This window comes from Heteronotia binoei, chromosome 21 (genome assembly GCF_032191835.1).
Source record: "Heteronotia binoei isolate CCM8104 ecotype False Entrance Well chromosome 21, APGP_CSIRO_Hbin_v1, whole genome shotgun sequence".
Lineage (NCBI taxonomy): Eukaryota > Metazoa > Chordata > Lepidosauria > Squamata > Gekkonidae > Heteronotia > Heteronotia binoei.
The window spans coordinates 165,630,091-165,774,269 of record NC_083243.1 but is presented as its reverse complement, the minus strand read 5'-3'; the positions used below and the strand labels follow the sequence as shown (position 1 = coordinate 165,774,269).

Sequence of the window (144,179 nt, the reverse complement as noted above, 5' to 3'; positions counted from 1 at the left end):
TTATAATCACCTGCAATGGGGCTCACAATTCTGTCCAGCAAGCATGTATCAACCAGGATGGACACAGGTCCAGATCGCAGATAGTGGGACAAACAGTACAAAGGACCTTGTCGACTTCCTTCAAGCTAAGTGGAGTGAAATGATCCAGGATCAAACCAGAAGATGCACTTAGGGCCTTGAGTTCCCTCACTGTGTCAAGGTTGGCAGGGAGATCATGGCAGAGCAGCAGGACCTTATCTGCGAAAGCCTGACAGCCAATTTCCTTATCTGTTCTGTGGCAAGTTTGTAAGCATCTGAATTGTGCTAAATAATTGGGCCAGGCGAGAATTCGCAGACGTAATCTGCGAAGTAAGTAATCTGCAAAGTAAGCCTTCTTCGCAGCCTTAACTGCCATCTCATAGGACTTCATAAACAGCCTATAACATGTTCTTGTTGCTTCGTCACGGGTGTACCGCCATCACCTATCTAGCTGTCTTAGTTGCCATTTCATCAGCCACAATTCTGGGGTATATCACGGTGCAAGCCGTGAATGGCAGCGAAGAAGATGCCAGGGAGTGATCTCGTTGATGGCTGTGGAGAGTTGTTGATGCCACGTCTCTGTTAGTTCATCCAGCAAGTCGCCAGGGGGCCAAGGATCCTGCAGAGCCATTTGAAGCTGCATAGGGTCCATCTGGCTTCACGGGCGAGTCGAAATATGCTTGCCACCTAAACAGGGTTGTGGCAGCACTACCATACAGGCCTTCAGGGCATACTGGTTCAACCATGGCACTGCCTAGGCAGCTATCTGGTCCACCATAACTCCTGCTGCAAAGATCAAATTCAGCGTGTGCCTGGCCTGATGGGTGGTAGTTACATGTTAGGAGAGTCCCATTGTCACCATGGATGACATCAGGTCCATAAAGAGTTCACATCATCAGCATGGATATTGAAGTCACCCAGGACTAAAAGCCACCGGTACTCCAATGCCCAGCCTGCTACAGCCTCCATCAGGGATGGTAAGGCACTGGCCAGTGCATTAGGTGGATGGTACACTAGCCAGATAGCCAACCTCTCCCCCACATCCCATAACAGGCCAGCACACTCTATGCTGGTAATCACTGGAGACAGGAGCACCCTGAAGGAGTAAGCCTCCTGTATAATTAGTGCCACCCTGTTGTAAGGAACCACACAAGACACGTGTCCTGGAAGAATTGCTCTGCACCACAGGGCTCTTTTTGAATCCAAATTAGCATTTTCTTTGGCCAATTGCATCATCAATTCTCCTGCTGCATCAGGATTATCAATCTGTCTGCTGATTGCTGCCTGAAGACAGTTGAGAAGGTTCAAATAGAGCTGTTGTGGCTTGTAACAAACCGTTGCAAAAATATGGGCTGGCTTCTCTTCTGTAGCTACCTTAGCAAAGTCCTGTAAAGCACATTTCACATTATGGCCATCAGAGAGTCCTTCTAAAAGATTTTGCACATTGGTTCCCTCTGTGGCAATATCTCTGACAGCCTTTTGAGTTTCACTCAAAACAGAGTGGGGCAACACAGTATAGTTAACAGCGTGTTGCCTATTTTCATTCTGTATAGATGTTACTGGGCATACTGATAAAGAGTCAGACAACTCTTCCCCTGTCAAATCTACAGGACAAACAGACAACATTTCTACCAATTCTGGGGCATTTTTCAATTTAGTCTGATCAAGTTCCTTCTCTAAAACTTCACAGACCATGTGTCCGGGGCGTTAGATAGTGAGCCCACGGATGGATCTGTTGGTGGAAAGCTGGCCTGCCTAGCCAAAAGTATGCCTCTGAAATAGACCTTTTCCCCTACATATGCATTTTCTGGATGAACAAAAGTTATATACTGCAATGTGCCAGTGTGAAAGCACCTGTCTCCTATTTCCCACTTATGACTTATCCAATACCCCATTTTTATCAATATATTTTTCTTATCTCATTTTTATGTTCCTTCATTCCTTCCTGGGGATGTCAAGCTCAAATTATTATTTCACTGCCCCTTGTATGCAGCCTTATAACAAACAAACAAAATAATAAAAAAGAATGGCATGTAGTACCATACAGCAGGAACATGGTCCCTTGACCCAGTGACACATAGCACTTACCCACCATGCAGCAGGGACTCGATATCTTGCCCCAGTTACATGGAACAGTTACATGACTTTTTGACCCAGTAACCACTAGACGAGTGGGAAGATCACGAGCCTAGCTACCCAGACTAAGGTCAACAGGGAATGTCCTAAATGTGGGGAAATAAAGATGTTCTCGGGTCGTCACGTAGAGACAAGTTATTTCTGGAGAAATGTACTAGGGTAAATTCCGGTAAATGCCTTGCATGTCTCATGGGAAGGTCTTGTGACTTCGGTGATGAAACCTAAGAACTGAACGCTATAAAATAAAGAGTGCTGGCTTGCAAGAAGAGCAATTGTTCCTGGACACGTGTCTTTTGTGGTTCCTTACAACAAGCATGTAGGAAGCAACCACTCTGGGGATACCATGAGCATCGTTGTCTAATTTCTTTAAGGAGATTCTGTAATTGATAGGAAGACACAGACCCGCTGGTCTTCTTCACTAAGAATCTCAGTTCCTCTACATGTTTCTGCTCAGCCTGTGATAAATTTGAACCCATTACTTACCAAGTGAAAGGGGTCGTTGAAAACGACGGTGAGTGCGCTGCTGGGGCCTGTCTTTCTAGGCGGTTGGTAAGTAGAGCTGAGCGGCTGCTGAAGCTTCCCTGCTATCGGAGCCGAAGGGCCCCACGTTGGGCGCCACTTGTTGTAAGGAACCACACAAGACACGTGTCTTGTGTGGTTGCTTCCTACACCACCCCTTTCCCCCGCCCGCTAGTCCGTGACTGGTGAAGGACCAAGTACCCAGGTGGAGCCATTTGAGAGAGAGCTACAGTGTCTCCGTCTCGCACCCAGGTCTTGGTTACACAAGCCAGGTCCATTGCCTGCTCCTGCAGGAAGTCTCATAGATGATAGAGTGTCCCCCATGTGATGTGCCCAGCATGATTACATCACCTCCAGGTGATGCTATCGCATTGGGCACAGCAGAGCTCTTCAGGATGGATTGTGCTGGTGGATTGGAGGGCCCAAAAGCAGGGGAACCCCGCCCCAGTTGGGGAAATGGGAACTCTAAAATGGTGAGTCCTGATTAATGCACAAACAGTAGTCGTATAGTACAACCCTATGCAGAGTTACTCTTGCCTAAGCATGTTGAAATCAATGGCACATGACTCTCCATTTTTGCATAATGTTAAAATGGGTTCAGAGTTATAGCAAAATAAAACAAAAATCCCGAAACACTAACTCAGAGCTCACTTCCTCAGATATGCAAATTTATATCCAGAAACAAACAGTTCAAATGCTAAACCTTGTTTTATAAACTTAAGTCACAATACATATATTTGCAGAGAATAAATTGTGTAATCATTTCATCAGTGACTGATCGATGCATGCATAATATTGATCGAAAATATGTTGCAAGGCTTCCACCTGAAATGTTGATCCTTGAAAAAACATCATACCCTGTCTTTCCTCCACAGACCAACAGTAAGCTACCTGATTCATGTATCCCTGCCAATTTCTCTAGGAGACGGTTTAGTAAAAGAGAGATACCCACTCAACAGGCAAGTATTTCTGGCTCAGTCATTCACAGTTTCTACATTTGTGCATCTACCAAGGGCTTCTTCTTCCTTTGCTGGTACTTTCTGGTGGCTGCTGCAAAGAGAGAAGATATGTCATAATTAACACATGACACTGCACACTGGGGGAGAGGCAGGCCCAAGAAATTACTCCTGCCTTTCCCACTGGCCTACCTCATAGGTTCTTTGTGGAAATCTATGGTACAGCTAGGTTGGGCAATGAACCATAAGCTACACTGATGCACTCATGTAGAACTGGTGTAAAATATTGGATTCTATTATGAGTTTCAAATAGGGTTGCCAATCCCCAGGTGGGGGCCTGGGATCCCCCGGTTTGGAAGCCCTCTCCCAACTTCAGGGTCATCAGAAAGCAGGGGTGGGGGGAATGTCTGCTGGACACTCCATGATTCCCTATGGAGACCGATTCCCATAGGCTATAATGGAGAATTGATTTGCAAGTATCTGGGGCTCGGGGAGGATTTGTTTGAATTAGAGACACCAAATTTTCAGCATAGCATCTGGTGCCTCTCCTCAAAACACCCTCCGTGTTTCAAAAGGATTGGACCTGCGGGTCCAATTCTATGAGCCCCCAAAGAAGGTGCCCCTATCCTTCATTATTTCCAATGGAGGGAAGGCATTTAAAAGGCACGCGGTCCCTTTAAATGTGATGGCCAGAACTCCCTTTGGAGTTCAATTATGTTTGTCACAACCTTGCTCCTGGCTCCACCCCCAAAATCCCCAGATATTTCTTGAATTGGACATGGGAGCCCTAGTTTCAAATTCTGTCATAGTTAAGGAGTGTTTTATCACTTATGTCAACAACAGCAGCTAAAGTTAAAATTTAAATTGTATCTGTGCCAGAAATGCATCCAGTTATTGCAATGTACATATACATAATTTATTTTGCTTTACTGTTCAAGTGGTTAGTCCTTTGCCTTGGTCCCCGTCAGGAACACTGGATGTACTTGTCTTGCTGACGGAGTGCGGTGGGGGGTTGGCAAAATCCTAACTGACATTTCCATTGAAAAGGAATCTCAAGGTTAGCATGATAATATGATTAAGGCAGAAAGATTATCTCTCTGTGAAGAAGGGAATTTAAAGACAAAGAAGGCTGCTCCTAAGCTACATTATCACTGGCCTTTCAGGAAGGAGGTTTATAGCTGTAAGTGGCTTGAAGGCATATGAGAGCTACAGGAAATGCAAACCCAGAATTAGGCATATACTCTGCAAATGTTTTTTAGAGCATAATAATAATTATGATCTGTCTATTTCCAATGCTACAAAGTCTGTAAGGGACTGCAAAAACAGGGGATATGGCTTTGATCACAAGCCCTTAAATAAAGATTTCTTGAGGGCCCCACATATTTATTTATTTGCTTGTTTCCTTACTCTTCTATACCTATCTCTCTGACACTCAAGGCAGAGTTCAACTAAAACAATGGCGTCAACCATACAGAATATACTACCAACAAAATTAGAAAACAGTTTACTAAATATCACAGAATAAATATAGGCAATAAAAAAGGAGTAAAAGATTGGAGAACAATGCAATAAATAATGAAATAAAGAGGGATTACAAAAATAGATAATGCAATAAATTCCACATCACATATAGACTGAAGACTACTTGAAATTCCACAGACATTACCTACAACTTCATTAATTTGACAAAAGCACTCTCTTGAAAACTGCCATTTTACACTTTCTGTGGAACAATAGGAGAGTGGAACAAAGCAGTTGACAAGGAGCACCTTTAAGACCAACCACGTTTTATTCAGAAGGCAAGCTATTGTATGCTCTTAAACAGACTTCATCAGACAAAACCTGGAATCAGACAAAAATTCCAGTTTTGTCTGATGAAGTCTGCTTAAGAGCATACAAAAGCTTACATTCTGAATAAAACTTAGTTGGTCTTAAAGGTGAAACTTGTGTACTGCTTTGTTCTATTGCTTCAGATCAACACGGCTGCCCACTTGGATCTATCTAATAGGAGAGTGGGGGAGGCTTCTGAACCTCACCAGGCAGGCCCTGATTTCTTGTCTTGCTTATTTTGGAGTTCCCTAATCCTGCTCCCCCACCACTACTATACAGTGCTAGATCTTATCTGTGAAGTTTTTTTGAAAGGAAACAGTAACCTCAAATTCATTAACAAATTCAGAACAATGTACCTCCAGGGCTTAACAGGGACGTTTATTTATTAATTTATTTAGTGAATTTTTATACTACCCTACTCCGCAAATGGGCTCAGGGTGGATCACAACAAGTTCGTGGTACAATAGTTAAAATCAATAATTAAAACCATCTAATTTCAGAGCAGGAAACATAAATTAAATTACGTATAGTTTCAAAGCTGGAGCCGATGGATTGGCAAGATGTAATCAAAATCTAATCAAGTCACCTGAAAATGGAGTACTTCAGCAAGCGAGGCCAATTTAATTTGGACCCCCACTGTCTCATTCGAAGGCCTGGTGGAACAGCTCTTTTTTGTAGGCCCTGTGCAATAGTAGCAGATCCAGCAAGGCCCTGATGTCTAATGGGAGCATGTTCCACCAGGCTGGGGCCAGCGCAGAGAAAGTCCTGGCCCTAGTCAAGACTAGGTGGACTTCCCTGAGGCCAGGGACAACCAGCAAAAGTTGATTTACTGACTGTAAACCTCTTTGGGGCACATATGGAGACAGGTGATCCCTCAGATATGTCAGTCCCAGGCCACACACGGCTTTAATACCAAAGTCTTGAAGTGAATCCAGTACTCAATAGGTAACCCCTGCAATTGGCGTAGCACAAGCCAAATGGTCGCCCACAAAGGCAATGCAGTCAGCAGGCATGCCACCACATTTTGCACCAGCTGGCGTTTCTGGTTTAGCCCCAAGGGCAAGCCAATGTAGAGCAAGTTACAGTAATCCAGCCTGGAAGTGACCATTGCATGGGTCACTATAGCTAAGTTCTGAGGGGAGAAGTAGGGTGTCAGTTGCCTGATCTGCCGATGATAGCAAAAAGCTGACCTGGAACCTGTGGTGACCTGGGCCTCCATAGAGAGTGAGGCATTCAGGATCACTTCCAGGCTCTTCACCTTCTGGGCCGGCACAAGTGGTGTGCTGTCCAGGACTGGGAGCCTGATACTGATTCCACCACCCTGGCTCAGGTATAGGACCTCCATCTTCACTGGTTTAAGCTTCAGTTGGCTCTGCTGCAGCCACCCAGGCTTGGCTCTCAATGCCGCAGCCAGATGTTCCAGGGTGGAGTCTGGGAGGGCATTGCTAACTCACCATAACTGCTAATGTCTCCCATCTCCCACCCTTACACGTAGTAATTTGTTCCACTACTGTTGTTCTATTGGCTGTACTGTTTTTTTTCCCTTTTGTGAATGCAATCTGCTTTGATCTCTCATCTGAGAAAAGAACAGAAGTTACACGGAAAGAGCAAGTAAACACAATTGCCAGTCCCAAATTCCCCAATTCTTGAGAAACAGCTGTAACTAGGTGGGTTATTTGCAGTAATGTAAAGATTATCTTGATGTGATGGTTAATATGGTTCAAGGTCCCCCCCCCCCACCTCCCCAGGATGCTGTTGGCTGGTTTTGGTGGAGTGACTACACATTTACATAAATCCCTGTTCAACTTTAACCATTGACGTTGGCCTTTTAGAGAAGTTATGTGACAGTCCAAAGTCCAGCTGCTCGGATAGATAGAGTGACCTCTCTATTTCAGTGGTGTTTTATCAGTCTTTTATCAGCTAGATAAATAATTCAATAGCTCTTGTTTAAACACCTAACAACTCAAAACATGTCTAATCACAAACAGGGGAAACTGATCTCTTGCTCCAGCAGATGATAGCACAAGGGACAATACCACCAGAACACCTTTGCAGTGGCCTAGACTTGTACCTTCCTGGCTTTCAAACTCACAGACATTTAAAGGCATAATAAGGGGGGACATTTAAAGGGATAATTAAGAGGATCCTTTCCCTTCCATCCACCCCAGATTTGTCTCCCTCCAACCAGCCCCAGGATTGGAGCTATGAAAGCAAGGCAGGATGTTTCAAACTGTTTGAGAGGATCCTTCCAATGGGAGATGAGTCCCAGCAGAGGAACCTGGCAATGCAGAGCAGCAAGGCAAAGCATCCTTGGCAGCAGCCCCTGTGCCCTCCTCTCCCTGCCACCTGCCACTCACCACATCTGCTCCATGGCCAGGAGGCAGCCCTGGCAATCTAGGAGATGGAAGGTGAGTGAGTGGCTGTACCACAGAGTCTGGAGGCCTCTGGGGCTGGGGCTGGATCTCACTCCCCTCCCCAGCTATGTGCAGAGAGGAGGGGGAGAAAAGGAGGGGCGTTAATTAAATTACCTTAAATTAGATTAGCCAGTGGCCCCCTAGAGATATAAATGCCCCCAAAGCAAAAAAATTCTAGCTACAGGCCTGCTTAACAGGTCAATTGGAGAGAGCCCTCAAAAGCTGCAGCATGTTTGGAGGGTGGTGTTCCTAATCCAGGAAGATGCCTGGAGATCTTCAACAATTACTGCTGATTTCCAGAAGACTGAGAGCAGTTCCCCTGGAGAAAAATGGCAGTTTTGGATGGTGGACTACATGGTTTTGCATCTCTGCTGAGTTCCCTCCCTTCCCCAAACTCCACACCCAAATTTCCAGGAATTTCTCAACCCAGAGATGACATTCATTCAGAGGGGTTCAGAATATGAGTCCAGGGCAATGCTGGCCCTAGCGTGCATGACACCCTAGGCAGGCTTCCTGCTTGCAGCCCCCCCTCCCCGCTGCTGCCCCCACTGCTGCCGCCTCCGCCTTCCGCCCTCCCTCTGCAGTGCTGTGTTCCATTGCCCCTCCCCCCCATCAATCAGACGAGCGTGTGCCACAATGAGGCTGGGCCCTACTGGCTTTGAGGTGGCCAGCATCTGAGCGTTCTTTAAAGACAGCACTGGGGAAAGCTTCTCCCCCCCCCTCCTTTCTGGAACCGGAAGTGAAGGAAGGAGCAAAGCCTCCTCCAGCTCTGTCTTCAAAGAACACTCAGATGCCGACTGCCTCGAAGCCGGTAGGGCTGATCCTCATTGCAGCGTGCTCCTCTGATCGTGCAGGGGGCTTCAGGCAGAGTGCGGCACGGTGGGATGGAAGGGAGGGGGCTGGCGATGGCAGCGGTGGTGGGGGGAAAGAGGCAAATTTAGGCATTTGTCTTAGGCACTGCCCCCCTCCTGGCACGCTAGTTCGCCTAGTGGGCGAGCCGACCCTGGTTCAGGGGGAAAGTAGAGCTGTATCCCAGTGCAAGAGACTTTACAAAGACTGTTAGGAAAATTTCTCCTGAACATGAAGGGAACAGAAACCACCTGGATGCTTCCTTCAAGCATAGTCCCTATTTCTTTGCCTGGTGAAGAGCAGGGCTTTTTCTGTAGCAGGAACTCAGTTGCATATTAGGCCACACACCCCTGATGTAGCTACATAACACCCCTGATGTTGGCTACATAAAAGGGGTGTGGCTTAATATGCAAAGGGTTCCTGTTACAAAAAAGTCCTGGTGAAGAGGAATCACAGTTTAGTCTTAAAGGTACCAATGAACTCAAATTTTGTTCTGTTGTTTCAGACCAACACAGCTACCCACTAGAATCTTAGTTTATATGGTCACCATTTTTTGGATTTAATTCCAGGTGAGGTTGGGGAACATATATATAAATAAATATATCAAAATTGGAAAGTGATGTTTAAATATACCCTTAATTGTGGGATACTGACAGTAATTAACTGAGACCCTGTTGTTATGTTTCATCTGTCTTGAAAGAATGTTCAGTTATCAGGTCAGACTCTTCGGTATTATGTTCACACAAAACTAAATAATCATTTGTCCTGGAATTAAAACTGGATCATCCATGATCTGGAATAACACGCTGGACTTGCATAATTTCTATTAATAAATAGATTTTTTATCTACATATAAAACCTGCTGTGCTCAGTTTTGAACTAAAACAGACAGTATACCTTTTTACATAAAGATCACCTGTCGATCACCCAAGGGCAGGATCTCTAGTTTATCTTGGTCTAGTGACTCTATCAGATTTGATCCTAGACATATTAAAATTTTTGCCTGTGATCTCACTCAAAGAAAAAAAGTTTTTAAAACTTCATTCTCTCTCTCTCTATGTATTGTGCATATAATACAGTTACCCAGGAGTTGTTTTGTAGAAAAATAGGTGGTGGAGCTCATTAGCATAACTCATTAGCATATGCTGCCCCCCCCCACCAGCCAAAAGCAACCCGATGTAAGAAAGGAGAGCCCTGGGCAAGCAAGGCCTGCTTGGGCTGGCTAAAGATCCAGCCAGCTCAAGCAGACCTAGTTCACCTGGGGCTCTCCTTGGCTGCTCCCCCCACAACACTCAAAAGGCCAGCAAGCCCCCTGCTGCCCAAAATCACATAAGAAGTGGAGAAAGGATGGTGTGGCTTTCTTCAGGGGTTAATGAGGGCTGCTGGGGATGGCTGGCTGGCTGACTGCTCTCCTAATCCAAGGATTGTTATGCAGCTGCACCTACTATTCAATGGACAAGATAGGTGGGGAGGAAGAGGGGGAACCGTCAGAAAGGTTCAGGAGCTTCACTCCTGTGAGCTCCTGCTGAATTCCAGGCCTGCAGTTACCTCAATATGTTTCAGGTACCTGAAAGCACTCCTATCTGGAGGACAAATTAGGTAGCAAGAAGAAAAGGACAGATATTTCTGCTCCATAGGTCTGTCTAGGAAAAAAAGCATCACATGTTTCTCTACAATCACCAATGTAGACTCTAGACTTGAGTGACGAACAGTGCATTCCTAAACAGAGTTGCTTTTCTAAATCTATTTAAATAATGGATCTGAAGACTGACTTTGCACAGCATTTCAGTTAGTGTCAGGATTACAAATTTTAAAACAAACATACCCCCTCGCCTTCGTGTTTAACAGCAGCAAATGCTACTAAATCCCATTCCTCTTTTTGATTATCCCCACTTTTACTGTATATTAAATCCCAAGCTTTCCTGTAACACAAATCTCTGGTCTGCATCTCCAGGGACAACCTGACCTACTTTGTAGAGCTTACCTGCTTTGGAATCTATTCAAATCTTCAGGATCATTGAGAGGAGGCGGCCTGGGCAGCTAAGATCATTCTAGAGGATTAGCGTTAGCTACCTGCTACTACTTTCAGACCTGAAATTCCACTTCCGTTTTGCCCACAAAAATAAAAACATTATCAAATATGTACATCGACACATTAAGCTGCCTAATGCTGAACCTAACCACCGGTTCATCAAGGTCAGCATTGTCGACTCAACTCAGACTGGCAACAGCACTCCAGGTTCTCAAGCAAGAAGTCTTTCACAGCACCTAAATTCTGCATCCTTTTTTAAACTGGAGATATTAAGGGATTGAACTCAGGACTTTTGTACATGCCAAGCAGATGCTCTTCACTCAGTCATAATTGCTCCTAAGGATTCCAGTAAGGAAAGGGACAATGATGCAATGTTTTACAAATTACCAAATAAATCATTCACTTCAATATGTAGTTTTGTTTTTGTTCTTTTTGCTGTCGTTGCAGCCAACTTATGGTGATCCTGTAGAGTTTTCAATGCAAGAGATGTTCAGAGTAGGCTTCCCAACCCGAGGTCCCAGTGGGGGATCCCCTGGTTTTACAGGCTTCCCCCCTCCCCCAGCCAGCTGGCCGGCGGGGGAAGCCCCACCCCCACAGCCATCATGCACTTCCATGAACAATTCCCATAGGGAATGATGGGGATTGATCTGCGGGTATTGGGGGCTCGGGGGGGCTGTTTTTTTGAGGTAGAGGTGCCAAATTTTCAGTATAGCATCTAGTGCCTCTCCCCAAAATACCTCCCAAGTTTCAGAAGGATTGGACCAGGGGGTCCAATTCTATGAGCCCCAAAAGAAGGTGCCCCTATCCTTCATTATTTTCTATGGAAAGAAGGCATTTTAAAAGGTGTGCTCTCTCTTTAAATATGATGGCCAGAACTCCCTTGGAGTTCAATTATGCTTGTCACACCCTTGCTCCTGGCTCCGCCCCTATGTCTCCTGGCCTGACCCCCAAAGTCTCCTGGCTCCACCCCCAAAGTCCCCAGATATTTCTTGAATTGGACTTGGCAACCCTAGTTCAGAGGTGGTATGCCTTTGCCTGCCTCTGTGTCACAATTCTGGTATTACTTGGTGGTTTCCCATCCAAATACTGACCAGGGCCAACCATGCTTAGCTTCCGAGATCTAATGAGGTCAAGCTAGCCTGGGCTATCCAGGTCAGGGTGGTAAATACATGTAATTGTAGCACAAAATTAATTTAACACCTTACTTCACATTGCCAAGGCTGTGCACCTGATGATTTGTATTTAGCTGTTGTGGGAGTGTGCATTCAAGTTGAGAATTTTGTTTCCATGTAGAGGTTCTGGAAACCTGTTCCATCACATTCCCCCCAGAAAAAAACCGACAATCCTGCCACCAAGATGTCTTAAATTTGAGATTGGTTTTCAGTGCTGGACACTAAGCAATGTGAAAATTTGAAACTCTTGCCCGATAGGTGCCTTGCATAAAGCTTACCCACAATAGAAAGCAAACATTGGGTGGTAGTTTTTTTTTTTTAAACAGGACTACAGTTTTGTTGATCGTGGTAAAAAGAGTCACCAGATGAGAAGCCCAACATTCAGAGTTGTATTTTTTAAATATGCCAATAAAGGTGCTGAACTGAACTCTTACCCTAAACCAGGCTATAAATTATTCAGAGGCTGACAAGTAATATAAGATAAAAAGCACAATGCAGATAGGTCATTTGCTTTCTTTCAGAAGCCATCTCAGCCACCATGAGGTCTAAACTATTATTCTTTGAAAAATCAATAAAATGATTATACAATTCTTAGAAGAGCCCATTGGATTTCATAAAAGTACATTAAAAGCTGCATGTGGTTCAGGACAAAAGCCTCAACTTGAATGCCCATAGACTGTTGGTTTCTTCACCTTGGCTTAAAAGGACAAAACAATTATTATTATTATTATTATTATTATTATTATTATTATTATTATTATGTTCATGAAGCTGCTATATAAAAATGCATTTTTATTTTCAATCCTGACTTGCAGCTTTCCTGACTATGCCAGTTTTTGAATTCTGAGATCTCATTTCTAATGCTTGTCTTTTACTATTGTGAACATTGTTTTAATCCCAGCTGTTCCCAGCATATCATGGAACTAGAACAAACCTTGTTATACTTGTCAAGAGAGCTGACCTCTCGAGAGTACAAATAGGAGGCTAGTAAAGGATCTTCAGGGAAGTAAATAAAGGGGAAATTGCGCTAAGCAAATTAGATGAGATTCCTGAACTCCAGGAGTAGATGACTAGCTCTCTAATGAGCAGCAGTTGCCCAAAAGGTAAACAGGAAAGAGCTCACCTAGTACCAAAGGGAATGCTGCAAGGAGGTAAAACTGGTAGGGGGATTTTAGCATTCAAACCCTGTTTGTAGGCTTTCTGGGGCATTCTTTGTAAAACTGGGCTCTGGCTAGGTGAACTGATCTATTCAGCACAACTGACTGTGTGTTCTTATGTTGGCCTTAGTTAACTTGAATAGGTTTAATTGAACTAAAGAGAAGCTGTATAAGAGTGCAATAAAGCTCACTCACCATTTCCTCTCATCTCTCATTTCCTCTTGTCCTCAAAATTAACTCAGCTGGGTTGGAGGAAGGTGCTGGGAGCTGGAACAGAACTACTGGTGAGGTGAATGTTAATTTTGATTTTTCTACACTGCTGGGGAGCATTAACTGATGTTGCTGTGTGAGAGAACTGTGAGAGGGTTGCTGCGTGACAGGTGAATGCTTGGAGCCTGCTGAAGAAGGGTTTCTGATTGCTTCTGTGTGTCTTTTTGACTGGCTTGTTGCTAAGAGAGAATAGCCTGTTTGCCTGGGGGTGGTTGCTGGCCCTGCCCTCTACTATTGCTCTGGCTGTTGAGTCAGAGGTACTGAGCTTGAAAGAAATTTTTCAGGACCCTGTGGATAAGAAGACTCGAACTTCTGCTTCCCAATATAGAAAGAAGCATGTGCTGGTAATTGGGGATTCCCTACTCAGAGGGGTAGAACCCAAAGTGTGCCAACCAGATTTGTTGTTTTGAGAGGTATGCTGTCTACTGGGTGCATGCATCAAGGATGTAACAGAAAGAATAGGAAGACTCATCAAACCCATGGGTTATTATCCTTTATTGCTGATCCATGTGGGAACAAATGATACTGCCCGACACAGCCTGGAATCAAAAGAGACTATGTGGCTCTGGGTCAGAAGGTGAAAGAGCTGGGAGTGCAGGTTGTATTTTTGTCAGTTCTTCCTGTCAAAGCCTGTGGTTTAGGATGGAAAAGAAGAACTCTACAAATAAATGACTGGCTATGTAGATGGTGTCAACAGGAAAAGTTTGGATTTTTGGACAATGGCTTTCAAGATGAATCTCTTCTATTGGGAGATGGTTTGCACCTCACAGAGGTGGAGGAAAAGGTATTTGGTAAGAGCTTTGCTAATCTAAAAAGGAGGGCTTTAAACTAAATTGTATGGGGGAGTGAGACAGGCCCATAGCCAGAAAATTTTTGGTTGGGGGGGCGCAGAATAAAATTTCCATTGGAGGACCCCCCTACTCTGGCAGCCCCTGCTCTCACCGCCGCTGCTCTTGTGCCCCAATTTCCCCCAGCTCTGGTGGTCCCTCCCCCCTCCGCAGTACCTGCCCCCTCCCTCCTACCCAGTAAAGCGTGGCTCCTGGGGCTCTTTCAAGTCCCCCCCCCTCGCCACCGATCAGTCGATCCATGGGGAAAGCTGCACCGAGGCCAGTGCTCATATGCCAGCCTTTGGGTGCTTTCTGGACTAGCAAGCTGCTGAAAAAGCGGCTACTGCCTCTGCTCTCTCCCGGGGAGGGAAGTAGGGAGGAAGCAGCAGAGGCCACTTTTTTAACAGCTTGCTAGTCTGGAGAACGCCTGAAGGCCAGTATAGGAGTTCCAGCCTTATTGGTGAAGGGGACTTGAAAGAGCCCCAGAAGCTGTGCTTCCCCGGGTGGGAGGGAGGGGGCTGCCAGAGTGGGGGGAGATTGGGGCATAAGAGCAGCGGTGGAAGAGAAAGCAGGGGCCATGAGAGTGGGGGGGGGAGAGCAGGGCTGCCAGGAGGGGCTATAGAAGTTGAAGGGGTTTTTTGGTGGGGAGGCCAGTCCCTCCATCCCCCCATGGCTACGGGCCTGGAGTGAGACAATAATTCAAAGCCTAGTATGATGCCAATAACTAGAGATGAGGATGCTAAAGTTTTGCAGGGAGTGGCACATACACAAGGTAACATTAACTCGCAGGTATGCAAGAAAATGAAAACGTCAGGGTGTATAAAACATGGATTCCAATGTCTCTACACTAATGCACAGAGTATGGGAAGCAAGCAGGAGGAACTTGAACTCCTAATACAAGAAGGAAACTATGACCTAATAGGCAACTACTGAAACTTGGTGGAATGACACTCACAATTGGAATATTAGGATTGAGGGGTACAACTTATTTAAAAAGGACAGACAAATAAGGAAGGGTGGAGTCATAGCATTACATGTGAAGGTAGAATATACTTGTGACATTAAGTTGAGAGTCTCTGAGTAAAAATAAAAGGAGTAAGAAATAATAGTGATATTATGGTAGGGATAGACCACCAAGCCAGGCAGATGAGATACTCCTACAACAGACTGCAAAGTTCTCAAAGAGAGGGGACACAGTTGTCATGGGAAATTTAAATTACCTGCACACCTTCTGGAAGTCCAATTCTGCTAAAAATGAAAGGTCAAATAAATTCCTGACTTGTCTTGCTAACAACTTAATTTTCCAGATAGTGAAGAAGGAAACAAGGGGATCTGCTATCTTGGACTTTATTCTCACCAACAGGGAAAAACTGATTGATGAGGTGGAAGTAGTGGGCACCTTGGGTAGTAGTGACCATGTGATTTTGGAATTTACAGTGTTGAGTAAGCAAAAAGCTGTACATAGTCAAACATATAGGTTGGAGTTCAGGAAAGCAAATTTTGACAAACTTAGAGTGATGCTGGGTAAAATCCCATGGTCAGAAATACTTAAAAGAGAAGGGAGTTGAAGAGGGGGTGGAAATTCCTCAACAATGAAATATTGAAGGCATAATCACAAACAATTCCTGTGAGAAGGAAAAATGGGAGGAGCCCAAAGAAGCCAAGGTGGCTCCATAAACAGCTCTCTAAACACATGAGAAATTAAAAAAAGAAATTCGTTTAGGAAATGGAAAGAGGGTCCTAGGAGGAATATAAATAAATAGCCAGACTTGTAGAGTTATGAAAGCTGAAGCTCAGTATAAGAACATAAGAGAAGCCATGTTAAATCAGGCCAATGGCCCATCCAGTCCAACATTCTGTGTCACACAGCAGCAATATATGTATATATATATATACACACACACACACACACACACACACACACACATATATATATATATATATTTGGCCGCTGTGTGACACAGAATGTTGGACTGGATGGGCCATTGGCCTGATCTAACATGATGCTAGTATGATGCTAAAAACAACAAAAAAAGAGTTCTTTTCTTATGTTCAAAGTAAGAAAAAGAGCAAGGACATAGTAGGTCCATTGCGGGAACAGGAAAGTGAAATTGTAACAGGTGATGAAGAAAGGGCAGAACTGCTCAATTCCTACTTTTCCTCAGTCTTTTGTGAGGGAAACGGTGCTCAACTTGGCAAGAACAGAAAATATGATGAGGGAAAGGAGTTGCAACCTAGGATCAACAGAGGGGTAGCACATAAACACTTAGTTTCTTTAAATGTAACTAAGTCCTTGGGGCCAGATGAATTGCATCCAAGGGTACTAAAACAATTTGTGGATGTAATTTCTGAGCCTATGACCATTATGTTTGAGAATTTTTGGAGAACAGGAAAGGTGCCAGAAGATTGGAGGCAGGCAAATATCGTATCCCCATCTTCAAAAAGGGGGGAAAGGAGAATCCAGGTAACTACCAACCCATCAGCTTGATGTCTATACCTGGAAAACTTTTAGAAAAAATAATCCAACAGTCAGTCCTTGAGCATTTAGAAAATATGTCTGTGATTACTAAGAGCCAGCATGGATTTTTCAAGAACAAGTCAAATCAATCTAACCTTATCTCTTCTTTTGAGAAAGTTACTACCTTGCTGGATCAGGGAAATGCTGTAGACATAGTTTATCTTGATTTCAGTAAGACTTTTGATAAGGTTCCACATACTATCCTTGTTGAAAAGTTGGTAAAATGTGGTTCCTGTTAGTTAGGTGGGTCTGTAACTGGTCGACACATCACACCTGAAAAGTGCTTGTGAATGGTTCCTCATCCTCTTGGAGAGGAGTGACAAGTGGAGTGCCTCAAGGATCTGTCCTGGGACCTGTTTTGCTCAATATCTTCATAAATAATTTGGATGAAGGAATAGAGGGAATGCTTATTAAGTTTACAAATGATACTAAATTGGGAGGGGTTGCAAATACAGTAAAGTGGCCCCCAACCTTTTTGGCACCAGGCACTGGTTTCATGGAAGACCATTTTTCCATGGACTGGATGGAGGGGAGCAATGGTTTTGGGATGATACAATTGTGCACTTTATTTCATTTGTTACATTGTAATATATAATGAAATAATTATGCAACTCACAGTTCTAATAGGCCTCGGACTGGGACCGATCTATGGCCCGGGGGTTGGGGACCTCTGCAGTAGAAGAAAGAGACAGGATACAGGATGATCTTGGTAGGCTGGAAAACTGGGCTAAAACACAAAAAATGAATTTTATTGGGGATAAATGTATTTATTTTATTTAAAATAAAATAAAAATGTAAAGTTCTGCATTTAGGTATCATTATAGGATGAGGGAGACTTGTTTTGGCAGTAGTTTGTATGAGAAGGACCTAGGGGTCTTAGTGGACTGTACAGTGAACATGAATCAGCAGTGTGATGTGGTAGCTAAAAAGACAAATTCAGTTTTGAGCTGTATCAACAGAAGTATAGTGTCCATATCACATGAAGTGATAGTATCGCTTTACTCTGCTCTGGTTAGACCTCACTCAGAGTATTGCATTGTTTTGGGCACCACAGTTCAAGAAGGATATAGACAAGCTGGAATGTGTCCAGAGAAGGGCAACAAAGATGGTGAGGGGTCGGAAGACCTAGTCCTATAAGAAAAGGTTGAAGGAGCTGGGTATGTTTAGCCTGGAGAGATGACTGAGAGGTGATATGATCACCATCTTCAAATCCTTGAAGAGCTGTCATATAGAGGATGGTGCATAAATGTTTTCTGTTGTCCCAGGACATTGGACCAGAACCAACAAAGAGTTTCCGGGAAAACATTAGGAAGAACTTCCTGACCGTTAGAGTGGTTCCTCAGTGGAACAGGCTTCTTCCGGAGGTGGTGGGCTCTCCTTCCTTGGAGGTCTTTAAACAGAGGCTAGATGGCCATCTGACAGTGATGCTGATTCTGTGAATTAGGCAGATCATCAGAAGGAGGGCAGGACAGGTTGAATCAGTACTTAAGTTTTTATGGCTCTTCTTACTCACCCAGGGAAATGCTGACTGACGCTTTGGGGTCAGTCAGAAATTTGTCTCCAGGCCAGATGAGCAAGGGATCCTGGAGGTTTTTGCCATCTTCTGGGCATGGAACAGGGGTCACTGGGGATATATGTGTATGTGGGGGAGGTGTTTGTGAATTTCCTACATTGTGCAAGGGCTTGGATTAGATTACCCTGGAGGTCCCTTCTGGCTCTATGATTCTATTATTCTACCCTGGTACCACACAGTGAGATTTAAGACTACAGACCCAGGTTGAACAATTTCATAAAAATCATGATGACTTGAATACTTTGGTTTGATTTGCAGTCTTTCTCCTTGTAGATGAGGTATAAGAATTGTAACTGGGGGCTATGGGAACAAATTGTGAGCAAGGAAGATGCTCTTAGGTAGTCACTATAATCCATGCAACAGTCACCTCCAGATTAGACTCCTGTAAACTGTATGCTGTAAACTGTAACTACTGTATGCCGGCCTGCCCTTGAGACTGACTGAGAAGCTCCAACTGAATGAATGTGGTGGTCCGAGTCCTGATGAAAACATCATGGACAGCACATATGCAACCTGTAAGGAAATGCCTCTAATTTCCAGAACATCGTAGTCACCCGTCTGGTTGCCAGAGTGCCTGGAGACAGAGCTCTCACACATCTGCCAGAAGGACGTGGGTTTGCCTACCAGACTAGAAAGGACTTATGAGTACCAACAGCCACAACGCTAAAGCAGCACTCCGTGTCCCTGGAAGAGCGCCAGCAAGGAGAACGGATGGTTTCCAGTCGCTTCGGGCGAACGCCATCTCTACCTTGGAGCAGAAGAAAGTGCACCTTTAGGAGCTATCCAGGCCATGCGGTTTTCAGCCTTGACCATAGAATCCATTTGGAGAGGCTAATACCAGCTATCCTCCAGCAGTGCCAAGACTCCATTTCAGCACAGTGGGAAGCACACGTACACAACAGACGTTACCCACCCATGGAGCCATCAAGTTTATCCAGGCGTGGACCCTGCCGAACCACCCAAGCATTTGTCCAACGGAACCCAGGACAAAGACTGGTGGCAGGAAGAACACTGAAGAAGAGGAAGACCATCTTCAGCCAGAGCCAAGTTCCTTTGTGCAAACTGGGTGTTACCTAGGTAGTAATTTGGCCATCTATTGTCACCTTTTTAGATAAGTTTAATAATCTTAAGCACCCCTCCACCCAGTAATTTCTCCCGTTCTTCTCCCCAACTGTCAGTCTGGAGCCTCCCCCTTGACCCATGGTTACCTGTACAGTCAATCAGGTAACCCGGGCCCAAGCTTGTTCATTGGACAGTTATGGACACCCAATTAGGTGCCACCAATTAACTTGCTATTGGCTACTGCAGAAGTCCAGCCCTTATGGTCACTGCAGAGCCTCCCCTTTTTCCTCCCCTGTACCTCCCATCCCCAGAGGGTCTAAGGTAGTCTATTTAACCTCTGACCCAACTCCACTCAGGTGTGAATCTAGCAGTACCCTATCTCCACTGTCTAAATCCATCCCCAATTCTTGGCCAGTTGAGGGTCCCATTTCCCCCGTCCTCTTACGTCACCATTGGAGCCTTCCCTGAAGACTACGATCGGTAATTATCACCCTGTTTGTCTACCCATGTGTTGTCTCTATCTCTCTATTTTTCCTAGGACTGTATGGATGATTTTATGAGTATTTTATCTTATATGTAAACCTATATTTTCTGGAATAAATTTTAATTGTTTTACTTAATTAAAGTCCCTAATATTTTAAGCATTAATTTCTGGATGTGGAATCTTGTATACACAGGTAAAAGATCCTGATCAAGCCAGGTGCCCACCTGACAATTCCCCACCCTCGTTTTGAGGGCATTTTGGCTTACAAACCTGTGCTGCATCAGCTGCACTGGCCCCCAGTAGACTACAAAGTCAAGTTCAAGGTTTTGGTGTTGACCCTTAAGGTTTTGAGCTGTCAGGGATCAAGGTGAAATCAAGTCTCTTTTTGTGGAAACAAATCACATTGGTAATAAACTAGCAGCAACACAGGATACCTATTTGACTATTGAATAACTGTCTTGAGATAAGTTTGAGTCCAATGGCACCTTTAAGATCAACAAAAGTTTAATTCTGGGTATGAGCTTTCAAGTGCATGACCACCCTCCCAAATCTGTCTTGAGACAAGAAAGAGAAGAGTGAAAAGAGGAGCCTTGCTGTTGTTTCTCATTCATTCCACCAAACTGCAGGATTCCCACAAGAAAGGGAAAGTGTTTTCTGCTTGCAAATCACATGTGGGGGCAGAGAAAAAAACCTATGGTATGAGATCATTGCTTCAAGGCCCAAATACTAATCATGGTTAACACTATAATTAGCTTGCAAATCAGGAGATAACAAAAATAGCAAACAGCAGGAACCGGAAACAACTGAGTGAAAGCAGCAGCCCGAAGGGGCCATGTAAGGTTGGAGCAAATGAGGAACGAACCATACTTTCTTTTGGGTGTAATCTCCTCCCTATTCATTCGAAAGAAAGATTGAATTCTTTGACAAAAAAAAAGTCTCAGAAATCACTCTATCACAACAGTATCAGCCTGTGCAAAATCAATCCTATATTATCCTGCATAAAAATTCTAAGTAAAAATAGTCTAAATGATTCCAAAATGTACCCAGGAGTCTGCATTAAACCGAGGGAAACTACTGCTGTTTTGCAGCACATTCTGACAGGCAGCAATGCCAAAAAAACCTCCCCCGCCACAAGATCCTTCAACAAGAGATCCCAGGGATTTAACTGGGAACATTCTGTCCTTCAGGTATGTTGGCCACAAACCGTATAGGGCTTTGAACCAGCAAGGCAGAGCTCCTGACAGTGGATTAAGTTTATTCAACCATTTGACCCAAAAACAGCAGAGAGACTTACTTCAGGCTACCTTGCACACCATGGGTCAATGTGCTAGTTGGAGCTAGTGAGGCCCAAATGTGGGGACAAGAAGAGGCGGCCCCGCAGAACAGTCAGAATGCTGACCAGAACTGGCTGTGGCAGCATTTTCCAGCTCAGCTGCTGCAGTGTCCATAGTTTCTGTTGCATCATTCTTGCTGGAGGCCACCACTGCCTCCATCGCTGCTGCCTGCAGGTCTGAGAGACTGAGGGCAGAGAGTGTGGTGGTTTAGTCCAATCATTGGTGTGGCCACCTTGGAACATTCCAGCTTTATCTAGGGGGCCAAGGAAGGAGAGCCAGCCTGCCGATGGGTGCTACCACTGTGGCGTTGCCCAGCTTTGCCACAGTGTGTATTGCCCTTGCCTCAGCCTCTTCCAGCATTGCCATAGCACTCACCGCTGCAGCAAGAAACAGGTCAGTGGTGCCTTCTGACACAACCAGGACATTCTTCACTCTCACCATAATACCCCCCATCACCAGGGTGGCTATGGAAGAACTATTGGGGCCCACAGAGATGTCTGCTCTGTTCAATCTGTTCAGTGGACTGGGGGACCAGTAGGTTAACTGGCCCCAATCTGGTGGAATAAGCTTCCACGAAAGATGAGGGCCCTGCGGGAGCTTTTACAATTCTACAGGGCCTGTAAGATGGAGCTATTCTGCCAGGCTTTTGGATGAGGCCGTGGATGTCAAATACTATCTGGACCCTCCTGTTATTATCTACTACAAGGTCTTCAGTTTTCAAGGACTCAGTCTGGACCAGTCTGAGTAGACAATACTGACTTTGATGGACCAAGGGTCTGATTCAGTATAAGGCAGCTTCATATGTTCATGGGAAGGGATGGTGGCTCAGTGGCAGAGCACCTGCTTGGCAAGCAGAAGGTCCCAGGTTCAATCCCTGGCATCTCCAAAAAAAGGGTCCAGGCAAATAGGCATGAAAAACCTCAGCTTGAGACCCTGGAGAGCCACTGCCAGTCTGAGTAGACAATACTGACTTTGATGGACCAAGGGTCTGATTCAGTATAAGGCAGCTTCATATGTTCATATGGACCACTACTCTCTCTAAGCTATGGAGTCTTGTGAGCAAAAATTCTATTTTGTGAGCTATTGCCATTAAAGTTGTGAGCTATTGAATAAATTAGTTTGCTCTGAGACCATTTTTCCTGAGCTAAGACAAAAATGTGTGAGCTGGAGGCTAAAAATCTGAGCTAGCTCACACTAACTCACCTTAGAGGGAACACTCCTCTGAACAGCAACTCCCACCTTGATTTAGCTGAGGGCAGGGCATCTACCATCTGGAATCCCTTATGGGATTTAACCCTCTCTATATTTTTTTCGGTTGAAACAGTCTGAAGTTGTTGAACAGTATTGTTTCAGGAGGTTAACGATTCTAGTTTTTAAAGTTTGCTTTTATTTTTTATAACCAATGTTGTAACCTGCCCTGAGCCCATTTGTAGGAATGATAGGATAGAATATGAACCAAATAAATACATAAAACAAACATCTTGAGACCTGACCTGGATAGCCCAGGCAAGTTCAATCTCAAAAGCTAAGCAGAGTCGACTCTGACAAGTACTTGGATGGGAGACCTCCTGGAAATACCAGAAGTCAGGAGGACAGAGGCAAGTTTATTCAGCCACCTCTCTGAATATCCTTCAGGCGCCAAGTAGGGGTCACTCACCAGAAGTCATCATGACTTCCAAGTGTAACACACACAACATACCAAATGCAACCTCCCCCCCTCAAAAAAAATCCCACTCTAACACCTTGAATTGTGCTCAGAAACAGACTGGAAGCCAAAGAAAATGGGCTAAGGCTGGAGTGATATGATCCCTACATCACACTCTGTTCAATATTCTGGCAGTAAGCAGGGCATGGACCCCAGCAGCAAGTTCTTTTTCTTACCAGGAAAGGCTGCAGCTAGCTAACCAGTCAGGTTAGTAAAAGGCACTTCTGGCCACAGCTGCTACCTGCTTATTCAAGCAATAGGCCTGGCCCCAAGAGCATCCCCAGATTATGGACTTTTACCTTCAAGGGGCATGAGACCCATTCAGAACTGGGGACACCTTAAATCCTGGTCAAGCCTTCTTCCCAGCAGTAACACTTCCAGTTTGTTGGGATTAAGTTTCAGTTTATGAAGTCCACCACCTAGCTGTGCTCCAGTTATATCCTAAACTATTAATATACCCCTGAGAAGTGTTCCTCAGGGTTTTTATTTTATAGTGTGAGAGTAGGAACTCATTTGCATATTAGGCCACACCCTCTGGCACTGAGACAACCGGAACGGCATTCCTGTGTGTTCCTGCTCAAAACAAGCCCTGCTCCTTTCTACTCTTCTTTTACTGAGTATTATTGAATTGTTTTTTCTTCAGTCTTTTTCAGACTACATTTGTGGACTTGGAGGCCACCTATTCAGTGTCATTTTCCTCATTTTATTTAGGTTTTTGCTCCAGTAGCTCTACTAGGCCTCAGAATAGTGTTTTTTTAAAAAAATTTTAGCTTAACAGAGAGTTTTTATTTAGGTCTATATTTTAAAAATTTGCTAGAAGTCCTAAACTGTGACTTTAAAAACATTATGTGTTTTATTATATGTATTTTATTTATTGTAAATTGCCTTGAGATCAGGGCTCATTTTGTAGAAAAATAGGTGGTGGAACTCATTAGCATAACTCACACTTTGGCAGCTCAGCCATGGCAAAAGAGAGGGGGGGCAGGCAGCAGGTGGAGAGGAGAAAGGTGGAGTAGTGGGAAACCACATGGAATGGGCCAGGGAGCTGCTGGCTGCAAAGTGTCAGGGTAGGGGAGAGAGAGGTGGAAGGAAACCGCCTTGCTTGCATGCACGGTGCAGTCCCTTCTTGATTCCAAGGTTTTAGGGTTGACTGCCTCAACTTGGCCACTTTCAGAGCCTCCAGCTTTTGCTCCTACTCCAGAAAGCATCTAAGAAGCAGCAAGCCCTGCAATGAATGGGAAAGGGTGCCCCCTGACTTTAAAATCCTGACTACGGCCCTGAGGTGAGTGAGCAGAAAAGGGGCTCTGGGGGGCAGGGCAGTTGGCAGCCCAGGGAAGGGGCCCTGTGATTCCTCCCACTCCAGGACCCCTGCTTCCATGACAATCCCCTATTCCTCCTGATTTGCTACCTTTAAATATTTCTTCTCAATATAACATCCCAGGCATTTCAGAAATCTAGGGTTCTCCCCTCTCCCCCTCAATTGTGGTGGTATTTGATTTGGCTTCAGGGATTCCCCATAACATAGTTGTGCTTCCAGAATCTTTTGTTTTTCCTCCAGTTTTTTTGCACGTTTTCTCCAAACCTACTTTGGTATAAATTTTTCCTGAGAGAGATTGTACCCACATTGGGTTCAACAGAGCATGGAAAAGGTCTCTTGGTCTCAACCAACATTCTGATGTGGCACCCAGCATTATACTCCCCATTCCACTGGGATTTTTGCCTTTTAAAAATTATCAGTACTTGCACATATTACAGATAATTAGATGACAAAAGCCCTCTTGCACTGGGGGTGGGGGTGGGTGAGATGGCGGGCAGGAAGGGAGAGTGTGGAAGAAATCTCCACACAGAAACAACATTGTTGAAGCTTTTGCATGATGTGTGGGAAACAGGAACTTACCCCCATACTGAACTAACCTTAGAAAGAGTATTAATTAGATAGCATTAAAATAACAGACCCAGAAAAAATACATAAGTGGAAGGAAGGAAGGAAGGAAGGAAGGAAGGAAGGAAGGAAGGAAGGAAGGAAGGAAGGAAGGAAGGAAGGAAGGAAGGAAGGAAGGAAGGAAGGAAGGAAGGAAGGAAGGAAGGAAGGAAGGAAGGAAGGACTATTGGACAGATATTAAAACTGCAGTTCAGACCAGATTATCATTGGAAAATGTCTGACTGTACATGAGTCCTGTCCATTTGTGCATCTGGTCACTGTAGTCCTCATAAAAGGACATGTGATTCTGTTTCAGGGGTGTATTAAAACTGTAGTCAGGAAGGAGAGAGGGAAGTCTTTAATTAGTCTGTTAAGAAAATTATTTTTTTAAAAAAATCACATTGTCAGCTTTCTCCTTAAGAGGCTCTGTGCTAGGCAGTGCAGGTAGTAGAAGACATGATTTATAGAAAGCAGTAAATTCAGTCTTATTGCGAAATCTTGATAAGCATGTTCTTTATGGTAGGGAAAAAGGATTACTATACTAGAGGTGGGGGTGGGGGGAAACAAAGCAGTTGTTTCTGTTGGTTTTGCCTGCTGGCCACTGAACAAAATAAACACTGAAGTACTTTCCAAACTTCCGATATCTCTGGCAATTAGACTCAGACACACTTCTCTCTTACACCTAAGAGGATGATTTTATGGTCAAAGTAGGCTTGACATCTGCAGATAAGTGTATTGAAATACAGATCTACTGCAGAAAAGGGGAAAAGAAAGCCATTTTAAACAGCAAAAGCGGCATGCAGATAGATTATTGCAGAACCCTCCACTACTCTCCCCAAGATCCTTTCTCTGAGATAAGTGCAATTCCCTAGGCATAGCATGAGGGGAGTGTTAGATCACAAGAAGGTATGTCATAGGAACTGGGAAGGTTCCTCATTCTCCATTTGTGCATCCCTTTTGACATTAAAATCAGACTCTTTTCACATAATCCCTGTTCTACAGCTGATGTAAAAGGTAGGGTTTACTGGCCTGTAGAGAGGCCCAATCCTTTTTTAAACAATCCAGTGGATTCAGAGAAGCAGCAGAATCATCTGGCATCTGTGGTTGATGCTTGAAAAGAGTCACTGTGATTAATGTTGTGTGGCAATGAGCAGCTTCTACTGCGGAAGGAGGCATTTTGGTGCACAGGAGCCTTCACAGCCATGATTCTATAGCCAGAAAACATAGACATTGTGGGAATTTCAGAAACTCGGTGGAATGAGGAGAATCAGTGGGACACGGTGATTCCTGGATATAAGTTATATCAGAAGGATAGGGAGGGAAGGGTTGGAGGTGGGGTGGCTCTGTATATCAGAGAGGGTATATGGTCCAGCAAGACTGAGGTAAGAGAATTAGATTCCCTTCTAGAAATGCTTTGGGTTGAAATAGAGGGCCCAAAAGGAAATTTAACTATGGGAGTTTGTTATCGCCCACCAAATCAAAAGATAGAGGACAATTATAATATGATGGAAGGATTAAAGACAGCGGCTAAACGTAAAAACTGTGTCATCATAGGTGATTTTAACTACCCGCAGATTGATTGGGTCCATATGTGTTCTGGTCGAGAGAAAGAGATTGAGTTTCTTGATGCTCTCAATGACTGTGCTATGGAGCAGATGATCTCAGAACCTACCAGGGGTGGGGTGATCCTGGATTTGGTCCTAAGTAATGCCCAAGACTTGGTGAGAGATGTAAAAGTGATCACACCGCTTGGGAGCAGTGACCATAACATTATTGATTTCACCGTTTGTATAAATAGAGAGTTGCCCCAAAAGATCGGCACAACCACATTTAACTTTAAAAAGGGTAAATTCTCTGAGATGAGGAGACATGTGAAGAGGAAACTGAAAGGAAAGGTAAATACAGTCAAAACCCTTGGGGAACCTTGGAGGCTATTTAAAACTACAATCCTAGAAGCTCAGATAAAATATATACCACAAGTTAGGAAAGGCACAAACAGGTATAAGAAAAGGCCTGCATGGTTAACAAAGTAATGGAAGCTGTAAAAGGTAAGAAGGACTCCTTTAAGCGATGGAAAGCTAGTCCAAGTGAGATTAATAAAAGGGAACACAGGCTGTGGCAAATCAAATGCAAGACTGTGATCAGGCAGGCAAAAAGGGACTATGAGGAGCGTATTGCAAAAAACATAAAGACCAACAATAAAAATTTCTTCAAATATATTAGAAGCAGGAAACGAGCCAGGGAGGCAATGGGGCCCCTGGATGACCAAGGGGTAAAAGGATTACTGAAGGAGGATAGGGAAATGGCTGAGAAGCATTTTTTGCCTCTGTCTTCACTGTGGAAGATAAGAAATGTTTGCCCACTCCAGAACCACTAATTTTGGAAGGGGTGTTGAAAGACCTGAGTCAGATTGAGGTAACAAGTGAGGAGGTCCTACAACTGATAGATGAATTAAAAACTAATAAGTCACCAGGTCCGGATGGCATACATCCAAGAGTTCTGAAAGAACTCAAAGTTGAACTTCTGGATCTCCTGACAAAAATATGTAATCTTTCATTGAAATCTGCCTCCATTCCTGAAAACTGGAAGGTAGCAAATATCACCCCCATCTTTAAAAAGGGTTCCAGAGGAGATCCGAGAAATTACAGGCCAGTCAGTCTGACTTCAATACCGGGAAAGTTGGTAGAAACAGAATGAGTAGGCGCATTGATGAACACGAGTTATTGATGAAGACTTAGCATGGGTTCTGTAAGGGAAGATCTTGCCTCACTAACCTGTTGCATTTCTTTGAGGGGGTGAACAAACATGTGGACAAAGGAGACCCAATAGATGTTGTTTACCTTGACTTCCAGAAAGCTTTTGATAAAGTTACTCATCAAAGGCTCCTTAGAAAGCTCGAGAGTCATGGAGTAAAAGGAAAGTCCTCTTGTGGATCAAAAACTGGCTAATTAATAGGAAGCAGAGAGTGAGTATAAATGGGCAGTCTTCGCAGTGGAGGACGGTAAGCAATGGGGTGCCGCAGGGCTCGGTACTGGGTCCCATGCTCTTTAACTTTTTCATAAATGATTTGGAGTTGGGAGTGAGCAGTGAAGTGGCCAAGTTTGCAGATTACACTAAATTGTTCAGGGTGGTGAGAACCAGAGAGGATTGTGAGGCACTCCAAAGGGGTCTGTTGAGGCTGGGTGAGTGGGCGTCAACGTGACAGATGAGGTTCAATGTGGCCAAGTACAAAGTAATGCATATTGGGGCCAAGAATCCCAGCTACAAATACAAGTTGATGGGGTGTGAACTGGCAGAGACTGACCAAGACAGAGATCTTGGGGTCGTGGTAGATAACTCACTGAAAATGTCAAGGCAGTGTGCGATTGCAATAAAAAAGGCCAACGCCATGCTGGGAATCATTAGGAAGGGAATTGAAAACAAATCAGCCAGTATCATAATGCCCCTGTATAAATCGATGGTGCGGTCTCATTTGGAATACTGTGTACAATTCTGGTCACCGCACCTCAAAAAGGATATTATAGCATTGGAAAAAGTGCAGAAAAGGGCAACTAGAATGATTAAAGGTTTGGAACACTTTCCCTATGAAGAAAGGTTAAAACGCTTGGGGCTCTTTAGCTCGGAGAAACGTCGACTGCGGGGTGACAATAGAGGTTTACAAGATAATGCATGGGACGGAAATCAGATCTAAAACTAATAAATTACTTTTATTAAAGGAAATACTGGAGAGTGCAGGTAAGAGATAGAGGTAGATTTATTCTAGCTAACTAGATGGTGTTGGATGCTGGACACATGTTCAGCCCTTATAGTACAAGATGAGAGATCATGTACCTTCTTTGTGTGCATGTGAGAAAAATAGTGAGAGAGCAGAAACAGAGGAAATTTCCCATAAGAGTAGCATTCTACATATGTTCTAACCTCTTTAATCTGTCTAACCTCTTTGGTTCCATCTCTCAAGTCGGAGACAGGGCAAAATCCTGCACTTCCAACATTAATCAGAGATAAGATGTACAGAAGACTGCAGCCATAACTGTAATTCCATACAGCACACGAAGAGTTTTCTTGCAGAACAGTAGTCAGCTGTGGCACATATTTTTGCAATTACAGACTACCAAGCTCCTGTGGTAGAATCCAGCTTGCAGTCAGATGTTTTGCTTTGGGAGAACTTGCACAGGGGAAGGGGGAGTCATCATTGGGACCACAGCAAGTGAGGGGCATCAGGGGCCAGCTCTCCCCACCCCCCGTAATGGCCAGCTCTCCCCACTCCTGCCCCACACACCCCTTTCAAAAGGCCAGCTTGTGCTGCCAGGGCAGTGAGCAAGCTGAGTGGGCAGGCCTCTTTGCAGTGTGCCTGCGTTGAGAGGTCATGTAACAAAGGTCACAAGTCCTTGGTGTCTAAATCTGCTCACTCCTTGACTACCCACTTGACTTCCTCATTGTGCTGCCAGCGCTCCTGAATGAGCTGGCCTTTTGGGTGGAGAAGCGTGGCGGCAGGGGTGGGGTGGGGGAGAACTAGCCAAACTTTGTTGAAATGAGTGTGGATGTGGCTATTTTTGTATTTTATTTTTGTGATGTCAGTCAGTGATGTCATGTCCCCTCTGGTGCCCTCCCACAGAAAAATTCCTGGCTACAGGCCTGGTTATCATTATAAGTTTTTGTTTTACTGAGTCTTCTTCTTTGCCATTAACAGCAGCCTGATGTGTGGTATTTTAGTAGGTAAAGCATTTCCTGGCATAGAGATGATATGATGGGAGAAGTTCTACCTACATTGGCAGATTGATGTTAGAGGTTGAAAACTTTGTGAGGCAAGTCAGCACAATCAAGACTGCCAACTCTGATTTAGTAAATTCCTGGAGATTTGGGTGAGGTACCAGGGCAGTCTGGAGTCTGGAGAATGAATTTAGGGGATTGAGATTCCATAGAGTTGTAAAAATCTGCTGTCTCACACTCAGGTCCCTGTGTATGAGAAGTCTCCAAGGGCAAAGAAAAATCCACAAACAATACTGCTCCATGCTCTCATATCAAAGTCCAACAAAAGTTTATTTTAAAAGGTTTCTCACATACTTCAATCGGTATTTCAGCTAATGACAGACACATCTAGTCTCCTCCTCAGAAAAACACTTTTTGATCCCCAGCAGATGAGTTTGATCCCCAGCAGATGAGTTCCTTGGGGTTCCCTCCTGGGCTGCTCAGAAACAGCTAATTAATCATTGTGCCCAACTGAACCTGATCAGCCTCACCTTAGGAAGGCCAGGATCACTGAAGCAGCTTACAATTTTAGGTTGCAACTCAAATACCAGAAAAAGATCTAAATACAATTGGTATTTCCATACAAGAGTACATCCTCTAAAGCCACTATTTCTTGCAGGGGAACTGATTGCTGTAGCCTTGAGGGCAGTTGTAATTCCAGGAGTACTCCAGGCTCCACCTGGAGACTGATACCTTTATGCACAAGTGCAACAGTGCCCCCCTCCCCCAAAAAAGTTGGCAAATGTGGCTGTTTAAGTGCTACATCAATGGTTCTGTCCAGCATCCTTCTTTAGACTTTAGTTGGTGACTGGATGCATTACATGCCATGTTCTGCCATTACTTGACTCCTGGGACTTTCACTGGGTCTGCCAATGAAAGCCACCATGCAATACATGTCTTCTTGCAGGGGACAGTGTCCCAAGCGCGAAGATGTGTCTCTTGGGGTGGTCCAAATATTGTTTTGGGGTACATCCTGGCTCCAGTGTCTGAGTGTTTGAGTGTCTTGGGGGCAGCTTGCTTAGGAGCAGCTGGTATAAGAACTGCTCTTTGGACCATGAAGCAGCACATGCCCTCTCAAAGGACAGAGTCTCCTGAACAACAGGATGTATAATATATGGAGGTCCAGACCTTATTTTGGGGTTCAGAACTTTCAAACTCTCTGCAGTGTTTTTGGTTGAATTCACGAATAAGGAATGAATAAGGAACTGTGAATAAGCAATCGTCTTCAGCCTCCTGCAGTACAGTCCTATGCCTGTTTTGCTGAAATTAAGCCCCACTATGTTCATTCTTACTAAATCCTTGGTAACTGTGCCTTAATTGCTATCAGAAGTCATTTCAGTCATCAGTGAACAACCAACTTCAAAGATAACATTCAGGATTTCCCCGAGATTTGGCAAGGAAACTTATGGCTAAAAGCTTGCATTGTATCTTTTTCCAATATAGTATATGCTACTTTTCTTTTTAGTGCTGAGAAGTATGGGTATGTCACAAGATTTTTCTCAATTTGAAGGTGAAGTTAATGGGGGAGAAAAGAGGCCTAGTTAAATCATAATGGAACTATATGCACATAATATAGTAATGCTGATATTATGCCAGTTTTTAAAATCATATCTAGTTCTATGAAGTATAGTGTCCAGATCACATGAAGTGATAGTATCATTTACTCTGTTCTGGTAAGACCTCACCTAGAGCCTTGTGTTCAGTTTTGGACACCACATTTTAAGAAGGATATAGACAAACTGGAACAAGTCCAGAAGAGGGCAATGAAGATGGTGAGGGGTCTGGAGACCAAGTCCTGTGAAGAAAGGTTGAAGGAGCTGGGCATGTTTAGCCTAGAGAGGAGGCAGCTGAGAGGTGATATGATCACCATCTTCAAGTCCTTGAAGGACTGTCATATAGAGGATGGTGCCGAATTGTTTTCTGTGGCCCCAGAAGGTAGGACCAGAACCAACGGGTTGAAATTAAATCAAAAGAGTTTCCAGCTCAACATTAGGAAGAACTTCCTGACCGTTAGAGTGGTTCCTCAGTGGAACAGGCTTCCTCAGGAGATGGTGGGCTCTCCTTCCTTGGAGATTTTTAAACAGAGGCTAGATGGCCATCTGACAGCGATGTGGATCCTGTGAACTTATGGGGCAGTATTTGTGAATTTCCTGCATTGTGCAGGGGGTTGGACTAGATCAGAGGTCCCCAACCCCCAGGCTGTGGACCAGTACCGGTCTGTGGCCTGTTAGCAACCGGTCCGTAAGTTGTATAATTATTTCATTATATATTACAATGTAGTGATAATAATAATAATAAGACAACATTGGATTTATATCCTGCCCTCCACTCTGAATCTCAAGAGTCTCAGGCCTGCTTACAATCGCCTTTATCTTCTCCCTCCACAACAGACACCCTGTGAGGTGGGTGCGGCTGAGAGAGCTCTCACAACAGCTGCCCTTTCAAGGATAATCCCTGTGAGAGCTATAGCTGCCCAAGGCCATTCCAGCATGTGCAAGTGGAGGAGTGGGGAATCAAACCCAGGTCTCCCAGATAGAGTCCACACACTTAGCCACCACACCAAAATAAAGTGCACAATTGTATCATCCCAAAACCATCACCCCACCCCCACCCCCGGGCCATGGAAAAATTGTCTTCTACAAAATCGATCCCTGGTGCCAAAAAGGTTGAGGACCGCTGGACTAGATGACCCTGGAGGTCCCAACTCTATGATTCTATGAACACTTGCCAAATTCTGACTGAGTCATAGAATGTGGATGAAATAATCCAGGGGTGGCCAGCGGTAGCTCTCCAGATGTTTTTTGCGTACAACTCCCATCAGCCCCAGTCATTGGCCATGCTGACAGGGGAGATTTCTTCACAGACCTGAATGAAACCCCCAGGTTTGCAGAAACAAAAAGAGGGGAATTAAAACTCCCCAAAATAATAGAAACAACACTGTAACATTAAGAACAGAATGTTCACTGTGACTACGTTTGAGTTCACAGGGCAATTCTGGGGCAGCGCTTGGCAATATTGCCCAGACTTCCAATCCTTAGTTTCTATAAAGCAAAGATGTGGGGAAGGAAACAGCTCTGAAGAAGGTCCCTTTCCCTTTCCCTGTCTTGTGCCTAATGGAGGAAGACCAGCTGGGGACAGGACAGGCAGCCGCTGCACAACTCATCCAGGCATAGTGGATGATGACCCCCCCCCCCCCCGCAAAACTTCTCAAGGAGAGGCTACTAGAAGGAGGGACAGCTGAAAGCAAGAGGACAGATAAAAGTAGGCTGATAGTTAGAAGGAGAGAAGAAATCAGGAAAGGGAGAAGGGGCTATGGGGGCTGCTAGGGAAGGGAAAGAGGAAACAGTGTGGGGAAGGGAATACTTGGAAAAATGAGATGCCCCCTGAAAGGAATTGTGGGCCCCCTCCTTCTAAATATTATAAATCCCATTGACTGCTGTGTTATTCCAGTGCAGTGCAGTCCTATACATGCATTTTTTAAAAAATGAATTGGGAATTCTGGCTAAGGCTGAAGGTCTGTGCATACTTAGTGGGATGTCTTGATTTGAGATGGAAGCAACACTAAAGGACAAAGTGAGGTGAGCCCATGGCAGAACCATTGCTTCTTATCTCTAACCCAGTCCAGTTGTTGCTGCAGTAACCTCTTGTTCCAGCAGTGGTTCTTGCCTGAGTACCTACCAAATATGTTCTCATAATAAAAATCCCTTTTGGTACTAGAAAAGAGGGAAGAATGTATCTGAGGCTACTGTAGGTCACAACACCTGCTTCTTTGGCTTTCTGTTAAATGAAGCTCTGCCAATGGTCAGGATTCTTTAATCTGGATCCAGCCCACATATTTGAGGAATGCTTTATGAGCAGCTTGTCTTTGAAATCTGCCACCCCTTGCAAAGTTGTCAGCACTTATAATTAATATCTTTTCCTTAGCCTTCAGAGTGTCCACTGAGGTTCCAATTCACTAGAGTCCTGGACTCAGTGAATTAGGAGCATTACTCTCGCTTCTGAAGAGGTTTAAGTTTTGCATTCTATATCTGTTCCCTGAAGAGGTTTAAGTTTTGCATTCTAGATCTGTTCCCCCCACTTAGAAAATGTACTGCATGAAGGGTAACTTGATATGGCTGAGGGGATTCTCCTTCAATGAAGATATTGGATTTATATCCTGCCCTCCACTCCGAAGAGTCTCAGAGCGGCTCACAATCTCCTTTACCTTCCTCCCCCACAACAGACACCCTGTGCGGTGGGTGGGGCTGGAGAGGGCTCTCACAGCAGCTGCCCTTTCAAGGACAACCTCTGCCAGAGCTATGGCTGACCCAAGGCCATGCTAGCAGGTGCAAGTGGAGGAGTGGGGAATCAAACCCGGTTCTCCCAGATAAGAGTCCGCACACTTAACCACTACACCCAACTGGCACCAAATGAAGAATCCCCCAGAATTGTTTTCAGTATATTAAATACTTTCTCTTTGGTTCACCATCAACTGTGTTTTCAGGTAGCCGTTTCTGAGTGATATCCATTGCCATCCATTCTCTGTTTGCTCAGAAGTAAATCCTACTCTTTTATCCTCTGCATAATTGCTGAAAGTAATCGTACCAAATCCACCTAAGATTTACCTCCAAGCATGTTTAGCATTGCATTCTCACAACTCAATCCTGTATGCTCAGTTATGACGTGCAATTGGATTTTTTCTTAAGTATTCAGTAGTAGCAGGGCTTTTTTGTAGAAAAAGCCCAGCAGGAACTCATTTGCATATTAGGCCACACACCCTGATGTCACCATTGTTTCACACAGGGCTTTTTTGTTTTAAAAAAACCCAGCAGGAACTCATTTGCATATTAGGCCACACCCCCTGGTGCCAACCCAGCTGGAACTGAGTTCCTGTGCATTCCTGCTCAAAAAAGGCCCTGAGTATTAGTATGATATTCTGATAAACTGCAACCCACGGTCAATAGGACAACATCCTATCCCTGCATAATTCAAGATGGAGGCAGATCATTTTGTTGCAGCAGGGTCGTCTGCTATGTAGCCTTGGCTGGCAGGGATACCATTTCAGATTTTGAGGTGCGGAGAGGCTGAACAAGGCTGTCAGGCCTGCATGCAGGTATATACGAGGTTAAATAGGTGGCATCTGTTAGGAGCACTTGTGATTATTTTCATTTTTATACCACCAAGATTTGCCAGCTTTTTAACTTCTGCTTCTGTGCCACTTTCTATATCCCAATACAGAGAAGTGTAGCTTGTGAAGCTTTTCTTGAGCTGGGGATGAAGCAATTGGGCAACTTTCACTTGTGGACATGCATCCTGGGGCTGCTGAGTGAGGCCAGCTGCACAGGCAAGGTGCCCCTATTGTTGCCTCTTCACAATAAGTGCAGGATTGCAACAGCACAGCATAAGGCAGGTTGCTGTTGGCATTTTAAGCCAAAGAGATTTCAAAGGGGACTTAGCACTGAAGGGATAAAAAGTAAAACTGCTTCCATGAATAAACCAGGAGCTCACAAGATAACTTGGTGGCATAGATAATATAAGTTACGTTGGCAAAGGCATCTTTTGCCCATCTTGTATTCCTCAAATTCTAACAGTGCTGGGGGTGGGGATCAATTTCAATTGACAATACCATGCAGAGTTAACCTCCCCCCTCCTCATCCGGAAGCAGTGCTTTGTACAGCTGCTATTTCTATTTTTAAAATTCTGGAAAGATCTGATCTCAGATCTTCCAGTGTTTAGTTAAGAATGGATTAAATGGCTAAATCCATTTCTGAGAAATCTAATATATTTGGGAAACAGTGAAGTAGGCGGATGGTACATCACCACAATCTCACACTGACTATAGCTCCCCCTGCTGGTTTAGACTGCTCACTGGAGTTTCTTTCCTGTTTACACATTGTGAAAATTGTTTGACCATTTCTAAATATATCCCTTTCCGGGACCTCATATTTGATCTACTGTGGTTTTATTGAGAGACATGAGTTGTTGCTTGGGCGGGGAGGGGTGGAATGCAAGTTGACAGAATATCTCTAAGCCCTATACAATTAATGAAGTCTCTTTGAAGTCGCCTTGAAAGGACATTCTTCTGGCAAGGTGATAACATTCTGAAAATACCTCCTTAGAATCCAGCAAATAAAAGAAAGGCAGCTGGGAGAAAGCCTCAGACCTTGCAAGGCCTTCAGAGGCTTGGCGGGGGCGGGGCTTATGGATGACAGGACACAACATTGTGGTAAGTCAGAAAAACTGTCTCCATTTGAGTGGTTCTGAAAATCCTGAAGCAACAATAGGAAACACAGGGAATTTGCATTATCAATGTATGCTATATGAATTGTGTGTAGAGAATTCTGATTCTGTCATGATTCCTCAAAACTCAGTTCTCCTTTTGGCTGTTGTGGTGTTAAATGTCTCATCTATATTGATGCCATTCAATTATATTCTTGTTATTAAAATTACATTCAGAGCGTTCATTTGCACAGCCTTTTTTAATTTCTGTACTTGTGTATCATCTCTTTCCTCTTGGTTACCTAATGCCAAAGTAGACATGATGCACAGTTTCCCAGGTGTGTGTATTTTCAAAAGCAGCCTAAGATGTCTGCAAGCTTGAGCACTGAAATGGCCAGTGGGAGCTGTTACGTCCCTCCATCCATTTCCCCACTCAAAACTATCAGTGGTTGCTATGGGAGCCCAGTTGTCACTGGTGTGGGACCTATCCCGTGGAGCTCCACAGGTCACAGTTCTATCCCCCATGCTTTTCAATCTCTATGTAAAGCGCTTAGGACAAATCACCCATAGCTTTAGGGTTGGATATTATAAATATGCAGATGATACTCAGCTCTGTGTAGCCTTATCCAAATCCCCTGGTGATGCAGTAAAGTTCCTGAATTGCTGTCTGGCTGCTGTGGTAAATTGGCTAAGAGTGAACAAATTGAAACAAAACCCTGAAAAGACAGAGGTAATGCTAGTTGAGAAGGCAGAGGTCTTGCTGACCCAGTTAAGAGGCTCAAAGTTGTACTAGACCCAATTAGGCTTGCCAATCCGATTGAAAGGCTTCCTCTTGGGATGGTGTGTCTGTGTTACTTTGAAGAAGTTGGCAGCAACTCGTGAGGAGAGTCGCCAATCCCTTGCTTCAGAGTTGCCAGAAACGGGGTGGGGAGGGAAATGTCTGCTGGGCACTTCATTATTCCCTATGTGGAGATCGATTCTCATAGGGTATAATGGGGAATTGATCTGGAGGTATCAGGGGCTCGGGGGGGGGGGGGGCTGTTTTTTGAGGTAGAGGCACCAAATTTTCAGTATAGCACTAGTGCCTCTCCTCAAAATACCCTCCAGTTTTCAAAACGATTGGACCAGGGGGTCCAATTCTATGAGCCCCAAAAGAAGGTGCCCCTATCCTTCATTATTTCCTGTGGAAGGAAGGCATTTTAAAAGGTGTGCTGTCCCTTTAAATGTGATGGCCAGAACTCCCTTTGAAATCAATTATGCTTGTCACACCCTTGCTCCTGGCTCTACCCCCAAAGTCCCCAGATATTTCTTGAATTGGACTTGGCAACCCTAGACCAAGTGTTATAACTGGAGAAGTAAGTTAATGCAACTATGGAAAAATACTTTTTTCCAACTCAGCCTAACCCAAAAGATGACCCCTTACCCTTCCCTTGATTTGGCTGATCTGGCAGCCTAGATCCTTGCCACAGTAACATTGAGACTGTAATGGTCGGTAAGTTGGTCTACTGCCAAAATCAATTCAGAAACTCCAGTTGGTGCAGAATGCCACAGCTTGGCTATTATCAGGAGTTAAATGGAAGATAAATATCACTTCCCTCCTGCAGGTACTTCACTAGCTTCCTATCAGTTTCTGAACACAATTTAAGATATTAGCTATCACTGGCTTTGGACCCTCATATCTGTGAAATCGCTTCTCCGCTTATGCTCCCCCATGACAGCTGCATTCATCTGAGCAGGGTCTTCTGGAGGGGCCAGCCTACAATTGGGCAAAACCAGCAATTGCCCCTACACATGCCCTCTCCCCTGCGGCCCCCACCTCATGGAATGGCCAGCCTGAGGAGGTCAGAAAGGCTCCCCCTCTCCTGGCTTTCTGCAAACAACAGCAAAGCTGAATTATTCAAGAGGGCTTTTCTTGAATAATTCAGGCAGCAGAGTCACACTGTACTAAATGTTTCACAGAATTACTTGGTTGAGTTATTTGGGACTGTGGTCTATACTGGTGTGTGCAGTTTGCTGAAATGAGGATCCTACTATGTAATTTTTTCATCATTTAACGTGTCATGTTAATACTTACGTTTTGCTTCAGTTCTGTTTTTACAGTTCCGGTTGATTCTACAACAGTAATTCCAGTTGCATTGTTCAATGAATGTCTCATCTTGTCAGTTGTACTGATTCACACTGATATCTCCATTGAGTACAAGTGAGAAAGACAGATTATAAACTACTTATATTCAAATAAACAAAATAAACAACCTACTCCAGAAAACACATCCAGAGGAAAGGGTTCAGAAGCCCCACCTGTTTTTCAGAAGCTGCTGTTCCTTAGTTCTAATGCTTGATAACCTAAGACTGATTTGGTTTCAAAATAGGCTTCCCAATCCCCAGGTCCCAGTGGGGGATCCCCAGGTTTTACAGGCTTCCCCCCACCCCCAGCCAGGAAGCCCTGCCCCCCCCCCAAGTCACCATGTACTTTTAGAGCTCAGGCAGGTTTAGAAACCTGCAAACAGGTCCGTTTTTAAAATGTGTGCCTTTAAAGCGCTTCATGGGGAAGGGTCAACAGCAGTTTCGTCAGAGCACAGACCCTCCGTTTGTTTTGCTTTCGTTTTCAGAGCAAGTAAACTTGTGGAGGAACCAGACCCAGTAATTGTGTGTGTGTGAAAGAGAGAGGGAGGGGGCAGGGGATGCCCCGGTTTGGAGGCCCTCACCCCACTTTAGAAAGCTTTAGAAAGTGAGGGGAAAGAGGGAAATGTCTACTGGGCACTCTATTATTCCCTATGGAGAACAATTCCCATAGGGAATAATGGAAAATTGATCCGCGAGTATCTGGGGCTCGGGAGGGGGGATGTTCTTTGAGGTAGAGGCACTGAATTTGCAGCATAGCATCTGATGCCTTTCCTCAAAACACCCTCCAAGTTCCAAAAGGATTGGACCAGGGGGTGCAATTCTATGAGCCCCCAAAGAAGGTGCCCTTATCCTTCAATTATTTCTAATGGAGGGAAGGCATTGAAAAGGTGTGCAGTCCCTTTCAATGTGATGGCCAGAACTCCCTTTCGAGTTCAATTGTACTTGTTCCAACCTGGCTCATGACTCCACCCCCAATGTCTCCTGGCCCCATCCCCAAAGTCTCCTGGCTCCACCCCCCAAAGTCCCCAGATATTTCTTGAATTGGACTTGGCAACCCTATTTAAAAAAAAAAGTTTGTGAAAGATATTGCACAAAACATTTAGTTGCAGTCTAAATTCTTCGATGTTTTCGCTTTCTATTGATATTTCCTATTCTTTAAATTTTTCTTTTTTTCTCAGCTAGATAGTCATGATTATTTTCCTGTTGGTTTGCTCTCGTCTCATCTTTACCCTCTTATTTCTGTTTTTCATTCTTTTCATTGTCTTACATTGCATTCTGAAACAGACTTAAAAGGGTATAACTCTACTTAGGATTGCACTTAGTTACTATGGCCTGTGATCATGTCAGTCCTTTGCTAGTTCCCCTTTCTTCCATATTCATCCAGATTTTTATTAACTTTAAAGTGCATCAGTCCCCATGACTTTTCCACTTATTTCTTCTTTGCTTTCATTTTATTTTCCTCTGATTTCTTCCTTCCCTGGAGGTGTTTTTAGTATTTTATCTGTTGTTCTTTTTGTCATATCTTTGTCTTTTTGGGGGGGGGGGGTTGCTCCCTTTGTTTGGAATTGTCTTCCTGTTAGGATCTGCACTGAAGTTGGTAAACACTAAATATTACTATGGCCTTTTCCCTTAAATTCTTCCTCTTTTTCTCCCTTCATTAACCCACAACCACAAATAGATCGCCTGTCTCCTGAAGGTGCCATGTAGTTATTCCACCCAGGACTTTTTTTTGAGCAGGATCACAGTTCCAGTGGGCTTGGCATCAGGGTGTGTGGCCTAATATGCAGATAAGTTCCTGCCAGGCTTTTCCTACAAAAAAAAAGCCCTGATTCCACCCAACATTTTTCTCAGCTATTTCATTGTATCCAAGATGCTTCTCCCCAACCTAAATGTGTGAGCTGGAGTGGGTTTGCCCTTGCTGCTATAGGAGGAAGGAAACGCAAAGCTCCAGGGACAGGAGATGGAGGATGCTGAATTTAGGTATACCTTGACAAACCACCCCATTAAAAAGTCTGCCGTGAAAACATTGTGATGTAACCCAAGAGTTGGAAACAACTGGTGCTTGCACAGAGGACTACCTTTACCTTTCCATCACATAGGAGACCTTTCACTGTGGCAGCATTCTTCTGCCCCCACCCCATTGCAGGAATATCTGGCTGCCTCAGGGGTGATGAGGAGTTTTTCCAACTCCATACTCTGAGTGAGACCTTGAAGGCAGGTGATATTACTGAATGTTAAGGCTGACCAGCCTGAAGGGTGATTATCATATTTCTGGACCTTCTCAACTCTGGTGTGCAGGCACCGAAAGGTGAGGCGTGGTACATGAACTGTGGATTTGGCTGGATGATGCAGACTGCTTGCCTCCCTGGCTATGAATAATCTCCACAGAGCAAAAGGAGGAAAGTGCTTTAGCAAGAACTACTTGTTGTTGATCTGCTGTTCAGTTAAGCTGATCTCAGTTTAACCAAACAATGGGTGCATTCACACTACACTAAATAATGTGTTTTGCAACCGGATTTTTTGCTATTCTTACACAGTAAAAATCCAGTTGCAAATTGCATTATTTAGTGTAATGTGAATGCACCCAATGTCACTGGCTGAATAAGGCTTGCATGCATTCTTACCCCCATTACCCTTTGCCCCAAATGCCAGCTCACTTTCTCAACTCAGCTCCTCTGCTATCTTAATTCCTGGGGGCAAGAACTGCCATTGATAAGGGAGTGCTATTATCTGGGCAACTTGGAAATAGCTGCTGTTATAAAACACACAGTCAAAACGAGTTAATTTTGTATTTCGTGAGTAACTCATTGAGATCTCTGAATACACTCTCATCAGCGTAATCTATCCCAGCAAATTGCCTGTAAGATAACAGATAAGTAAACACTGCAGAGAGGGAAACTGGGGCCATGAACATTTATGTTTCTTAAGGTTACAAGTTAGAAACAGAATGCAGAGACTGCAGCTGTGAATTTCTCAGACTATTAGGATTTTTAAAACAACAAAGAAGCTAAGATTAGATGCAAACTCAGCCCCATCTCAAATATAGTCATTCTTCCCAATTTCTGTACCATATATCCAGCTTGAAAACTGTGCAAAACTGAACAATTGTGAACACTGAACAACTAGCAATGTACAGTAGGTATAGCTATCTAGGTGGTTCTAGTACAATCTGATGAAGGATTACATCCTTCGAAAGCCATTGACCCCTATGGATTGAGAAAGGTGTAGCTCTGTTTAGGACTGCAGTCAGCCTCAGCAGTTATCCCAATATCACATTTGTACTTAAAAGGCTTCTTGTCTGCGGCTACCTTTCATTAGCTGCCAGGTAAGGCAAGAGAAAAAGGGAAGCTCCCTTTCTTGTGTCCTCTGGCAGTAAACTGGCACTGTGTGGGGAGGGAGGTCTGCTCCTCAGACCTCATAACTTGGACAATGCATATGTGGTGGCAGACACCCAGACCTTTGGCCCTGCTTACTGGTTTCTCTGGAGCCAGTACTTTTTGACACTACTTGAAAGCAAACTCTGTTCCTTCAATAATTGTGGGAAGGGTTGGGAGACATGCTGTACTGGGGATCGCCTATTTTGAGGCCTATTTTCTAATTCTGGAGAGTGGCAGATAGGCTTCCCAATCCCCCGCCCCAGGTGGGGGACCCCACAATTTGGAGCCTCCTCCCTCGCAACCCAAAAATCCAGAAGCAGGGGGTGGGGGAAATGGCAGCCCTTCCCTTCCCACCCAGCCCCGATCACAGCAGCTTCTCCTCACCCTTTCCCTTCCCTTCCCACCCAGCCCTGATCGCAGCAGCTTCTCCTTGCCCTTTCCCTTCCCTTCCCACCCAGCCCCATCGCAGCAGCTTCTCCTCACCCCTTCCCTTCCCACCCAGCCCCATTGCAGCAGCGTCTCCTCGCCCCTTCGCTTCCCACCCAGCCCCGATCACAGCAGCTTCTCCTCACCCTTTCCCTTCCCCTCCCACCCAGCCCCAATCGCAGCAGCTTCTCCTTGCCCCTTTCCTTCCCTTCCCACCCAGCCCCATCGCAGCAGCATCTCCTCGCCCCTTCGCTTCCCACCCAGCCCCGATCGCAGCAGCTTCTCCAGCTAGATCTTGGGCAGGACCTGCAAACATGTACAGTTTTAAAATGTGTGTGTGCCTTTAAATTGGAGCAGGAAGTACTTCATGGGGAAGGGTTAGCAACAGCAGACCTCGTCAGAGTGCAGTCCCTGCGTTTGTTTTGCTTTCGTTTGGGATGAGTTAGTGTGTGTGTAAAAGAGCAGCGTAGCCCCTGTACTTTCCAGACCTGGTTGTGGAGGCACCAGAGATTCCTGCTTTGTTCTACTGCTTCAGACAAACACAGCTGCTCACTTGCACCAGAGACAGTTAAGCGTGTGTGAATGAGAAAGAGAAAACGGGGGGAGGGGAGGGAACTCTATTATTCCCTGTGGAGACTTATTCTCATAGGAAATAATAGAAAATTGATCTGTGGGTATCTGAGGCTCTGGGGGGGGGGCTGTTTTTTGAGGTTGAGGCACCAGATTTGCAGCATAGCATCCAGTACCTCTCCCCAAAATACCCCCGAAGTTTCAAAAAGATTGGACCAGGCGGTCCAATTCTATGAGCCCCAAAAGAAGGTGCCCCTATCCTTCATTATTTCCTATGGAGGGAAGGGATTTAAAAGATCTGTGGTCCCTTTAAATGTGATTGCCAGAACTCCCTGGAAGTTCAATTATGCTTGTCACACCCTTGCTCCTGGCTCCGCCCCAATGTCTCCTGGCTCCACCCCCAAAGTCCCCAAATATTTCTTGAATTGGACTTGGCAACCTTTGTGGCAGACCCTTAAAAGCACATGAGATACTTGATAGGGAACTCAAAATGACATTCCATTGAAGGAAGGGTCAACAGTCTGGCAAACCAACCTTGTCCTGAATTCATCCATAGACTTAGAAGGCAGGCTTAAGCCTTTATGTACTTTGCCCTTATGCAAGAATGCTGAGGGCCTTGGAATGTTCTGCGCTTTCACCTCCTTCCTGGAATACACATTTGGGGTAAAAAGCTAAGGTAAACATCTGTTTCCTTACCCTGCATACTTCTAGTAAATGATTGTGTAAAGACAAGTGTATAAAATAAAACGGCCACTGTAAAATAGAGAGACCACTGTCAGACGAGACAGACACAGACTGGTGCGAGATCCTCAACCCTGAGTTGTGTGACATTCCTACATTCCATCATTGCAGGGCTTAAACAATTGGTTTCCCTTTGGAAAGGTAAGGGCTTGACTCATAAAGCAAATAAGTACTCTCTCTTGATTAAATATAGCTAGAAAGATAGACTCACATGAGCAAGGGGAATAGTAAAGAAGAAGGGTTTCCATCTTTCAGGCATGCTCCACCTCCTCTAATGCATCACCTCCACTGATCTGTTCCAATCTCTTTCCTGATTTCTTTAAGGAAAGAGGCAGAGAGAAGGATGGCAGAGTCAGGCTGCACTTTTCCTTTGTGTTCACCCTTTTGAATATCGCTTGCTAAGTATTGTTCAAATCCTCCCCTGGCCAGCAGCTTGTAGGGGGAATGCATGCACCACCAGCAGCCCTACCGATCTCGCAGTGGCAGGGGCAGCCAGTTTAACCCAGATGTGACATTTGTTGTTGCATGGAGCAGCAAAATAGCTTTTGGACTATTATCCTGGTTCCAATCCTTGAGTCTGCTTGAGGATCAACCACAATAAGATGTGATGAATGTGCATTTAAAAATACACACAAACCCATATAGAGACTGGTGTGTGTATGCATGCATGTGTACATGCACGTAATTGGCAATGTCCTGGGTGCTATTCAATAGTTGCCCTGGACAGTCATACAAAACCATATATACTTAAATCAAAGGGGTATTAAATATGCTTCAGAGAGAGGATTTGCAATATTTGCAGGAAGGGCAGAACCTTGAAAAACTAGTGTGATTCTAACAGTCATATCCTGTCCCTAAAGTACGGAGCAGGTCACAGTATTTGGAATTTTAAGTTCTGAATGATAAATGACATTCTGCTTGAACCTATGTTGTGTCATCTTTGACCTTCAGGCATATTTTATGAATATACTTGCGCATATTCATTATATATCACAAGTATATGGGAGGGATGGCAGCATGGGATAGCCTGATCTCATCAGATCTCAGAAGCTAAGCAGGGACAATATTTGGAAGGAAGATCTCCAAGGAAGGTTTTGCGGAGGAAGGCAATGGCAAACAGCCTTTGCTTCTCACTTGTCTGGAAAGGATCTTGTTGAGGTCGCCATGTCAGCTGTGCTTTGACAGCACTTTACACTTTGTGTGTGTGTGTGTGTGTGTGTGTGTGATATCTGTATTGTTCTTCATTTGTCCTTTGAGTTTAAGATCATCCAATCAAAACCTGCACCAACGATTATTGTTCATTTATTCATGCTCTGCTGCAATTATTAATCTGCATTGTATCCATTCCACAGCACTTCAAGCGGGCTTTCCCCATCCAAGTAATGGTATCTGGACTTGTAGTATTCTTGCTTATATTAGTATTCACCTTTTCTGCTCATCTCACCTATGCAGGTAAGCAGCACACTGCATTATTGAACATATGAAGCTACCTTATACTGAATCAGACCTTTGGTCCATCAAAGTCAGTATTGTCTTCTCAGAACTGGCAGCGGCTCTCTATTACTTCAGCTGAAGTCTTTGATACCATGATTGGAGGAGGAAGAACATTATCCCTGAATTCTGCTGCACAAGGAGATGGGCTAGTAAAAAAAAGCTGCCTGTTGTGGCCAAGAAGCAGAAGATGCAGTAGGAAGCAACCCTAGAGGAGTGGCAGAGTTATGTTCTTATAGCCACTGATGGGGCAGTTCTGTTCTCCATTATATATTGGAGGTTCCAGGATGAAATAATTTAAGAGCAGGCTTGATTGCTCTCCTGCACCCCTGGGTTTTTTCCAACTTCCTACCATCCAGGAACTCTTTCCATGCACTGCCCCCAAACCCTCAGTTCTTCTGCCATGGAACATTACAGAGGGTTCTGAGGAACATTCTAGGGCACACTCCACATCCAAGCCTGACACTGAGCGTCCTGGAGGGGCCTCATCACACCCTGTAGGAAATGAAGATGAAGCTAGACAAGATGCTGGATGATCCATGACTAGATCTTCTCAGCTATTTGAAAATATGAAATACAGTGTGTGACTCTCTGCAGCACTGGCTTGTAGCACCACTGGAGCCACTCAGCTTGACTTGCTCCAGAGCCATTTTCATTTTCCAGTCTACTCCTGACAGATAACCTTTTTGCACATCTTTTTTATTTTTTTGCTTCCAAGGCTATTAACTGTTGTGGGGTTTATGTGCGTCAGATCTGATGACATGGTGAAGGGTTATGACTAAACGCCTCACCCTCCTGCTCCTTGCGTAGCCCAGATCTGAACTGGAGTCAAACACAACTACCCTTTACTGTTAAAAAAAAAAAAGCACTGGGAAGAATCAGTGAAAGATCATCCAGCTTCTTGTTGACATTGAATACGCTAAACACTCCCTGTCCAGTGAGTGATCAGATCCAAGGAACTGAAATGGAGATCAGCTTTCAGTAAAGCTTATCTACTGTTATTGAAGCTTGCTTATTTCTTACATTATCTTGGATGGCCTTAATAAAGGTATTGCATGGCTTTTATGTTTGGCTTGTGCTGTGACTGATGTTATCACTGAGGAAGCCCTGATAGGCTTCCAAGGAAACCCTGTGTTTTCTGGAACAGAACTTGAAAACCACATACCTAGGTTGTGCCCAAGATTGTGTTGGTCTCTGGCAACAGCAGGGAACATCAACAGATGCCAGAATGATGTGTTAATTTTTTCCCAAAGCCCACTGTCTTGTACTTTCTTCAGATGCTTATGTCAGTAAATCTTTGTTTAGATGGCTGATAACCCTGCAATCAGGACATGGATCCCTGTATTTCTTTTCTTTCTGCTATTTTTTTTTTATTTTTTGCTCAGCCCCAGAACATGAGAACCTTGAAAGTTCATTGGTGAAGCAGGCCGTGGAACGGGCAAAGCAGCTAGTCTCTTTGGCTTACTACCGCTCTAGAAACAGGTACCAGCCTCCTGAGGCGGAAGCAACTGTGACCTAATTCTTTTTCTATTCCTCACCCATGCCCCTATCCAGGACTTTTTTGCTAGAAAAAGTCCAGCAGTAACTCATTTGCATATTAGGCCACACCCCCTGACATCACCATTGTTTCACATAGGGCTTTTTTGTAGAAAAAGCCCAGCAGGAATTCATTTACATATTAGACCACACACCCCTGACACCAAGCCAGCTGGAACTGCATTCCTGTGCGTCCCTGCTCAGAAGAAGCCCTACCCCTGTCTAAGAATACCAGAGGAGTAGCTGTGTTGGTGTGATACAGCACAATTGAACAGCAGCCCCTTAAAATTTATTCCAGTGAGTCAGAGCTTGGCTTCATTTCCTTCCAATGCAAAGGGAGCTCTAACTGATGAAAGCTGATGCTGGAATACACTTTGTTAGTCTTGATGGGGCCCCTGGACTTCCATACCCTTGTTTTGTCATACCGCCTGCTCACCCATTCACTCCATTGACCTATGTCCCCAGCCTTGGCAGAGTTTTCAGCCCCCTCTGTTCAACCTTTGATTCTATAATCACAGAGGGAAAGCAGCGCTGGCCAAAGGATCACTGAGTGCCAGTGACCTGCTGAGCCTGTTTAAGCACCCAGAGGCAGAGACCAATGTGGCAGTACAGGCAGCCGAGTTGATGGACACAGCAGTGGAGCTCATTCGGCAGCTTGTTTACATGCAGGAGAAGCGGAACAGCAATATAACAGGTGTGTGCTCCATTCTTTTCCTGACAATGCCCCAAGCACCTACTCATGACCCTCTGGAGTAGCTCCTTTCTTCTTTTTCTTCTGCAAGGGATCCTGGGAGGCCACAATCTCTCCAGCTTGGCAAAAGTGACTGGCTGTGCTGCCCAGCTCAGGCCCATCAAGTGCCCAGATTCCTGTTTGGCTGATAAATACAGATCCATAGATGGAACCTGCAACAACAGGTAAATCTACACGTTAGACTTGGAACTGGCACAACCCTCCCCCCCCCCCCCACTGGCCAAATTATTACCATGGAGAAAAACTCATCTTTGTTGAACAGCGCCACCTTTGCAGCCAGTCTAGTAGATACACAGAGAAGTCACTGAGGCATAGAGGCTGCTTTACACACACTGATCTCCACAAGAGGTTATGATATGCCAGAGCACTTTATATCGTTTGAAAAGAGAGTAATGAAGAGTCATACTTTATTTTATCAACGTACAAACTGGTAAGAGGAGCAAGCCAGCCACTATCAATACTCATGAGACAGCAGGAGCCTCCCAAAAGCAAATTTAGCCACCTTGGAGTCCCTGTCACTCCCTCATATTTGTAACTTTTCCTCACAGTGGATAAAACTAGCTGGGGTAAGGGGGCATGCTTTGCAGTAGTGAAACTGTGTGAAGTGGAAACGATGAGAAGTCCCTTTTCCGCTGCATCAGTCTTCTGATTCAAGCCACATTCTACACTCTACTTGTCTGTAATCAAACTCCCCCCAAAGGAATCCACATGGAATTCCACCTGTGAGAAGGTATCTAACATGACAGATTCTTCCTGCCTTTTCCCTTGAACTGTTTGTACCAACAGTGGATGAGAGAATAAATATGCTCAGAGTTCAGACTGCAAGTGGAGATTGCATGGCTGTGAGGTTTCCTGTGAAGAGGGGCGGGAGAATCTCTGCGCATACCAAGGCTAACATATTAGAGAAAAGGCTTGGCCTGGGCAAGAATTTTCCTTCTTGGCATTTCATATTTTCTGTGAATTGAGGGTGGGAGAGGTACATTCATTCATGTGATCCTCCAGCTATACTTAGACAGTTAGGTTGCCAACTCTGGTTTGCAAGACCCTTAAAGATTTGGGGGCAGGAACTAAGAGGGCAGAGTTTGGGGAGAGGAGGAGAGGGAGCGCAGCAGGGATGTGATGCTGCAGAGTCCACTCATTGAAACTGTCATTTTGTCCAGAGTAAACTATCTCTGTAGTCTGGAGATCAGTTGCAATTCCCAGAGAATTCCAGTTTCCAGTTGGAGATTGGCAATCCTACTTCCCAGTGGTACAGCCGAGCAATGGTTTTACAACATCTTCATCTACTTATGCAAATTGCATTGCCGTCTTCCCATTTTCTGTGATCTGGTCAATGAGCTTATCCTCTCCCCTTTCCCTTGCAGGAAGAACCCTCTTTGGGGAGCAGCAAACACAGCCTATGCCCGCTGGCTCCCTGCAGACTATGAAGATGGGTTCTCTGCACCAAAAGGGTGGAATAAATCAAAGGTCTATAAGGGCTTCCCATTGCCTTTGGTATGTGGCCATGGATTCTTCTGTGAATGGTGCTGATGGGTTTACATTAAAAGGAAACACTTTTTAAATGAATGAAACCTCACTTTCCCTTATATAAGAACATAAGAGAAGCCATGTTGGATCAGGCCAATGGCCCATCCAGTCCAACACTCTGTGTCACACAGTGGCAAAAAAATTTATACATACACACACACTGTGGCTAATAGCCACGGATGGACCCCTGCTCCATATTTTTATCTAAACCCCTCTTGAAGGTGGCTATGCTTGTGGCTGCCACCACCTCCTGTGGCAGTGAATTCCGCATGTTAATCACCCTTTGGGTGAAGAAGTACTTCCTTTTATCCGTTTTAACCTGTCTGCTCAGCAATTTCATCGAATGCCCACGAGTTCTTGTATTGTGAGAAAGGGAGAAAAGTACTTCTTTCTCTACTTTCTCCATCCCATGCATTATCTTGTAAACCTCTATCATGTCACCCCGCAGTTGACGTTTCTCCAAGCTAAAGAATCCCAAGCGTTTCAACCTTTCTTCATAGGGAAAGTGCTCCAGCCCTTTAATCATTCTAGTTGCCCTTCTCTGGACTTTCTCCAATGCTATAATATCCTTTTTGAGGTGCGGCGACCAGAACTGCACACATTACTCCAAATGAGACCACACCATCGAATTATACAGGGGAATTATGATACTGGCTGATTTGTTTTCAGTTCCCTTCCTAATAATTCCCAGCATGAATAATTCCCTTACCTCTGATATCTCTGGTTTTTTTAAAGGTGCGCCAGGTATCCCATGAAATCTTGCATACTCAGAATGAGAACATCTCTCTGGACAGTTCCTATACACACATGCTGGTGGAATGGGGCCAGTGGATTGATCATGACATGGATCTCACACCCCAGAGTGCCAGCGTAGTCTCTTTTGTGGATGGAATAGATTGTTCCCAAGCTTGCATTAACCAGAATCCATGCTTCCCTATCCAGGTAACAAAAAAAAGAAATATGAGGCCAAAGAATGGAATCTTCCATATTCAGCCTGTTTTATAGCAAGCATCTCTTTGCACTGGTAGGTAACAGGCCACTCACCACTGTGCTTCCCTTGTTCTAGATCCCTGCAGGTGACTTGCGTCTGGGTGAGGGGGCGATGGAGTGCCTGCCTTTTATCCGCTCCTCTCCAGCTTGTGGCAGTGGTGAATCCAGCTTCCTTGTGGGACGGCTGCAGCCTCGAGAGCAACTGAACAGCCTTACTTCTTTTGTAGATGGCAGCATGATATATGGCAGCACAGCCTCGCTAGCTAGCAGACTCCGCAATCTCTCCCAGGAGCTGGGTCTGCTAGCTGTCAACCAGGAGTTCTCTGATGGCGGCCTTCCTCTTCTGCCTTTCGCTGAGAGGAAATTCCCAAACCCTTGTGCCTTGACACGAAACTCCTGTCTTGCCAATGTGTCTGACATCCCCTGCTTCATAGCAGGTAAGCAAGAGGTACCTCTGTTGTTGTTTTTGACATATCCACCTACTGGCTACTCCTTACAGGGTGGCCAGATGAAAGAGAAACAGGCCTCTTGGTCCTTCCATGGTTGTGGAGAAGAATGGGATTTGAGCAGGTCCAGTTTTCTCCAGCCTACTTGACAAGCTGCGCCTGCCAAAATTACCTCCTCAACACAATCGTGAAAACTGCAGGCATCTTCTCTTTTGCACCTGCATCTTAGGCTATACAAAATATAACTGTTTGTGCCAAGCAGCACTAAGGCATGGCATTTTACAGATGAATCTGTAGTGACTGTGCCTAAAATGGTTATAGGAAGTTTGTATTATTGATGCTGTAATAAGTACAGCAGCACCAACTGGTGGCCAGAACTGCTCCCTAGAATGGATCCTGCTTTGTCCACAGTGGAGCCCTGCTGGAGGATCTTCAACAGTGGATGTTAGGAAAACACTGTTTCAGTCCTGCTTAAAGTTACCAGTGGCCATGCAGTGCCCCCCCCCCCCCCAATTTGCTGTTAGGATTGCCAAGTCTGACTCAAGAAATATCTGGGGACTTTGGGGGTGGAGCCAGGAGACTTTGGGCGTGGAACCAGGAGCAAGAGTGGGACAAGCATGATTGAACTCCAAAGGGAGTTTTGGCCATCACATTGAAAGGGACCACACTCCTTTTAAAAGCCTTCCCTCCATTTGGAATAATGAAGGATAGGGGCACCTTCTTTTGGGGCTCATGTAATTGGAAACCCAGTCCAATCTTTTTGAAACTTGGGCAGTATTTTGAGGAGAGTCACCATATGCTATGCTGAAAATTTGGTGCCTCTACCTCAAAAAACAATCACCCCCCTACAAGCCCCAGATACCCACGGATCAATTTTCCATTATACCCTATGGCAGGGTTTCCCAAACTTTTCTTTCCCGTGGCTTGGATATTTTTACACTTCTCCATTGTGGCCCACTAAAAATTGGGGGTGGAGCCAGGAGACTTCAGGGGTGGAGCCGGGAGACAGGAATTATGTCATTTCCTGTGTTGTCAAGGACCAAGTGATGTCACTTCTGGGGCACACTGAACCAAAACTCCACTTTTTCCTGTGATGTCACTTCCAAGGCACTCCCCCAAACCTGCCTCTTCTTCTGAAGTACATTTATTTTCAGAAAAATCTCTCTGAAACCCATACTGAACCAAAATGGGGGGGAGAAAGTAGGTGGTCCTCACTTTCCACCCCCACACCTGCATGCACCTATCTGCGTGTGTGTTCTTCTCCAGCTTGCAAGCACTCCTAATGCCCATGTTCAATTACCTGCACCACGTACACACCGCTTCCTCAACAGCACTGGCCAGTGTATGCAGTTGGGAGTGCTGTTGCTATTGCCAACAGGAATGCCAGCACTGTGTACCACCCACACTGGACCCTGGCAGCTACCTCAAAATATGCTGACACATTTAGCAGGCCCTTCCTTCAGTTGCTACTAATGAGCCCTGCCTCAAGCTACAACCAAGCTTGCTTGGTTTCAAGAAAATCTTTCAGCAGCTATTTTTCATACTTTTGTTTGGTTGAAACACTGGGAAATTGCTGTGAAAGGTAGCAGAGAATTGTACTGCAAATAATGAATTAATTTCAAGTTATATGAAGTTCATACAAGCTTTTCTGCAGTTATCCCAAAAAGGATATTTATGAGGGCATTGCAGCTTTTTACTGGCTGTGTTTCCCATGCCTTTAAACATAACCTGTTGTGCAGATACTTAGCCAGTGAACTTCTTTCATCCTTTTTAATATCTATGGGAGGAACTTAATTTTGGTGTCAGACAGCTGTTAAAAGCAGGACCAGTAAAATGGTGCCAAGTTCATAGTACCATTATTTCCAGTGCTGTTGAGATATACCACAGTAATCTCCAATAATCTCTTTCTGTGCCACACCTCTCACTCTCACTCTTACCCACTCACACAGAAATCTCATAGAAGGCCAGCTGGTTATAACTTGGGGTGCCAACTTTTCATTGGCAGAGCTCCTATGTCTGCAACAACAGTATGATGAACAGAAAAGTTTCATCCAATAAAAATGGAAGGAAAGAAAGAAATAGAAAAAGAAAGAAAGAATGGAAAAGAATGAAATGGAAGGAAAGGGAGAAAAAGATATGGAAAGAAAGAACATAAACATAAGAGGAGCCATATTAGGTCAGCCCAGTGGAGTATCCAGTCCAAAATTCCCTCATACAATGCCCAAAAAGCACCAGAATGTCCACCAGTGGGGCCAGGGCACTATAAGCCCTCCCACTGTTGCTTCCCCCCCTCCCAGCACCAAGAATACAAAAAGAGCATCACTTGCAGGGAAAGAAAGAAAGGAAGGAAGGAAGGAAGGAAGGAAGGAAGGAAGGAAGGAAGGAAGGAAGGAAGGAAGGAAGGAAGGAAGGAAGGAAGGAAGGAAGGAAGGAAGGAAGGAAGGAAGGAAGGAAGGAAGGAAGAGCAAAGGGGGAAAAGCCTTCCTCACCCTCAGATGACCCCAGCCAGCAACAATTCTGCCCAGGGGTCATTTCGTAAAAAAAAATAGCTACTGGAATGCCCACTCCCTGCCCCTTCTGGCTGAAACACACACACACACACACACCATTTTTTGCCTCCCAGGCCTCCCAAGGAAATCTCCCCAAAAGAACATACTGTAAGGCCCATGAAAGCCCATACATTGAAGAACACTTCATGGGTCTAAAGTGCCAGTGGATGCCAGCTTTTCTCTCAAACACTGGAAGCGGGGGAGAAGGAAGGAGAGGCAGCCCAGCTACTCTCTGCACAACACAGAGATGGGGCGGGGCTAGCTTTGGCTTTTCTTGGGACCCAGTAGTAAGGCTTCCGTGGCCCGGTACCAGGTCACGACCCTGCAAATGAGAAACACTGCCCTATGGGAATCGGTCTCCATAGGGAATGCTGGAGTGCCCAGCAGACATCCCTCCCCCTCCCACACTTTCTGATGACTCTGAAACAAGGGGGAGGGCCTCCAAACCAAGGGATCCCCTGCCCCCGCCTCGGGATTGCCAGCCCTATTTGCTGTGTACATTGAAATAAAGTCTCTTTGTTTTCAGGAGATTCACGGTCCAATGAGCATTTAGGAATACAAGTTCTACACACAGCATTTCTGCGAGAGAGCAACAGAATCGCTGCCACTCTCCACCAGCTCAACCCTCAATGGAGTGGGGAGATTCTGTACCAGGAAACAAGAAAAATCATTGGTGCATACCTCCAGGTCAGAGCCTCAAGCATCTTTACAACACCAGTGGCCTTTCACAGAGGGCTGTACACGATGCTAAAGAGCTGATCCCCAATGTGGTACATGTGAGTGCCTTGAGTGTCCAGTGTGCTTCTACATGCCATTTTGTGGTGGTGCCGCCTTGTGTTCTGAAATTTTCTAAAGCGCTTACAGGCTCAACAAGGTTGTGGACCCTGCTGTTAAAGGTATGTCAGTTGTCTAAACAGAGTTGCCAATAGGCTTGGAGAAAAAATGTCCTGTCTCTTTAATAGAGACTTAATATGTGGAAATGGACAGTTGAACCTTTTAATGGCTTGGAGTTAAACAACAGTGACTGATATAACATTCCACTAAGCCTCTATTAAAGCAACAGGATTTTTTTTTTTCCTTCCAGGCAGTTGGCAGCCCTACACACCAAATGACAGCAATTCGTTTAGATCCCCACATCCATGTCTACTCATTTAGTAAATTCTAACACTACTATTTATTTATTACATGTGTATTCTGTCTTTCCATTCGTGTGTTCTAAGAGGCCAATAAAAATCAAAGCTGAATTGGTACCAAATAGCCACTGGTGTGTTGGTACTTCTCTCAGCTTCTGGCAGGTACTGATGTCAAATGGTTGTATAGGGCTGGCAAACAGAGAACTCTCCTGGAGCTAGGGTTGCCATGTTCCAGGCAGGGCCTGGAAATCTCCAGGAATTGCAACAGCTCTCCAGATTACAGAGATCAGTTCCTCTGCAGGTAATAGTTGCTTTGGGAAGCAGACACTGTTCCATTATACCCCACCCTCTGCAGACTCTACTCCAAATCTCCAGGAATTTTCCAACCTGGAGCTGGTATCCCTACCTGGAACTGTCCCTGGCCACTGATGTTCTTTCTGCCACCTTATGATGCGATGAAGGAATGGGGAAACACTCAACGCTGTGATGTCAGGAGGACAAGAGTAAGTTCAACTGATGCATGGGAAGGAAGAGCTAAACAGGCCACTGGTGTTTTGAGAAGCAGTGTTACATACTTCATGTGAGTAAGGCTACCAACTCCAGCTTGGGAAATTCCTACAGATTACATAGCAATGCCTGGGAAGGGTGTAGTTTGGGGAGAGAAGGGTATGTAATGCCGTAGAGTCTGTCCTCAAAAGCTGCAATTGCCTTGAGTGGAATGGATTTCTGTAGTCTGTAGATCAGGTGTAATTTTGGCAGAACTCCAGACCCCATCTGGAGGCTGGCAACACTAGGTGTGACATTTAAGAACATAAGAATATAAGAGAAGCCATGTTGGATCAGGCTAATGGCCCAACCAGTCCAACACTCTGTGTCACACAGTGGCCAAAAAACCCAGGTGCCATCAAGAGGTCCATCAGTGGGACCAGGACACTAGAAGCCCTCCCACTGCCCCTCCCAAGCACCAAGAATACAGAGCAGGCCCCTAGCTACGAGGGGGCCTGTGGGGACACAGTCTCCTGACTTCTGGGTGAGGCCCCAACCAGTCCCCAGGGCCTCTGCCATAGCTCCGGGGGCTGCCACTGGCCCCATGAGCAATTTGGCCGGCCAGGGGCAGAAGCAGTTTAGTTTGGTCTTACTAAAAAAGAGAGTCAGGGCTTGCATTGTCCTCTCACTGCCCTGCCTTGGTACACAGAGCCTGTTGTTATCAGATAAGAGCTGGTAACACTGGAAACATTCACTCATGTTAACACACACAGGTATGTTTGTATAAAAGCCACTCTAATCTCAAGAGGCCTCTTGTGAAGATATGCAAGAACCACAAGCTAATGCCAGGATCAAAGTGCATCTGGCTAGGAAGTAGAAATGCTTGCAAAGAACTGAGCTCTCGCCTGGGACCAAAATTATCCTTTCTATAACCCTTTCTTAATGTGAGGGATAACAGAAATATTACCAACAATTTTTCCTATAATGAACACTTCAGTTTTACCAAATATGGCAGGCTCAAATTCAAATGTCACATGATTATCTCACCACATAAAAAAATGGGCATAAACACATTTGTTGTTAGGCACATGCCTCATTTTTCCCTAATTGCAGCAAGAATTCTTACCCACCACTTAAGTATGTAGTTATATGGGTTAACCAGAGTGAATTTTCCATTCACTGGCTGAGATTCTAAACCTGGATTAAACCCTGGTTTAAGATATTGGTTAGCAGGAGGAGTAATTCCAGTTGCTTTGTGTGTCTGCATTTGTGTGTCATGGATAATTGGAATTAGTGTCTAACCACAATTGGTGTGATGAGGAAGACATGAGGTGTGTCCAAGAGCCAGCAATCAGCAGGGTTCATCATGTCCATAACGCATTACATTAAAAGTTTTTGTTTTGTCTTAAAAAATCAGAATCAAGTACTGTATTGTGATGCTGAAGCCTCTGATGCTGACAGGCTGAGCCAGTATGATAGAGCATCTGTTCAAGGACAGGACAAGTACACAGGATTAAAATGTTCAGAATATTTGCAATCCAGTTGGTTTTAGTAAATTACCGTAGTTTGGTTGGGTGAGTTTGGGGAAAGGGAAAGTTGCCAGTCTGTCTGGGTTTAAAGTATCACCCAATCCTTAGAAGAAGAAATCATTTTATGGAACAGGTGAGACCCCAAAAGAGATACATGGAGGTATGGAAACTACAAGGCAGATAGATCAGCATAAGAGAGATTAAAAAAAGATGCAGAATAACTGATATACTGTGAAAAAGAATCCTAGTGGGAGGGTAAATAGAAACAGAAAATTAAGGTGAGGAGGAGGAGATATGGGCAAAAATGGGACAAAAGAGTAACTTAATGAACTTATTGTTCATTTAAGAAATAGAAGTTTTTGAATGCAAAAATATACACCCTTATTTAATGCACAAGTTTCTAACAATTCATAGAAGCTAGGATGCCCACTGTCATGTGGTTTTGAGAGTGTTTTAGGACATTGTATGCGCAGTTGTGGAAACAAGAAAAAATACCAGAGAAATGGGATTGGATTGTGAAAGTTTTATCGTGGAGTGAGATGGATAAACTAACAAGAACTTTGAGAGACTATGATTTGGAAGTGCTTAAAAAGGAGTGGAAGAAATTTAAAAGATATATAGAGTTAGAGTGGAACGTGAAAAGACATTAGACAATTTTTAATATGAATGAGAAGAAAAAGACATTGAACTTTGATGGGTTAGGGATACCTTTATAATTGGACTTAAATATATAACTTCGGGGTAAGTCTAGTAACCGAGGGAGGGGGGATAGAAAACATCATATGGGTTAGAAATAGAAAAGATATAATGAAACATTGTAACCATATGTTATTAATAAATTGTTAAAACAGAGAGTGTTTTAGAAGGCTATGAGCTTTTCACAGAATTTATGCTTTTTTGGAAGTCCCATCTAAAAATCTGGTAGCTCCTACTAGTGAAGAAGGCTGGTTATGGCCCTGCACATAGCAGGCAGTAAACTTTTCCTTATCGCTTGAAAGGATGATGCTGATACAAGCTACCAGTTTATAAACTGTGACATCCATGCTTGGGGTACATCATTACTTGGCAAATGATCATCCTTAATTGCCCAGAGTGGTGAAGCATCTTTTCCTCCCTTTCATACAGTGAAATCTCATCCTCATTTCCTCCTATATTTCTTTATTAAGGCATTGACTGGATTTTAAAAAAAATAAATTTCATAGGACATAAGATCATGTTAAGGCATGTGTTTTCCTCTTTCTGTTTGATCAATGTAGATTATAAACTGGAGGGATTATATCCCAAAGATCCTTGGCCCAGAAGCCACCAAGGCCTACCTGCCTCCATACTCTGGTTACAATGAGTCCGTTGACCCCAGTGTCTCCAATGTCTTTGCCACAGCTGCATTTCGTTTTGCGCACGTCACCATCAATCCTTTCCTTTCCCGTCTGGATGAAAACTATGAGGAGAATCCCCATCACCCCAGCATTTCTCTTCATCAGTCTTTCTTCTCCCCATGGAGGATCATTGAGGAAGGTACAGAAAAAGCACATGGAGGGATATAATTTCCTAGTTAACATCAAAGGATTTGTAGATGGATGCACATACAGCAGTCTACACACACCGAGGCTTGTAGCAACCCACCAAGTAAACCAGTTGTGCTCTAAATGGTTGTGCACCTGAACCATTGGTTACATAGAAACTGTGGCGTAGTGTAACAATTTTTCAAAAGTATGAATTCCAGAAAAGTGGGCTTTTTTTGTCTGTTGCAGCAAGAACAACAAAGAGCTTCTGAAATATCTTAAAAGCTAACCAATTAACCAGGTAGTATCTCCAGGAAGCTGCTCTTGTGTTGGTGATTCTAAGTAGGTGCAGTACAGTGAGCTAAGAAGCCAGTGGGCATATGATTCCCAGCATGTTTGGGGAGGGACGGTGGCTCAGTGGTAGAGCATCTGCTTGGGAAGCAGAAGGTCCCAGGTTCAATCCCTGGCATCTCCAAAAAAGGGTCCAGGCAAATAGGTGTGAAAAACCTCAGCTTGAGACCCTGGAGAGCCGCTGCCAGTCTGAGAAGACAATACTGACCTTGATGGACCAAAGGTCTGATTCAGTATAAGGCAGCTTCATATGTTCATTAAAAATAGCTAAAGAACAATGTGTGCTGAAGGATAAATCCTGAATTACAGCGACACAAGATTCATGACTCTATGGAGAATGCCAAGATACTGTATGTCCCTGTGACGACATTCAGAAATGTGTAGAATGCGTGCTACTTGTGTGAGCCATTAGAATTTGCACAGATTCCATTTACAGGTGTGCTGTGAATTCTGTGAGTGGCTACAGTCAACTATTCATAAGTTACATGTTCTCATAGTGTACACTTCCGCTCAAGGATCTCTCCTGTATTACTCTAGTGTGGTTTCTACATACATTGTAAAGGTGATAGTCAAAAGCTTTAATAATAAAGTATCATCAAGGCATAACTGACTCCTGGCAACTCCTCCTGGGACTTTCAAGGCAAGAGATGAGCAGAGGTGGTTTACTACTGCCTTCCTCTGCATAGCAACAGCCCCAGTCTTCCTTGGTGGCCTTCCATTCACATACTAACCATTGCCAATCCTGCTTAGCTTCCAAGCACTGATCAGCTCAACCTAGTCTGGGCTATTCAGGCTGCTATAGGCTTTCTGAAAAGAGCTCATACTGCAGCCATGCTAATAGTTCTTCCCTGCACCAGTTTGGTGCAGGGAAGAGCCAGTTTGGTGTAGTGGTTAAGTGTGCGGACTCTTATCTGGGAGAACCGGGTTTGATTCCCCACTCCTCCACTTGCACCTGCTGGAATGGCCTTGGGTCAACCATAGCTCTGGCAGAAATTGTCCTTGAAAGGGCAGCTGCTGTGAGAGCCCTCTCCAGCCCCACCCACCTCACAGGGTGTTTGTTGTGGGGGAGGAAGGTAAAGGAGATTGTGAGCCGCTCTGAGACTCTTCGGAGTGGAGGGCAGGATATAAATCCAATATCTTCTTCTTCTTCTTCTTCTTCTTCTTCTTCTTCTTCTTCTTCTTCTTCTTCTTCTTCTTCTTCTTCTTCTTCTTCTTCTTCTTCTTCTTCTTCTTCTTCTTCTTCTTCTTCTTCTTCTTCTCCAAAGCTGTCACACCAAAGATAGCTGATGGCTGAAGGTCAAAGGGGGGACCTCAAATGTAGACTTGTTTTTATGCACATCATGCATTATAATTTTTAATTTATGTTATGGCTAGGGGCCTCAAAAGCTGGAGGTGTCCTAGGCCTCTCTGAACTACTGAGAGGGCCTGATATGCACATGTATTTGATTTAGACTTGGGTATCTATACCAGGATACAAAATGTGTGAACACTGAAAAGTCATCCTTGCCCTACATCACAGAGTTTTGTTATAATGCAGGTCTATGCAGCTTTATTTTAACTGAGTTTGAAGTCCTCAATTTTATTCCCGACCTTAGGAGGGATTGATCCTATCCTGAGAGGAGAGATATTCAGCTGTGCGAAGCTGCAGACACCCACTCAAATGATGCCAGAGGAGTTGACTGAGAAGCTGTTTCATCCCAAGAAGGCCCTGTCCCTTGACCTAGCTGCACTGAACCTGCAAAGAGGCCGGGACCATGGACTGCTAGGTATGTGATACTACTCAGAGGTGCCTGAGAGGGGATGGTATCAATGGCAGTGCGGACACCTCCCCTTAGAACTATAATACAACATTCAGATGTTATCTTCCGGTGCTACCTGCAGGTTACAACTCCTGGAGGAGATTCTGTGGTCTTCCAGAGGCTCACACTTTCTCTGACTTACAGCATATCCTCAACAGCAGCTACTTGGCTCACAAGCTACTCAAGCTGTATGGGACACCTGAGAACATTGATATTTGGATTGGTGCCATAGCAGAACCTCTCCTCCCTAATGCCCGAGTCGGAGAACTTCTTGCTTGCTTGCTGGGAAGGCAGTTCCAGGCCCTACGAGATGGGGACCGGTAAGGCCTAGCACAGCAGCAGTTAGTGACTTCCCTGTGGGCTGTATTCATGTATTTATCACAATTCCGCAGGGCCTGTAAGACATATCTGTTCAGGCAGGCTTTTAATAACTAAATGGAGGTACTTTTAACATCTGCGGGGGAGTACTATCTACCCCACAATATCATCGCAAATTAATTCAAAACAGACAGAATGCCATCGGCACTGTATTTAAACTGTTTTAATATTTTAATCTTTTAATGATGTTTTATTGTTAAGATGTGAATCTGTCATTGAATTGTGATGGTTGTTAGCTGCCCTGAGCCCATTTGAGGAGGGCGGGATACAAGTGCAATAAATAAATAAATAAATGAATAAAAATATTGTTTATCTCTTTGTAATGCAAATACTGGTTATTTTAAAAGGTGCCCCATCACTGCAGAGGACAGCAAAAGTAAATCATTCCTCATGGCTAAAAACTTTTTAAAAGTATACCCAAAAACCCATTAGAGAAACAAACCTACTATTTAAATACCTTATCACTATGTGGTAGAAAGAAACCTGCTAAAGGCTTATGGGCATTTCTGGATGCACACAAGAGGGAAGCAATTTAGTATACACATTGCTTTTCTTTTTATAGCGGAGCCAGCACCAGGAATATTTGATGTCCATAGTTCTAGGAATGCTTCTGAGGAGTTCATTTTAAAAGAAATAAATGGGATAACAACTTTTCAGGCCTTTCCGGGACTTAGTCAGGATTGCTTTTCTAAAGGTTCACAGTTTCAAGATCATTTAATAAGGCTTTTAGCTACTTTCAATTACCACGCACAGTGTTCATAGTCAGGATTGCTCAAGAGGGTTTCCTACCCCCTGTCCTGTCAATGTAGATTTATGTGTGAAGCGGGAATTCCTAAACTGTGTCAGTGTTGAAGGGTAGCAACTAGGGTTGCCAAGTCCAATTTAAGAAATATCTGGGGACTTTGGGGGTGGAGCCAGGAGACTTAGGGGGTGGAGCCAGGAGACATTGGGGGCGGAGCCAGGAGCACAGGTGTGATAAGCAGAATTGAACTCCAAGGGAGTTCTGGCCATCACATTTAAAGGGACCGCAGACCTTTTCAATGCCTTCCTTCCATAGGAAATAATGAAAGATAGGGGCACCTTCTTTTGGGGCTCATAGAATTGGACCCCCTGGTCCAATCGTTTTGAAACTTGGGGGATATTTTGGGGAGAGGCACTAGATGCTGTGCTGAAAATTTGGTGCCTCTACCTTAAAAACAGCCCCCCCCCCCGAGCCCCAGATACCCACGAATCAATTCTCCATTATTTTCTATGGGAATAAATCTCCATAGGGAATAATAGAGTTCCCAGCAGACATTTCCCTCCCCTCCCCCTGCTTTCTGATGACCCTGAAGCAGGGGGAGGGCCTCCAAACCGGGGGATCCCCTGCCCCCACCTGGGGATTGGCAACCCTAGTAGCAACACAGCTAGGGATGATGTTTATTGTGAATAAATTAATGTTGAGTTCAAATGGGCAATTAACATTAACTTCAAAGGATGTGTCTTGTATAGAGCAGCCTTAGTGGGTTAGTGGCCTTGCATGTGGAGCAGTGGGGCAGAACATGCTGGCATGTATTAAACACACTGCTTGTTTCACAGGGAAATAATAGGCATTGTTTTTGCTGTTTATTTTATTCTGCTCCACAGGTGTGCATGGTCCTTCAAAGGGAGTCAAATTCCCAAAATAGTTCGAGTGCAGTTGAGGGAAGGAAGGGGGAGAGAGAATAGAGAAGTAAAGGATGAATGTGAGAATATGCATACCATTCTCTGTGAGAGACTGAAAACAAATCAGCCAATATCATAATGCCCCTATATAACTCTATCGTGCAGCCTCATTTTGAATACTGTTACAGTATTACTGTATAGCAGGGGTGGCCAACATTAACTCTCCAGATGTTTTTTTGCCTACAACTCCCATCAAACCCAGCCAGCATGGCCAATGGCTGGGGCTGATGGGAGTTGTGGGCAAAAAACGTCTGGAGAGCTACCATTGGCCACCCCTGCTGTATAGAATTATGACCACCACACCTCAAAAACGATATTATAGCATTGGGAAAAGTGCAGAAAAGGACAACTAAAATAATTAAAGGGATGGAACACCTTCCCTATGAAGGAAGGTTAAAGAGGTTAGGCAGGGCTTTTTTCTCTCTCGAAAAAGAGGAGCTGGAACTCTCAAGAGAAAAAGGAAGGAGAAACACACTGGTGCCCCTATCGATGAACTTTTAAATGTTTTTTTGAGAATTGCAAGCCATGCCATAAAAAGGATCATGCAGGCCTCATCAGTGCAAACTATGCTTCCCAGTTTCAAAGTGTGGGGAGGTCTCTTGTGGGTATTTGTGGGTGGATGCACTCACACACTTGAAGTCATGGTGACCTCTGGTGACTGACCTCTTCTGGAGGATATTCAGGGAGGTGGCTGAATAAAGCCTGCCCCCTGTTCTCCTGACTGCTGATATTTCAAGGAAGTCTCCCATTCAAGTACTTGCCAGAGTTGACCCTGCTTAGCTTCTGAAATTTGATGAGATTAAGCTTGCCTCAGCTATTCAGGTCAGGGCTTTAAGACTTGTTTTGATTCTGCTTTAGTGTAGCAGTGCTAAGGTGATGGTGCAGAAATCTACCACAAAAGTAACGAATATATTTACTTCATTCATAGCTCTCCTTTCTCACTTAAACTCCCTGAGATAAATAAATTGGCCACATGTAGTGATGAAAGGGTTCTAGCTTTCCAGTATTGCTTATATTTTGCAGATTCTGGTGGGAGAATGAAGAGGTGTTCACTCCTCGCCAAAGAGAAGAGTTGGCAAAGGTAACCTTGTTCCAAATCTTCTGCCAGAATACACACCTCAGCCACCTCCCAGCAGATGTCTTTTCAAGCAGTCATTTTCCAGATGACCTTGTATCCTGCAAAAGCCCCCAAATTTCAGGAGTGGACCTGGCAGCATGGAGAGAAGATCCAACAGGTAGAACCTGGTTTTATGGACAAAGGGTGTCCAGGAGGGGTCCTTACTTCATAGCCCTGTTCTCATCTACAAATTGTAGCAAGCCTTCTCTTCCCACCAGTCTGGTTCCCTTATCTCATTCATCCAGTTGTGGCTATGCTGGGTAAAGTGCAGCACAACTCTCTTGTACTTGTTTTATCTCCACAAGTGCTAGCAGAGTGTAAAGGAGTCAGGGTTGCATTCTCCCAAGTCTTCTTTCCATCAGAAGAAGGCCTCAGATAATGCCTGTGATGTTGCAGGAGCTTCTGGGGCAATCTCCCATTTCTTGGTAAGAAGAGGCTACCAAAGCAGCAACAAAGTCTACGATTCTCTTGAGCCCTTCTTTCTCCACTGTCATCCGACATTTTTCCCACTGGGAAATGGGAGAGGAATCTAGCTAGTTAGGGTGGGCATTCAGTTGGGTCCTGATCCTAGTTAGGGTGGGCATTCTGTTGGGTCCTGATCTTCAGCAAGTGCCTTACCATAGCATTTCCTGAGGAGGACCCCAAAACCAAAATGCCAGTTTATGAACTTGAGGAAAAAGCCAAGTTCTCATCTACAAATGTCTCAGGAACATTTGGGCTTATGCACAGATCTGTAGCTATGAGGGGGCTGGGGGGCTAGGACGCTCTATTAAAAAAAACCTTTCCCTCTTTAGGGGCCCTCCACTGGAGGACCTCCAGGACCCGAGAAAAAGGGAGGGGGAGATGATCTTGATCTGCTCCTTTACCTTGGCTTTGGAGGCGGCTGGCAGCCCTTCAGCAGGAGAGGACACGTAGGAGGAGATGGCAGAGGGGGAGGAAGTCCTCTTCGACTTAGCTGACATTCTTTGGGAGGTGCTGGGTGGGGAAGAGGACACAGGCAGGTCAGGAGAGCTGACTGGCCCCTGAACAATGCCCATCCCCATTCTGTTTCAACCCCCCGGAGCTGCTGCGGCTGTTGCTTCCCTCTCAGCAGCACATTTTGTGCTCGGGTCCCTGTGGCAGTCTGCCCTGGGCATACTCCAGTGCTGCCATCTACTCACCGGCAACTGTACTGGGAAAGCCCAGGCTGCAGGCAGGCAAGCAGACAGGCAGCAGAGAGAGCGAGAGTGAGAGAGAGACAGTGTGAGAATGAGAGAGCAACAGCGAGGGGGAGGACGGCAGCAAGAGAGAGAGTGTGACAGGGAGGGGGGAGCGTGAGAAAGTGGCAGAGAGAGAGAAAGCGGGAGAGTGACGGCGATGGGGAAAGAGAGAGAGTGCAAGAGAGAGCTGGCCACTGGATGGAAGAAGCCATTTTTTGTTTCTCCCAGGCCCCTCCATTCAAAATTTTCTGGCTACAGGGCTGCTTATGCAGGAGTTTGAGGAGGTTATCTTTTATGCACTTTTATGCAACTTTTTTTTTAAAAGGTTTTACCTATGCACAGAGAGAGGCAACTGTTTTGCGTTCTGCTTCATACAGTTATCTCAGTGAGTGCAGACTGACTTCTTGTGCAGATGTCATCATCTTATTTTTTTTCTTTTAACACTTCCCTGTTGTTTTGGAAAATATGGTGCATGAAACCTATTCCTGAGAAATACAGTGTAGCCTTCAAAAATTATCCACCTCCTGGTAAAGTCCTTTGTGTATTCTTTGATTGCCACAGATATACTATGTGGTCCAGTCCCAATGGTCAAAGATGCCTATTTTGTACGCTGCAAATCACTGGTGTTCTTTGAATGCCAGAAAGGTTATACACTGGAGGGTCCTTCCTCTATTGCCTGCAATGCTGAGGAAAGAGAATGGAGCACCAACTTGCCTGTTTGTCAAGGTGAGACCTACCTAGAAACAGTAACTAACTTGTAACCTGGGGACAATCTGTGAAATATTTGACACTTTTAAAGACCTTTTGAACCTCTCACTCTCACTTCTTGCCATGTTATAACTACTGTTTCTGCCCCTGTCCTGTCAATGCTTTTCTGGTCTCCACATCTTGACCGCAATTCATGTGTTCAGTATATTAAGAGCATTTGTTGTTGTTTTAAATATTTCATAAAAGAACTTCCTCAGTGTTGTTGACATGTGTCTAACAGCAATTTTGCAAGTCTTTTTAAGTAAAAGGATTTGAGTCTTTGACATTCATGGATAGTATGTGGGTCATTTCATTGTTTATATCAGCGATCACTCACTATCAATCACAGTGTGTTGTTGGCCAAGATTGTAAGATACTCTTGAGGAATACTTGCATGCAAACGGAGAGCAGCAGAAAAATTCATACCACTCTGTGGCATTCTCTCCCCTCTCCACAGGCTCCCAAGAGGCTCCAATTCCCTTCTTTAATATCAGGCTGGTCCTCAATCCTAGGCTTAATTTTGACCATTGTCTTTTTGACCATTGCCTTTGGCACTGCTGAGGGGAGGAAGGCAGAATCATCCTAGACACACACTTGAGACAAATCTACCTTACTCACCTGTCTCCTGCCCCACATTCTAGTAACCCTAAGGACTTTGTCCTGCCCTAGCACATATACTGAGACATGGATACTAGTTTATTTTGTATATTTGGATTCTCATACTTCCGTGGTTCCTGTAATTTTTGCCAGCACATATACTGACATGTGTTGCCGTCACTCTTACGGAGGTGAAGGAAAGGGGAAGGAACTATTAGGGCTGAAATCAGGGGGATAAGAAATCCAGTAAGGAGTCACCCTGGCAGATTTTGCTGATGAGATTGTGAAGATAAAGTGGAGTACAAATATTTTAATATTATCCAGCTGCTTCACAGCATCTGCCTTGACTGTTCTGTATTTTCCCTAAGTCTTAGTTATTTTGTAAAGGAACAAATTTGTTAGACCTCTTTCATTCATCTGTCTTTGTACCAGTTTTTAAAAGGGTGGTAGAAAAGCAATGCCAGCTTGGGAACTATGAAAGCTTGTTTCTTTTCCCTCCTCCATTTCTGCCTCCTCCGGTCTTGCTGCCTTTCTTTTTTATTGGTGGGTATAATATAGTTTGAGCAGACTTTGGAGGATGGTGGAAGACAGGAGGGCCCGGCGTGACTTGGTCCATGGGGTCGCAAAGAGTCGGACTTGACTGTGCGACTGAACAACAACATAATGTAGTGGGTTCCACGCAATGATGAGGCAAGGTAGTAGTGAACGTTGTCGGAGCGGGAGTAGCAGAGTGAGGGAGATGACTTGCCCGACACAGGGCTTCAGGAAAGAAAATCAGGCAGACGCGTGCAACTAGTGCCAAAAGGTGTATTAACATATATACACGACAAGTGCTCTCTTGTGCAGTCTATACAATATCACCTCCACGGACAAAGTGCTTCGCCTAACCACCATCTCACAGGGAGAGACCTGTGTGATGCACACACAGATCATATATAGTCCAAGCAGCCAATCCTGGCCGTGCTGACTCAGCAGATTGCATCACTTGGCTTCTGCCGGCTCAAGCCGGTCTGCTGATCAGGTCACTGTGACCTAGCCTGGCAGCTAGATCACCAGCTGTCATACTGTAGCTGTCAGACTGGGTTTATGTAGATTCTTGCTCCAACACACCTCCTAATCTATTTAAACCCAGTGCACCAAAACACTTTACACAGTTTACATACATGTCCACCAGCAACATTACAGTTCATATTTACGTAGCTCGGAACCCTTTCCGGAATTCGTTCAGGAACTCATCATGATTGTAAAACACATCATCGTGTTCCTGTTGAGCCAGCTCTTTCAGACGCTTGGCTTCAGCCTCCTTCTCCCTTGCCTCGCACTCTGCCACCCAGGCTTTCCATTTCTTAGCCTTTTCTTTTAACATTTCCTCAAATCCGGGTGGGTCTGGATTGACAGTCAGAGTGACATAGGGACACTTGTACCTAGCGGGACGTTGGCCTTTGGTGGACCTGGCAGACACCCGTGGCCCTGTGCTTGGACCAGCTTTGTCTTCTTCGGGTTGCTCTGTTCCCACCTCCTGGGCTGGTTGCTCTGCCCCTGTAATTGGGTGTTGAACCTCCTGACTCTCACACTTTACCTCCAGTTCCTGCATTTGAGGCTCTGCCTCCTGACTCTGCTCGTCGGGCTCTGTGCCAGCATTCGGCTCACCTTCTCCAGCCCCACTGGGTGCCACCTCCTGGGCTGGAGTTCTGGGCTGCGCTCCAACATCGTTATCGCTACTTGGCAGCAGGACAAATTGTTTCTGCAAGGAGTGCAACCTTGGCCAGCTGCTTTCTTCATTGAACTGGGCACTCTTACTAAGTGTTATCTTGCTTTTGCTATTGCAGAAACGATAACACCTGGCCCTTGGCTTGTAGCCCAGAAAAATTAGGCTCTCTGCCCGGACATCCCCCTCCCCGCTACTCGTGGAGTGGATGCCAACCCGAGCCCGTGACCCAAAGACTTTTAAAGAACTCAAATCTGGGGTCTTGTTCAACAGTAACCTGTAAGGCACATTTTTCACAGTATTACACCAAACCCTATTTTGCAAAAAAACAGCTGCATGTATGGTTTCTGCCCAATAGGTCATTGGCAGTTGTGCATCCTCTAACATGCAATACATCACATTCTGCAATACAGCCCCATGCCCATTTTCTCGGGGCGTTGCCGGGTTCGTCAGACGGTGGGCGATGCCCTTGTTCTCCAGCCAACGTTTCATCTGGTTAGATAAGAATTCCCCCCCTCTGTCGGTTTGTACAGCCAGGAGATTAACCCCTAATTGTCTCTCCACTGCTTTGACCCACTTGGTGAATGCCTTATACACCTCAGACTTATGCACCATGGTGAAAACCCACGCGTACCTCGTGTGGTCGTCGGTGGCCACCAAGCAGTATCTCCTCCCCGACAGACTCTTTGGCAATGGGCCAATAACGTCTAAATGGACTAGTTCCAGGGCTCGTGTGCTTTCCCTTGAGCTTTCTTTAGCAACAGCACACGCCTTGCTTTTGGTCTTGTTGCAGACCTGGCAATCCAAGTAACATTTGCAAGGATTTACTTTCAAACTAGGCACAAGCTCCAGGGTTTTCTTTAACGCCCTAAATCCGCAGTGCCCGAGTCTCCTATGGAGCAAATGTATACAATTATTGTGCACAGGCTCATTCGACACCTGAGCCACCTGGGCACAATCACTCTGGACCACATACAGTTTACCTTCCCTCTTTCCTGTCACAAGCAACTTTCCCCCACCTCCCAGGATTTTGCAGCAGGTTTTCTCAAATCTCACCTGGTATCCCTGGTCAAACAGTGTGCTAACACTCAACAGGTTAGACTGCAGTGAGGGTACATACAACACATTTTGCAACATACATTTCAGTGCAGGAAATTCCACATTGCCTGAGCAAACAGAATTGGCAGTGGTCCCATCAGCCAATCTCACATACTTATGCTCAGGACTGTCAATGTTTTTCAACAACTCCTTCTCGCAGCAGAGATGGCTCGTTGCCCCGGAGTCTAAAATCCAAGCAGACCCTGTGCTCTCTACTGCAGACGTGACCAGCCGGGTTGCTTCCTCACACGGGCTGGCGGTCCTCCGCTCTCGCCGCACACGCCCCCGCCTCTTCTCCCTCTCAGGGCAAGCTCGGAGCAGGTGCTGCGACGACCCGCATCCATAGCAGCGACGGACTGCAAACGCAGTCGGCTCCACTTCCTCCACCTTCGGACGCCTGCCAGCAGCAAAAGCTGGCTCATTCGTGGCTGTCTTCCCGGACACACCGATAACAGCACGCTGCCCGGCCGACACCCCCGGACAGCTCACGGCCGCAATTCTCTCTTGGAAGTCAAGCAGGTGGGCACAGACGTATTCCATGGTCAGGGTCGCTACGTCCACCGTCTCCAGAGAAGTTATCAGGGGAGTGTACTCAGGTGGCAACGACGACAGCAAAATGTACACTCTGTCGTCTGGAGCTACAGTCTTGCCTCTTGCCTCCAGCTCAACGAAACAGTCCGTTAGCCGTTTGATGTGATCTTTCACACACCCTCCAGCCGGCATAACGGTGCGGAACATCCTCCTTGTCAAGGCCATGAGGGAACCAGCAGTGGTGCTAACATGCACCGCACTCAACGCGTCCCAGGCAGCCTTGGGAGTGTCCTTCCCTCGCACATAAACCAGCTGGTCATCTCCTATAGACAGCACTATGTTGGCCAGTGCCTTATCCGATAACACAGTCTCGGCAGGAGATAAGTCAGCAGGGGGGTTACTCACGAACAGCCATTGCCCTTCACGCTTGAGGTAGTGTTGCATTCTCAGGCTCCACACCGCGTAGTTGGCTGAGGTGAGCTTCTCAACGGCTACTCCAAGCTGTTGCTGAGCCATCGTGCCGACTCCTCCTCACAGCTGGCTGCCGACGTCCCTCTGGCTCTCAAACAGAGAACGGTGGTGCTTCTGTGTCCTTCACCGGCGTTCCTCGCCTCCGGCTCTTTCCAAACTCACAGTCAGCTCAACTCTCAACTCTCTCCTCCGCGCAGCGGAACCGCCCTGGGCCCATAACCCTGTCGGAGCGGGAGTAGCAGAGTGAGGGAGATGACTTGCCCGACACAGGGCTTCAGGAAAGAAAATCAGGCAGACGCGTGCAACTAGTGCCAAAAGGTGTATTAACATATATACACGACAAGTGCTCTCTTGTGCAGTCTATACAATATCACCTCCACGGACAAAGTGCTTCGCCTAACCACCATCTCACAGGGAGAGACCTGTGTGATGCACACACAGATCATATATAGTCCAAGCAGCCAATCCTGGCCGTGCTGACTCAGCAGATTGCATCACTTGGCTTCTGCCGGCTCAAGCCGGTCTGCTGATCAGGTCACTGTGACCTAGCCTGGCAGCTAGATCACCAGCTGTCATACTGTAGCTGTCAGACTGGGTTTATGTAGATTCTTGCTCCAACATAGCTCTTTATTTAGTACATCCTAACTCCTGGGCCAACAGAGCCAACTATATATACATTCCAGGTTCCCGTGCTAGGACCATTCAATCCAGCAGAGGCCCCGTGATTGCAGCAGGGTAGCGGGGATTTGGATCCTACTGCCCATAGTTCCCAAGTCCCCAAGCTCGGTCCTACAGGCTCCAATGAGCCAGGCAAGAACTCCATATAATAGACACATTACCGATCACATATATAACAGTGGGCGATGCTCTAACGGTTCTTTTCTTTTTCTCTGCCATCCCCAATGTCATTTAGACATCAATGAATGTGAGCCCAGCCGGATGAATCCATGCCCCTCCTCACTGATATGTGTGAACACACCAGGGGGCTTCAAATGTGCCTGTGAGGGTTCCCTGACTCTGTCTCAAGATGGCACCACCTGCCTCAGTAAGTTTGAGATCAAGTGGGAGGTGGGTGGAGGGATGTAAGCTGGAAGTTTTGCAAATGATGGGCTGCAGGGTAAACAATGACCTAATTTCTCCCCTGTCCGCCTGAGGGGTTCCCGATAGAAGGGACTGAGGTGTCTCAGTGTAAAACAAATAACAATGAGTCTATGCTGCCTTGAAAAGCTGACTAATTCACTGTGACATAAGCTTTCATGAGCCAGAGGCAACTTCAATAGATGCATAAGTGGGTTAGAGTATCTCATTCAAGTGTTTCCTCCTCCAGCTTCAACTGTGTGGCAGAACATGCAATGTCACTTTTTCACAGGACTAGAATATATTATACCAAGTGGGTAGGGTTGCCAAGTCCAATTCAAGAAATATCTGGGGACTTTGGGGGTGGAGCCAGGAGACATTAGTGGTGACGCCAAGATCAAGGCTGTGACAAGCATAACTGAACTCCAAAGGGAGTTCTGGCCATCACATTGAAAGGGACGGCACACCTTTTCAATTCCTTCCTTCCATAGGAAATAATGGATAGGGACACCTTCTGTTGGGGCTCACAGAATTGGACCCCCTGGTCCAATCTTTTTGAAACTTGGGGGGCATTTTGGGGAGAGGCACTAGATGCTATACTGAAAATTTGGTGCCTCTACCCCAAAACACAGCCCCCCCCCAGAGCCCCAGATACACGCAGATCAATTCTCCATGATTTTCTATGGGAATAAATCTCCCTAGGGAATAATAGAGTTCCCAGAAGACATTTCCCTCCCCTCCCCCCGCTTTCTGATGACCCTGAAGCGGGGGGAGGGTCTCCAAATCGGGGGATCCCCTGCCCCCACCTGGGGATTGGCAACCCTACAAGTGGGCCCCCATGCAAGACTTAGACTGAGAGGGTTTCCCCTCCCACATCATCTGCCTCTTTGAATTTTCCTGTCATCATCTAACTGGCCAGACTGCAGGGAGAAGCAACTGGAGCTTGGGGATGGGGAGAGAATTCTCCTTATTCTTCTCCAGAGCTTTTAAAAATTATTATTATCCAGCAGGAACTCATTTGCATATTAGGCCACACACCCTGATGCCAAGCCAAGCAGAGCTGCATTCCTGTTCAAAAAAAGCCCTGCTTCTTACACCCTCCCCACCACCTCCAGCACTGATCACTGCAGTCTGGTTCATTAGAAATGTGGGAGTTTTAAAAGGATAACCATGACAGCAACTGCAGAGGCATGTGAGTGGGCGAGGTGGCTCCTTCTCACCCCCTCCTGTAGTTACCAGCTAACCTACCCTTTTTAAAACTTTCCTGCTGGTTTCTGACTGGCCAGCCTAAGAGAAGAAGCAGTGCTGGAGCTTGGGAAGGGGAGTAAAGAATCAGAGCCGGATTAACAATTAGGCCAAGTAGGCACTGGCCTATGGGCCCCCGCGCCTTTAGGGGCTCTGGGCCAGTTTCCCACCCCCCAGTTCCACCCCTGCTCGCAGCCCTCAGAGCTTGCATGTGTGGCCAGCAGCTGAGCCACTCTTTGCCTGATTTGTTTAGTGAGGCTGCTGTGGCGTCATTGCCAAGTTTGCCTCTCTCTGCCTCTCCCCCACAGCTTCGTCAAAGGAGTTTTTGAGAAGGTGCCTGCAGGCTGCAGTGGGGACCACGGGTGGTGGGGTGGGCGTTCCGACTCTGAGATAATTTGCAGGGGGCCCTTCAAGATTTTGATTGCCTAGGGGACTCCACAGGGTTTAATCCGGCACTGTAAAGAATCTTCTTTGTCTCCCCATCTTGCTGCTTCTCCTTAAAGTCTGGGCAGCAGTTAGAACAGGGCGGGGAGAGCATTTAAAAGGACAGCTGAGACTTGCACTCCTCTGTAGTTGCCGGCTTTGCTGTCCTTAAAGGCTTCCTAACAGACCAGACTGCACAGAGAAGGAACTCTGGAGATGGTGACTGGAAGACCGCCCCCCCCCCCCCCCGCATTGTTTCTCCCCTGAGCAGCCTGGCCACTTAGAAGCCTGTGGGGAAAATTTAAAAGGGCAGCTGAGCCAGAGGCTATAGGGGCATGCAAGTGGGCAAGGAGGCTCCTTCTTACTCCAACCTTTATAGCTGAATGGCTCAGCTGTCCTTTGAAAACTTTCCTGCAGGCTTCTAACCATCCAGACTGTTCAGGGGAGAAGCAGCGCTGGCACTGAAGGGAGAAGGAAGGAGAATTCCTCTCAGGATAGCCACACGTCTTTAGCTTTGCTGTTCCTCCTTCACTTCCCCTCCCCTGCTGCAACAGTGCTGCGTCTGAGAGGGTTTTAACTCCCTTCTGATGCAGAGGGTTAAGATGTTTTTGCAACCTGGGGGTGGGGATGGTCCCAGGTTTGAAGGAAAATATCTCTTCTCTCCATGTGGGCTTGATCAGCAGATATAAGTATCTGTATCCCATATGGCTCTCTTGCAGCAATTGTTATCCTATTTAGCTGTGACAGGGCCCAGTATTAAGGTTGTCTTTTAGAAGCCTGTGGCAAATCTAAAAAGTCTGTGGCAAATCTAAAAAGTCAGAGACCTTTTTTTAAAAAATCACGTTTTGTTGACAATGCCAGCGTAAAACCACTTTGGGGCCATTGCATGCTGACATCTTATGCAGAACTGTTTTGATAAAAACAGACACGCCATCCTGCTCCACTAATTCCTAGTGCTGAACACAGCAGGCCCACAGCTACAGTGGTCGGCAAAGGCCACCACTGCTGCTCCAGATCAGATGGGGGGGGGCACTAGTATCTCCTTGTGGGAGGAGGAGACAATCTACTTCCCTGGCAGAAGCTGGTGGAAACTGCCTGCCAGTGAGGTGCACATGGGAGGGGGTATCCCTTCCAGATATCCAACAAGGCCCCACCCCCCACCCCCAAATTCCAGCTCCGTCTTGGTAATACTGGTAATACTATAGTACAGGGGGTCCTTATTTTCTAGGCATCTATTTTTTTGCTGGAGTTACTACAGTTTGGACCTGTGCAACTGAATCCACACTAAAGTCTCTGTTTCTGTTCTAGAGGCTCAAGGTTCAACTGCCACTACAGTGGCTGTAGCAGCTGCTGCTATTGCTGGAGCAGTCTCTCTGATCACAGTAGTTGTGACGTTACACAGAAGGTATGTTTGAATTAACTGGCTGAAAGGTCTTCTCTCTTACATTCTTTCACATCTCCTGGCTCTGTGGCTTTCTTTTGGAAATAAATGGACTTCACCCCAGCACTTGCACTCCCAGGCCCAGCACTCTTGGGTTTCATGCAAAGGCTTCATTCATATTCTTTCTCCTTGTTATTAAATACAGAGGCATGTGAAAAGGAAGTACAGATAACCCAGAATTCTTTTAACACTTCCTTAGAATGGTCCAAAACTGCTTCCAGATGGAAAGCAAATAATATTACTGCAGCCTATGAACTTCTATCCAACCGATCTGTTTACAGTCACATTGAACTCAGTGAAGGTTATTTTTTGTTAGAGTGTTCAGCCAGGTTAGCCTTCAGAAACTTAAAGATCTGGGGAGGGGGGCCTCTCCATGTAGAATCCAGTCACTAACTGATGGTTTATAGTCTGCAAGCCTATGCCCACTTACTTTGAAGCAAGTCCACTTGAACTTACAGGGACTTATTCATCAGTGTTGTTGTTCAGTTGCACAGTCGAGTCTGATTCCTTGCAACCCCATGGACAAAGTCACGCCAGGCCCTCCTGTCTTCCACCATCCTCTGAAGTCTGCTCAAATTCGTGTTAGTTACATCAGTAACTCTGTCCAGCCATCTCATCTTTTGCCGTCCCCTTCTTCTGTTGTCTTCTGTCTTTCTCAGCATCAGGATCTTCTGCAGTGATCTTGGATCCCAGAAATGTGAAGTCTGTCACTACTTCTGTCTTCCCCTTCTATTCACCAAGGGGTGATGGGGCTGGATGCCATGATCTTGATGTTGCATTTCAAGCCTACTTTTGTGCTCTCCTCTTTCACCCTCAGCAAGAAGTTCTTTAGGTCCTCTTCACTTTCTGCCATTAGAGTGGTGTCATCTGCATATCTGAGGTTGTTGATGTTTTTCCCAGCAATCTTAATTCCGGTTTGTGCTTCATCCAGGCCAGCATTCCACATGATGTACTCTGCATATAAATTTAATAAGCAGGATGACAATATACATCCTTGTTGAACTCCTTTTCCAATTCTAAACCAATCAGTTGTTCCATATCCCGTTCTGACAGTTGCTTCTTGACCCTTATACAGGTTTCTCAGGAGACATGTGAGGTGACTGGTACTCCCATCTCTTTAAGGACTTGCCACAGTTTGTTGTGATCCACACAATCAAAGGCTTTAGCGTAGTCAATGAAGCAGAAATAGATGTTTTTCTGGTACCATGCTTTCTCCATAATCCAGCGAAAAGTATTATGTCTTGCTGAAAAAAAGGTATAATCCCGCACTTCAGGGTTAAATTTTCTCCATATATCTTCCAGGTTTTCTTGCTTAGCCAGTTCAAAAAAAAAGACTTTGGCAATTTCCCTTCCTTATTATTTTTCCCCCAGACCTATCCAGTGTATTCTTAATTGTTCCATTAAAATCTCATCATCATCATCATATCAAAACTCAATCATATGTCACCTCATCAAGTTGTTGCATAATGTCTTTTTAAAAAGCATCCTTTGCTCCATTTGGTGCATACAATCCCAATAACAATTTTTTTTTTGCATTTAATATTATTTCTACTGTTACAAATCTTCCATCTTTATCGTTAAACACTAATTTTGGATCCAATTCTTGTTTAATATAAAAAATCACTCCTCTTTTCTTCTGTTCAGCCAATGAACAAAATTCTAGTCCCAATTGCTTATTCCATAAAAATTTGTAATCCTTTTAATATGTACTACTTGTAAATAAACTATATTACATTTTTTTCTTTTTAATCCAATGAAATTTCATTAGTAATGCTTTCTAAGGCCCATTTGACTTCACACTCCAGAATGTCTGTCTCAAGGTCAGCAATTTCACTGTCATGGTTGTCAAGGACATTGAGATCCTTCTTGTATAATTCTTCTGTGTATTCTTGCCATCTCTTCCTAATCTCTTCTGCTTCCATTAGGTCCCTACTGTTTTTGTCCTTTATCATGGCCATCTTTGCACGAAACGTTCCCTTGATTCTCCAATTTTCTTGAAGAGATCTCTTGTCCTTCCCATTCTATTATTTCCCTCTATTGCTTTGCATTGTTCCTTCAGGAAGACCTCATTATATCTCCTTGCTGTTCTCTGGAAATCTACATTCAGCTGAGTGAGTCTTTCCTTTTCACCTTTGCCTTTCACTTTCCTTCTTTCCTCGGCTATTTGTAAAGCCTCATCAGACAGCCACTTTGCTTTCTTGCATTTCTTTTTTTGGGGGATGGTGCTGATTGCTGCCTTCTGTACAGTGTCACGAACCTCCGTCCATAGTTCTTCAGGCACTCTATCAACTCTAGTTCCTTAAAACTATTCTTCACCTCCACGGTATATTCATAAGTGATGTGATCAAGGTCAAACCTGAATGGCCTAATGGCTTCCCCAGTTTAAGCCTGAATTTTGCAATGAATAGCTCATGATCTGAGCTGCAGTCAGCTCCAGGTCTTGTTTTTGCTGACTGTAAGGAGCTTCTCCGTCTTTGACTGCAGAGTATATAATCTATCTGATTTCTGTGTTGCCCATCATCAGTAAACATACATAAAACAATATTGACTATGGAAACTGCAATATTTAGAAGACTGAAGAGAGAAATCAGAGCAATGTAAATATCTGCTGTCTACTATATAAATATCTGCTGTCTGCAAATGGAAACGGGTGCTCTTTAGATATGTAAAGAGTATTTAAGGTGTAGGTAATCCAGAATCCCATTTCCAAATGTTTCCTGTAACATTTGGGGTGTTGCATGATGTTACAGGGCTACGTGTGAGAGTGCTTCTTCCCCAGATATAACTTTCTTTGTCCCCATTACAGTGCAGTCCTAGGCATATCAACTCAGAAGAAAGGTGCATTGTGTTCAGTAGTGAGTACTGCCAGGTAAATGTGCACAGGATGAACCAGTAGCTGACCCACTCCTCCTGCTTCTGCTGTTGCACATGCCATTCTTTGCTCCTTTCTACTGCTGTCTGCTGTGCTTCCACCTTCTCCTCCTCATTTTAACACAAAATAACTGAGTGTCACATTTTATAAAATAGATACAGCCTAAGGCAGGAGATGCATGGCTGCGTTTGGGCCTCCCTGACTGAATGCTGCCAGATGGGGCTTAAATCCTGATACTCAAGGTCTGGCCCTGATGTTGCCTCTGCCCAGCACCTTCCATGTGTTCTTTAGCATGTGTAGTTTGCACCTAAAAAGGAAAGAGTTTGTATTCAGAAGCCTTTTGAAGGGTACATCCGAAAGATCTGCTTGGTCTTTGGACTTGTAGAACTACATATTATGTTGGTTCTATTTCAAACACAATGGACTCTTTTTGTACCACTGTAGTGTGTTGTGCATGGAAGAAATGTTACAGACCACAGCCATTCATTCTTCTTTCATTAAAGCTGCATGACAGAATGCGGCCAAAGATCATGGCTTAATGTCAAAAACTTATTTGCTTTTGCACAAATCCTTGTTTTAATTTAAAAAGAGAGCACTTGCATTGACATTTGTTTACTGCTTTTTTATCAAATACTTTCTTTAATAGATAATACTGAGCTAGAAGGACCAATGGTTTGGCTGCATAAGGCAGCTTCATGTTCCATGTATGTTGTAAAGAGCTTTAACCATATTAAATGCTGTACAATTATCCAAAACTGTAAATTCCATTGAATTCAATGGGATTTATTCCACTGTAAACCTACATAGGATTAAGTGTAATAGCTGGATTAAATTTTATTAATCTTTAGTGGGGCCACTGGACTTGTATGTCATTCTACTGCAATAGACTATTGTGGCTACTCTTCTAGAAATGTTAGATTGCAATAAAGTTTGAGCACATTTCTTCACACTCCTCTTTGCATACAGAAGCTCATACCTTGAAAATAAAACTTTGTTGGTCTTAAAGGGGGCACTGGACTCACACTTTGTTCTGCTGCTTCAGACCAACATGATTACCCACCTGAATCTTTCTTCATGGGATTACAATGTTAGGCTTAGTTGTCTCTATGATAACCCTGTGAAGTAGCTCCTTCTTATGCTTAGGAGAACTAAGTGTCCAGTTCTCACTCTCTTTTTCTCTCGTGCACACACACGGTAAGACATATACAAGAAAACCAGCCCAGGCCAGCTAGCCATGCATGGCAAGCCCATCACACCACTATGCCTTGACCTCAGCATGGGTCACTGAGTTCTATGCATGGGCATCAGATCTCACATAACTTTCTCTTTGGGTCAGAGTTTCTTTAGATCAGTGAGTAGTTTTTACAGTTATCTTTCCCCTGAGCAAATGTATTTCACAGCAAGTTGCTGCAATCTGTCTCAGATGTACAAGTGAGCCAGTGATTGAACTGATGCATCCCTACTTTTCCAACTTTCAGCATCCACCCTACTAAAGCAGCCATCTCCACTGTGTCTTTTCATTATGGATGACTTTGCAATTTGTTTCCCAGGTGCTTCCAGAACAAGAAGAAAGTGTCCATTTCCAGCTGTCCTCAGGGCAGCTCCAGGGAAGCTCAGAAACCTGACAAGTTAACTTGAACCACATTGTCCTTCAGCCCAGGCGTCTCAGGAACTCTAGCCACAGTGTCTTTCCAGGTATATTATTTTGTGGGCCAAAAAAATTCTTGCCACAGTAAAGTGAATGGATCCCATTAAAGAGAGTCATAGAGAGCACATTCATCAATGACCACTAGTCAAGATGACCAAAGGAAATGTCTGTGCTGAGTCAATAAACCTCTGGATGCTGAGTAAAGGGGAGGCCATCAGGTGAAGACCTTAGCCTCTGTGCCCTTACTGTTAGTGCTTCAGAGGAACTGGTGGGCCACTGTGTGAAAGAGGATGCTGGGCTGAGCATTAACTCTTATGTTCATGATTCCATAAAACTACAGAGAAAAATAGGCTTTGTTCTCTGAGACGTATCCTGTGACTTAAATCTTGTATCTGACTTAAAATACGCAAAGGTAACCTTACACCTGGCTTTCCACTCCAAAGAAGGAATGTGCAGCAGCAGTGGAGTCCTGTAGTCTGCTGTGGTTATTCATAGCCACCAAAACCCAGTTTGCGTGTGCCATTTTCCAGCTCTTTCACATGAATATGTGTGATCAATACAAAGTCACTTTTAAATGTGCAAATATCAGCTTTCTAATATAGGAAAACCAGGCAGGCCATTCCAAATGTTTGTGCATGAGACTGATGAAGTCTTATTGTGTGTGTTTTATTGTATTTGTGTGCTTTACAATACCCAGGCCATTTTGGTTTTTAGGGGGAAGCTGATTATGTATAAATTCATGCAATAAACCCTTGGGTAGTTTTTTTGTTTGTTTGTTTTAAAGAAGAAAGCTATCCTCTGGAGGTTTCAAGTTTGAGCTGGAGGGAACGGGTGGTAGAACCCTTTTGTCATCCCTGCAGAGCCGTAAGCAAAGTGTAAATGCTCCCTTCTTAACCATTTCTGAAGCAGAAAAAACTGGAAAGAGAGGCAAAGGTGAGAACGAAATCTTCCCTGCCATTCAGTTAGTTGTATGCTAAACTTAACAGAAAGAAGACGAAGTCATTGTTCCAATGACCATAGCATGACAAAAGTTTAGTAAGGCCCTCACCCCACACAGTTGCCCAAGCTGATTTCTAAAGCGATTTTGATACAGTATTTAACATTTGATTTATATGTACGCAGTTCTTGTACTAGATTGTGTGTGCCGGTACTTGAAAGAATATGATCATTGCATTTGAAGTCTGGAGCCTGCTCAGCCTAAACACTGACTGGAATATCAAGCCTCGGTTTCTGCACAATGTCCAGCATGCTAACCACTCCAGTCTCTGTTCCAGATCTGTATATCTCCATTAAACTGACTGCTGGGATACTGGAAACCCATTGCCTTCTGACTTTTCAAAGTGGAGAGGGGATTGATGGAGGAGTTCTCCTAAGCCCAGTAACATTTTGAGAGTCCCAAAGTGGGAAGTGTCTTCCTTCTCTTCAAGGTGAGCTTACAGCAAGCACTGCAGTGGGGCCAATCTCTACCTCATCATCTATCTAAGCAGCAGTGTCTTTCCCATTGCTTCTAGCTCCCAATTTATCTCTGGGGTAAATTTCCTCTGACCCAGAACTCTGTTTCCCAAAGCAAAGCTTCCTGAAGACAAGGGTGTTGCCAAAGTTAGCCATGGATCTTATGTACTGAGACAGACCTCAACTTTGTTGCCTAGACTCCATAGCTGCTACTGTCTGCTGCTCAGTTTGAACTTGCGGCTTCTCAGCTCCTTAAAAAGATGACAGCTGCTGAGCTGGTATGCCCATGGCTGTCTGCCCAGCCAAGTCTTTTATTGTTAAAATGACCTCCCAGCCGTTTCCTTACCTCCGTAGAGTATCAAATGTGACATTTAAAGGATAAGCATATACGTGAGGCTACAATGGGCTGGGAAAGAAATGGTACAGGTAAACTTGAGCAGAAAAAGTTGGCGAAGATTTTAAATCAAGCTGTTTTCAAAAACTTGGTGGGGGGGGGAGAGAGAAAGAGAATATTCCACTTTCACATCCATAAGTGGCATCAAGTCACAACCAACTTATGGAAATCCCACTTTCACTGCAAGTGATTAAGCAGAGGTAGTTTGCCATTGCCTTCCTCTGCAGTCTTCCTTCCAAGTACCAACCCTACTTAGCTTCTGAGACCTGACTGTACCATGACCCCTTTCCCCAACTTCTTCTTTGCCCTTTAAATTTCTCTAACCCCAAACTAAGCAAGGCAGGAAGATCTGGAAGAACCCTGGCCACACACGTCTTTGATTTCAGTTTGAGTTTAGCACGGTTTCTGTCAGTGGTTAATTACTGTTTAATCAAATCAATCCCCAGCTGAGAAATAATCTGGACACCAACCCCACCCCCTGCAGATCCAAGTGTGCTGTGCACTTGAATTCATTCTTGGCACACTCCAGCTCTACAGGGAGGTAATTTCTTCCTCCGCTCACATTTAAGAACTAATCCTTGCATGGGAGAAGAAAAAATAAAGCCATAAAAACTTCTGTTTTGAAAATGTGCTATTTATTTTACAGCTGGAACACATGCAGGCTTGAAAAGGAATAAAACAGCCTGAAGGCAGGAAAAACCAGCCCAACTCTGAGTACTGGTGTCTATTTATTAAATAGAGATCAGTATATTTTATTAAAATAGGAACACAAGAGGAGATAGTAATGCATCCAAGAGAATTGCAGATCATTGCCCCTTCCACCTAAGAAAATGCTTCTCAGTGGTCCAGGGAGGGTAGCAGGTATATGCCTTACAGGAAAGGAGCGATCTTGATTTCCCCCACCACCACCAAAAACCCCCAAATGTATAGGTTTTCAGCACCTGACTCACTAAACTGAGGCCAAAGACAAGAAACCCCACTGCAGTTTTCATTCTTATGAACCCAAACACTAACCTTACTACACGTGGAATGTTCTCTATAATCACGAGAAATCTAGATTGAAAAATATTTCATATTACCTCATTCCACCAGGGCCTGAATGGTCTGCTATTAAAAGCAACTCTCTTTTATGCGGGCCAGCTATTCAATAGAAACAAAGCTCCTCTGCTCGCTTGAGAGAGTGAATTACTAGCAAGAAGCCTCCTTTGGTTTCTTTCTGCACTGAAATGTTATATATGGATGTTATGGGGAACAGGGCAAGTACTGCAAGAAGAAATTGCATAACTCATTTGAGCCCAATAAAAAACTATCATATGGAATATGCTCACACACAACAGTGTTAAAATTATTTTAAAAGTCACCGAAGATAATTTAACTTTTAAATGTGCATGATGGTGTTGGGGTGGGACGTGCCTCCTACACTGCTGATTTACATGCACACAGACCTCAGTTGTTTGGAACTTTGAGAAATTACAGAGCATGGACATAGGTACTACAATTCTATGAACACTTACTTGGTGGCTAGCCCATAAAACACTAACTTCTTTAACGCAAGTATACAGAGGATCGGGGCTATAAATGAAGCAACTGTGGAGTAGCTAGGATTTACTTTCCCAGTTAAATTAACTGGAGGAGAGGTGATTTAGATACAGTAGGCTTTCTGTGGGATGGATCCTATGAGCCACGAGGGCAAGGAATGTGAGACAGACTTCCCTTATCTTCCCTCAGTATTCTTGTGACTGTTGAGAAGTCAGTGGGACAGATCCTATCAAAAAGATCACTCTGCACACAAGGGGGTGATTTTTGCAAGTTCCCCCTGCTGCCTTATCTCTACAACCCGTCATGCTGCCAGCTTCAGCAGTGGTCTCCTGCCCCTCCAGAACAGCATTTGAGGCAGCATTTTGCAATGTTAGGCTTAGTTGGGACGTTTTAGTTGAGATGCAACCCAGTTGCATTAAGCTCCCCCAGTCCACAACACTGGCATTTGGGCAATATAGGGGGCTGTCAAGAGAGATGGGGAAAGTCACATCTGTAGGCTCCTTGTCCTTGCCGTTCAGGGGATCTAACCTGATTTGGTCAACACCAATCCATTTGGCCCTTTGCCATCTCTGCCGACAGGAGGAATGGAACTGGAGCAACACAAGAATGGAGTGAGGCAAAGAGGTGTCCCTTGGCCATTAGCTGAAAGCAAGACTTGCCCAAAGCAGGAAGGGGCAAGTGTTGTTGCAGTTTGTCCTCTTGGAAGCATCATTCCATTAATATTTCCTCCCAGATACATCTTTAGGGAGAACTTTTATTTTATGTATAAGTATGTATGTGTGTATATATATATATTTATTATAATCCTTAGCATGCATATGCTTCTAGAAATGATCAAGATGATATCATGTCCTGGTTCAACTGCCAGGACCACTGTGCAGCAAAGCATCAGGGACCCCCAAACCAGATCCAACAGGACATTCACTTAACTGCAATGATAAGGAAAGACCATCCCAAAAGTCACTGCTGTCAATAAAGCCAAACAGCCTTCACCATTGCACACAGTCCCTATGTAGTACCAAAGACAGGCAATTATTTCTCTCCAAAACTCATATAATGCCACTCCACCAGGGAATGGAATTGAGAGTACCAGCAATGATGTGGAATCAGGCAGATGCAACAGACATCAAGAGACAAGAGAAAGCAATGCAAAGCACTTCTCTACCAGTAGGGCTTTTGTGCCCAACTGAATCTGAGATGATGGAACCAAGCATTATGGCAGTTAAGATTGCATTTCATGAAGGTTATAGACTCAATGCAGCAGCTTTTGTGGGGGGGAGGGGCTTAAACAGTCTCAATGTCAGAGATCATCCATGGAATGTGGGGAGAAATGAGTGCATTTCAACATGAGATGAGGGCCTTCTCCAATGAATAAACCACTGACAAGTTCCCTTAAATCTGAGGATACAGAGAATGGCCTTCAGAGCAGAGGATGCAGTTTGCAAATGGAAGAGAGTGCCCGCAATGCTGGTCTTAACCGTCAAGCAGCCTGTCCTCAAGCGAAGTCTCAAGCGGTTTAGCCTCCAAATCAAAAGCTAGGAGAGACTTTTGCTTTGCTATCACTTAACAGGCCTCCCGCTTCTCCTGTGTGGTTTTCAAATTCAAAATCAAGTCTACTTGCTGTTTATAAAGTCAAAATTAATTTTTCTTTCCAAAACCTATTGTGTGCTCCTGCCCATTCCATTAAAAAAGAGCAGAATTGACATTCCACACAACTCTTATTTTTCTAGAAAATTTAAGAGCAAAAGTCAAGATGAACTCAATGTGTTATGCTCTGTATTAATTTTACCTTTAACATTAATACAGCACTAAAAAAAATGCTCTTTTATATCTAATGGGAAATCTGAGCACAGGAAAAGTGTCTTACACGAGTGTCTGTAGTAACAGTGGAAGTGAATCTCCAGCTGGTGCTTAGATGGCTACAAAGTACAGTGAAGGAATTCAAATGAGACACATGATGTCAGCAGATGAGAACTGCTTCTTTGAGAGCCAACATGGCAGCCAAGTTCACCCACCAGATTGTGGAGAAAAACCATCTGCAGCCTCAGGCCACTAACCTCTACATAGTTTTGGGACACCCAATGTTATGCAACTTCCTCATTCTTGCAACATGACTGAGGCTCCAGTCAGAGGTTTGGCCAAGAATGCATGTCTGTCCTCACAGGATCAAGTATGGGATCTCTTATACAACCAAAAAGGCAAACCCTGAGTTATAAACAGAATGAAAAGCATTCTTTGTGACTCTGCCTCTCCAGCCTGAATCTTGCAGGCACCTCAGAAGACAGAGGTCTGGGAAGCACTGGAAGAACACCCACTCAGTGGCTATAAAGCAAGGTCATTGTGTAGTGCTAGCATCTGGAGAGTGCCCCTCCCCTTACCAACAGCTGGAGCAACAAGCTGTGCATTACAGCTCAAACCTTTCTTTCTTTCATGTGGATATTCCCAGTTACACGCAGGATCAACAAGAGCGTAGTTCAGTGTATGGCTATTACAATTGCTGAAGCAAATAATTCAAGAATATTAGACATAGGCTGGCTGAAAAATGCGTAGAAAAATAATTCCACGAGTGTGGGTAACCTCACTTGATTGTGCCAAAGATCTAGAAGTCACTGGGCAAATCTGCATTTTGAAGGTGAACTCAGAAAGCAGCAAATGATTTCACAGGACAAATTGGTGCTCCTTTGGTCTTCTTGTTGCATTTGCCAGCTTCTATTCCTAATGGAGATGAAACACCAAACCATCTGTCTGTCTGGTGTATCTGTATGGTGACACCCTTTAAGACTGGCAGTGCCAAGCTACATCTCACTGGAGTAGAACCCCAGCTTGGCAAGGGACATTTCTTTCCTGAGCCGCATGATTTCCCAGTACATCAGTTCTACTGCAAGACAAAAGCAAAAGGGGAAGCAAGTAAGAAGCCAAAGCAGTTTGTTCTGCATCCCACCCCAGAAATGCCATCTTGGGATCCAGAAATTTTTGGCCTGAAGAAGAGCTACAGGGCAAGCAGGCACTTCAGCTAGTCTTCTTGCACTACAGCACTCCATTAGCATGTGAAGCATCCTCTGTCAAATCCACTCTTGCTACATAGCTGTGGAAGGCTGGAGGCAGACAATTCTGCCTCCTTTCAACAAACTAATTTAAGGCAGAGTCACATCCAGAATGAGCCAGAGATCACAGCTCCTTATTTCAGCCAGTCTGCAGCAGACAGGCAGCATCTGAGACAAAAGCCAAAAACAATGTCTAGGAGCATTCTATTCTGTGACAGAGGTTAGACTGAGAGAGTCTGCCCGGCGCGCCGCCCCCTCTGGCTCCCCAGGCTTTCCTGCCCGGAGGGGTCCCTTTGCAAAGGCGCTATTTGCAAAGAGAGATGCATGCAAACAGGAGGGTTGCCAATCCCCAGGTGGGGGCAGGGGATCCCAAGGTCACCCAGAGAGCTTCATGGGGCTAAGCGGGGGCTTGAACCAGGGTCTTCCCAATCTTAAATCTAACCCACTGACCAGAGAGACTTTTGTCTTCTCTCCACCTTCCTGTGTCTTTCTCCCATATCACCCCTGTTCCTGGACTGATGTGCATAGTAGAACTTTCAAATGCAGTTTTGTCCAGTATGTGTCCTTGGCCTGCATGTGGCCGTGTCTTGGGGTAGCATGGGAGGATGAGTCCTGATTGGAGGAGGAGGGCCTGCCCTCAAGCCCTGCCCTGGCAAATCCTCCCTGCATGGCAGATTCCTCAGTACCTCCTGAAAGGCATCCTTCGCCAGCACTGACACTGCCCCCTGACCCAACAGAACCCTCAAGCCCGGAGGACGCAGCATGGACCTACCTGCTGGCAGACCCACTACATGACTCCAGGAGCAGAAAAAGCAAAGAGCTAGGGAACACGGAAATGTGTGCTTGGCAGCCCAAAGCCTCCTCTCAGCTGAGGAAGCAGGAGTGACCAATGAGTAACTTCAGGATCTTGGCCCTGCTACTGCTTGTGAGTAGAAAAGCTGACTCGGGTTGTGAGATGGGCCTAACTGTGCAGCCAGCATCACCTGCTGGGAAACTCCTTTTATAAGCCTGCAGTGAGGCAGAACCCAGTGCAGGATCAAGTTGCCTACAACCTTCCTAATGATCCTACCAAGCTACTTGCATTTGCATTAGCAACCCTCTGAACCCTGTTGCCTGAGTCCCAGACTTGCTTTTGGACCTTGCCTCTGGACTCCACTCCTTGACTGCAGACTTGACTTGGGACTGTGACCCTAAGACAGTCTTGAACCCTGTCCAGCAGGCCCTGTTGTTGCCCAGGGCTTTGCCCAGCCTGGGAAGCAGGACATCAAATCCAACTATTGCAGTCCAACCCAGACTTCTAACCAACCAATCTTTACTAACTTCTCTAACATTTCAACTTGACCCACCCACTCTCTAATGCACAATTTGTCTGTCACCTCTGCCGTCGTTATCCATCATTCAAAGAAGACAGGAAGATCACACATTGTAATCCCTCTTCCAGCAGTTTTTATGAAGGGGAAGAAGTGATTCCACAACCAGGGAGGGAAGGTCAAGCTCAGACCCATTGCAGGAAACAGGCTACAGGGGGCAGCAAGGCCTCCACCTTTAAAGATGGGGTAATAGGAGAGGAGAGAAGAAGAGACGTTTACCTACCGTCTTGCCTTACCAGTCCCTGCTGGATATAGCGTATGTAGGTGAAGAAGTTGCATACTGCTGTAATCTGGAAGAGAGAATAACTTTCTAAGACTTAACAAGTCCTGTTTTACTCCATCACCCAATTACACAGGCCTGGTGTACACACAGCAAAGTAAGACAATGGGAGCCCTAAAGTGGTAGCTCAAATGAGAGCACTTCAGACTGCATGTGGGACACACATTTCAACAGTATAAGTATATACATATGCCACATGTTTAAAAAGGCAAAACATACCAAGGAAAGTGCTATTAACCCCGTCCACTCCTTACTGTGCCGCTTCCACAGACCTCCTTATTCGGGGGTGTTTTCAACAGTGCAGTTCCTCCACCTGCAATCTGAAGTGGTACAGCTCCTTCTAGCACCCCATTCTGCTGTACGCACAGGCAAGGCTGTTGCCTTGCAGCCTCTTCCTGGTGCCCGGGCCTAGCACCACATGAAAGAGAGGCAGCAAGATGGCAGATGGGCATCTGGACTAGCCGCATTATTTCAGTTGCCCATGAACGAAGATATGCTACTCCAGAGAAGGGCTTCAAAGTAAGAAAGTTACATGTAGTTGTGGGGGGAGGATATATAATGAAAAAAAGAGAGCAAAAGGAAAGTTTCAAAAGAGTTCTCAGGGTATGACCAGGAGGCAACTTTACTGAACTGAAGAGCTCAGAGTTGATCAGTGCTTGGGTACAACGCTTGGGCACAAGGGAATACTTTGTACACGGTTACATGATTAAAGAAAGATTATACATAACTGTAATACCGTACTTCAGGGTTTTGTCTTTAGAAACTGATCGTTTTTGCACACTTTGCATGCTCAAAAGTTTGCTTTTTACACATTTACAAGTTGCTGGGTACCAGTGTTTTAGTGCAAAATCATCACAATTTCATGACAATTATCAACTTAATCTGATGAAGCGCATTCTTGCCTTCAAATGCTCATACCACAGCAAGCTCATTAATCTTCAACAGACCAGGGGACTTTGTTGTTGTTTTTTAGATGGAAAGGGACATAAAAGAAGGCCTGGGATGCCTGGGAAACAGCACGAGGTCATCATTGTCTGATCAAAAGAGTAGAAAGCCAGGCATGCCACACCAAAGATTAGATTGTTTCACTTGGGAGCAGCTACCCAAGGCCAGGTTAAGACATACTGAGGGTCCAGGCTACATCAGCTTTAAGAGGTCCCATGGCATTACCAAAAATGATAATTTAAGGGGGGGGGGCAAAATCTGAGGCTCTGACCTGTATCTTGCTCAGTTTGTGGAGAAATCCAGCTCTGCTGCTCCCCCTTGTCCCTATGCAGATGATCTCAGGTCTGAGACTTACCCTGGCCCTGCAGGAAGGAGAAATGTAGTAATAATTCCCAGAGTCCCCCAGTTTGATGCGATGTCTGCATGCTCGGGAAAGGCCGCTCAGAGCACACTTCCTGTAAAGGAAAGGAAAGGTGGGAAGAACAGTTTAGTGAAAGGCTCTTCTTCAAATTAAGAACACACCCAATTAGGCAAGCTGCTACAAGCCACAGCAGAAGCAGAAGCCTTAACTTCCATGTAAAGACTTTTATTATTGTGTTTTTGAGGATTTGTGGACGTGTACTTTTTGAGAGACATTGCCAAGATATATTCTTTTTTGGCATCATCTGTTTCAATTATTTTTTGTAACATTAGAACAGAATTCCTCTTCCCAGGTAGTAATGTTATTAAATGACGGGAAGGCTTTTCCAGGCTATTTATGAGCAGGTTCCTGCGTTGAGGCTTGATACTGGGAAATACCACTGAAGCTTTAGCTAAGGAGCAACTTTGGCTAAGGAGCAACCAGCAGCTCTGGAAGCAGAAGGAACTAGGTGTTAGTAACTTATTAGTGGAGCAAACATCTGTAATCATTCAGCTTTAAAAATCACTTACGTTACAATTTGGGACCGGAATCCACTGTGAAAAGGGACCAAAAAAAGAAAAGGTGGAAAAGGAGGAAGCCAAAATCAGGATAAAAATACAAAACTCATTCATAACATGGGGTTGACAGGCATGAAAACAGCAAGGCGGATATGGGGAGGGGGCGATAACCCAAAGGCATGCTGCCCTGGCCCTACCATGACACTGTGAAAAGTGGCTCTTCACTGGCACTAGACCATTGCTCAGAAGCAGGAAACACATATCAGGCCAGCTTCAAGTTTAGATCCTGCCAATGAGGAGGAGCATTATCCCAAATTTCAAGGCCCCATAGTTCAGACCACAGTGCTCTGCATCAAGTCCTTTCCTCATGGTTCAAGGTGGCGTACAACAATAGTTACAAACATTTTCAGGTAAAAAGCAAGAATAAAAATAAAGTAACAAATCCCAAATCTCTCCCCACTCTCCCTCTTAAAAGATGCCTGCTAGTTCAGACTCCGTCAAAAGCCCTGGCCAAACGGGCAGGACTTGCAGCACCTCCTGAAGACCTCCAAGGTAGGGGGTCCTCTCACCTCTTCAGGCAGTCCACTCCACAGAGCCAGAACCATGATGGAAATGGCTGATGGGCCATCCTAAGTGGTGGGAGAGCCAAGAGATGGCTACCTGTTGACCATAGTTGGTGCATAAGGACTTATGGAAAGAGACTGTCTTGCTCTATGATATGAGCTCTATGACATGCTCTGCCTGATTCACCCTAGTCTTCCACCAACACTGCTCTGCTTCATAGCATTCAGCTCCCTGGTGAACCAAGGAGCTGGAGGCCTCACAGAGCATGGGAGAGGATGCCGAGGAGCAACTCTGTTTATGGCCCCAGTCAGCCCGTCATTCCATGCAGCTACAAGGCCTTGTCAGGGTCACCAGGGAGGCTTTCAAAATTTCCCAAAGCTGACTGGAAATCGACAGGATCCATTAATCCCTGAGGGCAGATCGTTTAAATTGGTCCACAGCTCCTGCAGAGAGGAGGCAACAAACTCAGCCATTCCATCAGAAGAGAGTGAACAACAACAGCCAACCCTTCCAGCCCCCAAATTAGATCACCAGCAAGCCACTCAGTGAAGAAAAGAAGGTCCAGCATATGTCCTTTTTCATGTGTTGGGCCCATTACAATCCAAGACAGACCCATGACTATCATGCCGGCTGTGAAGTCCTGAGCTTGACCAGACAAGGAAGCCTCGGAATGTACCTTGAAATCCCCCAGGACAATCATCTTTGAGGTCCTCAATACCAAATCCACTACCACCTCTGTTAGCCAAGCTAAAGATCCTGCTGGTAAGCCAGGTGGACAGTACACCAGCAGGATCCCTAATCTGTCCTTGGTGCCCAACACAAGGTACATACAATCAAAGCCAGCCTCTGCCTGCACCAGGTACCTAGTGATGGGAAAAGACGCACCAAAAAGAAATGCTACCCTCCCTCCAATCCTCCAGTTCCATGTTGATGAAGGACTTTATACCCAGCTGGTGTGAGCTATGTCAAAGTGGCCACACATCAGAGTCATCCAGTCCAGTTCCAATTAAGCAAGCAGGTCAACCTGTTCCTCAAACAACAGGTCAGATATTGTTGCAATCTTACTGCTCACAAACTTGCACAACTCCAAAGTTGAAGTGGAACCACCTAAAAGATCCTCCCCATCCACATTGTGAGGGATGGGATGGAGATCAGACATGCAGCAGACATTATGTCTCCCTGTGTGTCCTCCTGCACCAACACTCCTCCCACTGCCCTCTCTTCCCATCCCCAACAGATGCTGCTGTTTTATACAGAATCAGATCATTGACCCATTCCATTCAGTATTGCTTGCTCTGACTGTCAGTTCTTCTCCAGGCCACTTGGACACAAGAAGATCTTGCAGCTGAGATTCTTAAACTAAAGATCTTGGGTACAGAACCTGGTATGTTCTCCCTGAAAAATAGGCACTGTACCACTGATGCATAGCCCTGTGGATTTCTGGCGTGTCACAGAATTCAAGGTGACTCAATTTAAAAAAAAAATCTATAGAAATAAAATTTAAATAAAAACTCTGAAGGTGATGGCCAATTTCATGCTAGGATTTGTCTCTTGAAAGAAACCAGTTTGCTGGATTATCAAAAAGCAGGAAGGGAAAGTGAAAAAATCACTCTCAAAAGTGCCATTACAAGGATTTCAGCATCAAAAGGATGCAGGACTAAGGAAAAGGAGGTGGGAAGGGGGGGCGTTTATTTGAAAAAGTGCATTTTTCTCCATCACAAAATATCATTTAAAAGTCCTGGATATTACAGAATCTGTAAACAGGAGAGATGAAATAGAAGGTAAACAATCTAAACCTAGCATGAGAAGTTCTCTCATGTGTTATGGATTAAGAATTATCATCTGAAAATGGGGGTGGGAGGACTCCAAGGCACATAAATATATAATAGACAGGGAGCTATAAACTCAAAGACACAGTTTGGAAACTTGCCAAAACATTTGTTCATGAGGCTCTTGAAGATTTATATTCCTTAACGGTTCATGCTAAACTGTAACTCAGATATGGAACAAGGTTATCAGTGTATGTAGGTCAACTTATAGGACTCCATTGCTACACTTTCTAAAGCTATGCAACTGGCTACGAAGAACAGATCTTTCTCACTGGCGACACCATCCTTTGGAACTTCCTCCTTAGTGAAGCTTGCCAAGTATGATCACCACTGGCTTTTAGAAGACTAGTGAATATTTACCTTGAAAAGTCTTTAGGTGAGCAGATGTGTTGGGTTTATGTCAGTTCTGATTCCACCACCATTTAACTACTATGTTGTTCAGTTTCATTATTACAGTTTTAGTGGCAGTCAATCTTAAATTGAAAGGTTCATGGTACAGATTGAAAGCAAGAATACAAATAAACAAAACATCTGAATTCCATGAACATCTAAGCAGAAGGATCTGATTCATAAAAGAAACTGCAGGTGCACCAGTGAAGGAAGCCAAATACACATCTGTGAGGTTTAAAGAACAGAGACATCTGAGAGAGTTCCTTACTTTGGTCCACCACACTCAATGGCTGACACCTTCACCACAGGAAGAGTCTGAGTAGCCACTGGTTCAATAGTGAGTGTGTTCTGCTCCACGGCTGCCTGAACCAACTCTGACAGCTGCAGCAAATGAAACAAAAGGCAGGATTATTCAGATCGCCAAGATAAGGTGGTAAACAGGGAGCTGTTGTTAGAAGTAACCCAAGTGAAGCAAGACATGTGGGAGAAAAAACTATTTTTGAACTTGCCTCATGTTTGGTGAAGTCTAGACAAGGGCCCACATCTTCCTGGTATATTCTCTCCAGAAACTGACATGATTTATCCAAAGATGGAGACTCCTTCCAAGCCTGAAATTCTGCAAACAAGATGGAATCCACCTGCAGTGACAGGACAGACATGCAGTGGAAGGTAAAAGACAACAGCACCTGACAAGGCAGCAAGTTATTAGTACACACTAGAGTCAAGAAGTTACCTCAAAATAGATAGTATTCACTACAACCTACAAGGTGAACAAGCAGACTAAGTGTGACATGTGAACTAGAGTGAACTCCAGTGCCTAGGAGCTTAAAAGTCTCCAAACATATAGCAGCAACTACACAAAGAAGAGAGGGCCATGCCAACAAAACATCAGGAAGAGGGCATCTTTCAACCATGGTAATAAACAAACAAGGCAGCTTTGTTCATAAACTTGTGCAAAGCCCATAGTTATTGGGCTCTACATGCCACTGAATCAAAGTGGATAAAAATCAATTTTTTATTTAAATAGATTTTTTTGATTGAAATCGGATTTCTTTGATTTAAATCAGATTTTTTAAATAAAATGCTTTTTGAGGAAAAATATTATCATCCAAAGGTTATTCCATCATGAAATAAGGATTAGTTTTTAATTCTGAAGCATAAGGCTGTATATTCCAGCAATGTTTAAATTTTTTGGTAATAAATTCTATTAATCCATTCACAATGCCATGCTCTTCCAGAGGTTTCTGTAAAATTACTGAGCAGTTTCTCTGCTAGATATTATCACAGAACACAGATGCTTGGTTTTGCATGCCTCTTCTACACAGCAAAAAATGTTATAAAATGAACAGAGTTGAGAAAAAGACCTTAATCTAATTGTTCTACAAACCTATGTACACAGAATCATCCCCTTAAGTGCTAAGTTTCAAAAAGTTAAATGAACAGAAAAAGATTGCTTGGAGTGGAATAGATTTGCACAAGAAGAAACTTAAGTGTGAAGAGGGAGGGGCAAGCAGTAAAAATGAAAGTGAAACTTTTTGAGCAGAGTACTCCACAAGACTTTGGATCTTTTGTGTTTATAACCCAAGGTTTATCACATTATTCTTTCCCTGGAGGAGAAAACCTATAATGGCAGCAGGTCGTAAAAGAGACCCGGTTTGGGAATATTTTAATGACGTTCCTCTACCTATTGGTAAGGCAGGCATGCGTGCAAAATGCAAACACTGCAACAAAGAAATGCAAGGCCTGGTGGCCCGAATGAGGCAACATCATGAGAAGTGCTATGATGAAGATGACAACAGAAACATGTTTGAACAGGCAGGATCTTCAGGTTGGTAAACATTTTTATTTAATCATATTTCTTAAAGAGTGCCTTGAATTGTCATGTTTGAGCAAAATTATATTTCTTATTATTACTGCATGTTACTGTCATTTTGATCCAGTTATGAAGAAAAGCAAATATTCCTTTTTGGGCAGTGCTGAATGGCACTGAATACAATAAGCAGAAATTGTATAAATAATAAAATAACAGCATTGATTTTTTTTTTTTTGTTTCGGGGAATTCATCATCAACACTACGGATTCTGGAAACTATCCTCCATCCTTCTGATAGAATAAATATAAGATTCATTAATTCAATGAAGAAGGAGATATAAAGCCCGAAGGCCTCCCCACCCCTTCACCAGCTTTTGGCAGATGAACTATTTTCGTGTGCTAGCTTCCTGATATGGTTTTGTGGTCAAGCTATTTCCTATTGCAGCGTCTCAAACAGGTTGTTAGTTTCTGACCCACTTTTCCAACCCACTCCCCCTCATTGTTTCTTTCAGACCTTAGCCCTTCTAAACAAAGACCTTTTGCTTTCTTTAAGGTTTGTTATGATTTAAATACAGGCTTTTTATAGTTAATCAATATTTAGCATAAATAGGTGAATAGAGCATAAGACAAACACTTGATTAGCCAGGTAGGACAAAATCCAAGGAGCCCCCACCTTCTCCTTGACAGTTGAAGCTGCTATTGACTTCCTGCCTCCCTCAGCATGAGTCTGCGGCTAAGTCATTTCCTATTGAAGTTCTTAGCAACTCTAGTTTTAGGGTAAGAGTTAAAAACCTGTCTTAATTGCTTTCTATTCTTTGTGTGTTAAGTCTATAGTATAAGTAAAAGCATTTTTATAAATTTAAGTAAGCTAGACCAGTGTAATCTTAACAAGTAAGCCATTAGGGCAGATATTAGCTTTAAAGCTACACTAGGTTTAGAACTTTATACTCAATTGGGTTATTGCATGAACAAGGGGAAAACGTTGCTGAAAGGATGTTTGTGAGTGGTTATCTGTCACCCTTCAGTGGTTAGTGGTTCACAATATGGAGTCTGTTGTGCTAACTGAGTACCATTATAGCTAAGCATATAGATAAAGAAGTTACAAGTTCTGACAAGAGGAAGTGTTGCTGGGCGGAGATATTTGTAACTTTTACCTTATACGGCTAAAGCCCTCAGCCAAATCGGCCGGTCGAGGTAGATTGTGAGCTCCAATGGCAAACAGCCACAGGGTAAGATAGGGATATGACATCGGGGACCTATAAAAGGCGACGGCTTGGCCAAAATTGGCAGAGAGGTGACTCTGTCCTTTGTCTCTCTCTCCTCTTTTGCAAAAGTGAAAATAAAGCTGCTTTTCTCTGAACAACAAAGCCTCATGCCTGGTAATTGTCATTGGAATAGGAGCATTGCTCCTAAAAACCGGTTGACACTTCTGTTCTACAGTTTCAGAGTTATCTATCCAGGATAGTGTTTCAGTAACACCATATACATCATCATCAGACACCCGCAGTATATCACCTAAAAGAAAGAAAAAACCCTTACCTCCTGGAACCACCATAGATAAGTTTTTGATAAAAACCAGCAGATTGGAAAAAGAGTTAATTGACGAAAAAATTGCCCAGTTTGTTTATGCAACAAACTCTTCTTTCCATGTAACTGAGAACCCACACTTCATTAGTATGGTTCAATCACTGAGACCAGGATTCAGTCCACCCAGCAGAGCAGATGTTGCAGGGAAACTGCTGGATAAAGTGTATGTTAGAGAAATGGAGCAATGTGCAACAGTTCTGGAGGGTAACATTGCTAACTTAAGTCTTGATGGGTGGAGTAATGTCCACAATGATCCAGTTGTATGTGCTTGTATAGCAAGAAGAAGGGAAAGTCTTCCTTGCACAAACAATTGATACATCAGGAAATGCACACACAGCAGAATACTTACAAGAAGTGGCAGCAAAAGCTATAATAGCATGTGAACAAAAATTCAAATGTATAGTATGCAGTTTGGTCACAAACAATGCTGCAAATGTATCCAAGATGAGAAGAAATTTAGAACAGCAGGAAGGGAATGCAAAGCTAATAACATAACACGGTTGCAGTGCTCATTTGCTGCACCTCCTAGCCAAAGACTTCAGTGTTCCAGAAATAAAGACTAATGTTGTTGATATTGCTAAATATTCCGTAACAATCATTTTGCTGCAGCAGCTCTGCAAGGAATAGGTGGAAACAAGCTAACGCTCCCACAAGATGTTAGATGGAACTCCGTGGTGGACTGTTTTGAGCAGTATATCAAGAACTGGCCTATTCTGATGAGAGTTTGTGAAGAAAATCGAGATAACATAGATGGCACTGTCACGGCCAAAATCCTCAACATTGGGCTTAAGAGAAATGTTGAACATATGCTGAGCATCCTGAAACCCATTTCTGACGCTTTAAACAAAATACAGAAAAATAGCTGATGCTGTTGAAATTTGGAAGGAACTGAGTGAGCACTAAAAAACAGAACATGACAGAATTAAATTATAAGCACTAAAAAACCGAATGGGACAAGCACTGTCTCCAGCTCATTTTCTGGCAAATATTGTCAATATCCGGTACCAGGGTCAAAACTTAAGTACTGAGGAAGAGGAGTTAGCTATGACATGGGTATCCAGCAATCATCCATCTGTAATGCCAACTTTAATAAACTTCAGAGCTAAGGGGGAACCATTCAAGAAATATATGTTTGCTGAAGATGTTTTAAAGAAAGTCACACCAGTGAACTGGTGGAAGTAACTTAAGCACTTGGATTTAGGGAATATTCAAATAATGATTTCACTTTTAACAACAGTAGCTTCTTCTGCAGGTATAGAAAGAATATTCTCTTTCTTTGGACTCATTCATTCTAAATTGAGAAATTGTTTGGGATCTGACAAAGCAGGAAAGCTTGCTTTTCTTTTCCAGATTATGAACAAAGAAGATGATGAAGATGATGAGTGAGCTAAAGAGGGCAGTATTTAAGTTTTTCATGTGTAGGCTGCGCTAACAGTTTAAGTTTTTAAATAAATATATATATATTGTTTCACCACATCAGTTAACAAACATGGATGTTTAAGCAAACATATGCTATAATGTTATTGTTTTATTGGAATAAAATGATTTAAATTATTATTATTAAGATAATGATTATTTTTCTCCTTCCAATAAAGTACAGCAGAAAAGTTGTCCAAATATGAATGATCTATCTATTAAACTGGAGATAATTCACCTCACAATAATTTCATAATTATCTATCTATAATGTGTTTCTAATAGTATTAAAATCAATATTTTTATATAACTGTAAAACTAATATGAACAGTTGTTATTCTAAAAATGAAATCTTCATCTAATTGTGAATATTAAGGTTATACCAGCAAAAATGAGTCTTTATGTAGAAAACTACGATTTAAATCAAGTCTTACTGACTAGTGATTTAAATCGTGATTTAAATCAAATCCACACTGCACTAAATGCATGAAAGATTAATTCCCCTCTACTGTTTACCTTCAGAAAGGAACTCCCAATATATATGAGAGAGAGAGAGAGAGAGAGAGAGAGCACTGACAGCCATAAAATGTGTGAATCTCATTGGCAACCAGGAAAGGAAGGAGAACTTCAGTTCATTGTGAGCTTAGCTGCCACCCTGCTATGCCAGAGAGAATCCAATTCCCATCCTAGCAAACAAGGATTGTCAATATCCTGGAAGCAGGCAGGGGGAGACGACAAATTCAAGAAAAAGTAATTTGAATATCTGATCTGCTGCTTTTTGGCTTAGTATCAGAAGATTTGGGATGCTGATGACTATGGGGCATATCTACAACTAGGCATGCAGGAAGAAAAAAGAAGGATGCAAGTCCCTCCTTAAAGGCCTTTTCAGGGAGCAGCTACACATGATCAAACAAATTCATGGCTTTAACTAGGTTGAGAAAGAGAGGATACACTCTTTCTTGCTTTCTTGTGGAGGAACTTCTCTGCATTCACTTGCTAGTTTCCAAGCACCTTACGTCTTCAGCAGCAGAACTGTGAAGTTCATGGGCAAGGGACTCTTTGAGAACTCAACTTCCCTTCCAAAATCCAGCAGATACCAGTTTCTTTCTTTGCCACCATCCTACTGCTCCAACTATTCCGAGCATGACCTTCAGTCTTAGGAAAACCCAGAATGCCTCAAATATAAGTCATGCTGCTGAGCAGCAAAAGCAACTGAGTTGTCCTGAGTTTGGGTGGATTTTCAAGGACCAGGCAGATTCCAAAAGTGTATATTGAAAGGAGGAGTTTTGCTCCTCCCTGACATTATTATTAAAGCTCATGTTTACTAATTAAAAGAAAAACAGGCATGAGAAGAACATAAGAAGTGAATGAAGCTGCCCAGCCCCCAGAAAAAAAGTGTGAACTGACAGCATGGAAGTGCTATGCTACAAAGACTGCTCACCTGATGCCAGGAGACAACTTCAGAGCCACAATATGGAAAAACAATTAGAGAAACAAACAAAAAAAGATGGGTGTTAGTATGGGGAAGAAAAGAACCAAAAAGGGTGGGAGCTGTAAGAGGCTGTTGTGCTCAAGCTTCACTGCCTTTCCCCATCTTTGTTACCTTATTCCCATAACAGAGTGGCCCAGTGAGAAACAAAACCAGGCCCCAGTCTTTTATACTTGCGAAGAAGAAGGATTTTCAGTATGCATAGTTTTTACCATATCTGTATAACAGAGTGCACCTGCCAAGCAATCCTTTTTCTCCCCCTACAACCACAGGAAACCAGTCCTCCTATGCTCCTATTGCTGCCCCAAGTTGAGAAAGATTACCTGCCGTGAAGGAGCAGAAGAGAAGGAAGAGTCTGTTGCCAGGGACTGCCAGCCTGGCTCATAGGTGATGTGGATAGCCTTCGCAGGAACGATGCAGAGAAGCAGGGAGAGGAGAGTGGGTACCCCAGACTTTGAGGAATGGGACAGTCAGAGAGATGGGCAGTCAAGGAAGAAAGAGACAGGAAGACAAGGAGAGGAAGCAAAATGGTGTGAGAAGGAAAGAAAGACCTGGTCATAACGGTGCTGAACACCTCTCAGGAAACACCAGACTGCCACAACACTGAAGGAGGTCATTGAGTGGTGGCTTACAGTTGGATTTAAAGAATCCCAACACACATTCCTAACAGCTTTACATTACTGAGCCTGGCCAAGTTCACACAATCAATGCAAGTCAGTTATTTGGTCACTTGCTTAAATGGAGAAAAGAAGGATTCACAAAACATTAAGACCTTTCCTTCCAACCTCTGATCTTATCACCCCTGTGGAAAGTATGCAGTTAGCAATGCCTTAATAAGGTTGCCAACAGGCCTGGTGAAAACTGTTGCATCCCTTTAAGAGAGGTTTAGTGTGTAGAAATGAGCAAGAGAACCTTTTCATGGCATGGAAGTAAATGCCTGGTAAACCACATCCTGTTAAGCCTCTATTAGAAGGAACAGGATGTTTTTTTCTCCAGGACTTGTGCCAGCCCTATACCTCCCCACCTCTTCTTAAGACTCCATGAACAAATAGACTGGACCCACCTCTTTGAGCTCACTGCCAACTGGCTCCGAGGGTGTGCTCTGGTTTGTGGCAGTGACAACAGCACTGCTGGTGCTTTTGTTGCGCCCGTGCCCTTTCCTGAAGGCTGTTTTCGAGGGGCTTTGGAGCTGGGGGTGCAGCTCCCGGTTTGGAGAGGAAGGGGTGGATGTTATCACCAGAGTCTTCAAGGCTGTCACTTCTGCCTGCAGCATGTCAATCTGGGTGTCAGAATGGAAGAGATTAGGGGTTTCCAACACCATGCTCTCTGGCCAGCAGAGGAGAAGCTCCTACAAAGTAAACAGATGCTACCTGGATTTCCTTCAGAGCATCAGGCCACTGTCTCATCCTGAAGAACATTCAGTGGCTCACTCAAACCCACACAGCTCCATTAACTTCTGGAAATTCTTGAAGAGTCACACAGTGTACCACCTGTGTTTCAAGACCTTTTAGCTCCACTGCTATACACACATGAAGGCGCAGACAAAGGGGGGGGGCAAAAAAACCCCTTTCTCCCATTTTTTCAGTGTTTTCTTTTCAGTTCCCCAAAAGAAAAGAAAACAGAAATGCTAACAGAAATCCTCTAAAATTTTTTGAATGAGTGAAGTGCTTCTAAGATAAGATTTTGCTCACTCAACATGTACAGCATGAACATTTTTATACAAGGATCTACAACATTAGATAATACAGCTTGGTGTGGAAGAACCAGGTTTGATTCTCATCTGGAAGAACCGGGTTTGATTCCCCACTCCTTCACTTGCAGCTGCTGGAATGGCCTTGGGTCAGCCATAGCTCTCACAGAGTTGTCCTTGGAAGGGCAGCTTCTGTGAGAGCTCTCTCTGCCCCACCTACCTCACAGGGTGTCTGTTGTAGGAGAAAATGATAAAGGAGATTTTAAGCCACTCTGAGTCTCTGAATCAGAGAGAAGGGCAGGGTATAAACCTGCAATCTTCTTCTCCTATGTAAACTACCAGCATATACAACATTTTCAAGGATATTTTATTGTTTAAATGTGAATAATTTTTGCAACAACTAATAAGCTATAATGTGTTTGATATTATTAAAGAAGTCAGAGTTTCTTCATATGAACAAATCTTCATATGATGCCCTATAGGCCTATATAGCTCTTTCTCTGTCTCACTATAAGAAGCAAATTCAGTATGGAAAATGATACAACTGTGCCTTATCCATACGGGTTGCAGGATTCAATTCTTCCTGGTACATTATATATATATATATATATATATATATATATATATATATATATATATATAATGTACCAGGAAGAATTGAATTCTACAACCCATATGGGTGTGTGTGTGTATATATTTGTAATTTTGCGCATTCACAGACCTGCACACCTACCTTCCACCCACTCTGAGGAGATTAAACAGTTCTTTTTCACTAAGTGGAAACAGCTTGGTCAGAATGTTCTACTACTACTCCCGTCCCCTCCGGTCTCCTGACCTCCAACACTACATACAGCAAGCTACCAGGGCAGAACATACAGAAATGAAATGCTACCTTCCTCAAGGTCATCTATGTCTGTCTGTGGAGGCGGAAATCAGCATCTTTAAACCTAACTGAAATAGCTCATTGCCCACAAACTGTCACAAAGCAGTCAGTTAAGTCTCCAAAAGGAGTTGAAGCCCAACTTGCCTCCAATTTTCACTCATATTGGAATTTTGTGGCAAATATGGAGGTTTCTGCCTGGATGAAAACACTTCTTTAAAAGAGCTCCAGGTTTCCCTAGTGCAGGGACTGAAAAATAACACAAGCTGCTAGATCAGCTATACTATGGAAACCATTTGACTTTCATTAGCACTAGCACTGGCTGACTTGATAAGAGCCAAGAATGGGTGAAGAAGGTCTCCACATAGTGGGCAAACTTGGCAGGACCCAATTTTGCCAATTGTAAGTGAACGTTTGTGGTGATATTATGCAGGACAACTATCAGAAGAAAGCTGAGGCAAGCAACAGCAACAGAAAAAAAAGAATTTCCAGTAGTCAGTAATACTAGCAGAAATTCTTTGGTGATGGTGGAGCGTCCATACCAGGGATGGCCAAACTTGCTTAACCTAAGAGCCACATAGAAGAAACATCAGATGTTTGAGAGCCACAAGACATGAATGCCAACAGGAAGGAAGGAAAGCAAATAGGTGAGGGGAGGGGGAAAGAAAGCAACTTTAGCTTTAAATGTATTATCCAAGCCGCCATCTGGCTTGGCTTGGAGAAGTGATTTAAAGAGAGAAATGCTTTCTCCAAGCCAACCAACAGGGTTGGGGGGGGGGGCTTCGAGAGCCACACAATGTGTGTGAAAGAGCCACATATGGCTCCTGAACCACTGTTTGGCCACCCCGGTCCATACTTTTCTGATTGCCTCACTTTAAAATCTAGCCAGCTAATCCTTGTTTCTCCCCCCCCCCCCTTTATTTCTCCCACAGTCAAAAAATGTCAGTATCTCGGGACCATTAATTCAGCATTTCTCATTCACTTGCTTGATGAGCAACCAAACACACTCAAGACTGCAGTAGCAGAGACACAATCTTTGGGTGCTTTACTTATACCCTGCCAGTAGATGATGCTGCAGCCACATTACATTTCTCCACAACTATCTGTGGATTCTTTAAAACCTTTAGGCATTTCCTCTGGCCTTGGGATATACTAGAGATGCTGGATAAGCTGGTTTTAACTGCTGAAATGAGTAGTACACAGCTAATATAGTCCTCAACATCCTCCTTTCTTATTCACAGATTGGTTGAACAAGACCTCTACCATCATGTTCACTTGTTTTCAAAGTGAGTCTGCACTACAAAAACCTGTAGCTCTACTCACAGCATTCTCCAGGGATCTCCATTTGTGAAAACCAATTTTTTTTTTTTGTATATCTTACCTATTCTCTGCTTTATATAAGTTGTGTGAATTTCAGCTGGAATCATACCTCCTTTTATTGACTTTGCTATGAGTCCTTATTTCCTAAAAGCTATTTGGGACATTGATTTAATGGAACATTAACAGTAACTTCAAACTTTTCCACAGAACCTCAAAAAGAAAAAAAAAATGACTGCCTAATCCCAGGCCTTAGATGGAGGAGTTGGCATCATCTCAAAGTTGTTGGGGGGTTTTTTAGTGATGGAGGATCCAAGCTGAATTTGTCTTACTGTATGTTCCAGACACAAAATGTCTACAAAAAAGGGCCCTCTAACTCCCCCTTCTTCAGTTTCTGAGAAGGAGGGGGAATGGAATAACCTAACAAGCAGAAGGCACAGGACCTGGAAGGGTGAGGGGATGGTTCCGTCACAGATAAAACCAAATTACCTTTTCATTTTGCTCTTGTGCTCTCTCATTGCTCATTTTGCTGTCTCTCTCACACACACATATATGTATACAGCCAGAGGTCCACAACCTTTTTGAGCCTGCAGGCACATATGGAATGCTGCCACAGAATGGTAGCGCAGCAACAAAACGGATACCATGAGAGGCAGTGCCAGACACGAAATTATTGCCACAGACTTACTTCAGTATCACAGTACAGATTCTTGTGCTGTTGTCGCAGCTGCTGCCAAAGCAACATTTTAGGAAATCTGCACAGTCAATCAAATCTCCAGTAGTCAATCAGAAGCCTTGTGCCCCTACCTGGCCCTGTTCACTTCCTAACAACACTTAGCAGGCTCCAGAAAAGGTGTTGGTGGGTACCATGGTGCCCATGGGCATTACACTGGGGACTCAGACACACAATTTATGATGGATATCAGCACTTTGTCAACTTAATGCATAAGCAAGGTTAGTTTAAAATAATACCTAGGAAGAAGGTATTCTTTTTCAATTTTTTTAAAGAACCAGACCAGGTTCAGTAAGAATGATAATTCAGCACAATAATATTTAACACCAGGCTATTCAAAACGAAAATTTCAGGCAAACGTGTTGGAAACATCAACATTGCTATAAAAGAAGCCAAGCAATTTTGGATTCAGACCATGCAAACTATTAGCTCTATTTTAAAACCAAACATACACATTGTCATCCTAATCTGTTTGTTAATCTACAACAAAGAAACTGATCAATTCATTCTAACTATCAGAAGCTCTCAGATATCCCCAGGCTTTATGGATGAGATGTTAAAATCTGGGACCTAGCTTTAATGGACAAGATCACATCTTGTATCCAGACTAAAAAAGGCCATCAAAGCATGAGCCAATCTAGAGAAAACCAAGTTAGAATATTTTGACAGGCTAAACAAAAGCTGAGATCATTCTATTTTCATGATATGAATCTGTTAGAGAGTGAATGTGGTGCAGTGGTTACAGTGAGGACTAGGATCTGGGAGATCCAAGTTCAGATCTCTTCTTGCTCCAGTTTCATACTGAATAATATATTTATAAACTTTAAAAAGAGACTCCTTGTGTAGCTAATTTAAGCCTCATGTATAATGGCAGATTGACAGGACTCACCTTCCCTCGTGCTTCCCTCAGCTGTTTTTCTGATGCTGCCTGTTTGGTGTTTGCTTCCCGAACCATCTTATGTGCCTCCTGTAACAAAGAACGCAGGAAATATGAAGAGTTATACCAGCAAATAACTCAGATATTCAACAAAATACAATGCACTGCTCTGAGTGCTTGAGTCATACTACAAAAAGTTATATACACAACCATTTTTTAAAAATAACATGTCTGATAAAAGTGTAAGGCAGTCTTATCGTTTTCACTAATGCAGAACGAGGGGGGGTGGGGTGGATGTTGCAGCATCTCAGCTATAGAACTTTTCCCCCAGGTTCAGCACTTCCTTTTATGCCAGCCTTCTCACTGAGATTGTTTGATGTAGGTGTGGATGGGAGAACAAACTAGGAACCCAAAAGGCCAAGCAACTTTTACTGAATATTCAATAGTCAGGAAGTTATAGTCAAACTATCCAGACAGCATCCTGTCAACTATGACCATGCTTATCACAGGATATCATCCTTCTGAGGGGTGAGGAGAATTTTACTACACATCAGGTGGCAGCTGGTGAAAGTATCATGTATTTTCAGATAGACTGTTCTGCAGAATGTAGAACACTTCTGCTATCAAGGTTTTCCAAGTTTAAGGAACTATGGAATTTTATTTATTTATTGGATTTATATCCTGCCCATCCCGCCAAGGCAGGCTCAGGGTAGATAACAACATAAAAACCTATACATTAGTTCATTTAAAGTTCTAAAACAAACAAAAAAATAAGTAATTTAACAATATTAGTCAACACAGGTGGCCATATTCCATAACTCTGCACAAAACTGCTGATAGTAGCTAATAGCACAGACATTCCGGACAATAAGCAGGAAAGGCAGGTCAGGTCAATATACAGCAGGGGGGCAGATTATGAACATATGAAGCTGCCTTATACTGAATCAGACCCTAGGTCCATCAAAGACAGTATTGTCTTCTCAGACTGGCAGCGGCTCTCCAGGGTCTCAAGCTGAGGTTTTCCACACCTATTTGCCTGGACCCTTTTTTGGAGATGCCGGGGATTGAACCTGAGACCTTCTGCTTCCCAAGCAGATGCTCTACCACTGAGCCACCGTCCCTCCCCACAGGTTGAGCCAGATGTCCAGATCTCTCCTAAAAGCCTGGTGGAAGAGCTCCATCTTACAGGCCCTGCAGAACTGCAGTATTCAGGCCCTGATTTCCATAGGGAGCTCATTTTACCTCGTAGGTGCCAGAACCGAAAAGGCCCTGGCCCTAGTAGAAGCTAGACGGACTTGGTATCTTCCGCCTTTAATGCTCCACAGATTTAATAAAGGCATTGAGGTCTCCTGCAGAAAAGAAAACCTGTAGTGAAATAGCAGATTATTTCCACGGTTGGTGGACTTCAAAAATTTTGGTGATTCAGCCCAATAAATTTATCACAAATGTTGATATTCCACTGTCACCCATCATTCTACTTCTTAACAAAATTCAAGCTCTATCACAGAAGTGGACAGAAAAACACTCACCTACTACATCCCAATGGTTTAACTGCATTTGGGACCAATTTAGCCTAAATAAAATAACATATACTATAAAAGAGAATGATCCAGAGCTTTATGAATCCAAATTCATGGCTGTATGATTTCCCTTTTTAACTTACACAACAGAGAGAGCTATAAATCCAATAAATCCTCTGTATAGACAAATGATATTTTTTTTAGGCTGGAGAAGTTAATCCATGCAATTTGGTTTTTTTGCAAGATATGGTATTGTTAAAGTTTTGTGTTACTATTATTGTTTTATTGTTTAAGTGATTGTATTCCACCTTGATATGATGTACAGTATGTCACAGAAGTGAGTATACCCCCTCACATTTTGTAAATATTTAAGTGTATCTTTTCATGTGACAACACTGAAGAAATGACACTTGGCTACAATGTAAAGTAGTGAGTCTACAGCTTGTATAACAGTGTAAATGTGCTGTCCCCTCAGAATTACGCAACACACAGCCATTAATATCTAAACTGCTGGCAACAAAAGTGACTACACCCCTAAGTGATAATATCCAAATGGGGCCCAAAGTGTCAATATTCTGTGCGGCCACCATTATTTTCCAGCACTGCCTTAACCCTCTTGGGCATAGAGTTCACCACAGCTTCACAGGTTGCCACTGGAGTCCTCTTCCACTCCCCCATGACGACGTCACATAGCTGGTGGATGTTAGAGACCTTGCGCACCTCCACCTTCCGTTTCAAGACACACTTGTCTTTGTACTCCTCACCTGGTTGCCGCCAAACATGCTTGACACCATCTGAACCAAATAAATTTATCTTGGCCTCATCAGACCACAGGACATGGTTCCAGAAATCCATGTCCTTAATCTTCAGCAAATCGTTTGCAGGCTTTCTTGTGCATCATCTTTAGCAGAGGCTTCCTTCTGGGACAACAGCCCTGCTGACCAATTTGGTTCAGATGGTGTCAAGCAAGTGTGGCGGCAACCAGGTGAGGACTACAAAAGTGTGTCTTGCCTACAGTCAAGCATGGTGGTGGGAATGTCATGATCTGGGGCTGCATGAGTACTGCCAGCACTGGGGAGCTACAGTTTATTGAGGGAAGGACAGGTTTCTTACCTGTAACTGGTGATCTTCGAGTGGTCATCTGTGCAATCACACATATGGGTAATCCGCAGGATTGGCCCCGACCTCGGAGAGTTCAAAGCAATCTTGATCGTAGATCTGGCGCGCCTCCCACTTGTCCTGGGAGGAGACAGCTACTGCGCATGCCTGGACAAGGGGGAGGTGCTTAGCCACTCAGTTTCTTCCCGCCGCCGGATAGGTGGAAATAACTGTGCTTACTAGCTTCCAGCAGCGGGGAAGGCTGGGTGGGTCTGTGTGATTGCACAGATGACCACTCGAAGATCACCAGTTACAGGTAAGAAACCTGTCCATCTTCTTCGTGGTCTCTGTGCATTCACACATATGGGTGATTAGCGAGCCATTTCTTCGGAGGTGGGTGCTGGACCTGTAAGAACATGAAGGGTTAGAGCGTAACGTAATGATAGTGGTACTCACAGTGGTTAGTCGAAGATCGATCGTAGCACTGCTTGTCCGAAGGAGGCATCTCGCCGGGCACGGACGTCGAGAGCGTAGTGCGAGGCGAAGGTAGATGTGGAGGACCAGACGGCTGCAGCGCATATGTCCTCTATAGGGATGCCTTTCATGAAGGCAGACGAGGTAGCCACGGCTCTGGTTGAGTGGGCTCGTATATGTTGAGGGATTGGTTGTTTTGCCAGCTGGTAACAGAGTTCGATGGCAGCAACAATCCATTTGGAGAGTCTCTGAGTAGATATTCTGCTGCCCTTATTATGGGTAGCGTAGGTGACAAAGAGTCTAGGGTCTTTACGGATTTGGCGGGTTCTGTCTATGTAGAAGGCTAGGGCTCTCCGTGCATCCAGGTTGTGGAGTGCCCTTTGTCCCGCGTCCGCGGGGTGCTGGAAGAAGGCTGGTATAGTGGACTGTCTTCCTAGGTGAAAGGTAGAGACGACCTTGGGTAGGAAGGTCGGGTCAGGTCGGAGGACCACCGTACTGTTATGAAATATCGTATACGGTGGGTCTGCTCTGAATGCGCAGATGTCACTGGCCCTCTTGCCTGTGGTGAGGGCCGTAAGTAGTGCCGTCTTCCATGACAGCAGGTGTAGTGGGATGGAGGCCATGGGCTCGAAGGGTGGTTTCATGAGTTGGCTCAGGACTAGGGACAGGCTCCAGGTGGGTAGAACTTGTTTGATTGGTGGGTGTAGGCGAATGATGCCCTTGAGGAAAGCTCTGGTCGCGTGGTGAGAGAATACCGTTGTGCCATCGATGCGGGGGTGGAAGGCAGAGATGGCTGCCAGGTGTACCTTCAGGGAAGAATACGACAGACCCGCTCTGGAGAGCGTTAGGGTGTAAGTTAGTACCTGAGGTATAGTGGCGAGGTTGGGGTCGAAGTTGTGCTGTGAGGCATAGTGTGAGAAGCGTTTCCACTTAAATAGATAGGATTTCCTAGTAGATGGTTTTCTGGAGTTCACTAGGACCTGACGGACCTCCGGAGGGAAGTCTAGAAACTGATTCTCCAGGCTGTTAATTTGAGCGATGCCGGGTTGTGGTGAAGGACCCTGCCGCCCTGTTGAGAGAGGAGATCCCGTGTTTGAGGGAGCTGGATGAAGGTATTGTTGGACAGGAGCAGCAAGGTCGTAAACCAGGGTTGGCGCGGCCACCATGGAGTTATGAGGATGCAGTTTGTGTGGTCTACCTGAATCTTCTGTAGAACTCTGGTGATAAGTGGAATGGGCGGAAAGAGGTAGTGGAGTGTTCCTTTCCAAGTTTGTATGAAGGCATCCCCCCTGGAGAGGTGGGATGGAGGACCTCTCATGTAGAAGCGGGTGCATTGGGCATTTGACGGTGAAGCAAATACATCTATCTTCGGTTGTCCGAAGATGCTGAATATCTGTCTGATGTATCGGCTGTTGATAGACCACTCGTGGTTGTTGGTGGAGTGGCGGCTCAGGGCGTCTGCCTGGGTGTTCTCGGCCCCTGGTAGGTGTACGGCCGTGAGGAAGATGCCCTGGCTTATGCTCCAATGCCACAGGGCTAGGGCTCTCTTGCAGAGTCTGACGGAGGCGGTGCCGCCCTGCCTGTTGATGTAAAAGACTGTGGCGATGTTGTCGGAGGTGATCTGGACGTGCTGGTTCCTTAGCGATGGGAGGAAGGACCGCAAAGCCTTGTGCACTGCGATGAGCTCCAGGCAGTTTATGTGGAGAGAGCGTTCGTAGTCTGTCCACTGGCCCTGCACCGTGAGGTCTTCCAAGTGGGCTCCCCATCCCCAGTTGGAGGCATCTGTGGTTACAATCACCGAGGGCGGTGTCTGCTTGAATGGCATGCCCTTGTAGAGGTGACGTTCCTTGGTCCACCATTTGAGGGATGGTACAATGTGTAGTGGAAGGGTGAGCAGTGTGGATTGATGTTGTGTGTGAGGGCGGAAAGTTCTTACGAACCACATTTGGAGGGGACGCATGTGCAGCTTCGCAAACCGCAGAACTGCTGTGGTTGCTGCCATGAGGCCTAGCATTCTCTGGAAGGTGAGCGCTGTTTGGGAGCGCTGGGCGATGATAGTGTTGGCCAGTGACATTATGGCGAGTGCCCTGTCCTGAGGTAGGAAAGCCGTTTGCGAGAGCGTGGAGATGTCTGCTCCTATGAATTGGATCCTCTGGGTAGGGACTAGTTTGGATTTTGAGAGGTTGACTAGGAGGCCTAAGGTGGCCAGGGTGGAGAGGGTGGTCGAGACGTCCAGTTGTAGTTGCTCCCTGGAATGGGCGACGATCAGCCAGTCGTCTATGTACGGGAAGATTGATATCTGCTGCTGGCGTAATGTGGCTGCTACTACTGCCATGCACTTGGTGAAGACCCTTGGTGCTGTGGAGAGACCGAAGGGAAGGGAGCAGAACTGGAAGTGCTGCTTCCCTATGGCGAACCTGAGGAATCTTCTGTGATGATGGTTGATTGTAATGTGGAAGTAGGCGTCCTGGAGGTCTATGGACGCCATCCATGCTCGTTCTGGGATGAGCGGGAGGATTGCCTGAAGCGTGACCATACGGAATTTCTTGTAGGTTATGTGTAGGTTGAGTTTGCGGAGGTCGAGAATGGGTCGGAGTCCTCCGTCCTTTTTTGGCACCAGGAAGTACCGGGAGTAGAAGCCGGTGCGATGGTATTGGGGTGGGACTGGTTCTATCGCGCCTTTGTCCAGCAGAGACGCGATTTCCGTCTGCAGGGGTGCGGACGGGGGTGTGGTGAGGAACCGGTGGTGCTTTGGAGTGGACGTAAACTCTATTAGGTAGCCTCTTTGAATGATGGCGAGGACCCAGGCGTCCGATGTTATGGTCCTCCAGGCAGTGTAGAATGGTTGTAGTCGTGTTGATGGGTTTGGCTGATGGAGGGAGACTGGACGGCTCGGGGCAGGGAGGTCAGAGAGACGGTTTGGGTGTGGTTGAAGGTTTCTTGGTTGTTTGGCGTCTGTGTTGAAAGGAAGGTTTGGACTGCGGTGGTTTGCGCTTCCATGGTTCCTGTTGCCGTGGGGATCTGTTCCCTTTGTATTGGTTGGACCTCCAGTTCCTTTGTCGATTGGTTTGGGTCAGAGGTTGGGAGACTCCCAGTCGTCTTGCCCTCTTCCTGCCATCGTCTACAGATGTGAGGATGTCATCTGTAGAGGAGCTAAACAGGCCAAGGCCATCAAAGGGCAAATCTTCAACTTTGTATTTGATGTCTGGTTGGAGGGAGGAGGACCTGAGCCACGCGTGTCTGCGGAGTGCTATGGCTGAGGCCAAGGTTCTGGAGGAACATTGTGCAGCGTGACGGGCAGTGTTGATTTGCTGTTTGGTTACTCTGGCCATCTCCTGCAGGGTGGTGGTGGCTGACTTTTGGGATGCCTCGGGCAGGGATGGTACCAATGCGGCGAGGGAGGTGGTCAGGTTGTGGGTGTATGCGGAGAAGCATGCCATGTAGTTGAGGATTTTGGTTGTGGCTGTAGTGAGGGCGTAAATCTTTCTTCCGATCGTGTCGAGTTTTTTGCCCTCCCGTTCTGGTGGTACCGGGTGTCTAGTCTGCTTCGACTTCGAGGACGAATGTACAATGATCGAGTTCGGAGCCGGGTGGGTGAACAGGAACTTGGAATCAGGTGCGTGTATCTTGTACAGCGCTTCAACCCTCTTGGATGTTGGCGGTACCGATGCCGGTTTGTCCCATGCTTCTTTGAGTGTTTCTAGTAGAACGGGGAGCATTGGGAGAGAAGAGCTGGATGGAAGATCCGCGTGGACTAGATCAAAAACGACGTCCGAGACTCTGGGAGCGTCTGTATTGAGCTTTAGATTTAGCGAGCTTGCCATGTTTGCTACAAGGTCGAGGTAGGATCTTGGGCCTTCAGATGGTGATAAGTCTGCTGGCTTGGCTATGTCGGAGTCTGGGGATTGTAGGTCCGAACCCGAAGAGTGGTCGGAGTCGGAGAGTTCCTCCTCGGATCCGTCGTCGGTTCCTTGAGGTAGGTCGGGCTGAGGTGTTGTCTTGGGAGCCGTGTGTAGGGATTCTAGTGGTGACGGGAGCTTCGGTTCGGCGCCGAGGTCCGTAGGGTCGTCATGGTGGTGAAGCGATTCGATCGATGCAGTTTGGAGTCTGTGTGTGCGATCTCGGTAGCGCGGAGACTCTTGGTAGCTGTGGTAATGGCGATCGTGGGATGGTGATCGTCGGTGCCGTCTTCGGTGCCGTGGGGATGGAGACCTAGATCTCGATGGAGAGTAATAGTAGTGTCTCCCCCTGCGGTGGCTGCGAGAGCGTCGGCGGCTGCGGGACCTGGTGCGGCGGCGACTGCGGGACCTGGTGCGGCGGCGACTGCGGGACCTGGTACGGCGGCGACTGCGGGACCTGGTGTGTCGGCGACTGCGGGACCTGGTGCGTCTGCGACTGTGAGATCGAGGTCTAGTCAGGGGATCTCTCGGGGTCGAGGGTTCTCTGGTGAGCGCGTGGGCGTCTATCGGCTGTGAGAGATCTATGAATTTAGTGGGGTCGAGAGTGTGGGTCCTAACGGATGCGGTAGAGTGCGTATCCAGCAGCTGGTCTGGTGGGGAATTCGGAATGGACGGCGACTTTGATGAGATGCGGATGATTTCCAACGGAGTGATTGACGGTGTTGCCGTCGACTTCGACGTCGGAGTCTTCGGCATCGATCCGGAGGCAGTGGCGGTCGGGTTCGGGGCCTTCGGTTTGGTGGTCGGGTTCGAGGCCGAGTCGAGAGGGCGGGTCTTATGCTTTTTTGAGCTAGTGCTACCCGTCGGGTCCGAGTGGGCGGAATCGGAGCGGCGGCGCTTTTTGGGGTCGTCCGACTTCTTAGAGTGCTTGCCGGTCTTAGGCTTACAGGGAGTCTGTGCCACGGAAGCTGCCGACTGCGCCTCTCCCACGAGGTGTGGGGAAGATGGCGCGGGTTGTTGTTGTCCGCCACGCGGCATGGCCGGTCGGAGTGAGGTTTCCATGAGGTGGCTCTTGAGTCTCGCGGCGCGGTTCTTGCGGGCCTGTTTACCAAATTGGCTGCAGTGCACGCAGGAGTCTGGACGGTGTGCCTCTCCAAGGCAGAACAGGCAAAGAGAGTGGCCGTCGGACGAGGGGATTTTGGATGAGCAGCTGGTACAGCGTTTAAAGATTATCTTGTCCCTTCCTTCCATCCGCCCGGGAGGGGGGGGGGGAGGGAGGGGGAAAGTCCAGAAAGATAGTAAGAGGAGGCTTTTTTTTTTTTTTTTTTTTTTTTTATACGATACCAGGAGAAGTAGAAGATGAAGAATTGAAGCGAAGAGAAGGTAGTTGTTGGAGATTGCAATGAAGAAGTTGGAGATCAACGAGGAAGGTGCGATCCGGTCGGCGGTAAGGAAGAAACTGAGTGGCTAAGCACCTCCCCCTTGTCCAGGCATGCGCAGTAGCTGTCTCCTCCCAGGACAAGTGGGAGGCGCGCCAGATCTACGATCAAGATTGCTTTGAACTCTCCGAGGTCGGGGCCAATCCTGCGGATTACCCATATGTGTGAATGCACAGAGACCACGAAGAAGATCCATGAATGCCAACATGTACTGCGACATACTGAAGCAGGGAATGATCTTCTCCCTTTGGAGACTGGGCTGCAGGGTAGTATTCCAACATGAAAACGATCCCAAACACATCTCCAAAATGACCACTGCCTTGCTAAAGAAGCTGAGGGTAAAGGTGATGGACTGACCAAGCATGTCTCCAGACCTAAACCCTATTGAGCATCTGTGGGGCATCCTGAAACGGAAGGTGGAGGTGCACAAGGTCTCTAACATCCACCAGCTACGTGACGTCGTCATGGGGGAGTGGAAGAGGACCCCAGTGGCAACCTGTGAAGCTCTGGTGAACTCTATGCCCAAGAGGGTTAAGGCAGTGTTAGAAAATAATGGTGGCCACACAAAATATTAACACTTTGGGCCCCATTTGGACATTATCAGTTAGGGGTGTACTCACTTTTGTTGCCAGCAGTTTAGACATTAATGGCTGTGTGTTGCGTAATTCTGAGGGGATAGCACATTTACACGGTTATACAAGCTGTAGACTCACTACTTTACATTGTAGCCAAGTGTCATTTCTTCAGTGTTGTCACATGAAAAGATACACTTAAATATTTACAAAATGTGAGGAGGCGTACTCACTGCTGTGACATACTGTATATGGCTTTATAAGATATATTTTTAAGTATGCAGTTTTGTAAGCTGAGAAATATTTAATAAAAGTTCTGTTTGATTTTTTTTAAAAAAAGAAAAAAAAGCTAGACAGATATCTTTTGGACTGGAGACTACCAGCTGACATTGATCAGCTGATCTTAAGACCCTCTGAGGGACGTATGGGAGAGGCAGTCCTGCAGGTAAATTGGTCCCTGACTGTTCAGGGCTTTAAAGGTCAAAACCAAGACCTTGACCCTGACTCAGAACTCCACTAGCAGCCAATGCAAGCCTCAGAGAACCAGCTGGATATGAACCCATAAAGGCACCATCACCAGCAGGCGTTCTGCTGTGTTCTGCACTAGCTGTAACTTCTGAGTCAGGCGCAAGGGTAGGCCTGTGTAGAGTGAATTACAATAGTCTATTCTGGAAGTGACCATTCTGTGGATCACTGTGGCCAAGTCACAGGAAGAGAGGTAGGGAGCCAGCTGCCAGGCCTACTGACAATGGAAAAAGGCAGATTTAGCTGCTGTTATGACTTGGGCCTCCATAGATAAGGTGGCATCCAATGTCACTCTTAGGCTCCAGATCTTGGATGCTGGCACCAAATCCCTCCAAGTAATATCACCACCTGGAAAAGGCTCTTATAAAGACTGGGAGTCACCAAGTAATGAACAGAGCCCTATACATTTAAGGGAATAATAATAATAATAAATTTTATTTATATCCCACCCTCCCCGCCGAAGCAGGCTCAGGGCGGCTAACAGGACATGGTATATACCATGATTATTGTATAAAACAATTGTAAAATACAGTTAATACATTTAAAAAACAGTTACATAACATTTAAAACTACAATAAGTTAAGGTGCTACATTCAATAAGTATATTCCGATGGCTAGGTGTCGCTTTCAGGGTTCCTTATAAGCTTGCAGAAAGAGGGTGGTTTTGCAAGCCCTGCGGAACTGATTAAAGTCCCGCAGGGCTCGCACTTCCTCCGGTAGTTGATTCCACCAGTGGGGGGCCATTATAGAGAAGGCCTGCTCCCTCGTTGCTTTCAGGTTGGCCTCCTTTGGTCCAGGGATCCTTAAAAGACTTTGGGAGCTAGATCTTAGTGCTCTCTGGGGAACATGTGGAGAGAGGCGGTCCCTAAGGTAGGCAGTAGGCACAATCACATTTGTGGAAGATGGGCCTTCTGTAGATATACAGTCAGCACTAAGCTGTGTAAATCAGAAGAATTACTGGTCTTATGGCCCTTTGCTCTCTTTCAGATGGAGTTAATTGCTCATTTTGGGGCTCCCTAATATAACAACTGCCTGACCACAGAAAACTATTTTACACCAAAGGGGCTAAGCCAGAACTTTTCTCCCTAACAAACTGGTTTTCTCCCTGCAGGGAATTTATTCTCTAAGTACTCAGACATGTAGCTCTCTCACCTACAGTCTGAAGCATTACTTGCACAAGCAATTTGGCTATTTGTATAAATTTGGCTCTCTACAGTCAGTACTAGGACAGAAGGAGCATGAGAATTTAACTGTAATGGTGTGTATGCATGTGTGTGCATACAGTCATGAACTCCACATGTAATGCTTGAATTTGGATCCAGAAGAGTGGGAACATTCCCTTGGGGTCCAGGCACTAATCTCAGGGGCAATACCTCAAACAAGCTTGCTGTTAACTCTTCCAGTTCCTGCTCCAGCTGTTCTCTCACTTTGGAAAGCTTTTCACATTCTTCATCTTTTAACTTCAGCTCCTGCAGAAGAAGAACACATAAGAAACCAAAATTGCAGGTATGAGGCAAGGACTCCCCCCCAACATAAGTTCATAGGACTCCCCCTACAGACACTTTGTAAGGAGGTGACTTGCCTTAGTTGCCCAACTAAGCCAGCACTATCTAAACCAAGGGTGTTGAACTCATTTGTTAGGAAGGCCAGATCTGATAGAAATGAGATATTTTGGGGCCAGGCCATGTGTATCATAAGATGTCATGTGAGGTAGTGGAGATATAAACGTTATAAAGGATACAGACAACACAATTAAAGGTATTATTTTTTTAACTTAAAATACAAACATGCTTAAAACTCTTGTAATATTTTGTTTCAAATGGAAAGGTGGAGGAATAGTGAGATTTGACAATGCAATTTTAACAATAAAACATCAAGAAAAAGCAGAGGGATCACAGCAGAAACTGAAAATACAAAATGCTCTAAGCCTGGGAAACAGCATTGCAAGCTTCTCCCCACCCAATCCAAGGGTCTACTCAGATTGACAATGGCTCTCCAGTATAACATCCCCCCCCCCCCTTTGGCTGTAGGTTCCCAGGTTAGAGTACTCACTAGGTCAGGTCCATTGAGTAGAGAAAAGCTGGCTCAAAGCATCAACTCTTTATTTGCAAGGACACAACTCCAGGATGCCTGAGCTTCAGCTGTCTATATAGGAACTGGAAACACATTGCAGCATGGACAAAGCTGCAAGGAAAACATGGAATGAATCTTCCATCAAGGTCCCTGGGCCCTATCTATCTGGGCACAGAGACCTTAATGGAAATTCCCTCCAAGTTCTCCTTGCAGCTTTGATACCCCAAAGCCAAGTAATTTAGAACTTTCAGCATAAAACCTAGCACTTTAAATTTTGTCCAGAAACCAACATGCACATATTCCAAGCATCTGGAAGTCAGAACTATTCTGCCTCTGAATATAGAAATTTCAGTTTTAAAATAACTACTAGGCACAGAGGGAACATAAACTTATCTAATCCTTTATTAGAGCCAGTTTGGTGTAGTGGTTAAGTGCGCTGACTCTTATCTGGGAGAACCGGCTTTGATTCCCCACTCCTCCACTTGCACTTGCTGAGATGGCCTTGAGTCAGCCATAGCTTTCATAGAAAATATCCTTGAAAGGGCAGCTGCTGTAAAAGCACTCTCAGTCCCACCTACCTCACAGGGTGTCTGTTGTGGGGGCGGGGGGAAGGTAGAGGAGATTGTGACCACTCTGAGATTCAGAGTACAGGGCAGGATATAAATCCAAAATCTTCTTCTAATCCTTTATTAAGCATCAAACACATAACAATGGGTCCTGTGGTATAAAACCACACTTTTAAAATAAGAAACAATAAGATAATTAAAGGAAAGTTCAGGTTAAAAGATTAGCATAACACATTTGTCATAGGTATAAAAACACAAGACCACCAATGATCTGAGGTGTAAAACACACTTGTAGAAAGAAAGAAAAAAACAGTTCACATAATGTGTATAAACTCCTAAAATGTTGTACAATAACATGTTCAACAAAGGAAGCTTAAATATACCAAATACTAAAAGATTGTTTGTGTGGCCTTTTTTCTCCAGTGGGTTTCTAGTTTCTTCTGCACTTAGTAATGGCCTAATTCAAGTAAAACAAAAACATCACTGGTCCCACAAAGCCGTTTCTTAAGGAATGCTCGAAACATTTACTGATGAGCAATTCAAAAGATTCACATAGACTTAGGTTTGTGAGCACATGATATTGCTCCCAACTTTGTTGTCCTCATTTCTTTGCAAAAACTTACCTTCAGAGCTCTGCGGAGCTCCTCTTTCAGGAACTCTGACCCCTTCTCACGGATCTCCACAGAGGAACTGCGCAAGCGGGAGACATTGAGCTGAGCCATCGACTGGTTCTCATCCCCACTGTCACAGTCCTTGCCAGGAGGCTCCGAGTGCTGCAGCTCCTGTTCTCTAGTGGCTGTGGCAAATGGCTTCCATTGTCCCACTAGTGGCTGCTTGTGGACCTGATGCCGGGTTTCTTCAAACTGGGCATGGCTGTAGGAGAAGACCCATTGGATCTGGATTGATAAAGAGGACATAGAAAATGTGTTCCCACTTTCCCCACTCTGTGCTGTGTTCTACTGTCACAGACCTCTGTATTAGTGTGATTTCATCTCACAGCAACTTTAATTACCCAATTTTCCAAAATGAGTTCAGAGACGGCCAAGGACAGAAATGAGACACACTGCAAATGTGTACACTGTACACAACAGGGAAGGGAGGCAGATTAGAAACAGAAAATTGTGCAGGTCAAAGAAGCTCCTTCACTCAATGAACCGCAACAATGGGCTTCTGATAAGGCTGCCAATTTCAGACTGCAAAATTCCAGGAGATTTAGAGGTGCAGCCTGGGGTTTGGGAAGGGGAGGGGCATCAGCTGTGTGTAAGGACATAGAGTCCACCATAGAGTCCAAAGCAGCCATTTTCCCCCAGAAGAACTCTGAATTTTCCAAGATGAGTCTGTAGGGATCTCTGTATTCTGGAGATCAGTTGTAATTATGGGAGATCTCCAGGCCCCACCTGGAAATTGGCAACCCTAGTTTCTTAGCTCTCCACCTGTGTGTGTTTTTCAAACTGATCCCTGAAGTTTGACGCATATTTCCTCAAAGAAAGAAGCAGTGCAAAGGAGTTATACAGATTAAACAAATTTTAAACTTCCCTGTTGTTATACATGAGATGCTTTAACAAGAGAGCCCCTTAAAAAACAAAACACGGTAAGGCTATTCTTCCCCAGCATCACCACTAGGTGGCTTCCTATCAGATATTATTGATCAGAGCCAGATCTGAGTAGTTTCAGCAGGATTACTTAATCATGCGCCCTTCAACCAAACCCTGGGGAACAGGCCTTCTCCCCACTCCACGCTTTGCAAGACTGTCCCCACAGCAACAAGCTGCCCCATCCTGTTTGACTTGTATAGCCCACTCTATTGTTACCAATAATTGAACTTTTAGCACCTTAGTAGAGAAGAAATCACTCCATTACAAAGAAGTAAAATTCCATTCTGGTCTTTGGATCTCATACTACAGTATATGTGGCTATGTGCACAGAACAAGAGTGCACCCAACAGCCACACTCTTGCGAGATGCACATGGTGTCTCACAGACTGTCAGCAATCAGCCCACCATTATTTCTCATCCCAAGAATCAGCAGGTGCAAACGGCTTGTCCATATTTAAGAGCCATATCTTAAAAAAACACTGCTTCTGCTTAAGCTGAGAATGATGCAGCCTGACACTGAAAAAGTTTGTATCGAAAGTGTTCCACGCATGGACTCACAGCTGAACAGGATGGGTGGTTCCTTGGCAGTTCCCAGTGCTTCAATTCAGGCAATGATCCAAATTTGGCAAAGGCTGCAGTTCAGATGAGCACTAAAACTTATTAACAAACCCTGGAAGGACAACAAATTGGGTGGAGACATCACTTCCTACTTTCTAGGGAATATAGGATACTTTCACAAAATGCCGTGTAGTGAAAGAGCAAAAAAGAGGAAGTCTAAGTATCTCAGCTGCGGAAAGAGATTGACTTAAAAGCCAAGCAGAAGTAAATCACTGGGCAACATTCAGCATTACTTCGTCCATTGCCTGGGACAAAGATCTCAGCTGACTAACAAGCAGGACAGTTGGGACCCAAATGGGCTTCAGATACACCCCTCGGGATATTTATGATAAAGCCCTTTTACCTCATTGAGTAAATATGCACTGGATTGGGCTGCATGAACTTATCCCTACAAGATGAGCCTCAAAGATCACACAGAGTATATAGAAGATTGCAGACATCCATCAGTAGCACTGACTGCCATTGTGCATCCTAGAATTGGAAAGGATCACTGCTCTCTCTTTTTATTCTTCACAGTATTGGAGGGAAATTTAAGGCAAAAGTCCTTTGACGCCTTAACTGCAGAACTCTCATGGAAAGGTCAGCTCCAATTGCTTGCAAGTTCTCACAAAAAGCAGATGGGACAAACCACTTGTGTTTGGAATTGTTGCACCACATGCAGGGGTCTATATGCCTGAATGCTTCTCCATACAAAAAGATATCCCTCCACGCAGAAAACCAGAATGTCAAGTGTTACCTTGCCTTCTCCTTGATATGTGATACTTCTATGTGACATTTCCATGTGATATCTCCTTGATATGTGATAGGGGTTGGTTTTTTTTAATATTGAGGCGCATTCAGACATAAGACCCTTACTTGCAGTCTGGGTACAACTCCAGAAACAGGTCCACCATCCTAGCACACTGTTTGTGAAAATCTGGCTTTATAATAGCTTCATCAGAGCTTTAGAAAAAACAGACTGGATGGAACAAAAAAAACCCAGATTACCACAAATATAAAGAAAAAACTGTGGATGAGAAAGTAGAAAAGGCAGATAGGGAAGGGCCCAAATAGTTCTGAAAATTACATGAGTTGATAAACGGCTAACCTGAATCCCGCTTTTTATGAAGAAATACAGAACATGTGCTGTACAGATATTGAGGAACAGAAAAGCTGATGATTAACACATGGCCTTTGCCTGGCTTGTGAGCAATAGATTAAAGGCTGTCAAAATACAAAAGTAAGTTTCAAGGGTCTTGACATGCAAAACTTAGCCTTGCTGCTATCAAGTCCCAAAGAACACATTGCCCCCATTCTGGGTGTCCATTTTATGCACAGATAATAATAACAATCCTTTGTCTAAAAAAAGAAAAAAAAATGAGCAGCAAACCAGAGAGTCAGGGATGGAATGCTGAACTTGGCTAGAGAGATCTAAAATGAAATTCCATCTTCGATGACAGCCACTCTGTGCCTCAGATTTTCAAGCACAGAAGAGGCACAAGCAATGATGAACAAGGCTGTAAACCTCTTTATTTGTTAAGAGGGATTCATAAATAATTAACAGCAATACACTTATTGCAAAGAAAATATTCAGTGCGGGTGGGGGGGAAATCCCACAGGACGGAGAACTGAAGAGCAAGAAGCAGAGATGGCTATGATCCAGAGAACCATATGTACAGTTAAGCTGCAGTGTTACCTTATGAGATGCAAGCCATTCATTAGCCAACTGTAAAAAACTCAGGTTGTGCTTTCAACCTTGGTCAGCAGATTGACCAAAGAACGGTTTCTTGAAAAGAAGCATGGTATGGACAAGCATAGTGGAAAGCACATAAAAATGACATTGTGTATATCTGGAGTGTAATAGAAATATACATACTCTCTCAAACATGCGCGCGCACACTCAAACAGCAAGCAGCAGAACATCCGTATGGCTTAACTTTGGATTCAGATTTAAAATGGCCCAAAGTTGTTTTAAGAAGTTCAAAAGACCATCAGTTCCATTTCACTAAAGCAGATTTGATTAAGTGGTAAATAAATATCTAAGAAGATGTGAGACAGACGTGGGGAATATGAACCATATGGAGACAAAAAATGTAAATGTAATTGTCATTTAACAGGAAGAAGGCTAATAAGAAAAGAAAGTCAACAGGGAACAAGTTCTGCAAAAAAAAAAAATGGAAGATTATAATACCGTATCCAATTTCAGTTCCAAGTAAAATAGCACCAAGGCAGCCAAAGAACATGAGCAGTGAATAGATGGAAAAAGACCAAATCACATCAAAAAGTGTACTTTGTAGCTTGGAGCCAACTAGCAAAAAGGAAAAAGAGAACACTACATCTCACGTACAGATGAATGTTAGCCCAAACAATCAAGGCTTTGGTACACTGTCAAAAGCAACAGGGCCATTCTCCAGACCTATAGCAGAATTGTGCTTTCTCTTCCTGAAGCCCCCTCCTTTTCCCAGAGCAAATTCCCACTAGTATCTTCACCACATTTAATGGGACACATCAGTAGCATCATTAACCACAGGAAGCTAACCGGCACACCTACACATAACTTCATAAGGATTCAATACCACAGTATGTTAAAAAAAAACAATTTAGCAGGCAACCTGAAACCCAATACATTAAATGCCAAACTTTAATTCACATGGCTCATATAGTAGTATGCTGATTCCAATTTAAGGTGGAATCATTCTGCAGTCAGTCCACGGGTTACTAATCTGTTGCCAGGTTCAGTTCGTTCGTGCGCTCTCTCTCTCTCTCTCTCTCTCTAGTATTTGTGAGTGAGTGTGTGTGTTTTTGCATGCCTGGAAACCATGGTGACCTCTGGCAACACCTTAGTGGGGCCTGGATGTTTTTCAGACAGGTAGCTTGCTATTCCCTGCCTCTGCATCTCTGCCCTGGTATTCCTTTGGAATACTTGCCAGAGTCAGCCCTTTTTAGCTTCCAAGATCTCATAAGACTGGGCTTGCCTGGGCTATCCAAGTCAGGGCTCCAGGTTCAAATCAAGATACTAATTGTCACCTACAAAGCCCTTGGGCCCACATAACAGCAGGGCTGCCTCTCCTGCTATGCTCCCCCCACAACAGCTTTATGCAAATGAGCAACGCCTTCTGAAGGTGCCCTTCCTTGCAAATGGGGAAGACTGATAAAAGCTAGCACAGGTACATACTCTTCTGTGGCCCCGACCTTCTTGGATGGTGTACCTGAGGTCAGAAGGGCTCTCATTCTGTAGAACGTGCAGAACAGTAACATTCAGGAAGGCATTTTCATGAAGGGATTAGACCTGTAGTCAAATGGAACAGTCTAGGAAAACACCTTTATAATGGAGTAGGATTACAGTCTACAGCAATAATTATTTTTAAACCTTAGACTGTGTGGAATTACAAGAGGACCATCAGAACAAAGTTTGAGTTCAGTGGCGCCTTTAAGACAAACAGTAATAACTTCTCCTCCAATCCTTTGGCCTTACAAACTAATGATCTGTATTTTAATATAGCCTTTTTGTGAACTAGTTCACATAAGCTTATACTGGCATAAGAAATTATTAGCTTTTAATGTGCCACGGGCCTCCTAAATGCATTTGCTACATAAAACAAACGTGTATACCCCTTTAGAACTCATTTACTTTTTTGTAAAGTCCATTTGATAAATTAAGGTGTAGAAACTTCAAGTTATTTACTTCCTTATATGGAGATTTCTTGGAGTGGCAAGTTCCCCAAACTAACAGACTTTCTCATCCATTCCTCACATCCCAACCTGTTTAATCTCCAGGTCTAACTTAATGTGCTATTTCAATCATAGCTGTATTTATTGCTTAGCTAACTTGTTTATTATCTGTATGCCAATTTGCTGCTATCCACAGGTCTTACCGAATAGCTTAGCTGTATTTATTGCTCAGTTACTTATGCATCTTGACTTGAGCCAGTTTGGTGTGGAGAGCCAGTTTGGTGTAGTGGTTAAGAGTGTGGACTCTTATCTGGGAGAACCGGGTTTGATTCCCCACTCCTCCACTTGCACCTGCTGGCATGGCCTTGGGTCAGCCATAGCTCTGGCAGAGGTTGTCCTTGAAAGGGCAGCTGCTGTGAGAGCCCTCTCCAGCCCCACCCACCTCACAGGGTGTCTGTTGTGGGGGAGGAAGGTAAAGGAGATTGTGAGCCGCTCTGAGACTCTTCGGAGTGGAGGGCAGGATATAAATCCAATATCATCATCATCTTCTTCTTCTTAATTAGCACTTCTTAGCAACTACCCCCCCACACACACACACATATGAACATATGAAGCTGCCTTATACTGAATCAGACCCTTGGTCCACCAAAGTCAGTATTGTCTACTCAGACAAGCTTATACCTTGAATAAAACTTCGTTGGTCTTAAAGATGCCACTGGACTCAAAACTTTGTTCTGATACATTTCTGTGTAAGTCTTCAGTTTTGCTCTCACTTTTTGCTAGCTAACTCATCCTCAGAAACACAACATAAATATAAAAGCAGAGCAAAAAATTCAACTAGCTGACCACTGCCAATAAGCCCATTTGTACTCTTACTCTCTGCAAATTAACAAAACTGGAAACTGTTGAAAACATCAGCTAAAGAAAGAAAGAAACCAGGGGAGAACAGCCAAGAAGCAAACATCAAGTTTTCCAGGTAGAGCAAAAGCTAAGATGACTGAATAGCACTAATTCAAATGCTGATGGAAGTTGCATATTTTGAAAGCAATGTTTTAGATCAAAGGTAAGAGCAATATTAAGCTAGACACAATTTGATTGCATTGTAACATTTAGAGCTGAATTCAAAGACCCACTTCACACTGAGGTTGTAGACTTGTGTCTGGGCTGCAGGTGGGAGCTCACAAAATGGAGTGTTTCTCCATACCGCACCCCCCTCATTGTACACAGAAACTTAGTATGTCTGGGGAAAGACTAGGCTAGAATCTTTTTCCATGACATGCCAGTTTTCCAAATTCCATGTGAATGGAATCTCTCCTCCACCCTGTTCATAAGGAGGTATATTCAGTTAAGTGGCAGGTGAGGCTTTGCATGAAGTGATGCACCCGAGATATACCTTCTGAGAACCAGGACAAAGAATTAACATTGTCTCCTAACAAGGGAAGTAGTGGTTCTTTGGTTGGGTAGCATCAAACACGCCTTGCACATTAAAACTTCCCATTCATTTCTTGATTGCTTGAAGAGCTATGAGGACAGGGGCAGAAGTATAAATCGAGTTGATTTAGAGCATTACAGAAAGCATTCTTCTCTTCCTTCTTTGATTAACAGAGGTATGCTAAAAGGCTGGTGAGTGACAGCAAACATACCCATTCATAAGAGAGGAAAACTCAGAGCAGATGATCAACTCAAGGATAAGCAGTCCCCAACCTTATGCTGCTTTATAAATCTATTCAGTAGCATGGTTTAACACCCAGTCTGAAGTGAGTAAAGAAAGCCCTTGATACAGATCAGAACAAGATAATAAAACAATATTAGCAAGCCCTGTGTTTCAACAGGAAATACAGGAAAGTTAATTGCACCTCAATTTACAAAAGTATGGGACAAATCCTACAGGTTCTTTAGCACAAGTATTTCTCTACTGACTTCAGTCCTTTACTAGATCTCATCATGATCAACAATTAGAATCTTTTGGAATATGACTGACAGAACTGAAAGTCTGCCAATATTGGGAGGCTGGAAATAACAATATTGGTAGGCTAGTAATAACATTTTGGCCGCAGACTGGAAATTAAGCATAATTCCTAAAGCCAAAGAATAGCTTGATTTAAGTTTGGCAGTCTTTCCATTCCCACAACCTAACTTATAGAAAATTTGGCAAGATTTGCAGAATATTAGTAAATGCCGTATAGGCATATGCCAAATCAGACTTCTAATATTTTATAACTTTTATTTGTTTTTTTGTCAAAATGCAAGATTTTGCAAAATGTCAGATGTTTTAGATTAAAATTAAAATTTAAAATAACAGAGATGTTTCTAAAGGAAGATTTAGAATAAGTAAGGCAAAGTTGGCCCCAGTATAACCCTATGGAAACGAGGTATGGTTAAACCAAAAACCACAATGGAAAGTTAACTAACTTGCCAATAGTTTCCCGCCCCCCACTGGAAAAAGAGGAAACTTGTTGTTTTTCAGATTTACTTCTTTTGAGAAATTCAAGAACTCTTGTTGCTCAAATAATGGCTTGAAACCAAAGGTTTGTGCTGCAGCCAGAGAGAGAAAAGAAAGTCATACTGCATGGCTAAATTCTTCTGTCTGAAGAAGCATTGAAAGAGAGAGAGATCTCAAACATCTTTTGGAATAACCACTGCATATGCAAGGAAGGAAAAAGAGAAATTGCATTCATGCATGACTTGCCCAAGACCATCCAGCTAGTAGTATTCAAAATATAGGCTTCCCAAGTCTGACTGGTCCAAACACGCACTTCAGGACACTCTGTTGAATTTCTGTTTCTGCTGCTCATGCTGCTTGATGGGTACAGAACCAAAGCAAGTAAATCAGATTTCAGTCTTCAGTCCCATTTGGTAGATCTCTTAGAAAGTCAACTACTAATTAAGTGCTCAAGTTGCCAAGGCTGGCTGCCACTCCCTGTTCTGCCTATCATGTCCAGGGGTGGCCAAACTTGTTTAACGTAAGAGCCACATAGAATAAATGTCAGAAGTTTGAGAACCACAAGGAAGGAAGGCAAATAGATGGGGAAAGGGAAAGAGGTGAAAAGAAAGTGTTGTGTATGTGGACTCAAGGGAGAACTGAATTGGGTGTTCCTGGCTGGCTCATTGGAGCCCTACAGACAGAGCTTGGGGACTGGGGAACAATGGGCAGCAGGATCCAAATCCCTGCTGCCCTGCTCCAATCACAGGCCCCCTGCTGGTTTGAATGGTCCAATAACGTGCTTGCACGGGAACCCTGATGTTTATATATAATTGTCCCTCTTGGCCCCTTCCCCAGTCTTCAAGTGCAGCCTATACTATGCTGTACTATAATAAAGAGCTATGATCACTTTCACCTCGCCTCTTCCATGCATAAAACCCACTATATTATAGTGGCAACGAAGGTGGGATCCTGGTGAGTGGCCCCAGCAGCTGGCATCGCTTCGTGCATCGCTGCCTCTACATCCAGCACCACGTCCTGCACTGCCACTGCTGACGAGATGGCTGCTATGCCAGGAACGATTCAAGCCTTCAATGTAGCCAGCCTGGAAAGATAGGAGACCTGGTTGGAGCAGTTGGAGAACCACATCAAATACCACAACTCCATGGGCTGCAAGAAGGCGGCGCTCCTATTCAGCTCCTGTGGAATGAACACCCTGGAGCTGGCACAAGGCCTAATGGCGCCCATGACCCTCAAGGCAGCCATCTATGATGACATCATCATGGCCCTCACGGCCCATTTCACGCCACAACCAACAGTCCTGGCCCACTGCTTTAAATTCTCTGAGCACCGCCAGCAACCCAACAAGTCCATGGACGACTTCATTGCCACCCTCCACCAGTTGTTGCTACATTGCGATTTCCCGATCCTGGACGAAGCTCTGAGAGACCGCTTCATCTTCAGCCTGCGGGACAAGAAGCTGCAGCAGAAGTTGCTCGGTAAAGACACCACCAACCTTGCAAAGGCAGTTAAGGAGATGATGGCATATGAAAAATCGCGGAAGGAGAGATCCACAGCCTCCGCACATCGAACTGCCGCCTCCTCATCCGAATCAGAGGATTCAGGGGAAGACGACGCACTCAAGCTCCAGCATGTGGCTCAAAAGCAACCACTGAAATGACCAACCGAAACTGAGCCTGCCTGTGGGTGTGCAGCTGTGGGGAGCCCCATGAGCAATCCTCCTGCAGGTTCAGAGACACCATCTGCCACCAGTGTGGAAAGACGGGACATCTGGCAAGAGTCTGCCACCCCAGAGCTAAGCAATCAACCCCAGGAAGCACCTCCCAGCATGAACAAAGCTGACGCCAAGAGTCCGCCTTCACAGAAGAGCTCCACTCCATCACGGCAGCAGGGGAACAGGTATGCCAACTCCCCCTGCCCTCCCCGGGAAAACTGCAAATCACTGTGCTAATTGAGGGCAAGCCTTATAAAATGGAGGTGGACTCTGGGGCTGGACATACCATAATCTCAGCCCGGACCCTCCAGCAGCTGTGCCCAGGGGGAGAACCCCAGCTGCAGCCAGCCCTATTCATGGTCCAGAACTACCAAAAACAGGAGATCGGAGTACTGGGAGTTGGGGTTCTGTGGGTGAAGTATGGCCAATTCTCTGGGAGGCTGCCCCTGTTAGTAGTAGAGGGGGGCTTGTGCAGCTTGCTAGGTCGGGCATGATTCAGGCCCCTGGGAATTCAGATGACCAGGATACACCAGACCCCTGCAAGGTTGTGGGAATTCCAGAGCATCTGTGGGGAGTTCCCGGCCATGTTTGATGGCACTCTTGGGACGTACACCGGGCCCATGTTTTTCCAACTAAACCTGAATGTGCAGCCCATAAGGCTGAAGGCCTGGCACGTACCCTTCGCCCTCAAACATAAGATCGAGGACAAACTAGACCTACTGGTGGCCCAGGGGGTGTTAGAGCTGATCACTAATGCCCGATGGAGACACCCATTGTCACCCTGGTCAAGCCCAACGGCCATGTCCGCCTCTGCGCAGACTATAAGTGTACAATTAACAGGGCACTACAAGGCCACACCTACCCAGTACCTGTGGCCACGTGTTAGCATCCTTAGCGGGGGCGAAGATTTTTGGGAAATTGGACTTGGCCTAGGCATACCAACAGCTCCTGGTAGACACTGCCACGGCCGAGGCACAAATGACTGTCACACACAGAGATGCTTTTAAGATCAAGCACCTCCAGTTCAGGGTCAGCGTGGCTCCAGGGATTTCCAGAGCTTAATGGATTCTCTTTTGAAAGGTATTCCCAGGGTCCAGCCGTTTTTTGACGATGAGCTGATCGCCGCTGTCGTGGAGGAGGAGTTCGCCTCCTGCCTTCGCGCCGTACTCCAGCGTTTTGACTTTTGGGGGCTGAAGGTGAAGAAGGAGAAATGCCTCCTGGGAGTCCCTAAGATAGATTTCCTGGGTACTCAGTGGATGTGAACGGTATCAATCCCTCAAGGAGAAAGGTTGAGGCCATTTGCGATGCCCTGCCTCCCACTAATAAGGCGGAGTTACAGGCTTTCTTGGGCCTCAACTTCTACTATGCCTTTCTGCCCCACAAGGCAGAGGTAGCAGAGCCCCTCCACTGATTACTGGAAAAAAGGACCCCGTGGGTTTGGGGCCACCAGCAGGCCACCACCTTCCAAGTAGTAAAGGACCTCCTCATGTCCAACAGTTTGCTGGCGCATTTCAACAAGTGGCTGCCCATCATCTAGGCGTGCGATACGTCTCCGTATGGGGTGGGGGTAGTCTTAGCTCACGTGCTGCTGGATGGCCGAAGGTCCCTGTAGCCTACTATTCAAGGACCCTACCATAACCAGAATGCAACTATGTGCAAATAGACGAGGGTTTGGCCATTGTACCAGGGATTAAGAAGTTTCACAATTATCTGTATGGCCAGCCCTTCACTATACTAACGGACCAAAAGCCCCTCTTAGGCCTGTTTGCCCCCGACTGCCAAACGTCCCAGATGTTGTCGCCCCGGGTTTTAAGGTGGTCCATTTTCCTTGTGGAGTACCAGTACAACCTCCAGTACTGCCTGGGGAAAGTAATGGGCCACGCGGATGCCTTAAACCAGCTACCACTGCCATCCAGGGACCTGGATCCAGCCCCAGCACACCAGATTATGTTGCTAGAGTCCCTTCCGGATCGCCTGGTGCATGCCAAGGACATTGCTCACTGTTCAGCCAGGGACAAAATCCTCTCCAGAGTTTTGAACTGGGTGTGGCCCACGGACCGGGTGGGCTTGGAGTCTTCAGCATTCACGTCCCACTAGGATGAATTGTCAGTGCATAAGGGCTGTTTGTTGTGGGGGAGTAGGGTGGTGGTGCCCCTGGCCCTGTGGCATAGAGTCTTCACCTCACTGCACGACACCTACCCAGGGATCATACAGATGCTATGTCTGGTGGCTGGGATCGATGACGCCATTGAGTCTTGGGTTGCGAGGTGCCAACCATGTCAGGAGACCCTGCCGGCACAGCAGTGGGAGTCTACACGCAACCCTAGGTCCCGTCTGCACCTGGACTTCACGGAGCCCTTCCAGGGACAGATATTTTTCCTCATAGTGGACTCCCATTCCAAGTGGCTTGAGGTAGTCCCTGTGGCATCCACCTCCTCCCAGGCAGCCATTGCTGCCCTCCGCAGGGTTTTCGCCACCCACAGGCTGCCGGATACCCTCATCTCAGACAATGGGATGGCCTTCACATCAGGGGAGTTCCAGGACTTCTGTGGCCAGAACTTGATCCGGCACATCAGGTCAGCCCCCTTCCATCCGGCCACCAATGGCCAAGCAGAAAGGATGGTGTGGTCCACCATAGAGTCACTCCACCGCATCATCCAAGGGGACTGGGAGGCCCGCCTTACAGAGTACCTGCTGACCCAGCATATTATCCCCAGCACAGCCACCGGCCACAGCCTGGCCAAACTCCTCCATGGGCCAGCGGCTATCGACGCTCCTAGACCGCATGCACCCAGATCAAGCCCCATACCTGCAGGAGGTGCCTTACGCGGTCCGAGCACCCAGGGGGTTTGATATGGGGAACTTGGTGTATGCAAAGAACTTTGGGGGTGGCCCAGCATGGATTCCGGCCTGAGTCTCCAGGATGTTAGGGTTGGTCATGTATGAGGTTACAACTGAGGGCGGGTTCACAATGTGGCGGCACATCAACCAGCTGCAGTTATGTGAGGCCCCTGGGAATCGATTGAGCGTGACAACAGTCCTCAGAACCTGCCTGCCATCTTGGCTCCTACAGTCACCGAACCAGCAGCAGCAGAGGATCTGATCCCTGGCCTTCCATCAGAGCTGGAGGCCTCTGTGGACTCTGAATCGCTGGCCAGAATTCCTGCATCACCGGCCCCTCCACTCGCCATGCCTACGCCGCCACCCACTCCGGTGCCCAAGCAGTTGATGCGGGAGCACTGCAGGCCTACTTACTTGAAAGGCTGTGTGTGTCAAGGCTTGTGAACTGGGGGGGGGGGGGGGGAGGGATGTTGTGCATGTGGACTCAAGGGAGAACTGAATTGGGTGTTCCTGCCTGGCTCACTGGAGCCCTACAAATAGAGCTTGGGATCCAAATCCCTGCTGCCCTGCTCCAATCACGGGTCCCCTGCTGGTTTAAATGGTCCAATAGCGTGCTTGGCCCCATTGTCCCCTTCCCCAGTCTTCAAATGCAGTCTATACTATGCTATACTATAATAAACAGCTAAGATCACTTTCACCTCGCCTCTTCCATGCATGAAACTCACTATATTATAGAAAGCAACTTTAACTTTAAATGCATTCTCCAAGCCACCCCATCTCCAAGCTGGTTGATGGGGGTGGGGGGGAGGTGTCGGGGCTTCAAGAGCCACACAATGTGTGAAAGAAGATGAAGATATTGGATTTATATCCTGCCCTCCATTCCAAATCTCAGCGCAGCTCACAATCTCCTTTATCTTCCTCCCCCACAACAGACACCCTGTGAGGTGGGTGGGGCTGAGAGAGCTCTTACAGCAGCTGCGTTTTCAAGGACAACTGCCAGAGCTATGGCTGACCCAAGGCCATTCCAGCAGGTGCAAGTGGAGGAGTGGAGAATCAAACCCGGCTCTCCCAGATAAGAGTCCGCACACTTAACCACTACACCAAACTGGCTCTCTAGAAAGAGCCACATGTGGCTCCCGGGCTGTGGTTTGCCCACCCCAATCATGTCTAAGGAACTTCAGGCAAGGTAATAAATGATCCAAAAAAGGCAAAGAACCCATTAAGCTTCATTTAGCCATGAAATGCATCCCTTATAGCTTACCAAGGCACAACACCACAGCAAGCAGAGTGACCTATTCAAAAAGGAATTCGAATGGCCTGGAGGGGGGGTGGTTGTAGGAAAAAACCAGCAGAAACTCATTTGCATATTAAGACACACCCCCTAACGTTACCATTGTTTAGCATAGGGCTTTTTTGTAGAAAAAGCCCAGCAGGAACTTACTTGCATATTACACCACACCCCCTGACACCAAGCCAGCCAGAACTGTGTTCCTGTGCATTCCTGCTCAAAAAAAGCCCTGAGAATGGCTGCACAGTAACTTTCTTAACCAAGGTTAAGAAAGCCTCACAGCTTCCTTCATAGCACTGTCAACTAAGCAAAAAAGCAGAGGTTCCTACCATTTCCTAGAACAAACTTGGAAACCTATAGCTCATGTTGAAAGTTTCCCTTCAATTTCCACAGAAATGCCGCTGCCTTTTGTATGTGCATATATCCATTGTCACAAACGGAAATTAGGAGTGTATTGCAAATATGCAGAGGATGGACTTTTCTTGGCAGCAGATCCATAGAGCCAACAGAGCAGAAGTAGAACAAAGGGTCATTGGTTGCCTCCTTCCAGTTAAGGAGGTAAATTCTGAGACTTTCTTCAAGGGATACAAACAACACTAAGAATTGAATTATTTTTATGGTGGTGTTGAATATTTAACTTTATTTCCAGACACCTGTTCATTAGAACCCCTTTAATAAACACAAAAGTGCAACTTCCACAGGGGATAGAAGGTTTTAATACAATTAGCAGCAGTCCTAGTGATACTTGAAGAAATGCTCCTTTGCCTTTAGAAATATGTTTTCCCTTCTTTCAAACTTCTGTTTTTTTCTCCCTGCTTTTCTTACCTTCACTTACTTTTTCATTTTCTAGAATTATACCTTTTTCTCCCCATAGGGGTGGGGATGATTGAGAGGGAGGAAATAAAGAAGTCTTTGGACAGAAAAAAGCAACCATCCTTGTTCACCAATTACAAATAATTTTTTTTTAAGGAAGGGAAAAAGCTCAACTCTTTTTTTCTTTGTACATTCCCTTCTGTGAATGTCTTTTATAGAGTCACTGGGATGTCATAAAGGGGAAAGGAACGTGTGTCTTCAGCAATGGGCAGACCCATGGAAACCCTTTTGCTTTGCAGAAGTACCTTAAACAAGATAATGCTGAAAGTCACCTTGAGGAGGTAGGAGCCATTGCTTTGTCTCTAGGGGAGTGCTGGGCCTAGGCTTCCCAATCCCCAGGTCCCAGAGGGGGATCCCCCGGTTTTACAGGCTTCCCCCCTCCTCCAGCCAGCTGGCCGGCGGGTGAAGCCCCACCCCCAGAGCCATCATGCACCTCTATGAACGATTCCCATAGGGAATGATGGGGAATTGATCCGCGGGTATTGGGGGGCTCTGGGGGGGCTGTTTTTTGAGATAGAGGCACCAAATTTTCAGTATAGCATCTAGTGCCTCTCCCCAAAATACCTCCCAAGTTTCAAAACGATTGGACCAGGGGGTACAATTCTATGAGCCCCAAAAGAAGGTGCCCCTATCCTTCATTATTTCCTATGGAAGGAAGGCATTTAAAAATTTGTGCAGTCCCTTTAAATGTGATGGCCAGAACTCCCTTGAAGTTCAATTATGCTTGTCACACCCTTGCTCTCGGCTCCGCCCCCAATGTCTCCTGGCTCCACCCCCAAAGTACCCAGATATTTCTTAAATTGGACTTGGCAACCCTAGCTGGGCCCTAAATGAGGAGGGAGGGCCCTTAGGACAAGTCTTCTACTGGCAATTCCTCCTCCAGATCTCTCTCATCAGAAATAGTCACATTTTCATTGGTTACTTAGTATATAGATTTCTTCTTTTTTTTCTCCAGAGGAACCCAAAGTGACTAACATTAATAAAACACAGTAGATAAGCATACATTTTAAATAAAATAAAGAAGCCAACTATAATGTTGACAGGTCTGGCATCCATGGGCAAGCTCATTCAATGCCATAGAGCAACAGAGCTAAAGGCCCAAAATCCTTCAGCTTCAGCCCTATAGCTAATGCCTAAATTTATACAGAAAGAGAAGGAAAAAAGCACATCTTTGAGATGTTCATCTTATTCTGCCCTCCTTGCTCCTTTAGTCTTACACCTCTTGCAAGGATTACCTTACTCTCTAGAAACATGGAGCACAAATAAAATACATCACAGTGCAAAAAAAAACCCCTCATGTCATGCTCTGGTGGTAGTGTTCAGAACCCGGCTGCTTTTCCATTCATGTGAGAACTCTCTTCTGTGTTAGAATCTGTTGTTGCTGTTTTTGGTCAGTTGCGGATTTTGCCCTGCAAAGTGGGAAAATTTCCATAGTTTCTACAACCAGAAAAATCAATTATCTGCCCCCAAACACTTTCAAAAGCTTCCTCAATTCACGGCTTATAGCAACAAAAACTTAACTGGAAAAACAGTTAATATCAAAGTGAAAGCAAAATGAGTTTTTAGACTTCAGGGTTTTACATTAAGTTTTGTAATGAAATAATAGTAAAGAAGATGCTAGTTTGCATATTTGTGCTATTAGTCTGTGGATTCCAGATTTAGTCTGTAGACTCTAGATTCTACAATCTAGTTAAGGAAACCGGCATGAAGCTGTTTGCAAAGGGAAGCGTTAGCTAGATTTTTAAAAAAAAATCAGATTCTGCCACAAACTGAGAAAAATGTGCAGGATCTGCACTTTCACCAGCGGGCCCTGCCAATTTCCTGTGGAGCCAATCTGACAGGGCTGTTTCCTGTATGACTTGCCTGTGGACCACATTCAGCAGAATTCTGTGGGGAATCCACAGAATAAAGAATGCTTCAGGCTCATCATTTCCCCAGAAATCAGCCTTGAATGCACAACAGCATTGTGGGATCAAGAAAAAAAATATTCACCATGATGCAAAAAACAAACCTGTCCTTGCCATTTTACTAGCATTTGCACCCAGAACAACTGATGCAATCCACAGATCAGCTCTCTTTTTTCCATTTACTAGCTGGGACAGAATCATCATTCTTCTTATGTAAAGTTCCCAACATTAAATGAAGTCCTCTGAATACAGAATGTATTACAGTAGCAAAAATGGTTTTCAGTAGAATATTACTTCCTAGTGATGCACATAGAAATATTATTTAGAAAAAAAAAGATTGTTTTTTGCCTGTCTGTAATTTTGCTTGATTCTTTAAGTGCATAACAACACATTCAGATTGATCAGGTCAGTAGGCATTCCCATTGGTTTGAACTGAAAACGTATTCCTGCAAGTTAAACCCAACCTTCTCAGTTGGGGAGATTCTTAAGGATTGTATATATCACCCATAAAACCCTTCCTTGGAAATTTCAGATAAATAAGAAAAAGCATCGTTAATGCAATGGAAGATAAAGCCAAGTGGACAGCCGTGTTGGTCTGAAGCAGTTGAACAAAGCAGGAGTCAAGTTGTACCTTTAAGACGAACAAAGTTTTATTCAGAACGCATGCTTTTGTGTACTAAAAGCACACTTCTTCAGACGAGGGAATAAGGTACAGTGGGCTGAAATAGATGTAGCTGGTGAGTTAACCCACCAACTGTATCTATTTCAGCCCACTGTACCTTATTCCCTCATCTGAAGAAGTGTGCTTTTAGCATGCGAAAGCTTACGCAATGGAAGATAACTTTTTTTGGCTTTAACTCCCAGCCTCATTCAACTGACTTGAAATTATCAAGGACTGTAGCCCTCACCCAGAGAACCCTTCTGCTACATTACAGAGAAAGAAGTGTTTCCATTTTCCAGGCCATTACAGTTCTTCCATACCTGGGAGGAAGCCTCCCCAGTCCACCACTAGGATCCTGATGTGGGCAGATACAAACGGGACCTTCGGAGTCCTGAACCTACACACAATGTTCATTCCTTTTCAGCATGTTTTTGCCAGACCCTCCCTTACTTAACTTACTTCCTGGTATCCTCCAAGAAGTTGGCAGTTTGCATGGAAAAAATTAAATGCTTTGAAAGCACTGTTTGAAAGCATGGAAGGGCTTCCCTTCTCTTCACCAGCGATCTCTATTTTTTGGTGGGAAACACTCCTCTCAACCCCCTACTTTACAAAGAAAAGGATAGACTCATGCATGACCATGCCATAGCAGGGATGCTTCTCTCATTTGACCTTTCATTTGTTGTGTTGTTTTTTTAAAAAAAAACTGTAAAGAAAGCAGAAGATTTATTTTTCACGATGCAAAGCAAGTGGATCTGCTTCTGGATCTTTAGCTGTCCTCCTGGTGGCACAGCAGTCCTTCCCACTTTACATACAAGCAAAACTTTTGCCATGTCCCCTGAAAGTGCTAGGCTTAGAGGTTTCTTAACACTGCCTAAAAAAACCCAGGAGATTTGCAGAGGAAAGTGCCTGGAGAGGGTGGAGTTTCTCTGGTAAAAACAATACAAACAAGATCACCTCCCAGATCATCATTATGGAGTTCATTTTAATCCATCACTGTGGAGTTAATTTGAATCCAAATGTCAAATTTCATTAAGAATAGTTACCATTTGTATGCTAATGAGATGAATATTAAGGTCAGATTTTGATTGGTTACATTCTGTAAAAATTTCACTAATGATTAGTTAAGTTCTGTTAAATGTTTTGCTAATGGTTTTATAGATGTACTCCCATGGCTGTCTTCTGTCCTCCTATCAGGCAATCTAAATATTATTAAAATTATGGCTTACGGTTTCTTTTGCAAATTTGTTATACTACACATCCCAAAATCACTTAGACTAGAAAATGTAAAATAACAGGGTTTAGAATGGAAATCCTTTGGTAACCTTATGCAGTTGCAGAGTGAATGGATACAATGAATTGACTCTTGTCAACACCCACACACCCATTCACTTCTACTTTCCTTTTAAAATGAACACATATATTTCAAGGACTCGATGCGACCCATTATTCAAACATATTGGGTTCCCACACATAAACTTCATACTAGTTCCTCTTTCAAAGGATTCCAGAAATAAGTTCCCCGTTTCTTAGGGGGCAGAGCCACCAATATGTGGCTATCACAAGTCAGTGGTAGTCACCTCAGATGTTCTAGTAACTTCAGAGGCATGGTGAGTTGACATTTAAACCCAGTCACCTCATGGTTTTCATTGATCTTTTTACCTACAATACAGTCCAAACACTGTTGCTGATTTTTCTGTAGCAAACCTGAGACAAGCACCATTTTTTCTATTTTAAGATAATTCTTGCATGTCTATATGGTTCTCCTGTTCTCCCTCTCCCTCAGTTAAACTGAGAGAAAATGACTAGCCCAAAGCTGAGCTTGATAACTGAATGAGGATTTGAACTGCAGTCTCCACAACCCTAGTCTGACAATCTGGTACTCCACAATGGTTTTTAAAGCACAAAAATATATGAGATTGCCCTTGGGCAAAATTGATAACATAAGCAACAGTCATTTAATTCTCTTTGGATCACAGATGAACCATTTCCTCAAAACTATGGTCTGGAACAGCTTGAGAGCCAATAATGTCCAGCATGTTGTGGATTAAACCTGAGCTACAAGGGGCTTCCTGGGTTGGTTTGCAGATACCAAGCATAAACCTGGGGCCATCTTTAATCTCTTATTTTGCCATTTGATTTTCTTATTCTCTCTCTTTTTTCCCCTCAAAAAACCCCTACCATTTGAAAAAAAGACAAAAGGGAAATTATTACAACATTTCTAGTACAACCTATCACTTTAGGTTGAGCAGCTGAAGCCCAGTCATGACAAGACACCTTACAAAGAAATAGTCACACTAGTCTGTTGCAATAATGAGTCTCATAGGCAAAGACGAAAAATTTTGTATTGACATACTCAAACAGGGATATTGGCTGTTTATCCCATTACATATACTGAACCCATCCCCCACTAATTTTAATGTATTTTTCTCCTAATGGCAAACTATATGTATGTTACATGTTAAAAGGTAAATTAGTTGGATGGGAAATCTTCTGAGATATAAATACCTTCCTTTTGACCCAGGCTTAACACAATATAGCCATTAACAGACATTCTTACATTCTTACATTTTGACATATTACTGTTTTATTGCTTTTGCATGCTCATGCTACTCAGATCAAAGGTTTGCTCCATTTGTTAATTTTACTATTCTGTCATTGAACCTTAAATTTGTACCATTTTGCATTCTAAACCACTCCCTACCAGATAATTTTACTATACTGTCATTGGATCTTAAATTTATACCAGTTTGCATTCTGAGCCACTGATTACCAGCTATGTGTGGTTTTGCTCACTGTACCGGATTCCTCGTCTGATGAAGTGTGCTGAAAGAGCACACAAAAGCTTACGTTCGAAATAAAACTAAGTTGGTCTTAAAGGTGCAACTTGACTCCTACTTTAGTCACGTATAAACGTACAGCTCTCTGTGGCCTCGGGATGAAATCACTTGTATCACCTATTTCTTGACTATTATTTTTTTTTTTAACTCAAGATGCTGGGGACAAAACCTGGGGCCTTCTGCATGCAAAGCAGATGCTTCACCACTGAGTCATCACCCTGCAACCCTCTCTTCCACTGCTGAAAGGAAACTCAAGTGCATACAACCACCACATTGTGTCCACACTCATGCCTTGGGATCCTTGTCTCTCCCTTGCTTCTGTTTTCTCCCTCCATCCCACTGCTGAGACTCAGACGGAAAGCTTCCTGGGCTGGGGCAGATACCAGGAATTTCTCCACATTTTCCTTGGGAAGCTTGTTCTCTTCCTGCTCTTATGATTACCCCCCCCCCCCCAAAAAAACCCCGCTTAAGATAACCGCCTCTCCCTGTAGTTTCAGTAAATGTCTCCGATCCTTTCTTCGGAGTCCCCAGATGAATAGCTGCTGGGGCTGCGTCTCACACGAGAAACCTCTGAGGACGGTCCCCTCACCTACACGGTTCCTCCTCTCTAACAGCAGCCCACCTCGCAGGGTTGTCGGGAGGGGTGCCAGCTTCTGGAAAACCGAAGTGTTGCTCACGAATGGTATGGTGGTTCTGGAGGGTATCGACACTACCACCTCCACAGCTTTGCGCGTGTTCAACTCTGCGCGGACCCCCCAGCCCACCCGCGCGCGCCAAATCCGGCCAGGGGCGCGACCGACGAGCCCCGGAGAAAGTTCGCGGGTCAGGCAGCTGCGCGAAGGAGCGTCGGCTGCAGGGGGTGGGGCCGTGAAGAGCCCAGGCGTGCGAAGCCGAAGTGCGAGGCACACGAGAAAGCAGGCACGTCGCGTCACGCCGGCCAGCCAGTCCCAGCGCCTGGCACTCTGCCGCTCATTGCTCTGCGGCATTCCTAGCGGGGCGCACTTCTTTGGGAGCACGGCTCGCTGAAGTTCAACGAGACTGCCCATCCAGGCAACCGTGCCCGGCACCGAACTGCAAGAGAAGCAGCCGCTTTCCCCTCCTGCTCTCCCGCAAAGCGACAGAAGACCAAGGCCAGGAAAGTCACGCCCGGCCCTCCCCACACGACCACCTAGCGGGCACTTCATTGCGCGACCTACCCCCACATGGCTGGCTCCGCTGCAGGCTCCAAGGACGTCGCCCGGAGAGACTCGGGCAGCCCCTTTAGACGGAGGACGGTGCAGCAGCCATCTATCTCCCACCACAAGCAAGGCTTAGAAGCGACGGTCTCGCTCTCCTTTCCTCCCCAGCTCTGCTGCGGCAGTCGCTGCGAAGCCTCCTCGCCAGCTGCTCGTCTCTCTGCGCAGCTGGAGGGAAAGGGAGCTGGAGGGGTCACGTGACCTCTCGGAAGCCTCATCTCCTCCTCCTCCTCCCCCCCCCCCGCCTGAAAGATGCACGTGCACACCCGGCGCAGCAGCAAGTCACGTGACGTCCCATTCACTTCAGTTTTGTGCCCGGGCGCGAAGGGTGGTTGGGATTCGTCGCCTCGGGAATGCTGAGCTATGTGTGTTCACTTCCCAGCGGCACCAGTTCTTCCGTGCCTGCGCACGCTCTGCCTGCATCCTCTAGTTCTCCTTCAGGGTGCTCGGTCTCCATTTCACCTTGAGCAAAGGAAGCAGGAGAGGCTCGGGGGAAAGATGCAGCACTCTAGACAGTAGAATCTGAACACCTAGTACATTCTTACATCGACCTTTACCCAAGGAGCTCAGGAAGAAACACCTGATTATCTTGTCTCCATCTGATTCTCCCAGTGGGCCTCCTAGATTCAGGTGTGCACTCAGCCACAATTTGAACATGGACACTGGTACCAGAGCTTGCAATAAACCCAGATGCCCACTTTGCTCCCACATATACACCCAGACGACACAATCAACTAACAACACCAACTACACTGTCTCAAGCTTATTCGCTCGTTCATCTCCTAACATGGTCCAATAATGCCCTTCAATTCTCAGGACAAACTCTAAACCATTGGAAAAATAGACACAAATCTGGCATCAAGAATCACAAAACTGAGAAATCTGTAAGAGAACATTTTAACTTCCCAGGGCACTCAATGGGACATCCTCAAAGCAGCTGTTCTATTGCAAAGGAACTTCAGGAACAGAATGGAAAGGGAAATCAATGAATTACAAGTTATTACAACACTCAAGAGTCAGGCAATGGGAGCCCCTGGGTTTAACAGAGATGTCGGCTTCTTATCTCACTACACATGCTAAGTCACTCAGTTCTCACTTATACCCCCAAAATAAACTTTGTTGGTCTTAAAAGGTGCCACTGGTTCTCACACCTGTTGTTAATTCCTTTATTATCTGTATGCCAATTTGCTAATATTCACGTTTTACCAGTGTGTTTTTCTTAGCTGTATATATTGCTCAGCTACTTTTGCATCTTAACCCTAATTAGCCCTTCCTGGCAACTAAACCCCACCCCTACCTATATGTAATGGTTGAGGAAGTTCTGTTACTGTATCCGAAAAAGAGTATGTGCACACAAAAGTTTATATCTTGGATACAACTTTGTTGGTCTTAAAGGTGCCACTGGACTCAAACTTTGTCCAGTAGCACTCCTAGGCAGTTTAGACTGAGATACAATGACTGCCTGAAAGCCACCCACTGACCTTTATGACTGGTGATTTGAACCACAGGCTAACTCACGACACCACTGGGTTGCTCCAGTGGTGTAGATTAAAGCAGCCTTTCTGTGTAGGGAACAAGCATTGTTTCTCTGGGCCCAGTTCAGACTTGGAATACAGCCCCTCTATGCTTGTAATTCCCTCTCATACATACAACTGTGAAAGAAAATATGTCTCTTTTTGTTTTTGAAACGTTGAAGCAGGCCATATAATAATGAATTTGGAGTTGCATATTTTCCTCCTCATTCTTGTACTCTGCATCTTTGCAACCTTATTAAAGCACTGGATGGGCATTTGGTATAAATGGAGTGTCTTCCAGTGCTGGTCAAATATTTCTTTTTAGGCGTTAGGAGACTTCAGGAATGGGGGTGAACAGTTTGACCCTGTGCATGTTTACTGAGAAGTGAGCTCCACATACATCAATGGGATTTACTCCCAAGTAGGAGTGCATAAAATTAATATTGTACAGAAACAGTCTTCAAGGGCCCATTCTGAATTATACCTAGGGTTGCAAAGAAGCCTGGACAAAATGTCCTGGTCATATAAGAGCCCTGGGACACCCAGTGGAGAAGATGCATTTGATGAACTTGATGCATGGCTGCAAACCCTCATTACAATAAATATAAACAGGAGCCCTGTTTATTTTGGTGCAACATGAGCCACTGGACTCTTGTTTTGTTTTGCCAGATTAGCAGACTTTTGTAGCTGCCATGTGGGAATTAAGGAGCAGGCTGTGTTGGGGTTTGCTACTACAGGAAAACACTGCTGGTGCATTTATTTCAGCAAGCCTTTACTACAAAGCCTCTTTTCCTGTCCTGCCCAATATCAACACCTGGAAAACTGCAGTGAAAATAAAGAGGTGCAAGTAGAGAGGGGAAGAAGCGGACGTGTATGCTGCATAAGGTGTACATATGAACATATATGAACATATGAAGCTGCCTTATACTGAATCAGACCCTTGGTCCATCAAAGTCAGTATTGTCTTCTCAGACTGGCAGCGGCTCTCCAGGGTCTCAAGCTGAGGTTTTTTCACGCCTATTTGCCTGGACCCTTTTTTGGAGATGCCAGGGATTGAACCTGGGACCTTCTGCTTCCCAAGCAGATGCTCTACCACTGAGCCACCGTCCCTCCCCTAAGACTATCTTTGGCATTTTGAGATGTCCTTGAAGGTAGTTTAAGGCAGGAGGGTGATATTTTGTGCAGATGTTGAGCTGGAAAGCCAGCAACAGATGAAAATGCCAGGCATAGACAAAGCCAAGGCCAGTCAATTTACCATATAGGAAGGATCAGTAGACAAGGATACCAACTGACCAGGAGAAAAACATCCTGTCAAATTAATGGTGAAAATATACTCTCGTGTGTAGAAATGGGCAGGGCATGGAGGTAACTAACATCCACAAACCTCTATTAAAGGTACAACACATTTTTCTCCAAGCTTGTTGGCAACACTACATAGCAGTAAAAGATGTTTTTTCTTCTACCAAAAATCCTGGCAATCTGATACCCAATCTTAACAGACCAATGTCATGACATCTGGCAATCTCCCTCTCTTGAGGGTCAGTTTGGTGTAGTGGTTAAATGTGTGGACTCTTATCTGGGAGAACCAGGTTGGATTCCCCACTCCTCCACTTGCACCTGCTGGAATGGCCTTGGATCAGCCATAGCTCTGGCAGAGGTTGTCCTTGAAAGGGCAGCTGCTGTGAGAGTCCTCTCAGCCCCACCCACCTCACAGGGTGTCTGTTGTGGGGGAGGGAGATAAAGGAGATTGTGAGCCACTCTGAGACTCTTGAGCGGAGGGCAGAATATAAATCCAGTGTCGCCATCGTCTTCTTCTTCTTCTTCTGTCCAAATCTTTGAACATCCAGCTCCAGGAGTTCAAAACATTATCACAATGGTACCTCCCACCAGTACGTTTGTCATGCATTTTCCTGACGGTTTCTCCTCTTTGTATCAAAGGATGTGGAACACATGCTACTTACTTTCATAATTGGTGGTTATGCCCTATCGTTAAAAACTTTTGGACTCCCGTTTCACAAGAAATATTACATATTACCCGTCTCAAGTTACCCTTCTCCCCTCATGTATTCTTATTAGGCATTTGGAAGGGCATATGTATTACCAACCTCGTCAAATCCTACTCTCTAAGATGCTTACTGTGGCAAAGTACGCACCCACCATCTATTAAAATGTGGTCTAACAAACTCTGGGGGTGCGGTCACACCTACCATTAAAAGCGGGTGTGTAGCGCTCAAATCTGAACTGCTGAATATTGATTCAATGCAGGGCAGTTCAGACGAGCATCCAAGAATGCGATTCATTCTGTTGTTGTGCGATCAGACATCCAATACTATCACACTCTTTTCTTGGAGCATGCGTAATCAGATGGTGATTTCTGGGAGGGGGGGGTCCATTGAGCATGCGCCCAACTGTTTGGAGCTGGGAAATCAAACATTGCTTCAGAGGCAGGGAGGAAGGGGGAAAGTTTCCAGAATTAACGTTGCCGACCCAAACCAAGGAACTGCCAGGAATTATTTTCCTAGAAATTGGCAGTGACAATGATATCTCGAAATCCTCCACATTGAAAAAAAAAGAATTTTTTCCTGTTCTGAATAGTGGGATAACGTTCCCCCCCCCTCCGATCCTGTGTTGATTGGAGAAGCAGAAGCGTCTCCTCAGATTCCTGGATAATCTGGCAATGTGCATGTCTGCTGGGGCTTTTTTTTTTTTTTTTAAAGGTGGGAGGCAGTATCGCGTGTGAGCTGTCCAAACAACAAAAAGCCGATCTTGTGCCGCTGTTTTGAAAAAGGGCCGGAGTTTCCGTGCTGTCAAATTAATGCGCCATTCATGCGTAGCAAGCCTGGATGACCCCGGATGATGCTCAATTGCCAGTTGTGGATGTCTGAACGAACACATTTAATCCGTCAGCCAGACGGAGCTGTGTCATCACTAATGGTACATGTGATCGCACCCTGGGAATATTTCCTTCTGGAAAAAAATTACAGCCTAAAAATCACAGCACTTAAAGCAGGACACATCATCTTCATTCTCCCATGTTTGGACACCATACCTGACATGGAAATTCACCTGGGGGGAAGGGGAAGGCTGAATTCGGCACCCCCACCCTGCCGGCGCCCTAGGCAACTGCCTAGTTTGCCTAGTGGGTGAGCTGGCCCTGCTAGCACTGACCATCCAACTCCTTCATTTAACTTTTACATACATAATTATTTTGAAATGACATTAATGCTTCAATTAGGGTTGATGCAGAAGAGTTAAACAAAAAAGCCTGTGAATAACTTTCTGAAATGTCAAATTACTAAAATATCTGCCCAGCATTATCCGACAAAGTCTTTGTTGATTCTATGCAAGTTAAGTGAAGCATTCCCCAATGTCTTCTACAACTTTGTACATATTACATTCATATAAAAATCATCCTTGCATTCCAATAATAAATTATTTCAAGAGACTTTTCTTTTTTAAATCAGACTAACCTCACTGAGGCACCCAGCAGAAATTTCACAGTCAGAAAAAGGACATACCATTATCTGGTCTTCTGTTTCCATATGAAACATCTGCTGTCATATATATATATATTTTTAAATGAGGTGGGGAGTGATTTTATTGTGTCTTTTTCAGGAGTAAAATGTTGAAGGCTGGCCAGGTGCAAGGGGATTGCAGAGTTCTGGATGTTTTGTTCTTTCTTGCATGTGATGCTAATTATTGTAAAACCTAAAGCTCCAGCCTCACTCATGATAACATTGTCATGGAGCTCAAAGTCTTGCCCGTAAACCATTCCCTATCACGGTGGTCTCTCTTCTTCAACTCATGAGCAGGACTCTCAAGTGAGTAAAAGAAAACCTTTTTTGCTGGGTCATGGGCACCTGTAGAGCTTTCAAAGTGGCCATTTTTTCCAGGAGGCTGGCAACCCTAAAGATCACTGAGGCAGGAGTTGTATTATAAATAATGAAGATGTGTTAGTTTTAAAGAGCAAAACAGCAGTACAGATCTCCAGATAAACAAAGGAGAAACCTGGCGGAGGCACATGAGTTTAAGCTAGTTATGGCTTCAGAGTGTGACGCTTACAAGTACAAATAGGTTTTTACTGGCTAGCCACTAGGTTGGATCTGGGGTTGCCATTCCCCAGTTCCCAGTGTGGGTTCCCCTCATTTTTGGAGCTTCTGATTGGCAGGGGAAACCCCGCCCCCAAACAGCACTGCACAACATCCCTGATGTGATGACATCACACAGAAGTGATGTAATCACATCAAGGGCCTTGTGCAGCGACACTCTGATTTTGAGGCAAAACTCCGTTGGGTCAACATCCCCTCCCACAATGTGTGATTTTCACAAAGTCTAGAGCTGCCTTATTTGATGCCTTGTGGAAGGACCTGCTACTTAGAGAACAAGGGTGTGATGCTTTCCGCCTTTTTGCAGTCATGCAAACAAGAGCAGCAGCACAGTGAGGTGAGCTCACTCAGTAATGGAGAGCATTCTTCCATGGCTCTTACCTGTGGTTTGTTCCTTATTATAGTACACCTGGCAGATCCCGCCTTGTGTTTCCTGACCCCTCTGCTCCTTTGGTCTGGTGACCATCGTTCTGGGCCTCAAGACCAATGTCTGTCTCTTCCTGTTACATGACTCTAACATCACATGATTTCCTGTCACATTATTGCAGCTCAGCGTCCCTTGGGTCTGGAGAGATTGAAACAATTGCCCCACCACATACTGGGAGAAGGGATCTGCAGCAAAATCTCATGCTTGTTCACCTAGAAGTAAATAAATCCCACTGAGTTCAGTCGGTCTTATTCCCAAATAACTGTGCATAGAATCAAAGCCTGATAGTTAATCTTGGACATTTGTATATAAAAGTAAATCCAAAGGAGTTTAGAGGAATTTTCTGCCCAATAAGTATACATAGGATAGGAGCCATATCTGTTTCTTTGTGGTTTAAATCACAATAACTGTAAACCAGAGAGCCCTTTTATGTACATAGATGGCTGTATGTGAGTGCAAAAGGGCTCTTTCTTTTCCAAGCTGTTTTCTTCCAAGAGTTTAAAATGCATTTTTAAGTATATTCTGCTGCGGAGGGAGGAAGACTTGCTTAGTTTATTAATCCATCCAACACACCTCTCTGGATTAGGGGCATTGCTTTTTGTCAACTATTTTCCCCTCATAAACATTTGGAAAAGTGCCAGCCTACTTCCCCTTGAACTTTTTTAGTCAGCAAAACATATCGAGTTTGTGCAATGTTTGCTTGTATGATTTGTCTCTTAAACCTTTTATTATCCTCATAGCTCTGCCTGCAGTCCTTTCTGACTTGTCAGCATTCTTCTTGAATTATGATTTCTGGAACCAAACCACACTCCCGATAAGGTCTTTCTACTAGTGAGTGTATCTTAGGAATTGCACAATGACTATTCAAGATACCATTGGCTGATTAGTCAAAAAAAGGTATAAATGTGGAGTGTTAGTGTCACTTCACATGTTGGTAAATTCAGTATATGGAGAAAGATGTGAATTCATCACCATACAGAAATCAGGCACATATACATTATAAGTTTGGTATTTTTCCAGTTTCCACAATCTTTCCATGTCAGATATCTGGAAAATTATGTTAATCAGGGATATTAATGTGCACATGTATGCCTAACTCACATGTCAGTCTGAACACATAAATACACATGAAGATGCCTTATACTGAACCAGACCATCAGTCTATCAGGGTCAGTTCCTCTAGAAAAAATGGCTGCTTTTGAGGGTGGACTCTATGGCATTATACTCTGCTGTGGCCTGTCTCCTCCCCAAATCTTGCCCTCCCCATCCTAAAGATCTCCAGGTATTTTCCAACCCAGTGCTGGCAACCCTACTCCTGCTGCTGTTGTATTGTTCAGGAGTCAGGTGAAGGTGATTTTGTTTTCTTTGGTACACTTTTCCCTAACTGTTTTTCCTGGTTATGGATGGTTTGTGGCCTTTATTGTTGTTGTCGTTAGCTCTTAAACTATCTTAATTGTTTAGTACACCAGTTTTGTTTTATATAGTTCTTTTATGTTTAGTAAGCATTTTTGGATACTAATAGTGGAAAGAAATGACAGAGAAAATTCTAAATAAATAGCTAAATAAACTGGTTCAGCAGGAAAGACTGGAGTTTGGATAATGTACAGGGCGAAAGCTAGGGCTGAAGGCAGAAATCTTCACAAGGAGCTGTTTCAGGAGGTAAAAATGGTAATGGTATGCAAGCACCGGTTGTTTCTGACTCTGGGGTGATGTCGCATCACGACGTTTTCATGGCAGACTTTTTACAGGGTGGTTTGCCTTTGCCTTCTGCAGTCATCTACACTTTCCCCCCAGCAAGCTGGGTACTCATTTTATCAATCTCAGAAGAATGGACGGCTGAGTCAACCTTGAGCCGGCTACCTGAACCCAGCTTCTGCCAGGATCGAACTCAGGTCGTGAGCAGAGCTTGGACTGCAATATTGTAGCCTACCACTCTGCGCCATGAGGCTCTGTTTCAGAAGGAGTGGGATATAAATGTACAGAAATAAATATATAAATAAAGGTTAGGTGGTCAAGATTTGAAATACTCTGGACAACTGAGGCTGTATCAAAACTTAGGAAGCCTCCCCATATGAGCCTTGTAGGTCTTTAAGATCAGCAACTCAACATCTTCTAGCAGTCCCCAACCCCAGAGACATCTACCTTGCCTCGACTAGTGCCTGGGTTTTTTCGGCCCTGGCCCCTGCCTGGTTAGGGTTGTCAAGTCCAATCCAAGAAATATCTGGGGACTTTGGGGGTGGAACCAGGAGAGCAGCTAGGAGACATTGGGGGTGGAGCCAGGACCAAGGTTGTGACAAGCATAGCTGAACTCCAAAGGCAGTTCTGGCTGCACATTTAAAGGGACCACACACACCTTCCCTCCATTGGAAATAATGAAGGATGGGGCATCTTCTTTGGGGGATCATAGAATTAGACCCCCTGGTCCAATCTTTTTGAAACTTGGAGGGTGTTTTGAGGAAAGACACCAGAT

General features: G+C 44.8%; 2 protein-coding genes across 4 annotated transcripts; one reads left to right on the top strand and one right to left on the bottom strand.

The window, feature by feature from the left end:
• Positions 1–44,344: 44,344 nt before the first annotated feature.
• On the top strand, positions 44,345–77,298 carry LOC132589676 (eosinophil peroxidase-like). Its single transcript, XM_060262409.1, has 16 exons — positions 44,345–44,414; positions 45,839–45,935; positions 46,508–46,683; positions 46,772–46,904; positions 48,105–48,234; positions 49,003–49,209; positions 49,334–49,694; positions 52,779–52,939; positions 56,657–56,915; positions 58,849–59,019; positions 59,135–59,372; positions 62,158–62,369; positions 64,012–64,176; positions 69,516–69,647; positions 72,656–72,752; positions 77,211–77,298. Exons 1-16 carry the CDS (start codon positions 44,345–44,347, stop codon positions 77,296–77,298), a joined length of 2,697 nt encoding a protein of 898 aa, XP_060118392.1.
• A 6,140-nt stretch (positions 77,299–83,438) lies between these two features.
• LOC132589989 (guanine nucleotide exchange factor for Rab-3A-like) lies at positions 83,439–114,932 on the bottom strand. Of its 3 annotated transcripts, XM_060262802.1 has the most exons (11): positions 114,623–114,932; positions 112,734–112,829; positions 101,846–101,923; positions 97,400–97,615; positions 96,660–96,737; positions 90,543–90,671; positions 90,302–90,414; positions 87,263–87,286; positions 86,688–86,787; positions 85,331–85,397; positions 83,439–83,571 (listed from the first exon to the last, which is right to left on the bottom strand). In XM_060262802.1, the coding sequence occupies exons 1-11, from the start codon at positions 114,914–114,916 to the stop codon at positions 83,489–83,491; spliced, it is 1,278 nt and encodes a 425-aa protein (XP_060118785.1). In that variant the 5' UTR covers positions 114,917–114,932; the 3' UTR covers positions 83,439–83,488. The 3 variants fall into 3 exon arrangements, with proteins under 3 accessions (XP_060118785.1, XP_060118787.1, XP_060118786.1); XM_060262803.1 differs by lacking the exon at positions 96,660–96,737 and having other exon boundaries at positions 83,440–83,571; XM_060262804.1 differs by lacking the exons at positions 87,263–87,286; positions 96,660–96,737.
• Between the last annotated feature and the right edge of the window lie 29,247 nt (positions 114,933–144,179).

Excerpts from the sequence above, each read along its gene's own strand:
- LOC132589676 (XM_060262409.1), top strand. The coding sequence starts at position 44,345 with ATGGTATCTGGACTTGTAGTATTCTTGCTTATATTAGTATTCACCTTT. Across the intron at positions 52,940-56,656 it reads TCATTGGTGCATACCTCCAG|ATTATAAACTGGAGGGATTA; the intron begins GTCAGAGCCTCA and ends TGATCAATGTAG. Across the intron at positions 72,753-77,210 it reads GTTGTGACGTTACACAGAAG|GTGCTTCCAGAACAAGAAGA; the intron begins GTATGTTTGAAT and ends TTTGTTTCCCAG.
- LOC132589989 (XM_060262802.1), bottom strand. The coding sequence starts at position 114,916 with ATGTCCTCTTTATCAATCCAGATCCAATGGGTCTTCTCCTACAGCCAT. Across the intron at positions 90,415-90,542 it reads TAGACTTCACCAAACATGAG|CTGTCAGAGTTGGTTCAGGC; the intron begins GCAAGTTCAAAA and ends CATTTGCTGCAG. Across the intron at positions 87,287-90,301 it reads ATTGAGTGTGGTGGACCAAA|TGGATTCCGGTCCCAAATTG; the intron begins GTAAGGAACTCT and ends CCCTTTTCACAG.